This window comes from Marmota monax, unplaced genomic scaffold (genome assembly GCF_021218885.2).
Source record: "Marmota monax isolate L192 unplaced genomic scaffold, Marmota_monax_Labrador192_F-V1.1 WCK01_AAM20220418_F8-fsc00050, whole genome shotgun sequence".
Classification (NCBI taxonomy): Eukaryota; Metazoa; Chordata; class Mammalia; order Rodentia; family Sciuridae; genus Marmota; species Marmota monax.
In genome coordinates this window covers 9456666-9600844 of record NW_026694552.1, presented here as the reverse complement: position 1 = coordinate 9600844, position 144179 = coordinate 9456666, and the positions used below count along the sequence as shown (strand labels likewise).

At 37.3% G+C, this 144179-nt stretch overlaps 1 protein-coding gene across 4 annotated transcripts; it reads left to right on the top strand.

The window, feature by feature from the left end:
• The first annotated feature begins 23213 nt into the window (after window positions 1-23213).
• On the top strand, window positions 23214-138569 carry Dcx (doublecortin). 4 transcript variants are annotated; one of them, XM_058571647.1, is made up of 7 exons: window positions 23214-23326; window positions 25061-25446; window positions 33485-33825; window positions 104411-104513; window positions 106392-106514; window positions 120187-120281; window positions 132155-138569. In XM_058571647.1, exons 2-7 carry the CDS (start codon window positions 25083-25085, stop codon window positions 132209-132211), a joined length of 1083 nt encoding a protein of 360 aa, XP_058427630.1. In that variant the 5' UTR covers window positions 23214-23326; window positions 25061-25082; the 3' UTR covers window positions 132212-138569. The 4 variants fall into 4 exon arrangements, with proteins under 4 accessions (XP_058427630.1, XP_046276769.1, XP_058427631.1 ...); XM_046420813.2 differs by having other exon boundaries at window positions 106392-106529; XM_058571648.1 differs by lacking the exon at window positions 23214-23326 and adding an exon at window positions 23380-23511.
• Window positions 138570-144179: the final 5610 nt, after the last annotated feature.

The following is a 144179-nucleotide window of genomic DNA, read 5'->3' as shown; positions in this document are numbered from 1 at the left end:
AGCCGGAACTCGGCCGCTCTGTGCTCGGTGTAAGCTCCTATAAGTGTAAGCTCCAAGAAGCAGTCCCCGCGGGCTCAGTTCCGGGAGCTGGAATTCGGCTTCTTGGTGTTTCGTGTTTGCTCTGATATTAGCAGGGTCCAAGAAGCAGCCTCCGCAGGCTCCGCAGCCCGGAGCCAGGGCGGTTCCGGGACGGTTCCGGGAGCCGGGACTCGGCCGCCCCGCGCTCCGTGTTCACTCCGATAAGATCAGATTTTAAGAAGCCCCCAGGCGCTGAACCCTAGCAATCTGTCTGCAAGCCGCAGGCGAATTGCAGCCTGAAATTACCTGTTCTATGGCTGAATGAGCTGCGGTCAGTCAAAAACAGGTGTGGTGACGTCAGTTTACCAACATGGTGGCTGCTGGCCTCCTCTGTGGTCTGACCGGTGTCGCATAAATTTTATTTTAATTAATTAATTTTATTAAAGCATTCAAGTTATACATAGTAGTTGGGTTTATTTTGACAAAATCATACATGCATAGAATTTGATTTATTCCATTTTAGTTCCCATTACCCTCATTTTCCCTCCTCTCCTTCCAGGGAGTATTCTCAGCTTTCTTTTGCACAGACTGAACATATAAATGTTTTACAACAGCTACCATTTGCTGAGCGCTTGCCTAGAACTTGACATCATGCCATGCTCTTTGCAGGAGATATCAGTGTCAATAAGAAATAGTAGCAGCTTACTTTTTTGAGCTTGTGTATAAACGAACTCATAAAAAAAATCTTTCAGGTAAATATAAATGTCTCCATTTTAAAGATAGGAAAACTGAGGGCCAGAGACATTATTTGCATATGGTGTCTAGAATTGCTGTAGCCATTTTCTGACCACAAAATAAAGCACTGATGCCAAATTCTGGGGGACAGAGGGAAAGATGGAAAGAAGCTACTGAGTTAAGAGCAAAAATAATAACACCAACCATAACAGTAATAGCGGACATTTTTTGAGCACTTTACAAGAGTTACCTCATATAATAATCAAAGCAATTCTTGAAGAAAATATATATTATGAGGGCTCCTACTATGATGCTCAGAGATATTAGATAGTATGGAAAACCTTGTTACTTTCTTCTACTTTTTCTACACTAAAAGATTTTCACCATTTTTATCTTCCTCTGAGTAGTCATACTTTTCTGGATAGACTGAACTCTCTCCCATCCTGAGAAGGTGAATCATGAATAATTTTAGCCTATCAGTGATCTCCCTCCGCTTGCTAGTAATTGCTTTGGACATGGAAATGGAATTAATCCTGACCAATGGAACCTGAAGGGAGATCTGCTGGGAAGCTCCTAGGAGAGATTTTCATTGAGAATAAAAAGACTCATAGGAACAATTGTTCTCTCCTTCATTTAAAATGGTTGGTTTTACGTGTTATAACTAGAACATCTATAACCTAGTAGCTCATTTGAACAGATATTCCCAATAAATTCAGGAGAACAGAAAAGCTATAAAAAAAGAACAGGACTCCTGACAAGCCACTGAATTGTTAAGAACCCTGGAATTTCCCTACTTCCAGGCCTATTGGTATGACACTCTTCTCCTAGGAATTGTACCCATGGATGCTTTACCACTGAGTTCCATCCCCAGTCCTTTTTATTTTGACATAGAGTCTTGATAAGTTGCTGAGGCTGGCCTTGGACTTGGTGATCCTCCTGCCTCCACCTTCTGAGTGGCTGGTATTACAGGCATGCACCACCACACCTTGCTGATTAAGGCATTCTTAGTTGGTCTTTATATCACTGACAGCTATGTCTACTCTGTCTGATCCAAACACATAGGTAGTAGATTGCAGACCCAGGAACCAATCCAAGATCTCTCTGGCTCCAAAGCGTTTGAGTATAATCACTAAAGTATCTATGAATGGGTGAATTTTCTCTGGTGGACTAAGGGCCTATAATGTTATATAAGATTCTATAAGATAGAAATAATTTCATATTGGTAAATATTACAAGTGTGCATTTTAGAAAAGAAAATTAATCTTAAGAGTTGTTAAAAAAATGAAAGTCCCTATATAATTCTGGACTTGATATAGTGATTTCCTTTCTAGCATTTCTAACTGATGGTTCCTATGATCTCCTTAAATAATTACAGTGGAAAGGCAAAGGGGAAAAGTCAGACTTAAAATTCTGGCCTGTACCTGAATCTTGACTCTGCTACTACTTTAACCTTTTTGTGTCATGTTTATAAAAGGGGTACAATCATATACATTCAAGATTGTGGTGATGGTTAGTATAATAATTAATATAAAATATCTGACTCAAAATGAGTAGTGGTGAAGGCACTATCTTATAAGGCAGATCATTTCATTGTAGTATATCCAGTTTTTAACATAAAATAATGATTATGATTTAAAAGAAATAAGAATATAGCTTATTATGAACCAAATATGAGTGATGATAGCTCAGGAATAGGGATTCATGTTACCTGGAAGATTCCATTGTGGAAGAAGTTGCATGGACTTTTATAGTTAAAGAACAAAAGTAAGTAAAAAATCAATACATTTACCAATTATATTGGTAGGAGCATCAAGCAAGCAGGCTACAACAAAATGGGGAAATCTCTCCTATGGTTTTATTTTTATTTATTTACTAATGTTTATTTGTTCTTTTTAGATATACATGACAGAAGAGTATATTTTGACATAGTATATATATATATATATATATATATATATATATATATATATATATATATATATACAGAGTATAACTTATTCTAATTAGGATCTCATTCTTGTGGTTATACATGATGTGGAGTCTCCTGTGGTTTTTAGATGTTGCTAGGGCTAGTGGAGATTTAATGTCTCCTGAGCTTAGTGATACATTTTGAGAAGTTTGTTAATCAGTAACATGAATGAATGTTCAGATACAAAAATTAAATAAATGGTTTTTAAAGGGGCCTAAGATAGCTCAAGATAATTCTGGTTCTTTACCTGTAGCATTCTATCTCTCTACAACAATCATAATGTTCCTCTCATCTAATGTCAGTCTGTAGGATCTTCAATATAGATATGACTTCTTCAGATAACTCCAATTCACACAGTCATTTCCAACGAAAATAAATTGAGCTCTATCCAAGCATATAGGAAGAAGAAAGACAATCTTCATTTTTCAAGGGCTAAAGAGTTTGAAGGGCATCAGCTGATGCTAAGTACAACAAATGTCCCATTCTATAGGGAGAGGGAGTTCTGGGATTCTCTCTGACATTTGCTCCTCTGAATTTACAGATTTGGATTATATGAAAGGTCATACTTTCTTATATGACTACAACAATATCTTGAATCCCATTTGCTCTCCTTAAAACATGACCTCAATGTTCCTCCCACTGAGGAGTGTGTTTCCTCTCCTTGAATCTGGGTGGGGTGTATGACAGTTCCAATCAATGAAGTACATAAGAGTGATGCTATATTATTTCAGAAGCTAGATTATTATAAACAAACAGACATACAATAGAGCTTCTTGAGATGAAGGCATTTAGGTTTCCAAAATTCCTTATCTTTCTAAAAATAGAGGCTCCCAAAAGAACTAAATAGTCATAAATCACCTTTCCACAGCAATTCTAATCTTAACTTTTCAGAGATGTAAAGTGGGCACCAACTATCATATCTCCTATGGGCCCATTGTCTTTCCCAAAAGTCATTTCTTTTTCTACAAATATCCTTTTTATCTTTCCTTTTAAAAGGCAATTTATTCTCCCAGAAATTGCTCTCTGCCTGTCTCTGACCGCTGTTAAGATAGTATATAGGGGGCTGGGGATGTGGCTCAAGCGGTAGCGTGCTTGCCTGGCATGCATGCGGCCCGGGTTCGATCTTCAGCACCACATACAAACAAAGATGTTGTGTCCGTCTGCCGAAATCTGAAAAATAAATATTAAAATTTCTCTCCCTCTCTCTCTCTCTCTCTTAAAAAAAAGATAGTATATAGGTACCAAATTCAAACCTCTTCCTGGAGTCACATTTCTTTGTGAAATCCCATGTATATGTATATGATTACATCTATTTTTTTTCTCTTACTAATCTGTCTATTGTCAATTTAATTTGTAGGCCCCAAAATAATGAACATAAGAGGGTAGAAGAAAAATTTTTCCTCCCTAACATCCCTCTTCATCATACTGTGAGACAAATCAAATTAGCCCAAGTAGAAAGACTCAACCAGGAATGCCAACATAGTGAGAGGAAACTCACTATGTTGGAGAACTGAAGACCCAGCTGATAGTCTGCAACAACTGCCAGAATTTTTTTTTTTTTATTTTTTATTTTTTTTGGTACTGGGAATTGAACTAGGGGCGCTTAACTACTGAGCCACATCCCCAGCCCTTTTAATATTTTATTTAGAAACAGGGTCTCACGGAGTTGCTTAGGGCCTTGTTAAGTTCCTGAGGCTAGCTTTAAACTCATGATCCTCCTGCCTCAGTCTCCTGAGCTGCTGGGATTACAAGTGTGCACCACCATGCCTGGTAACTGCCAGAAATTTTTGTGAACTAACCTAGAGGTGATTCCAGCCCCCCAGCCTTTGAGAATCCCAGCTGATGCCTGGACATTATAGAGCCAAGATAAGCCTTTTCTACTATGTCTTGTCCAAATTTCTGACCCATAGAATTCATGAGAATGATAAATGGTTGCTTTATGCTTGTAAGATTTGAGGCAATTACTTATGCAGCCATACTAACTGGAACAAGTGACAAAGACACAAAAGTTCAATAACATATCTGCAGGGTAACTTTTAAGCATGACTCTATGAATCATAAGTATTATTTTTTATTACCAACTATTAGCTGAGAATTTTGTACACATTATTTCATTTAATTCTTAAAAATTGCCTACAGGGCTGACCCTGTTATTATCCATATTACATAGCTGAGTAAACTAAAGCTCAGTGAGATTAAATAACTTGCTTTGGGCCATACAGTTAAAGTGCACACAGTTTCCCCCATGCCATATGGCTTCCTTAGGAAGAAGTATATTTCAAATGTGCAATGAAAGATGGGATCTCTAGGATAAAAGAGATAAAGCCACTTTCACTAAACACCTGTTATTATTATGTTGGCTTCTGGTTGGTTTTCCTGTTTTCAGGGTGCAAAATTCCTACAGTCTATGATATTGAGGTTCTTCAAACACCAATAGTTTCATTTTGTCTTTCACCCATGACCTTGATGTAATAGCTTCATTCAAAAAGCTTCCCTCTCTTCTGAAAGACTCAACCAGGAATGCCATTTCTTCAAAGATCAGTGTCTACCACTGCTTCCTTATTTGTCTTTTAGTCAATTCAAAAGTCTTTCAGTGACATTTAGTCACTCAGTACCTAGCGTAAAGACTGGAACATAGCATAAACTCAGGAACTATTTTGTGGGATGAATTCTCTTGAGTATAATATTGTGTATATTAGTTTCTGCCTTCTTTGATTTTTATGGGTAACTTTCACTTTGTTCTATACAATGGCAGTTTAGATAAGCAATAATCCCTGGGAATACTTATATATGAGGAGATACTTTCTAGAAGTTGTTTCCTGGGACTTAACTTAGGCCAATGACCACAGGTATCCCCCACATTCTTCTAAATGTTTAGAAAAACTACATAAGTAGTCATATTCTTTTTTGGGATATAGGTTAATAATATTATGTTTTGTTTGCTTTGAGCAGTATTTATGGGTAACACCTTTCACATACTTGCCAAACTTTCTTCCAGATGAGAAAGAGGTTATATCTCATTTTAAAAATTGTTAATTACATGAATAATGCATAAATGATCAAGCATAATTTCCTTAACATACTTCCTTTTCACAAATTAGTTTTTCTTCTTGCTGAAGTATATTCTCTAATAATTATTTCTGAGAGTATCTGAAGGTAGGCAATTTTCTGTTTTTTTTTTTTATAGGTCCAAAATTAAGACCAATAGGTCTTAATTTCTCCATCTAACTAATGCAATAGTTTGACTTGATATTAAATTTGAGTTTGGGAATTATTTTAGCTCAATAGTTTGAAGATATTGCACCATTGCTTTCCTGCCTCTGGTGTTCCTAATGGGAAATCTGATATCAAATGGATTTTTAGTCCATTGTGCGTGGTCTTTATTTTCTCTCTGAAAGTTATTGCTATTTTCATATTATCATTAATGCTCTAAAATGTCAATGTGGTGTGTGTAGACTTCTTTTTTTTAAAAAAAATACTGTTCTTGTTTTTATAACTCATTCTGATTGATACTTTAGAGGGACCTTTCAGTCTGAGGACTATTGATTTCAATGCTGGGGAGGTTTTCTTTGCTTATTCAGTCTTTGAATATTGCTTCCTAGTCATTATCTTCAATTTTACCCTTAATGGAATAAATGTAAAATGTAAAAATCTTTTGATTTATCCTCCATGCCTCTTACCTTTTAATTCCTGTTTTCCATTCTCTATACTTTTATCTTGCCCTTTGGGAGAATGCCTTTGCTTAATTTTCTAGATCATTAATTCAATATCCATTTGTGTCCACACAGATGTTCCATTCATCTATTGAAGAATTGTTTATTTACTTTTTAATATGTCTATTTTTAATTGGCACATAATAGTACACATTTATAGGGTACAGTGTGATGTTTCAATACATGAATACATCATATAATGATCAAATTGGGCAATTATAATACCCGTTGCTTCCACTATTTGTCATTTCTTGGTGCTGAGAATATTAAAAATCCTTTCTTCTAGCTACTTTGAAATATATATTATTTTTAACTGTAGTCACCCTATGGTACAATAGGACACTAGTACATATTATTTTTATCTAACTATAACTTTGTACCTTTTAGCCATCCTCCTCCCCCCAGCCTCCTACTCTCACCAGATACTTTAATTGTACCTGTTATTTACCTTTTAAAATCTCTTTTCATTTACTTACTATTGTTTCATATTAATTTCCTTTCATGGAAGAGATATTTTTTTCTTATTCTGAGGTCATTAATTATCATTTTATTTTCATGATCTAGGACCCATTTCTTTAGTAAAAGTCTTTGCATTTGTTGAGTTTTTTGTCTATATTTCATAGGATTTTTAAAGTGTTTCATGAATCTCTTATTATGTACTTCTTTCTGTAGTTGAGATTTCTTAACTCTCTGATTGAAGCAGCCTGTTTCAGAGAATAAGGGAAACAGACATAGATGCTATTTTCCATGAGCATGGGTGAGATGGAGAAAATGCCATAAGGAAGTGTACCTTGATGAATTTGTGTGCTATTTCTTATAAATACTATTATTTATTTAGCCATTGCATACTTCCAAAGATACTACCCTACTTCACTGCCTTAAATCTCATACTCATTGCATTTACTTGAAGAGAAACTTGTTACTGTTTGCTAGTCCATGTGGTAAGTAAAATGATGGAAAAAAAGTTAAGTCTTCTAGATTTTCTTCCTATAACATTGAGTGGTTGCCTCTAACACTACTCCTTAATCTTAGTTTTAACCTATTATCATAGAGAACTCTTATTTTAATCATCCATAAAAACTCACATGCATACTTTGTGCTATGGTTTCCTTCTTTAATTGGACCTATCTTCTTCCCATTTTTCAAGGATTCCTCCCAGTTTTTGGCCCACCAAAGCTGATTTAAAGCATGACTATTTATTGATCATTTTTCTGTTATACTAGAGAAAATAGAGCAAATGAAAAAAAATATAAATAACAGTGACTCAATAAATGTGCAAGCTTATTTCTTTGTTACTTAAATAAAATTGATAAGGAAGTATCTGATGATTGATATCATCACTCTGTGAAAACTAGGCTCCAGTTTATTTTGTTGTTCTGTTCTTCTCTATACCTGATTTCCATCTCATGATATAAGATGGCTGCTTAAGCACAAATCATGTCATTCACATTTCAGGCAGAAAGAGAAAAGGTGAAAATGTGTGTAGGCCCTCCCTCTATAATACGTGATATATGATACTTCATGTGCTGGGAGTCTGTTAAGTATATTCTTCATACATATCATGCATATAACTAGATAATTTAGATATGACATTTAGATTTGACATTTCAAAACAACCTTTATATCATCCTAGTTTATAAATTTACTCCACTACCTTTTTCAAGATTGTGTAACTAATAAGCAATAGGACTAGAATTTGATCCCAGATCTAGCTCCAAATTCTATATCATTAGCTTATTTCCACTATACCAGTGGTTCTCATCATTGGATGTATATTAGAATCACTGGAGTAGACTGAAAAATACAAATTCTTGGGACCTACATCAAACCGATGAAATCAGAGTAAAAAACTATTTTGTAAAAGCTTCCCATCTGGCTACATTTGAAATCATGGTTGCATAATACTTCACTGTCTAAATTGTTTCTCCTTTTGAGTATGTAAGCTACATGTCCTCCTGCCACATATTTTCTTGAGAATCTGATTGCTTACATTCTGCTCCAGTCTTTTACTTTTTGTGTAATTTTTAAAAATACTTGAAGAGGTACAAAAGTGTATCTTATTTCACATTTGCTTCAATTAAGAAAAAATCATTGGAAAATGTATCAGACATTCAAAATTATACAAATTTGAAAATCCATCTATGTAATCAACCATATTAACCAAGTAAACAAGAACATCACTATCATTGGTTGCAGAGAAAGCATTTGATAAAATTAAAGACCCATCTATGATTTTAAAAAACTCAAAGAAAACCCTATATATAAAAGTGAACTTGCTCAATTTGATGAAAATGGTATTTCAACAAATGCCATTTAAGCTAACATTGCACTTAATGATAAAGATTCAATGCTTTCCAGCTAAGATTGGAAACTAGTTAAGGATGTCCATTTTCACTATTACTACTCAATGTAGTACTAGAGGTTTTAGCAGATGCAATAAGTCAAGAAAGACAAAAGGCATTAAGCTTGGAAAAGAAGATATAAAATCTATCTCTATTTGAAGATGACATGATGATCTATGTAGAAAACCCTATGGTAATTACAAAAACCTCCTGGATCTAAGAAGTGAATTCAGTAGAATAACAAGGTATAAGATCAACATTCACAAATAAATCACATTTCTACATGCTAACAATGATGGGAAGCAAATTTTTAAATACAATATCATCTGACAATATTAAAAATGCAATATTTAAGTGTAAATCTAACAAAATATGTACAGAGCATGTATGCTGAAAGTTGAACACTAAGTAAAGAAATCAAAGAAGTTCTAAATAAATGGAAAGACATATGTTGTACATAGAATGGAAGACTAAATATACTAAAGATGTCAATTCTCTCCAAATTGCCCTATACGTTTAACACATTCCTATAAAAAAGTCCAGAAAGATTTTTTTATATGGACAAGATTATTATAAAAATCAAAAGTCCTAGGCAGCCAAAACAACTTTGAAAAAGTAAAATAAAACTGGAGAGCTCTACCTGGTTTCAAGACATTAAGTGATGACATTAATCAAGACTGTTTGATATTGGAGAAAGCATAAATTCATTGAGTAGATTAAAGAATCCAGAATTATAATCATATCAATATACTCAAATTTTCAAAAATTTCGACTGACCCATAATAATTGTACATATTTATTGGATACAGTGTAATAATTTGATACATGTACACAATGTAAACCAGGACAATTAGCATTTCCATTTCCTCAAAAATTTGTCATTTTTTTGTGTTGGATACTGTAGAACTCTTCTAGTTATTTTGAAATATATAATAAACTGATGAAAACAACAAGAGAAAAAGAGCAAGTTAAATATAAAGATATCCTCTTAGACTAACAGCATATTTCTCAGCAGAAACATTATAAGAAAGGAGAGAATGCAATGATATATTCAGGGTACTGAAATTTTAAAAAAATGCCAACTAAAGATACTATACCTAGCAAAGTTATCTTTCAAACATGAGTAAAAATAATGTCTTTCCAAGATAAGCAAAAAGTGATGAAATTCATCCTTACTAGACAGTCCAGTCTATAAGAATTGTTTGAGGAAGTCTTGTACCTGGAAATGAAAGGATGATAATTTCCACTATGAAAACACAGAAAATTATAAAATCCACTGGTAGGACTGATACACAAATGAGAAAGAGAAAAGGATCAAACATTGTTGATACAGAAAACCACTGAACTGCACATATTAACTAAGAAAGGAACAAATTATCTTAAAAAACAAAATGATCAATAAAATGACAGGAGTAACTTCTTAACTATAAATAATAACCTTGAATGTAAGCATATTAAATTCCCCAATTAAGAGATCTAGACTGGCTGAATGGGTTTAAAAAAAGAATACCCAATTATATGTACTTATGAGAAACTCACTTCACTGGTAAAGACTAGAAAAGAAAAAAAAGAAAGTGAAGAGATGGAAAATGATATTCTGTGATAATGGAAACCAAAAGCCAATAAGAGTAGTTATATCAGATTAAATAGACTTTAAGTCAGAAACTATAAAAGAGACAAAGAATATCATTTTATAATGATAAAAGTAGTGATTCAGGAAGGGAATATTACAATTGGGAATATATTGTTCCCCAAACCAGAGCAGTGAAGTATATAAAGTAAATATTACTAGTTCTATACTGAGAGATTCCAATACAGTATCAATTGGGGACTTTGACACCACACTTTCATTAACGTATAGACCATGAAGGCAAAAAATAAAAACAACAACAACACAACAACAAAAACATGGGAATTAAATTATACTACAAACCAAATGGACCCCCAAAACACTTACAGAACATTTCATACAAATGTGCAGAATGCACATTCTTCTCATCAACACATGGAATATACTTATGGATAGACCATACATTAGGTCAAAAAGTGAGTCTCAAAATTTTTTTAAAGTTCAAATTATATCATGCATCGTCTTTGCCCACAATGAGACAAAAATAGAAGACAGCAAAATAGGAACTTTAGAAATTGTACAAATACATAGAAAGAAAACATTCTCCAGAATGACCAGTGGGTCAATATAGAAATCAGAAGAGAAATTCTAAAAATTCTTGATAAATGAAAATGGCAGGATGGGGCTGTAGCTTAGTAGTACTTCACTTGCCTGGAATGTGTGGGGCACTGGGTTTGATTTTCAGCACTACATATAAATAAATAAAGGTCTATCAACAATTAAAATATATTTTTACAAAGAGCCTCTACTATATTTAAAAAAATGAAAATGGCCAAATACACCAAAACCTATGTGCTATGATTTTGATATAGTTTAAGTGTGTTCCCCAAGAGTTCCTGTGTCAAAAGCTTGATCCTCACTGTTGCAATGTTGGGGGGTTGGGATGGAACCCTTCAGAGGTGGGGCCTAGTGATTAGTGGTTAGGTCATTAGGGTTGCAACCCAAGAAAGAATTAATGCTGGTTATAGAGTGAGTTAATTCTAATGAGAGTAAGTTGTTATTAAAAGAGCAAGCCTGACTCCTAAATCACAGTCCAACTTACTCTCTTGCCATATGATCCCCCACTCCCATACTCACTTACACCATAATGGCATCTAATATGCTGAGATTTAGGGGGGCCCTCGCCAGAGCTGAGCAGATACTGGCACCATGCTCTTCCATTTCCAAACTATGAGTTCTTAAACGTTTTTGCTTTATAAGTATTTTATAAATACTTATAAAGAATTTATAAATACTTATAAAGAATGTGCATTCTGCACTTTTGTATGAAATGTTCTGTAAATGTTTGTTGGGTCCATTTGGTCTGTAGTATAATTTAATTCCCATGTTTTTGTTGTTGTGTTGTTGTTTTTGTTTTTATTTTTTGCCTTCATGGTCTATACATTAATGAAAGTGTGGTGTCAAAGTCCCCAATTGTTACTGTATTGGAATTGTTACTGTATAAATACCAGATTCAGGTGTTTGTTACAACAACATAAAATGGAATAATTATACTATGAGATACAGAAAAAACAGTACTGAGAGGGAAAGTTATAGTGATGAATTCCTACATTGAAAAGATAGATTACAAATAAACAACCTAACAATACAACACAAAGACACAGAAAAAATAAAAAGAATAAACTAAGCCCCAAATGAGTACAAGGAAAGAAATTGTAAAAATTACAGCAGAAATAAATGAAATTGAGACTATAAAATACAAAATATTGACAAAACAAGAAGTTTTTATAACAAAGATATACAAAATTTATAAACCTTTAGCTAGACTAAGAAAAAGAGAGAGCAAATCCAAATAAATAAAATAGGAGATGAAAAAATGAGGCATTGTAGCTAATACCACAGAATAGAAAGGATTGTTAGGGACTATTATGAACAACTATTTGTCAGCAAATTGGAAAATCTAGAAGAAAGGATAAGTTCCTGGATCCATTTATCCCACTAAGATTGAACCATGAAGAACTAGATCACTTAAACAGAGCAATAACAAACAACAAAATTCAATCAGTAATAAAAAGTTTCCCAACAAAGAAAAGCACAGGATCTGGTGACTTCACTGCTGAATTCTTTTTAAAGAAGAAATATCACCAATAATTCTCTAATCCAAAAAATTGAAATGGAGGATATTATTCCAAATCCACCATATAAGGCCAGTATTGCTGTAATACCAAAACCAAACTAAGATATAACAACAACAAAAAAAGAAGATTGGAGACCAATACCTCTGATGGACATAGATGCAAAAATTCTCAACAAAATACTAACAAACCAAATCCAACAGCACATCAAAAAGATTATATATTATTATTAAGTGGTATTGATCCTAGGGATGTTTCAACTTATGCAAATCAATAAATCTGATGCATCACATCAACAGAATGAAAGACAAAAACCATGTGATCACCTCAACAAATTCAGAAAAAAAAATTGATGAAATTTAACATCTCTTCATGTTAAAAACTCTCAAAGACTTGAATAAACATTTTTTTTTCAAAAGAAAATATACAAATGGCAAAGAGGTGTAGATGTAGAAGGAAAATACCTTATCACATTTAAGACTACTCATTACAAACTCACAGCCAACATCATACTGAGTAAGAAAAACTGAAAGCATTTTATCTAGACAAGGAAAGGTGCCCACTTTCACCACTATTTAACATAATACTGGAAGTTCTAGCCAGAGCAATTAGTCAAGAGAAAGAAATAAAGGGCCTCCAAATTGAAAAGGAGGAAGTTACATTCTTTGTTTTCAGATGACATGATATTTTATATGAAAATCCTAGAGATTCGACCAAAAAACTATTAGAAGTGATAAGCAAATTCAGTAAATTTTCAGAGTATAAGATGAACATACACAATTAATAATATTTCTTTAATAAATAATTTGCTAAAGAATAAATTTTAAAAAAAACCATTCATGATAGATTAAAAATATAGGGGGCTAGGGGTGTAGCTCAGTGGTAGAGTGCTTGCCTAACATGTTTGAGCATTGTGTTTGATTCTCAGCCCCTCAAATAAATAAGTAAATAAATAAACAAAATAATGGTTCATTGACATTAAAAAAATTTAAAAATGCATACAAATATCTCTATGATGGAAAATATAAAGCACTGATGAAAAAATTGATCAGGACACACAAACACACAAAAAAATAGAAAGACATTCTATGCTCATGGATTGGAAGAATTAATGTTGTTAAAATGTTCATACCATCTAAAGTGATTTATAGATTCAATGCAGTCCCCATCAAATTACTAATGTCTTTCTTCACAGAAATAGAAAAAAAGAAAAGAATAAATTTTGTCTGATTACAAAATATCCTGAAGATTCAAAGTAGTCCTGAGTAAAAACAAAACAAAATAAAACAAAGAAACAATAAACCACAAAAGCTTGAGGTATCACAGTACTTAACTTCAAAATATACCATTAAGTCATAATAACCAAAATTGCATGGTATTTACATGAAAGCAGACACATAGATGAATGAAACAGAGTAGAAAGTCCTCTAATAAATCTATGTATTTACAACTCATTGATTTTTCAATAAAGTCACTAAGAACATACACTGAAGGAGGACTCTCTTTTCAATAAATGATCTAGGAAAACTGGATATCTATATACAGAAGAATGAAAGAACAAAAGTAGATCTGTGTCTCTAATCATATACAAAAATCAAGTCAAAATGGGTCAGAAGCATAAATATAAGACCCAAAACTCTGAAAATACTAAGAGAAAATGGGGGAAACTCTCAGTACATTCATTTGGGCAAAAATTCTTTGGTAGAACTCCCAAAGCATAGGCAACAAAACCAAAAATTAACAAATGGGATTTCATGAAATGAAAACACTTCTGCACAGCAAAGGAAACAATAAACAAAGTGAAGAGATAATTTACAGAATGACATAAAATATTTGTAAGCTATTTATCCAATAAGGTATTAATATCTAGAATATATAAGGAACTCAATAACAACTCCCCCAATGATATGATTAATTAGTTGGCAAATGACTTGGATAAACATTTTTTTCAAAAGAAAATATACAAATGGCAAAGAAATATAGACATAATTTGTTATATTTTGATTCATTTTATTGCTTAGATATTGCATTTTTTACAAATCCAAGTTTTGTGATAACTCTGCATTGAGAATTCTTTCAGCATTATTTTTCTTCAATAGCTTGTTCTCACTTTGTGTTTCTGTCACATTTTGGTAATTCTCACAATACTTCAAACTTTTGATTATTATTATGTCTGTTATGTTGATCTGTGATCAGTGATCCTTAATGTTAGTATTTTAATTGTGTGGAGATGCCACAATTGGGCCCGTGTAAGATAGCAAACTTAATTGACAAATGCAGGCTGTATTCTAATGGTTCCACTGGCCAGCTGTTTCTCCATTTCTTTTCCCTTCTTTTGGCCTTCCTATTCCCTGAGGCACAAAAATGTTGACATTGGGCCAATTAATAAAACTACAATGGCCTCTGAGTGCTCATATGAAATGAAAATTATCATGTCTCACTTTAAATCAAAAGCTAGGAATGATTAAACTTAGGAAAAAAATAAGATGGGCCAAAAGCTAGACCTCTTATGACAAATAGTTAGCAAAGTTGTGAATGCAAAGGAAAAGTTCTTGAAGAAAGTAAACATATAAATGATAAGAAAATGAAACAGACTTATTGCTGATATGGACAAAGTTTCAGTGATTTATAAAGAAGACCAAACCATCCACAAGAGTCCCTTAGGCCAAAGCCTAACCCAGAGCAAGGCCCTAACTCTTTTTAACACAGTGAAGTATAAGAGAAGGAGGAAGCTCCAGAAGAAAAGTTTCAAGCTTTCAGAGTTTGGTTTGTGAGGTTTAAGAAAAAATATCTTCATGACATTAAAATTGAAAGTTGTGACAGACTTAGTGGCACATGCCTGTAATCCTAGCTACTCTGGAGTCTGAGGCAGGAGGATCACAAATTCAAGGTCATCCTTAGTAATTAGCAAGACCCTGTCTCAAGGTAAAATTTTAAATGGGGTCTGGGGATGGGATGTAGCCCAGTGGTAGATGGTACTGGGTTCCATTCCTGGTACTGAAAAATATATGCAAGTCAAAACAACAACTGGCAATGTAGAAGCTGCATCAAATTATCAGGAGATCGAAGAAAGTTGATGAAGTTGATTATACTAAACAATACATTTTTAATGTAGTAAAACAGTTTTATATTATGAGAAGGTGGCATCTAGGACTTTCATAGCTATAGAGGAGATGTTTGTGTCTGGCTTCAAAACTTCATAGAACAGTCTAAATCTCTTCTGAGGGACATAGCAGGTGGTATCTTTAAGATGAAACTAATGATTATTTGCCATTCCTCAAACCCTACAGCCTTAAGAATTATATTAAACTTATTCTGCCTGTGCCTTATAAATGGAGCAACAAATTCCAGATGATAGCCCATCTGTTTATAACATGGTTAAATGAATATGTTGATCTATCCTTGAGAACGAACTCCTCTTCATAAAAATGAGTTTTTTCAAAATATCACTGCTCATTGATAATACACCTGGTTACCCAAGACCTCTGATGGAGATATGCAAAAAGTTGATATTGCCTATATGCCTGCTCATACAGTATCCATTCTTTATGCATCAAATAATAATTTCAACATTAAACTTATTATTTAAGACATATATTTTTGCCATAAATGGTGCTTTTTCTGATGGATCTGGGCAAAGTAAATTGAAATCCTTCTGGAAAGGATTCACCATTCAAGATGATATTCAGAACATTCATGATTTAATGGAGGAGGTTAAGATATTAACATTAGTAGGATTCCTAACTTTATTTTTAGAACCACACACGCCAAACAAAACAGCCTCTCAGGAAAAACCCTCAGAGCCTCAACTGCCACCACCGGCTTTCCACAAGCCTCTCTCTCCCACACAAGCTTCTCTCCACCTCCCACAATCCTCCTGCTCTTGAGGCCGATTGGCTGGGTCAGGTGGGCGGAGCCAAAAAAGTCCCCCAATGAGCAGCTCCGTGGTCTGAAAGGGCAGGGAAACAGCCCAATGAGCATCACCGCAGAGGAGCCAATCAGCTAGACGTTGCTGGGGCCTCTGTGAGCCAATCATCAGCCGGCAGCTGGAAGTTTGCTGGGGCCCCTTCGGCTGTGGCTCTCAACATCTCCCCCTCTCTGTTTAAACAACAAGCATGTGGCTTAGGGACCGTGCCTGCCTTAGGTTGTCCAATAGTACATATGGTCCTTAGGTTGGTACCATTGCAATTGGATCTTACCCGTCACTGACTACCGGTCCAGTATACAGCCACACCTGTGGAGAGGTCTTTGTACCAGCGGGGGGGTGAGGTTCTTTGCTGCTCTGGCGGAGGCGCAGATGTCCAACCCTGCGCTCCCTCTGGTTTGTCTGATGAGGGATCTGATGGACAATGTGTCCTGGGCACTACCCTGATGGGGTATTTAAGACTCCAGCACACTCAGAAATAGCCACACTGCTCCACAGACTTGATAATCATCATCAAATTCTGCTGCAGCAGCCATTTGGACTTTTAAAACTTTGCCTTCAAACTCAACTAATTAGATAAGCAATCATAGAATACTATCCTTGGTTGTCTGTTGCCAAAACTTATTTCTGGTTTAAACACTTTAATTCTCAGGAATCAGTTGTAGAAAACAGAAGTGATTCAGGCTATTTTAAGAACAAGGGATTTAATATAAGAAACTAGGTCCTTAGAAAATTGATGGAAGGGCTGGAGGATCAGGCTGTCTACTTATTATTAGAATTCTGAAAATACATGACTTTTATTACATCAGGAAGAGGCTCCTTCATTATATCAGGAGGACAAAAATACCAGTAATATATCACTGATGGAAGGGATCAAAAAGTCACTATTGTGGGGCTGGGGTTGTGGCTCAGTGGTAGAGCATTCGTCTAGCACATCTGAGGCCCTGGGTTCGATCCTCAGCACCACACAAAAATAAATAAATAAAGTAAACATATTGTGTCCAACTACAACTAAAAAAATATTTTAAAAAGTCACTGTTGTAATAGCAATGGCCTTTTTAAAACTATTTTAATCATAGATGTACACATGTCTTTATTTTATTTGTTTTTATTTTTAAGGTGTGCCAGGGATGAAACCCAGTGCCTCACACATGATAGGCAAGCACTTTACCACTGAGCCACAACTCTGGCCCCATAGCAATGTCCTTTTGATACTAAAAAAGTTGTTGCTGGATACTGCAATGCTGTTGGAGAAAAACGCTGGCTTTCCATGATTATATTGCTGTCAGGGGCAATATAATCAAAGCAGCAGGAAGATGGTCCCAGCCTTGCTGCCCCATTCTAATCCCCATGCAAATATATATAATCAGAGGAATTTAAGTTACTTAACAAATGTAGTTTTTTAGGGTGGGGATGTTGCTCAGGGGTAGAGCACTTGGCTGGCATGTGGGAAACCCTAGGTTCAATTCCCAGTACAGAAAGAAAACACTGAAAAAAAAAAAGAGAAGAAATCTAGTTTTCATCTTTCCAAACTCTCCAATTCAAAGAGGCAAGCTTAGAAGGATGTTGAAATGGATGCTGGAACCAATTCACCATAACCACCACTTAAACTTAGCTCTCCTTTATTCTTTTTCACTGTTTATGGTATTCTAATCAAATTAGTATGTCAAATTACTAATTACTAATCAAATTAGTATGCCAGTGATTGGCTTTGGGTTGCTTTTATTTTTTTCAATATTTCAAATAGTACTTGATTGAATGTATTTGTTAACTGTCTCCTTCAACACATGTATGAGAGTTTTGCTAGAATGGTATCTTAGTCTGCCACTGCTGCTATAACAAAATACCACATGGTGGTAATTTATAAATATTAGAAAGTGATTTCTCATAATCCTGGAAGCTAGGAAGTCCAAGATCAAGGCATCTTCATATGTCTAGTGACATCTTCCATGTCTAGTGAGGGGTCACTCTCAGCTTCCAAGATGGCACCTTATTGTTGCATCCTTCCATTGTAGAAGGTGAAAGAGCAAAAAGAAACTAAGGGACTTGCTTCAATATTTTTTTTAGGAGTAACAATTTCATTCAGAAGGAGCAGGAGGGAGTGCTAATGACTTAATCATTTGCCAAAATGTCCCAGCTCTTAAAACTTTACTTTGCATATGAGATCCCAAAATATAAAATTTGGAGGGGCACATGCATTCAATCCCTAGCTCATGGATACTTAAAAGTGGAATTCTGTATCAGAGGCTGATGTGCATTTTCAACTTTGCTAGTTACTGGCAAAATCTGCTGTCCAAAACTGTACTGGTTTATGTACCCTTTCATGAGTTCTAGTTGTTCTTTGTTCTTGCCTAAACTTGTTTTCCATGCTTTAAAAATTATATCAATTTAATGGTTGTGAAATATATAATTGCTGTTTTAACCTGTATTTCTCTAGTTATGTGTGAGGGTGAGTTTATTTTCACATATTTGTTTGCCATTTAGAGTTTCTTTCTCTATGAATAATTTGGACGTTCCTTTTGCCTATTTTTTATATTGGAGTTTACCTTTTAATGATATTATACAACTTTATATAGATATATATTAACATATAGATATATGTTAATATATATAACTTTATATATCTAGTTGTATGTATATAACTTTACATATATGTGTATGTGTGTGTATATATACATATATATATATATATATATATATATATATATATATATATATACATATATACACACACACACACAGAAACACTAATCCTTTATCAGTTATATATGTTACAAATACCTTAAGTCTATTATTTTTTTCAGGCTTTTAAAATGGTTTTTATTTTTTAAAAGTTAATATGTGCATTACAGGAAAAATAAACAAACAAGCAAAGAACAGTTATCCAATCACAAGCAACTTAGTTAGTTAGATGTGTCTCTCTAGGTTGTGCGTATACATACACAATATCTCATTTTGTGTGATTGAGATCATAGTGTGTATCATGCTTTTGCATAAGGCTATTACTTTTTAACATTTTGATTCTTTTTCCTTCAGAAGCTTTGAATTTTTACTTAAACAAATTTACAAATATTTTCTTATAAGAGTTTTGCTTTTTGTGTGTAAGAAAATCTTTAACACAATAATTTAAAGATAATTAAAAAAAATTTATTCTAATACTTTTAAAGGTTTTTGTTGTTGTTGTTTGTTTGTAGTACCAGAGATTTAACCCCGGGGTGCTTAACCAGCGAACCACATCCCCAGCCATTTTTATTTTTTATTTTGAGACAGGGTCTCACTAAGTTGCTTAGGGCCTCACTAAATTGCTGAGGCAGGCTTTGAACTTGGGATCCTCCTACCTCACTCTCTTTGGTCACTAGGATTACAAGTGTGGGTTACTGCACCCAGCCTTAAAGTTCTGTTCTTTATATTCAGGTGTTTAACATATCTGGAAATTATTTTTATGTATGATGTGAGGTGGGTTACTAAAATTTTTTCACATGAAAGTCGTGTTAATACCATCTACTGAATACTCCATACCTTCCTTACTCTATACAATTCAACAAAGTGAAATTCAAAAGAAATTCACCAAAGTAAATTCAGAAATTTGGAGTGCTGTGTTGGGAGAGAAGTGTAACTTTAAGTAGGACAATCTTGGTTGATCTTGCTGAGGCGTTGACCTTGGGGGAAGTCTTGAAATAAGTTGGGGAGTTGGAATGTGAATATTTGTAGGATTGTTAAAGCTAGTTTTTATATTATGCTTAATATGTGTTAGGGTCTTTTGTATATTTGTTCACTTAATCTTCAACACAACTGAGATAGGTTGTTATTTTCATCACTCCTGTGTAACAGATGGGTGAACTGAGGCACACAGAGATTAATTAACTGACCCAAGGACACCATCTAATAATTGAACCCAGGCAGTCTGGTTACAAGTCCAGGCTCTTACCATTATATTATTCTATAGCAAGATGCCATTGATGTTGATATCTGTTTCATTCCATTGATCTGTGTCGTTTAGTCCTACATCACATTACCTTCATTCCTATAGTTTTATAATAAATCTTGGTAGGGTAAATCTCAACTTCTAATTCTCCTTTTTTTATAATGGGCTTGATTGTTCTTTGAGTTCTGTATTTTTCCATACAAAATTAAAATTCCATAAAATTTTGACATCAATTTTGAGGTCTCACAAATTCCTGTTGGAGTTTTTAACTGGAATTTCTTCATATTTATAGACTTCTTTGCAAAGAATTGATACAACATTGTATCTTGCTATCCATTCTCATTATCTGGCATTAATTCACAGCTTCTCTTATGTTCTTCAGTAATTTTATTTTGACAAGAAAGATCTTACATATTTTTAAATTTATTCTTAGGTTCCTTGTAGTTTTTTGATCCACCTAAAAAGTTTACATATTGTTCTTACCTCGATTGCTATTTGCTTAGTTGCCACATAACAGATCATACTCTGTTCTTCTGATATGTTACAATAAACTACCACTTTGTGTGTGTGTGTGAGTGTGTGTATGTGTGTTTGTGTGTGTGTGTGTGTGTGTGTGTGTGTGAGAGAGAGAGAGAGAGAGAGAGAGAGAGAGAGAGAGAGAGATAAGGTTTGTTTCCTGATCTTATTTGTTAGTCTGAGTTTGATTAACCCAGAATGCAGCATGTCAAGAGAGATCTAAGGCCCTTCTCCTTCATGATTTTTGCAAGGCACATAGTTCTGTCCTGTCTCCTCTATGTGTCCTCAAGCTTTTCAATGGGCAGTGATGGATGTCTCCTACTCTGTATCTTGCCTGTAGTATTGGGCACATAGTAATTACTTAAAGGATCTTACTGCTGCATTTCCCACAATGGTTTTCTATTCTTTTCCTTCAATCTGCTTACTCCATTGAGCTTTTGACAATGACTCTTCCTTGGTCCTTAAATTGATTTCCATATTTAAATGCACTTGAGACCTTTTCTTCTGTCAGTGGCCCTTTTCTTCTGAGGAAGTAAAGAAAAGGGCATTAGTGACAGCTGAGAGTTCTTTGAGAAGACATATCTTTGTGAGATAATCTAGACCAGTTGTTGCAAAAGTCCCCCCCAAAATCATTAGATTGTGGCATGCTTGGTGGGAAAATAAAGGTTGGATCTTAAAAAAAGAGGGAGGGGAAGACTTTTATACTAATTTTTCATCCTGGAGAATGTGCCATATTTTAAGTGTGTTAAAGGCTCTGATAAGTTTTATGATAAAGAAAAGTAACTTCATATTTAGCCCATCACTTTTTCAACATTTTTGACCACAGATTTTGTTTTTAAAAACACCTATTAGTGTCATGTTGAGAAATGTTGGTCTTGTCTATCCCTGTTATATATAAAGCAAAGTCATTTATCCTAGTCTGTCTACTAAAGACATCAGTGGCATCCAGTGTTGGTGCAAAGCCTTTATCATGAGGAAATTGCCTCTACAATCTATTCTAAATCATTCATGTTTAAGTTTTATCATCTCATCCATTCTTATATCCTTACCGGAAATAAAGCCATCTTGAGTTCTGATGCAAAATCAGTTGCAGCATACTTACTTGAGTAATACAATGTGTAAGAAAGGAGTTTTAAAACTCTAACTTTGCTGGGATTCTCATATTTCATGCTCTTATTCCTTGATATTTCTCTGCTCTTGACCTGAATAAGTCTGATTTTTTAAGAGGTGTCCACAATGTAAGGCAATTTCATATGAAAGAGAAAAAGAAAGACTCATGGACTCCCCTGAGATTCTGATAGAATAACCAGGAGACCAGCAGCAAGGTGTTAAGGGGACTTTAACTGGATATGATGTTGCACCCTTGAGGCTGTCCACCTGACTTACATACATAGCTTAGGCTTTTGTGAGCTAATAGCTTTCAGAGAAGAAAGATGATCATTTTTTTAAAATTCTCACTTGGAAGCATGCTTTTAGAGCTGAATTTCCTGGAAGCCAAGCAAAAATGGAACCAGGATAGTTTTAGCCTTCTATACATTAATGTATGTAGTCTCAATTGTGAATATGATAGCACCCTCCCCATTTAGTTTCTCATCTTTCTCTTCTGTATTATAGTTTGGCTTGATCAAAGGAGTTCAGTTTTGATGCTTCCTTGTTCTTGACAACATGCATGATATAAAGAAGCGAGTTAATGACATATAGACAGTTTGAGGAGAGACTTGTTAATATTTATGTTGTAGATAACAGATTCACTTCCCATGGAAAGATCTATGCGTTGGATTTGAACTCTCAAACTCTTAAAAGAAAACAAAGCAAATTTTATTAAACAAATTCTTATACCAACAGAAAAGGTTTTGGGTGTCCTTTTCCAAGTTTACCTTCCATGCAATTCTAGAAATATTTTCTCTTGTCATTTTCCTATTCCCTCTTAGTCTACTTCACTGAGTTCATGTTTAAAAACAACCAGTTGTTGGATGTCTGAACTAAAATGCCTTAAAGAATTTGCAGATTCGATTGTTGTCTCTCAAGAGGGTAAAAGGAAGAGAGCTACAATTTCTATGAAGCCTGGTTTGGCTGTCAAGTCTGGCCTCCAGGCAGATTAGGCCAAGGTTTTGGCCAAGTGAAATTGCCAATTTTCTAAAAGAAAGGGCTAGCACATTGCTCATTAGAGCATTCTGAACTTGCCTGTGCAATCTTTTTGCTACCCTGCAATTTCCTGTTGGTTATAAATGAAACCTTTCTAGCTGTTAATGCAGGCTGTGAATTGAAAAAAAAAGCATGTAATTAATCATAGGAGGTTGGTGGGGGGAGTGGGATTCACTAAGCCTGAATAACAGGGGAGAAGCTGGACAAGGCACTAGGACCTAGAAGGCATCTATCCACCCTGGCAGGAATTTCTTGCTTGGAGCTCAGACAACAAAGGCATAGAGAGATTGGTTTTCTTTCTCTCAGCATCTCCACCCAACCAGCAGAAAACCGGTGAGTGGGGCTTTCGAGTGATTTTCAGCAGAATGTAACAGATGTCAAAGGGGGAAAAGCACAAGGCAAAGTGCTCTCTCTCTACGTCTTTCTCTGTTTCTCTCTCTCTCTCGCTTCTCCTTTTTTGCCTTATTCTATTGGATTTTTTGCCCTAAGCTTCTACCTGGGATTTTTCCTCTGGAAAAGTGAGTTTGATATTCCTTTGTTTTCACTATAATGTTAATATAAGATAATATCATCTCTGATCCTAAAGCAAAGCAAAGCATTATTGGCTCACCTGGGGAAATGCTTACTACTTGTCTAGAGGAGGTGGGGTCTTATTACTGTAGGTGGTCTGACAGAGACAATGCTGAGCTCAGCGTAGGTCACGGTGACATTGGAAAAAAAGGGGGACTGAGCCTGACAAGCCCACTAGGCACCAGTCCCCATTTATATCCTGGTCCCTTGCAAATATTTCGATGTGGCAGTGTATAGCAGGTGAGCCCTGCTTGCTTTGTGAGTCCTTTTATCCCCATCTGTGAGATGCATGTTAATAGTTTGGTTCCTAGAACCTTTTCTAGTGTTTGGCGCTTTGGTTGTGTTTGGTTTCATGTTTTCATTGTTTTTTTTTAATATTTTATTTTGAGGTTTTGTTGTGGGGGGAGGGTTCAACAGAAAAGGAAAAATCAAAGCCTGACAGATAACCATTTTTAACCTTTGCAAATGCACCTGGGCAAATAGACAAGTTTGGGGTGAATTGTCTACTATGAAAGCAAAATGCCCCTTCAGTCAGGGTAGAAGCCCAGAACAATGAGAGGTGTGCTTGCTTCTAAAGTCCCATATGCTGTTCAGGGACTCGTTTGAGAATCTTTCAACAATTAAATTATTCCATTAAGAGATATTGCTGCATTGGTGGGGAGAGGTTGAAGCACCTGGGGTGAGGGAAAAGGATTTTGTGACCAAATGGTTACCAAGAGGAAAGCAGAGCTAAAAACTTGTTAAATAACTGATTTTTTTTCTAATCCTTTTTTTCAGCATATTTCTTCTTATGAATGTTGATAGCTGCACCAGCTTGGTGGGGAGAGGGTTTGATGAATAGCACAAAGACACTGGCTATTCCCTGGAGGCTGTCCCTTTAAAAAAGAATTCTAGTTTATTCTGGGGGAGGGGATGCACACATTAGAGTAGGAAAAAGGATTTGGAATAAAATTAAAACACCCCCTTCATAGTCATTGTACTGAGGTGCAAAGACTGCTTCTTAAGCTGGAGATGCTAACCTTGGCTAGCTCCTTCTGTTGTCTTCAAGGGGAATTTTGTCAGGCTATGGATTCATTTACAACTGTTAGTCATGTGGGCATGTGTGAGGAAACAGATGCCAGTTTTAATGTATTTAGCCCGAAGTTACAATTCGATAGGAGCCACTGCTAGTAAGTTCCAGGATTTTAAGCTATTTCAAAATCCCTCCCTCTTCTCTGTTTGGAATAGCGCCAAAAAGTGCCTCCCTTTCTATCTCTTAGTCCCAACCCCCACACCCACCAGCACCCCCGCCCAGCCCCTCCTCCTTCTCTATTAAGATCAATATTCCTGCAGGTCAGGGGCAAGCAGCAGATGGGTCACAGACTCCCTTCAACCAGTTCTTTTCACAAGCAGCAGATTGCATATCTGAATCTGGCTAATATTTGAATTCTTTTCTTTTTTCTCCTTACCCCTTTTTCTCTGCCTCTCCTTATCCCCACCCCTTTCTCCAACACTCAGGTCTCTGAGGTTTTTTCAAAATATGGAACTTGATTTTGGACACTTTGACGAACGAGATAAAACATCTAGGAACATGAGAGGCTCACGAATGAATGGGTTGCCCAGTCCAACTCACAGCGCCCACTGTAGCTTCTATAGAACCAGAACCTTGCAGGCATTGAGCAATGAGAAAAAAGCCAAGAAGGTACGTTTCTACCGCAATGGGGACCGCTACTTCAAAGGGATTGTGTATGCTGTGTCTTCTGACCGTTTTCGCAGCTTCGATGCTTTATTGGCGGACCTCACGAGATCTCTGTCTGACAACATCAATCTGCCTCAGGGAGTGCGTTATATATACACCATTGATGGATCCAGGAAAATTGGAAGTATGGAAGAACTAGAAGAAGGTAATTCAAGTAGTGGGTGGTCGTCCTTAGTGGGAAAGGGCATCCTTGGTTGTGATTACATTCCTGGATTTCATTGAAAGAAATTAGGCAATGTGTTTCTCCAAACATCGGGCTGACTGATGCTCAGACTTCTGATCCTATAGGCATCAACAGAGCCATTAGCTATCACTGTTCATGAGCTTCAGTTTCTGCTAGCGTTGAAATATGTAGATGGTGGTGATAATGTATGGTGCTTATCTGCCAGTCTATACAAAGGAAAATCTGAATTGTGGCGTTTAGTGAATCTTGTTCATAATTAACTCTGAGGGGCATTATTAAGGCAGACTATGATATCATCAGGGGAGTAACAAGGAAGGACACATGGTTGGGTTAATAGAGAAATTATTATGTCCAAATTTCCTTTGAACTACTGTAAAATTATTTGTGAATTGCAACTCACTGGAAATATACACCCTAAAAACAGGACTTCCTGGACATACAGAAGATTATACTTTTAGGTAAGTGGTCACTGCTCAGCTGTTGCTTCTAAAAAGCCCACTTCAGGGTGTGTCCCTGAGGCTGAGATCATTGGGAGAAATACCAAAGGAAGCTGTAGGTATGTCTGGTATTTTAATACAAAAAATTCCTATTAGAATGGGAACTGACTCACTGTACCTCAGTCCTTTTAAATCCTCTCTAGATGTGGGTATTGCAACTGAATTTTCTGACTAGATTGCTGAACATGCTGACAACCTGTGTATCCACCTGAAAATAGGGGGAACCCCAGCTCTTTACCAAAACTTACTCAGCCATAAAGTCTTCTTTGTGATCATTTAGAAAATAGATCTCAGGTTATGTTGTTAATATTACATTATTGGATGAATTATATTGATGATATTTTCCTACCCCTACTTTCAAATTGGTGGGTATGACATATATGATTAATTTGAGCTGATACAGTGCTTTAAAGGACAGCTTCAAGGAATGGTGATAATGAAAATATTCCTCCTCAAACCCCTCCCCCATTATCCAGTCCTCCCTCCTCCCTCCCTTCATTCCCTGAGAAAAGGTGAGTTTAGAGCAAACCGATCTCTAGGGAGACCAGATTATGAAATGGCCAACAAAGCAGGAGAAACCACACACTTAATGACTTGGTGTGGGAATACCCTGCCTCTGCTTCACTGTTTCTAGGTTTCTTGTGTTCCTAGACAAAGGAGCATGAGAGCTTCCCTTGTACAAGATTCCATTTCTCTTGAGTAGCTGCTATTTCCCAAGTAGTCAGGCAAAGTGATTTGGGCCAGTTACTTAGAGAAAGAGAAAGTGTCCATATGGTTGTGACATCTCAGTCTCAGGATTCAAGTCTGAGATCATTTACATAGCTGACCTTGAAAAGCAATTCCAAGGAGGTTTAGATCATTTGATCACATGCAGAATGGGCAGGCAGAGGTTAATCTTAGGCCTTTCCTGACCATCAAAGGGTTGGAGGTTCTAGTACATTTCTTAAAAGAAAGGTGAAGCAGGACAGACTCAAAGAGTTTGAAGCTAGGTTGAAGGAGCTGTCCAACAGAGTAATCAATAGGATGTGTCTTTGTTACTGTAAAATTCAAAATTCAGTCAAATTTGAGGGATTTCTCTGTAATAACTTTCATGAACAAAGCACCCTGAATCATTCAATTGGCTTCATTTCTACTAGCTATGATCTTCTAAAGACCATCATAGATGCTAAGGAAGAATTCTGAACCAAGTGATACTGTATTTGGAACAAGGATTGGAAATATTGTTTTACCTGATCTCAGAAAGGTGTTAGGCACAGATTTCCCCCCAAAATCCATTTTCCACATTTTTTTTTCTTTCTGGATGTGTGTGTGTGTGTGTGTGTGTGTGTGCGTGCGCGTGCATGTGCGCGTGCACACGCGTGTGCAATGTTTTGAGAGAGGTGATAATCTCAGTTCAATATAGGTATGTATCAAATGTAATTTTGAAAGGACTGCAGCTTTCTCTTCACCTGAGTCCTCTTGAATCCTTGATAGATTGGATTCCTCTCATCTATCATCTCTGGGCCACTTTGGGTGCAGTGTTACTTCCTGGTTAATTCCCAGATAATGTAGACTATAAATAGGGCTCAGTTGAATTTATTCACAAGTCATCTATAAACATAAGTCACGATGGATGTCAGTGTTCCTCCAGTCCTGAGTACTGACCATTCTGTCAAGTAAATTCAGGGGTATCTCTGGGTTAATGTTGATAAATGTGATCAATTTTCCTACTGCTGTAGAGACAAATGGGCGAGGGTGCTAGGAGAGGAGAATAAAGAAAATGGCTCTTTTCCTCTTCTAATTTGTTCTATTCATCTAGGAAAATTGGATGCTTTCCCCTTTCACTTTATTTATCTTTGGAAGAGGTTAAATGAAAGTTAAAAAATCATGCACATTGTTTTCTGTTAGCTTCAAATTGAAAAAGTTTGGAAAGATTCCTGCATGAAGAATCAGGAGTACTGGGTTCTAGTCTTAGAGGCAGCAGGTTATAATGGGAATAGAAGTGTTTGGAATTAGATTTAGTTCAGATTTGGGGTCTTCAGATGCTAGTCTGTGTGAACTTGGGGAAAGCATTAGAAACACTGAGCTTCAGTTTTCCATCTGTAATATAGGAGTACCTGCTTTGAGAATTAAATAAAATAATGGATATGAAGTGCTTACAGAGTGTCTCTGTGCCAAGAAGGAACAGTAAGTACTTCATATCCATTATTTTTGAGTCTTTCTAGCTTGTAACTGGTTAGCTACCTGAGCATAGATTTGCCATTATCATCAATGTGATGAATGTTTTCTTTTTCAAAAGGGTTTTTTTCCTTAAAAAACCTTTCAAAGCATAATTTGCATATCAAAAAACATCATTTTAAGTTACAATTCAGTGATTTTTAGAAAATTAACTAAGTGATGCAATTATCACTGTAATCTAATTTTAGACCCTTTTCATCTTTTGAAAAAGAAACCCTGTACCAATTAGCTGTCACTGCCTATCCTTCCAGCCTCTGCACACCTAGGCAATCATTTATCTAATTTCTGTCTCAATAGATTTACCCATTTTGGACATTTCTTGTAAGTTAAATCATACAATATGTGTTCTTCTGTGCTTCTTTCTCTTAGAATAATGTTCTCAAGCTTTGTCCATGTTGTACAATGTATCAGCACTTTGTTCCTTTTTATTGTGGAATGATGTTTCATTGTGTATCCAGATCACATTTTGCATATCTCTTGTGAGTAATATTCATAACTACAAAGGGAGACTTGTAACACCTGCCTTTTCATTAGGGTGATTGTGAGGATAAAATTAGATATGGTATGATAGAATAGTGACAAGGTACAACTATATAAAGTGTCATTATCATTAATGATGAGAGACTAATAATAATGAAAATAATAATAATAATGAGAATAATGATGCTAATGAGGGATCGTAATGGCCAGTGATCCCCAAACCTGGCTACTTTTCAAAATCTTTCAGAGCTTTAGAAAAATATAGATTCTTGGGCCACACCTCAGACTTATTGTATAAGAATCCCCAGGGATAGCACCCCAGAATTTGTTTTTACAGATCTTGATGGGTGATTCTTATGAGCACTTAGAATTGGGAAGTATTGGATTAGGTGATCTTGATAATCCTCTTCAGCAATAAACAATGTTAGGAATTCCTATGAATGCAGAAATCAATTTTTGTTGATGTTGTTTTTTGCTTTGTAGATCTTAAAGATGTTTTCAAGGGTCCACACTATTAAATAGTTAATCTAAAATGAAATGAAATAAAAAGTAACTGCTTAATAATCACTGTGACCTTGTGTTCCCCTTTGTCTAGTGTCTCTAGTACACTGTCCTCCGCCAGATGCTGAAAGTATCAAGGGAAGTAAGTAGCACAAAAGTTGGGTTTTTGATGTCAGCTTTTCCACAGATCCTTGGGTATACCAAGGATCTTAGCAAGGCCACATAGGATGTGGCCCTAGATAAATGTATCCCCAGTAGGTCAATGAATGAAATCCACTGATGGTATTGTTTTTTGTCTTGTCTTTCCTTATATAATCATTCTCCTTTGCTTTATATACTGTCTAATCTTTTTTCTAACTCCCTTGTATATGTACCAAATCAATTGTATAGGTATATTTATGACTAAATAGTTTTTATTAATGCAAATTTAGACAAGTTTGAGCATTATTATGCAGATGATGGGACAGACTATTTATAATTGGGACAGTCTTGGAAAATCTGAGCTGTATGGCAATGTTATGATCCAGTTCCTTTGCCATAGCTTGTTTGTTCCAATGAGATGAAATCACCTTTCACTAATTTATTCTCTACTAAAGCAAGCACATTGACAAAAAAAATCTAGGAATTTTAAGATACCTAGGAGTGATTCATTATTAATAGGCATGATAATATAAGAAAGCATAATGTAATATTTTAATATAAAATACAATAATGTATCATTTAATATTTTATTTCTTGAGTTAGGAATCCCAGGAGAGGAAAAAGTCCATGTAAAAGTGCTTTCACTTTGAGAAGAGATAAACATATTTAATGCTTTTGAAAATGAGGTCCTTCTAAAAGTGAAGGGATGTAGACGTTAGATCATTTTGAACCCACAGCTTGTTCCATTTCTGCCCTTTAGCCGTGCTTCCATGACTTCATTTCCTCAGTCCCTCATCCTAAAGCCAGCTGTCAACTCCTGCAAATTGTCACCTTGGTTGGCTCTGAAACCAGCTTTCTTTCCTTCCAGGTTCCCAGCAGGTGGGAAGCCTCTGGAAGCTATGGCAGGATGGGAACCCAGCTTTGTAAAGGTGCAACACACCTCACCCAGCTTCCATTGCCAGGCAGCTAAATGAGTAGGAGGCACCAAGCTCTAGCAGTAGACATTGCAAATACTTGCAAAATCAGAATAAGGAAGCCTTAGTATAGTAAAGCAGCACATTTGATATCTTTCCAGTAGTAGAAGTGAAGGGTCCTTGGTGGGAGCACCTACTTCTTTAACATTTAATTACTGTAAAAAGTTTTATTTTCTCAAATGTGCTTGGGATGGAAGAGAAGAAGAAAATCCCTTCTTATAGATCCTTAGACCTAGAAGGGATTCAGGTATCCCTGGTGAAATACTTTCAAGTTGTGAATGAAAAAGCTGAGACTGAGAGAGACAAGTGATTTGCCCGAGGTCATACAGTTCCTAAGTACCTGGTTTGGATTTGAATCCAAGTCTGTCTAATCCCCAAGTCACTACTCTTAACCCCTATAAATACTATATCCTCATTGGGAATCAGCAGTGGCTTTGCTCAGTCTTAGCTACAGATCTTCATTTGGCATTTGTGGCAATTGGGAACCCCCTCCCAAGTGGCAGGAAATCTTGCTTTTGAGGGTGGGATCCCAGCAGTGCTCAAGCTATATAATGATCACAGCTCAGGGCTAAGAGTACTGACTTGCTGCTTTCTATTTTCTTTCCTTCAGTTCTCACTTCTCATTCCATTTTCCTTTCTCTTAACTTTTTCTTTCTCTTTTCCTTTTTCACACTTTCCTCCTTGTTCTCTCCTCTATTCCATCATTTGAGGGGCTTAATAGTAACAATAAAAATTTATGAAGTGCTTATTGTGTTCTAGTCTCTGGGCTCAGCACTTTCTATCCACTATTTGATTCAAACCCACAATTCTATAAGGTATTATTAGCATCCCCACATTGCAGACAAGTCACTGGAGTCAAGGAAGACTAGGTATCTGGCCCAAGGGCAATAACTATGAAGTGTTAGGGACCCAATTCTGACTGACATCATATCAGCTGTTCTTTTTCCATTACTCAGTATTCAGGCCAAAAGGAGAGAGTGGAGTGACTCAAATGTACCCTCGAAAGGTGCTCAACATAGATTTGGCTGAGTGCTGGGCCCTCTGGAAAGTTCTTAGGTGCCATATGATACTCTAGCTGTTTGCCATCGTGTTCATTTTCATCTAGGGGTAGTTAATCATACTCATAGTTCAGAGGCTTAAGAGGTTTAAGAGATGGGGGAAAAAATGTCCAGAGTCCTAATAGGGCTACACAGCTGACTCTACAGAAGAGACTGTGGATGAGGGAAATCATAAATATATAGACTTGCACATTTCCACACCACACAGTTGTCTGACAAAGTTTCAAAGTACATGACAAGTTGTGGAAAAAATCTGACTCAAAGGCAGTAGGACCTCTTGGAAGGTACCCATGAATCTGGTGAAGTGCTAAGGCAAGAGGCCATTTCTAGTGGGTGTGGGATGTTAGATATGAATATATGGTGTAATTGAAAGAGCCCCTTTTCCCTATTAATTCACAAAATAAAGACCCTAGACTCTAATCACTTGAATAGAATTGGACTAGCTAGAAAGAAAGCCAGAAAAAATGAGGTTTCTATTAGCCAGTGTCTTTGTTTCTCCCATCCTGGGTATTCATGTGTGTACTAAGTGGAAATTGGTGTCTCTGTTTTACCTACAAGTCATCCCTTGGTCTCCTATCAAGACAGAACACAAGCAGCCTCTCAGATTGAGGGAAGTTTAGAATACTTACCTTCCCCCTCCACACAAGCATAAGTGTCCTTGAAGTTACCCTAGAGATTCTGACTGAATCTTCTCTTAGCACCAACTGAGAAATTTATTAATTAATATGACTTAAAGGATTTTGTGTTATGGCAAAACAATCAATATTTGCAAAGGCAGTGAGTTATCAGCCTGGCATGTCTAAATGTCTCTGTGTGGTTATCCTGCTGAGACCAAAGGAAAGAGAAGAGCCATCAGACTAAAATTGTGTTTAATGTTTTATTTGCACTGGCTAGGGTTTATTTATTTATTTATTTAGGGTCATTACTGATGATGTAAGCCTGATTAGATCAGACTGCTTCTGCAGCTCAGCCTCTGAATGAACTTCTGTATACCTTGAGGCTAATGTGTTTTACTGAAAATTCAACCTTTCTCAATATTTTCTCCCCCAGGCTGAGCCTACCTCTTTTCCTACTTTCTTCAATGTCTAGTCTCAGGTGTTTAATCCCCTCTTCTTGCCTCTGGCCCATTTCTTCCTCTGCATTAGTCATTTCCTCTAGCCCAAGGTAAATGTAAAATTTACACTAGATCTCTCTAATTCATAAATCAGACTATATGATATATTCTCACATCTGCCCTGCATTACTATGGTAATCAAGGGAAGTACTGGTTAAGATGACCCCAAATACAGAGATCTAATATGCAGTATCTAGGAGGATAAGAAGATGCAACATGGGTTGTAGAAGCTGGGAAGAGTACTTTCATGCAAGAGCTAGACTTAAAGAATGGTGTGTGTGTGTGTGTGTGTGTGTGTGCACGTGTGCACACATGTGTACAGTTTGTTATTTAGATTCTTTCTCTACCTAGATATGGGAGTGAGCAATAAAGGAAAGGACATACTTAAACACACATATAGACATTCAAAACACACACATACTCACACACATTTCAATATTCCACCACTTAAATATTCTGTACAAATGATGGACTGGCTTCTTACCAAGAGTGAACTATATGCCTCATATTCAAGGTTAATTGGTTCACTTTAACTTGGAATAAAAATGTAATAAGTTTGAACTTTCTCCTTGGTTTATAATATAATGAAGGGATGGGGCTAGGAGTTCAAAACCAGTATAGGAAAATTAGAAAATAAAGACATGGTAAAAAACTTCCAGTAATGCCCCAGAAGTTAATAAACATCCTAGAAACTAACATAAATGTCTAAATTCCAACAAAACCATATTAAGCTTGAGAACCCCACTAGTTAGATTAAATTTAGGAGTGTTCATTGTCCTTATAACACTTAACTTTACAGGGTTCTTCAACAAGGTATGCCATTATATTGAAACATGTTTTGTTGATTACTTTTGAATTTGAATGAGCCAAGTTAGCCCATTTAGGAATTCTACTTAAGGTTGGTTACTGTCACCTTTTCTCCAAAAGTCCTACTCCAATGTCAGTGTATATTAGTTTGGTTAGAGTCCATATATCTGCTATTGAACTTATCACTTAACTACTTATTTCTTCCCTTAGGGGAAAGCTATGTCTGTTCATCAGACAACTTCTTTAAGAAGGTTGAGTACACCAAGAACGTCAACCCCAACTGGTCTGTCAATGTGAAAACATCTGCCAACATGAAAGCTCCCCAGTCCCTGGCTAGTAGCAACAGTGCCCAGGCGAGAGAGAACAAAGACTTTGTCCGCCCCAAGCTTGTGACCATCATCCGCAGTGGGGTGAAGCCTCGGAAGGCTGTCCGTGTGCTTCTGAACAAGAAGACCGCCCACTCTTTTGAGCAAGTGCTCACTGATATCACCGAAGCCATAAAGCTAGAGACTGGGGTCGTCAAAAAACTCTATACTCTGGATGGAAAACAGGTAAGTACCTTTTCAAAGTAGTCTTCTCATTTTTCACAATACTTGGATAACTATCTTATAGACAAGCTATTGTTTCTGGTTGAGGGACTCTTTCTCCACATCTCATCCTTATATGATATTATATAATACCATTTGAATGAAAAGGTCTTTCCAGCAGAAAAAGCAATGGGCCAGGAATCTGAGGCTTTGAAATTCAATTTGCCTCAGATTTGCCAAGTATAATGGTTATTTAGCCTCAGCTTTCTTATCTGCTAAGGAAAAAATTTTCTTAGAAACTAGATCCTATAAATTCTTATAAACATAAAGTAAGCAGTACACAATAAACCTTGATTATTCAATACATATGACTAAAGATGAGATCTTATCACTTTTTTTTCTTAAATACCCTCATATTGGTATTTTGTATCCAGTCTGATGAAAGGAGGTTAAAGTGACTCTCATATGTTATCAAAAGGAGTCAGATATAGAGGAAGCACTGAAGCCTCTAGTTCATTGTCTTTGCCTTATACACATTTTTTCTTCTCTCCCTTTTTACATGTGACATGGTTGTCTTAATTTGGTTCTACTGATGGTTTGTGTGAGAAAAGGACTATTTCGGGATCCTAAAATTAGCTCAAGAAAGATGGTGCCATCTGTTCCCCTCCAAATCAGGTTCTTCATGTCATTGGTTATACTACTGAAGTGCCACCTATATTAATATCTAGGAAAGAATGCAGCCAGACGTCTCCATCAGACAGATGCACCATTCTCTTGAGCATAGGGATCTGTAAATATATGACAAAAAATGTTCCAAGAGAATTGGAACAGTGGCTGGTTCTATTGGCTCTAAGAGAATCCTGGTTCCCCATCAAAGAAGACAAATGTGAATTATTATCAGTCCATAATTCTATCTCTTAAAATACATTTTGTATTTGAACAACTATATAGATTATAAAAAGCATATTCACTATACATCAAAATGAATGATGAGTGTTCAAATGCAATCATGCCTTCTCCTGATTCTGATTATAATGTGTGCTCCAAGATTTTAAATTTTAGGGAAAAATAACTCAAATAATGTATACTTAACAATATTGATAAATTAGTAGCTTCCATTTACTTCCTAGAGTTATGTGATCTGAGAAATACCTAGAGGCAAGTATCTCTTATTTGTGTTTGTTGTACCAACACAGTGGGTTTACCTATGATGTCAGGATAAGTGCCAACTTTTAAGCGCCTGTCTAATAAGAGTATTTCTCTTTTGAGCACTGTGTATATAATTTAAAAAAGGAGCTGCTTAGGAACAGGCTTAATTACCAAAACCTCATCTGTGGGAAATAGGATCTAGGAATTTTAGAATCTTTGGATCTTAGAGTAGACAATAGAAGACATGATATTACTCTCCTACCTAAGATAGGGATATCCTCTTCAACCATTTCATAGAACATTCTAGTCCACTATTCAACAGTTGTGAGATTTAGAAATATTTTCTTTATTTTAGGCATAAGTCTACTTTCCTATACCTTCAGCCTTTTGATGTAATATAAGAAAAATACAAATCAAAGGCATAAGATTAGGATTCAGAAGATTTTGTTTCTAGTCTTTATATTGCCACTTACTATATGATCTTGGACTAACCACTTAAGGGTCCTGAACTGCACAATCCTCCTTTGGTACAAATGGACCAATCATACCTTCCCTACTCATGTTCATAGGATTCTTGTAAGGATCAAATGAAATAACAGGGGTGAGAGCACTCTGTAAATCAAAACACACATACATTTATATACAATTCATCATTAAATGACATTTATGGCAAATTACATATATTTTAAAGTTATCTCTGCCCCACCTACTTTACTTCTATCATTATTATTAAAAGTTTCCAACATTTTGTGGAAATGTAGCATCTCTGAGCATTCTGTGATCACTCTTTTTTTTTTTTTTTTTTTTTAATTTTTTTTTATTGGTTGTTCAAAACATTATAAAGCTCTTCACATATCATATTTCATACATTAGATTCAAGTTGGTTATGAACTCCCAATTTTACCCCAAATACAGATTGCAGAATCACATCGGTTACACATCCACATTTTTACATAATGCCCTATTAGTAACTGTTGTATTCTGCTACCTTTCCTATCCTCTACCATCCCCCCTCCCTCCCCTCCCATCTTCTCTCTCTACCCCATCCACTGTAATTCATATCTCTCCTTGTTTATTTTCCCATTCCCCTCACAACCTCTTATATGTAATTTTGTATAACAATGAGGGTCTCCCTCCATTACCATGCAATTTCCCTTTTCTCTCCCTTTCCATCCCACCTCATGTATCTGTTTAATGTTAATCTTTTCTTCCTGCTCTTCCTCCCTGCTCTGTTCTTAGTTGCTCTCATTATATCAAAGAAGACATTTCAAAGCCCTAGAAAAGGAAGAGCAAAACAACAGCAAATGTAGCAGAAGGCAAGAAATAATTAAAATCAGAGCGGAAATCAATGAAATTGAAACAAAAGAAACTATTGAAAAAATTAACAAAACTAAAAGTTGGTTCTTTGAAAAAATAAATAAGATCACTCTTAATATAAAGAATAGCACCTTCATCTCCTAGGAGGTGACTCCAATCTAATTTTCATCTTCAGCAGGCCATGCAGAGTGGCAAACCCTCTCAAATCCTTTAAGCATAAGTCCTCACTTCTTTGAGGAACACTACAAAACACCACCATGTGATATGGTGTGAATGTACAGAAACATAAGGGCTTGATGCTCATTGGAGCAGAAGAGTCCTTTCAGACATCTGCATGTCTCTCTATATAGTTCTTTCTCCTTAAAATGTCTCATTCTGCCCACTCTGACCCAACAAGGCCATCTTTTAAGGGCTTGTTCAAATGTTATTTTATCTTTGAAAATTTATGTCTCCACTAGATACAGTAAAATCAGTTCTAATCTTCCTTTTCCTTTCCTTCTCTTATCTTCTCTCTTATTTATATTCAGCTCCTGATATACTACAGATACTCTATATATGTTTGGTATTTGAATGAACTGACAGACACTCACATGGCTCAGGGAGATGTTCTGAGAAGCTCTCCTCATCCAATGTTCCAGACACTACCCTTAGGTCTATCAGAAGTGATAGGAGGTTTCCAAAGGAGTGCATATCCTACCTGGGCTCTGACATCTGGTATTTTATTTGGAGGTCACTGAGGGCAGATATTTATATATTTGTTCTTTTTTTAGATATACATGACAGCAGAGTGTATTATATACACATGGAGTACAACTTACTGTAATGAGGATTCCATTCTTGTGGTTGTACATGATGAGGAGTTTCAATGGTCATATATTCATATATGAACATAGGAAAGTTATGTCTGATTCATTATACTGTTTTTCCTACTCCTATCCTCTCTCCCTTTCCTTCATTCCCCTTTGTCTAATCCAATGAACTTCTATTCTTCCATCTCCCACCCTTTTTTATGTGTTAGCATCTGCATATCAGTGAGAACATTTGGCCTTTGTTTTTTGGGGGGATGGCTTATTTCTCTTAGCATGATAGGCTACAGTTCCATCTATTTACCAGTAAATGCCATAATTTTATTCTTATTTATATATAAATAATATTCCATTGTGTATATATACCACAACTTCTTTATTCATTCATCTGTTGATGTGCAACTAGGTTTTTTCCATAGCTTAGCTATTGTGCATTCAGCTGCTATAAAGATTGAGGTGGCTGTATCACTGTAGTATGCTGATTTTAAGTCCTTTGGGTATATACTGAGATGTGGAATAACTGGATCAAATGGTGGTTTTATTCCAAGTTTTCTGAGGAATATCCATATTGCTTTTCAGAGTGGTTGCACGAGTTTGTAGTACCATCAGCAATGTATGAGTGTACCTTTTCCCCACATCCTCACCAACATTTATTGTTATTTGTATTCTTGATAATTGCCATTCTGACTGGAATGAGACGAAATCTCAGTGTAGTTGTAATTTTCATTTCTCTAATTGCTAGAGAAATTGCCACATTTTTTTTTCATATATTTGTTCACCATTCATATTTCTTCTTCTGTGAATTGCCTGTTCAGTTCCTTTGCCAATTTATTAATTGGGTTATTTGTGGAGTTTTTTAGTGTTAAGTTTTTAAAGTTTTCTTTGTATATCCTGGAGATTAATGCTCTATTTGAGGTACAGCTGTCCAAGATTTTTCTCCTATTCTGTAGGCTCTCTATTCTCATTCTTGATTGTTTCTTTTGCTTTGAAGAAGCTTTTTAGTTTGATACCTTCCCGTTTATTGATTTTTAATTTTACTTGGCTTCAGGAGTCTTGTTGAGGAAGTTGGTTCATAAGCTGATATGATGTAGTGTTGGGCCTACATTTTTTTTCCCTAGTAGATGCATGGTCTCTGGTCTAATGCCTAGGTCCTTGATCTACTTTGAGACTAAGGGCAGGCATTTAAATCAGTATTTCCCAAAGTATATTCTAAGGAGAACTGTCTCCATATCCTCACTCCTAGAAGTTCTTCAGGAAAAGTTTTGTAGTCAGATAACGTTATAAAATGCTATAAATGTTATGCCCATCTTAGAAATTCACAGTGCTCACTAGCACATTAAATATGTTCTGAGAACATAGACAGTGAGGAAACATTTAATTAGACCCAGGATTTCCCAATCTTTAGCCATAAACATTTTAAATAAAATTATAAGAATATATATATATATATATATATATATATATATATATATATATATATATTAATAATGAAAGAGAACAAAGAAATGCTGTTTATAGAGAAGATGCTGAATAATTTAGAACTAACTACCCTTACTTTCAATGGTAAGACTGGTATGCATTGGGTAACCCACAAATCAAATATTGTTGCGTTGGTACAGCAGGGACATTAAATAACAAAATTTGGGAGTGCATGGACCAAACTACTAATTACAAAATAGCTGCTGACTATACTGAAAGTTGATGCCAAACTCAAAATTTTGGAGCCCATCCCATTTCCCAGTGCTAGTGATGACAGACAGCTCTAATATTACCACCTGTCAGTCACTTTGATTATTTGGTGGGTATTCTCACTACTGCAATATGATCTTCTGTAGAGGCCAAAGGCACATGTGCTGCAATGGTTTGAACATACTTGGATGAGATTCCAGTGACTGTGTTTGGCTACATGTGGCACTAAGTTGGAAAGGATAAAGTACAGTGAAGCCTATTTGTTATAAAATATTTTATTCATGAAATCAAGGCCATAACTTGATGTCAGTATATTTTCTAATTGAATCCCAGATCAACCAAACCAAGTGGTTTTGTCCCCTTCTTTTAAGTAATGATCAGCTAAAAGACTCCAGTTGATTTATTTGATTATACTGAGTTGTTGTTATTTCTGTTCTTGAGTATACCAGTTGGCTAATTGTTTTATATGGATGGACAAGAAACCATAGATATGGCTTTTTTTCTGTTAGCTTTTATTTTGCTCGGATGTGCTTTTGGAGTCTTCAACCTTTTAGGGCTTATGTTTTGCTGGAATAGAAGACTGGTTTCCTGACTTCTTGCAGAGGAAATATTTGTCAAAAGTTGTTAGAAAAGCAAATCGCTTGTACATAGAGGTCCAAACTGATTCGTGTCCTCAATAAAGAGTAGTTGGTAGGACCCTGTCTACTCCAAGAAGCCAAAATGAATTTCTAGGAGGGTCAATCAAGGAGGAAATGATGGAGGGTTGGATGATTATATGTATTACTATATTTTCAGATGAGGCTATTCTTTTGAGTTTTTGACTTCAGAAGTAGTTGTGGTGTTTTGGCAAAATTATCCAAATATTAATTTCCCTATCAAATGACATATTAATCTTCATGCATAAAGGTCATGGATGCATAAAAATTGAAAAACAAATTTCTGGTTCACTTGATAATAGTGGTTTAATTAGATACATAATCTAGCCTTAAAATCAATTCCAAAAGCAGAAAACATGATGCTTCTGTTAGAGGTACAGAGCTTTAATAATATATTTCCAGGTTTTTGGCATTATACATAGGAGTGCAGCTGGTCTTCACACTATCCATTTTCATGCTACACTGATTGGCATCTCTAGGGTTCAGTTTTGTCCACACACAGGATATGTGAAAGAAAGGATTCATTATTGCCTCAAGATATGTACCTAAGCATAGCTTTACTATTTATGTTAGCTTTGTTAGGCAAATTTTCAACTGGATGAATTTATTTCATGTTTCTGTTTGTATCTTTCTAGTAGCCACTACTTGGACCCGGGATTTTAAGTCTCAGAATAATAGGAAAGGTTTAGACTGATTTCCAAGAGATTATATATAGCCTTGGATCTCTAGAATAGGAAATTTGGGGGGAGTACTGGGTATTGAACCCAGGGGCATTCAACCACTGAGCCACATCCCCAGCCCCGTTTTTTTATATTTTATTTATCGCTAAGTTGCTTAGGAGCTCGCTAAGTTGCTGAGGCTGGCTTTGAACTCAAGATCCTCCTGCCTCAGCCTTAGAATAGGAATTTTAAGAAAACATTTGATGCACAATAGGAAAACAACAGCATGAAGGACATTTTAGCTGCTGCTAAATATTTTAGGAAAGACTTGAGACTTCCATCTTACCATACAGACTGATTTGGTACCACGAGCACAAAGGCAATTTCAGAACTACAGGAAGATGGGTGGGATTTAACTTTGGAAATGTTGAATGCATTTCCCAAGGTGGATGTATCTTTTGTCCATATAGCTAGTTTTTCTCTCCCTTATTATCTCTGCCTGCTATAGTTACATCAGGTCTTACATACATTTTTGGCATTTAGCTCTCCCAGAGCCAACCTCTCTCCTTCCAGTTTTGTGACCCTGTCAGTCAATGTTGGGCTTAATAGATAAGGTCATGTGGCCATAAATTATGCCCCAACAGGAAGGTCATTTATCATTGACCTTCACTTAAGAAAAATCAAGGCTGGGAACGTATGTATATTATGAAAACTTCCCCTCCCCAACCTGTCATAGATTCCTGGAGACAGGCTTTGGGAAGACTGGCTTGAGCATACAGTAGAAAAGAATAAAGGTGGAAAGCCAGGTGGGCTCTGTGAAAGGAAAGAGTTCACAAACTACTTCCCCATATGTTGCAGTATTTTGCACTTTGAAAAGAGGGCTTATGGGCTGAGGTTGTTGCTCAGCGGCAGAGCGCTCACCTCACACGTGCGAGAACCCTGGGTTTGATCTTCAGCATCACATAAAAATAGTGAAATAAAGGTGCTGTGTCCAACTACAATAAAATATCAAATTTAAAAAAAAAGAGGGCTTATGATGGAGGTGGTCAAACATTCTGCCCTTACAGAAAAAAAGGGCCAATTTTACCCTGGCAATTTATTATTTCTTCAGTGATTCAACTTCTTGGAGTTTTGTTGTTGATGTGATGGTTCTGGTTCTGGGCAGTTATGAAGGTAGGACTTGGATATTTTAATCAAAAGCTGTGACTTAGTATTCCTATCTCCCATACTGACTAATTTGGCACTGTCTAAAATTCAGCAAGTGGAAAGATCCCTAGACAAATTCAGAGACTTGAGTTCTAATCTTCACACTGTTCTCTACTAGCTATGTGATGTGAGGCCAATCGCATCTCTTCTTTGGGTCTCAGTTTTTGAGTGGATCGTAGTATATGATCATAGCATATAATTCTAGGATAATAGAGTATTCATCTCAGAATGTTGTTTCTGTCTAAACATTTTTTTCCACCAGGCTACTATTTTCAGTGCACTTCACTTTTTCTATGCTCCTTGGATTGCCAGCATGATGTTTTACTCACTTTGGTGGATATGTTGTTTTCTAGAATGGCCCTTAAATGGTATTTGCATAGTACTTATATTCAGATCTTGTTACCTCTAATGACTTGACCAAGACATATTTTTATACTTATGATTTTAATTTGTCCTTTTCTTTCCAATGTGGATGGTATGAGGGGTAGAAAGTGAAGATTCACAAACAAGCAAGACAAAAGGCAGACAGCTAGAATTGTGTTAAATATTCGACAGTACCATTATTAAGGCTTGTTCACTGCAATAGTGCTATTTTCAGTGCTGGAGAAGGATGGTTGCTAGTGGGGGTGGCTAGCATTAGAGTTGACTGCATTCCTATTTCTTGAATAGCCTGAAGAGGCTCATCAAGTGGAGACTGATCTATTCAGGGATACAGAATGTTCCGTTTCCAACTGTTGAAGTAGCTGACCTCTTTTTACTTAAATTTTTTTTTTTTAATATTTGTCATTATTTCCATTCCTGTGAAGTGGCACAAAGAGCATTGTCTGAACGATGCATTTTTAAACAGTTTTATTGAGATATAATTCCTATGCTATACAACTCACCTATTTTAGTATGCAAACCAATGACTTTTAGTATATTTAAACAAATTCTGCATCCATCAACATAAAAATTTTCAGAATATTTTCATTATCCCCAAAGAAACTCAAATTTAGGCATCATCTAGGCCCCAACTCCTTCCCCTATCCTATCCCTAGGTACTTGCTTAGCTACTTTCTGTCTTTATATATTTTCCTATTTAGGACATTTAATAAAAATAGAATCATGGGCTGGGGTTGTGGCTCAGCAGTAGAGCACTTACCTAGCATGTGGGAGGCCCTGGGTTTGATCCTCAGCCCCACCTAAAAATGAATAAATAAAATAAAGTTACTATGTCCAACTACAACTAAAAAAATAATACTAAAAAATAGAATCATATGTGGTATTTTGTGCCTGGATTTCTTCATTTAGCATATTTTCAAGGTTTATCCATACTTTAAAAAGTATCAGTACTTCATTCATTGTTATACATGAATAACATTCTATTGTTTGAATATGTCAAATTTTGTTTAGTCATTCATCTGTTGATTGACATTTGAATTGCTTCCACCTTTTTTCTATTATGAATAATGCTGCTATGAATATTCATGTACAGATTTTTTTGTAGATATATATCCTTATTTATATTTGGGAAATAACTAGGAATTGTGTTACTGGGTTGTATGTTATCAGCTTACTTAAAATTTTAAAAACTGTCAAACTGTCTTCTAATGTGCTTTCATCATTTTTTCATCCCCACCAACAATGTATGAAAGTTCTCAGTTTCTCCACATCTTCCCCAAAACTTGTTATAGTTTTTCTTATTAGAGCTATCCTAGTCAGTGTGAAGGTAGTATCCCAATGTGGTTTTGATTTGCATTATCTGATGACTAATGGTTCAGACATAATTTTGTATGATTATTGGATACATGTATGTCTTCTTTGGGAAAATACCTATTCATATCCTTGGCCCACTTTTTAAACTTGTTTTAATTAGCTATACATGACAGTAGAATCCATTTTGACACATCATACATAAATGGAGCATACAACCATTCTTCTGGTTGTACATGTTGTAGAATTACACTGGTTGTGTAATTATATATGCACATAGGGTAATAAATTTTTAACTCATTCCACTCTCTACTTTTTATTTAAAAAATTTTTAGTCATATATATCACCAGGACACACCCTGACATAATCACAAAAGCATGAAACACAATCCATTCCAATTCAGTCCTTACCACTTCTTGCCCCCCTCTACTCCACCGAGCTCTCTTCAATATATATATTTTACTTCCTTACTTCCTTTTTATTTTTTAAATTAGTGTCCTAGTGGATACAAGGACAATGCTAGGACTCACCGTACACATCCATGCAGGCACATACAAAAGTTCAATAAGAGTCATTCCGCTGTTCCCTTTTCCTGTCCTTTTTTCCTCCTCAATCCTCTTCATCTACTCTACTGATCTTTCCTCTATTTTGATGAAATTCCCTCTCCTTTTTCCCCCTTCCTCTCTCTCTCTTCATTTTATCCTTCACCCCAATTTTTCATTAGCTTCTGCATATTAGAGAAAACATTTGACCTTTGACTTTTGGGGGGCTGGGTTATTTAACTTAACATGATGATCTCCAGTTCCATCTATTTACCAGCAAATGCCATAATATTATTATTCTTTATATATGTATATATACATTTGTGTATATGTGCATATATAATATATATATATATATATATATATATATATATATATATCAATATCACATTTTCTTTATTCATTCATCTGTTGAAGGGCAAATAAGTTGTGGTTCTATAGCTTAGATATTGTGAATTGTGTTGCTATAAACATTGATGTGGTTGTGTCACTGCAGTATGCTGATTTTAAATCTTTGGGGTATACTGAGGAGTGGGATAGCTAGGTGATATGGTGGTTCCATTCCTATTTTTTGAGGAATCTTCAAAATGCTTTCCAGAGTAGTTTCACGAGTTTGCAGTCCCACCAATAATATGTGATTGTACCTTTTAACCCATATCTTTGCCAATATTTATTATAATTTGTATTCTTCATAATTGCCATTCTGCCTGGAGTGAGATGAAATCTCACTGTAATTTTGGTTTGCATTTCCCTAATTGCTAGAGATGATGGAATTTTTTTCACATATTTGTTGTCCATTGTATTTCTTTTTTTGAGAAGTATCTGTTCAGTTCCTTTGACCATTTATTGATTGGGTGTTTTTTTTTTTTTTTTGGAGATAAGATTTCTGAGTTCTTTGTATATTCTGGATATTAACACCCTATCTTAAGAGCAAGTGGTGAAGATTTTTGCCCATTCTGTTGGCTCTCTCTTCACACTGTTTCCTTTGCTGTTCAGAAGCTTTTAAATTTGATGCTATCCCACTTGGTGATTTTTAAATTTTATTTCTTATGCTTTAGGAGTCTTGTTAAGATGGTTGGTTCCTGTCCCAACATGTTGGAGTATTGGACCTACATTTTCTTCTTGCAGTTTCAGGGTTTCTATTCTTATTCTTAGGTCTTTGATCCAATTTAAGTTGACTTGTGCAAGGTTAGAGATAAGGGTTAAATTTCATTCTATTACATATGGATTTCCAGTTTTCCTGGCACCATTTGTTAAAAGACTGTCTTTTATCATGGTGGCACACACTGTAATCCTAATGACTTGGGAGGATAAAGCAGGAGGATCACAAATTTGAGGCCAGCTTCAGCAACTTAGTGAGACCCTAAGCAACTTAGTGAGCTCTTAATCTCAAAATAAAAAGTAAAAAGGACTGGAGATGTACTCATTGGTAAAGCGACCCTGGGTTCCACCCCAGTACCAAACAACAACAACAATAAAAAGCTTTCTAAACAGAAGGGAAGGTGTAGGGGGGCCAAAGAAGTTGTGTATAATTATCCCAGTGGTTCTAAACCAGGGAAATTTTGTTCCCCAGAGGATATTGTCAATGTCAGGAGATATTTTTGGTTGTTATTACTAGCAGAAGTGTTCTACTGACATCCAGTTGATATAGGCCAGGATGCTGCTAAACATCTTACAGTACATAGAAAGGCTCTTCACAACAAAGACTTATCTGGCCCAAAATGTCAAAAGTTCTATAGTTGAGAAAATCTGCATTATAGATAAAGCACAAGGAAGACATGGGAGAAGATGAAGCTGAGAAGGAGGACAATATCTGCCAATGACCTTAAGAACTATGTTAAGGAGCTTTGATGTTTTTCAATTGGAATAGAAGCCAATGAATGATTTTAAGCAGGGGAGTAACAAGATCAATTTTGGGTAGGTTGTTTTGGATTTGAGAAAAGCAAAACTGGTAGGGAGTCTAGGTAGGAGGTTTCTGGTAGTATGGTACTATAGAAAGGAGAACAGAAGGAACTAAACCTAAGCAATGGTAGTGAAGATGTTAAAAATCAGGAAACAGATTCTAATGTGAAGTAGAAACTGGAAAACTCAATGATTAATTGAATTGGAAGGTGTATTAATTTTCCATTGCTGTGTAACAAACTGTCACAAATACAACAGCTTAGAATGACACTCATTTATTATCTCACAGCTCTGTATGCCAGAATCAAAGCAGGCATGGCTGGGTTCTCTCTTGAGGTATCTCAAGGCTGAAGTCAAGGTATCAAGGTGTGAGGCAAACTAGCCTCTTCTCTGGAATCTTTAGGGATGAACCCATTTCAAGGGTCATTTAGCTTTGGGGTAGATTTTAATTCCTTGTGACCATATGCCTGAGGTTCCCATTTCCTTACTGATTGTCAGCTGGGAACTATTTTCAGCTTCTAGAGGATACCTATGAACTTTTTACATGGTTCCCTCTATTATAAAGCCAACAGATACATCAGATCTTTGTTATACATAGTATCTCCCTAATTACTTTTCTGCCACCAGCCAGAGCAAACTCTCTGCTTTTACTGGGCTCTTATGATTGGTCCCAAATATACAATCTCCCCTTTGATTAATCCAGAGTCAACTGATTAGTAATCTTATATCTGAAAATACTCCTTTTGCCATGTAATACAACATAATCATGGAAATGACATTTTATCATATTCATAATTCAAGGAGAGGAAATCATATGAAGGCAAAGGTCTTTAGAGGTCATTCTCAGAATTCTGCCTACCACAGTTGAGGCAGTAGGAGGATTCAGGTAACTTTCAGGTTTACAGCTAAGGTATTTGTGTGGATGATGGGACCATACATTGAGATAGGGAAATCAGGGCAAGAAGTGGCATGTAGATGTGTTTAGTTTGGTTTACCTTGCTTAATCTAAGTGAAGGCTCTAAAATGTAGTAGTATATGTTGGTCTGGAGTTCAGGAAATAGGTCTGAGTGGAGATAGAGATTTGGGACTAATCTGCAATCATGGTAGTTAAAGTCAAGCAAGGAGATAAGATCAACAAGGGTATATGTGAGAAGCTGCCACAGGGAAAGATAGTGGGGGATTTGCACTGAAGTAATGGGTGAAAGAAGGAGCCCATTGTTAGAGACAACTATGAAAAACTAGCTGAAGATGTGTCTGGAATGGCTAAAAGAATGGTTTTGAGGCTGGAGTGGCAACTGTAATAAATGTAGCAGATGGAGTCTATTTCCAATAAAGATTTAGGATTGTAAATCAACTAAATCCAGGTGATTTGAATGGTCATTATTGCTGGGAAAAGGAAGCAAAATTCTCTGGTAGACTAGACGGCAAGGCCTGGCTCAGCAAGACCTTCAGAAGTGACTTGGCAGAGGGAGCCATAATTGAATCAGGCTATGGTGATCTCAAAGTTTCTGTCAGCTCCTAATACTCCAGATCTATCAAAACCTGCCTATCTTGGGCTGGGGATGTGGCTCAAGCAGTAGCTCGCTTGCCTGGCATGCGTGCGGCCCGGGTTTGATCCTCAGCACCACATACAAAGATGTTGTGTCTGCTGAAAACTAAAAAATAAATAAATATTAAAAAATTCTCTCTCTCTTAAAAAAAACTTGCCTATGTAGTGTCCTATTTTTTTAATCTTCTATCTTTTGTGTTATATGTGATTGGTTTCTAAAATGCCTTTTATGTATAACTTATGTATGTTAGACCTTAGTCTAATAGCACTCTTGTTCTATCTTATCACTTAACGCCCTGTTCCTGGAAGAATCAGACTATTTCTGGGATCAGATTTTCTCAGAGGCTTGATCTCAGCTCACAGATTCAGTTGGTAAAGTTCAACAAATGAGTCCTCAAAGTAATATTAGTGTACAATTTTGAGTGCATTCCCCAAATTGTGATTGTGTAACATCAATCTGATCAAATGTTCTTCAGTTAAATAAGTTGAATAATAATGCATAGTATATTTTCTTCTTAGAAAAAGTCTCCAATAACCTCTCTGTAAAGGAACCTGCTTGATTTTGTTTAGATCAATAATTCCTCAAACTTACTTGGACAATAAACCTTTAAAAAATCTATGACCATATGGTAGAATGCACTTTGGGAATTATTGGCCTCTGCCTCAGGTATTTATTTGCAATTTAATTAGAGAATCTCAAAAAGGAAAAATCTTCAAGGCCCAACAGAATAATTAAACAGGCATCATTGCATTTTGACAGGGCTTATAAACTGGAACAAGAAGGCATTTGTTGATATCTTTGTACCACAAAGGTAATACCTATTCACCCATGGCTTGGGGAAGGCTTGAGGGCATCCATCTCTGATACAGACTCTACAATGAAAAGAAACTGAATAAAAGGAGAAATTTTATGGAAGACATTTCAAGAGTCCTTCAAAATTGTAAGAGATTTGAAAATCCTTTTGGTTATAATAATTAAAGCTTAGTTAACCCTAAACACAATTGTAAAGAGGCAGCAATATCAATCACCATGTTTAGGACCTTCACATTAGATTTATTTCAATACAGACCAGTTCTCCTTCCAATATTAAATGCTGCAGAGTTTCACTGGAAGAATCAGACAGGTTTGTTAATTATACTTAACTTTCAGAAGTAGTGCTTACCATTTAAAATAGACTATACACTTTCTATTGCACCAGGTCCATGCTTCTTCAACTGGCAGCAATTTGGCAGACTCTAGAGGTCCAAATGGCTCTCCCAGTACAATATCATCCCTTAAAAGAGATTTTGGATTAGAAATCAGTACCTCCCAAAGTCTCTTTGTGTCTGCATACACACACTTGTGCTTCTATTTCTTTTAAGTATTGGCTGTCTCATCTGATGAAGTTGTATATAAATATTTATATGTCAGGAAGTTTCTGGTCTTATTCACCAGAGGCATTAGAGCCTTGATATAAAGCTTCCCTCTGAAAGTATTTGCCTCCACAGTTTATTTAATATAGCAGTTGATAGGTGAACTTCCTCTTGCTGTTTGCAAAGAGGATAGAGCCTTGCCTTGCTTAGAGTTCCAAGTGTTTGACTTGCCACCTGCTGGGAATTGATGTTTGTATTTTCCCAGATTTCCTTGATTAAAAGAAGTATAGGTTCTCTAGTGGGCCATCCCTTGCCCTTTATATTTCAGATCTTCAGAAATAATTGATATACTTTAGAATGCATCATGACTTTTGTGGGCCATAGACACTTTTGCCTTTGTGAATCCCTTCCTCCATTATAAAATGCCACTGTGTTGGCATAAAGAGGACTATATATAATTGTCATACATTTAAAATTTTCTTTTTAAATATCTTTATTAGTTGTTAATGACATTTTAATTTTATTTATTTTATTTTATGTGGTGCTGAGAATCAAACCCAGTGCCTCACACATGCTAGCACTCTACCACTGAGCCACAATCCCAGCCCTTAAAAATTTTCTTCAACCTAAAAATTCACTTATGTTTCTGATTTCCTGGGCCCATAAAAGTATTGTGGGTCTTAGGCATTGTACTTAACGGATAACAAACTCTGGATATACTGGGATTTCTGATACCTGGATTGGTATTATGAGTTCATATGTATTAAGCAGTTAATTAAAACACTATGTCCAAAGGATCACTTCAAGAGAGTGATGATTTCTTGGAATTACCAACTAATAATTGATATATACCTAGAAGTTTCTTTCCCCTAACATATTTTACCCACTGTACAAAACATGATAAAATGTTGATGATAGTTGAATTTTTTCTGGCTTGAAGGACTCCAAATTGGGATAGAGACTTGCCTCCTCAGCATTTTCCATGAGCAGTTTCTGGAATTGATGAACAGCATCATTCATTTCCAGGCTGAAATTGCTTCTGTCATTTAGCTGGTAGCCCTGCAGAAGGCAGCTGTGAAACTGGAGTGGAAATTGATTAGCAAAGAGAGTTTACTGCATTTCATCCAGAGAAAAAAGGGTGGGGTTGGTTTAATCAATGCCTTTATTTAGTGATAATTAATATAAATACCTCTACTCAACCCCTACCATAATCTTCCTTAGCAATAGTCTGCCGCAGTCTGGCTGGGCACAATCAGGAGCCACTTGTCAAAAGAAACTAACTTTATTTTTAGAACCACACACGCCAAACAAAACAGCCTCTCAGGAAAAACCCTCAGAGCCTCAACTGCCACCACCGGCTTTCCACAAGCCTCTCTCTCCCACACAAGCTTCTCCCCACCTCCCACAATCCTCCTGCTCTTGAGGCCGATTGGCTGGGTCACGTGGGCGGAGCCAAAAAAGTCCCCCAATGAGCAGCTCCGTGGTCTGAAAGGGCAGGGAAACAGCCCAATGAGCATCAACGAAGAGGAGCCAATCAGCTAGATGTTGCTGGGGCTGAGGAGCCAATCAGCTAGATGTTGCTGGGGCCGCTGTGAGCCAATCATCAGCCGGCAGCTGGAAGTTTGCTGGCAGCTGGAAGTTTGCTGGGGCCCCTTCGGTTGTGGCTCTCAACATCTCCCCCTCTCTGTTTAAACAACAAGTATGTGGCTTAGGGACCGTGCCTGCCTTAGGTTGTCCAATAGTACATATGGTCCTTAGGTTGGTACCATTGCAATTGGATCTTACCCGTCACTGACTACCGGTCCAGTATACAGCCACACCTGTGGAGAGGTCTTTGTACCAGCGGGGGGGTGAGGTTCTTTGCCTCACCTCTGTTGGCCCCCAAATTTTAGCTGGACGATCATGACAAGCAGAAGGGAGGAAGATACACCAAGCCAATTGACGGCTCCTTTTGGAAAAATTGTACCACCAATGACATCATCAGCAAAAATACCCCAACACTACCACAAGTCGCTGCACCAACAGATAGTTCACAATGCATACAGGTGAGCTCACAATGTGTCCAGGCAAGTTCTGCAAGCAGTTCAGTGATGGCTATTGTAGAAGCTGTAGATTGGTTTTATCTTTGACTTCACCAGCACTGGGATGAAGATAGGAATTCTGGCAATAATGGCTAAAGAAAAAATTATGTAACATTCCAGAAGGCACTAAAAGAAAATAATTTTCTTAACAATTTACATTGTCTTCACCGGCACTGGGATGAAGATAGGAATTCTGGCAATAATGGCTAAAGAAAAAATTATGTAACATTACAGAAGGCACTAAAAGAAAACAATTTTCTTAACAATTTACATTATCTTTAAGAGAATTATTAAATATAATGAAAAGGAAAGGTGAAAGTAAACAAACAGATCTGTTAACCTTCTTTTTTGTTTACATATTAAAACAATCCTCAACAGTTGTTTACCCAATTAAAATTAAACCATATAAATCACGTGAAAAAAAATATTTGGATCCATTTTATCATGAGCGCTCATCATATATGATATATGGACATACATACATTCAAACATATAACACAAAACACAAGTGTGCACACATAATATAATACATACAACACATAACATTATAGTAAAGGCCTTATAACTTTTTACAGGTGAAATCTCCATTGCAATGTTTAAAAACTCTATAGTCAAAAAATAGAACTGATCAGCAAAACATTCACCTAGGTCTGTATGAGCTCAAAAAACAAAATAGAACTTCATGATATGGCAAAGGGCAATAATAAAATAGATATTGAAAAAAGCATCCTGGTTCTGTTGCAGATGTAAGAATAGCCAAACTGGAGTTTTGGATATCAGTTGTTATGGATTTGAGCCAAATCATCTTCTTTTTGGTCTGTAGAAATCGCTTTAGTTAATCTTTCTGGAATCCAAATCGGCTGCTGTTCTCCCTGTGGAAACACACAAACAGACCCCCGACTCCAGACAATTACTGGGTCAGGACCTTTCCATTGTCCTGTTAGAATATCCTTCCAAAGTACCTTGGGCTTATGCACATTTTTTGGACACATATGCCTTTCCGCAGCACTAAGTCCTGATGAATCCAAACTTAAAAAGTTTAGAGTAAAAAGGGTTATTTTAAGTTTATCTTTGGGGAATATATACCCCTTCCCAATTCCTTCTTTTTGCTTTAATAAGTACATTTTAATAGTTTGATGAGCTCTTTCAACTATGCCTTGTCCCTGTGGATTGTATGGGATTCCTGTTATATGAGTAATGCCAAATGTTGAGCAAAATTGTTTAAAAGAGGTAGAAGTATAACCAGGGGCATTATCTGTTTTTAACTGTTTTGGAACACCCACAGTGGCAAAATTTTGTAAGCAATGAGCTATAACATCTTTAGTTTTTTCTCCGGCATGAAGGGAGCCCATCAAAAATCCAGAAGAAGTATCAACTGTAACATGCAAATATTTTAATTTTCCAAATTCTGGCAAGTGTGTGACGTCCATCTGCCAAATATGGTTAGGTATCAATCCTCTAGGATTGACTCCAAGATTAACTTGTGGTAAAAAGGTCACACAATTTTGACATTGTTTTATTATTTGTCTAGCTTGTTCCTTAGTTATTTTAAAACGCTTTTGTAAAGTATTAGCATTGACATGGAACTTTTTATGAAAATTTATAGCTTCTTCTAGTGTAGAAAAAATATGTATGTCATGTGTAGTTTTATCTGCTAAATCATTGCCCAAACTAAGGGCTCCAGGCAATCCTGTATGTGCCCTGATATGTCCTATAAAGAATGGATCTTTTCTGTCCCAGATTAGACTTTGTATAGTGGAAAGCAAAGAGAAAACAGTAGAAGAAGGGGAAATCCTACCAGCATCTTCAAGAGATACTATAGCATTAACTACATACTGACTATCAGAAAATAAATTAAATACAGAATCTTTAAACATCACAAAAGCTTGTAAAACTGCATTAAGCTCTACCTTTTGAGCTGATTGTTTGGGTACTAAACATGTATAAGTTTGATCAGGGGTAACTACTGCTGCTGTACCATTATTTGACCCATCAGTAAATATATTTGGAGCATTCATGATAGGTGTTTTTCTTGTCATTTTTGGAAAAATTACAGGATGCAATGACCAAAAAGACAATAAAGGATTAGATGGTAAGTGGTTATCAAATGAAACATTAGATTTGCACATGATTATTGCCCAAGTATTTAACTCATTAGCTAACTCATCAATTTGATTCATAGTATATGGAGTAATAATTTTATTGGGAGAAATTCCAAACACTCCCTTTGCTGCTTTTATTCCTTTGAGTATTAATTGTCCTACAGCCTCAGGATACCTAGTAAGAATAGTGTTAGGAGAATAAGATAAATGTATCCATAATAATGGACCTTCTTGCCAAAATACTCCTGTAGGAATATTTTTTGTTGGTAGTACAATAAATAATAAAGGCAAACTTATATCAATTCTATCCAAATGCATATTTTCCATATATGTTTCAATGATTTTTAATGCCTTTCTTGCTTCAGGCGTTAACATTCGGGGTGAATTTGGATCTGATGGACCTTTTAGGATATCAAATAAAGGTCCCAACTCTCCTGCTGGTATACCTAGATAAGGCCTTATCCAATTTATGTCTCCTAATAACTTTTGAAAGTCATTAAGTGATTTGAGTTGATCTACTCGTATTTGAATTTTTGATGGACGGACCATGGTTGAGGATAATAGAACTCCTAAATAATTAATTGGAAAATTTAATTGTACTTTATCTATTGCTATCTCTAGATTATAATTTTTTAATAAGTTTGTAAGTGTGGCATAACATTCCAGCAATGTGTTTTTATCTTTGTGTGCTAATAATACATCATCCATATAGTGAAATATTTGTAGTTCAGGATTTTGATTTCTAAGTGGCCGGATTACTTTGTTAACATAAATTTGACACATAGTTGGGCTGTTAGCCATCCCTTGAGGGAGTACTTTCCATTCATATCTCTGATCAGGACCTTCATGATTCAGTGCAGGGATAGTAAATGCAAAACGTAGACTATCCTCAGGATGAATTGGAATTAAAAAAAAAAAACAATCTTTAATATCTATAACTAAAACATACCAGGTTTTTGGCAAAGCAGACAACTGAGGAATCCCTGATTGAGCAGGTCCCATAATAACCATCTCATTATTAATGGCTCTTAAATCTTGCAATAATCTCCATTTACCGGATTTCTTTTTGATGACAAAAATGGGAGTATTATGGGGAGATACAGAAGGTTGTATATGTCCTTCCGCTAATTGTTGTTTGACCAGGTCATGGGCTGCTTGTATCTTTTCTTTAGTCAGGGGCCACTGAGGAACCCATACTGGTCTTTCTGATTTCCAAGTAATTTTTATTGTCTCAGTGGCCCTTTCTGAAAATCCAACCCATGTCTTTCTGTTCCTTGATCTATTTGTATTGGTGCTGCTATACCTTGTTCTTGTTTTTCTAATCTTTTTCCTTTCCTAAAACCTTGTCTAGTCATAATAGTGGGTGCATTTTGGTTGATGTTATTTGTTAATGTCAAACCTAATTGATCTAGGACATCTCGTCCCCATAAATTTACGGGAAGATGATCCAATACATATGGCTGTATAGTTCCTTCACATCCTTCAGGATCCTTCCAATCTAATACCATTGCACTTCTATGGGGATTAGTCGCCACTCCTAGGCCTCGAAGCGTTTGAGTGGCTTGTTGTAATGGTCAATGTTTTGGCCATTCTTGACGAGAGATGATGCTAAGGTCTGCACCTGTATCCAGTATCCCATTAAATTCATGTCCTTGAATATTTAGTTTTAGCATGGGGCGAGAATCTAAATTTAAAGAAAGCATAGCCCAATCTACACCTGTGGAGCCTAATCCCTTGGAACCTCTTTCTACAGTACGACTGGAAAATTTATCATGTAGGCTGGGTATTATTAGTAACTGTGCTATTCTATCTCCTGGTGAAATTACTGATATACCCTTTGGAGAACTGGCTATAATTTTTATTTCACCTTCATAATCGGGATCAATTACCCCAGGACTTATCATAAGTCCTTTTAGAGTAGAAGAGCTGCGTCCCAATAATAAGCCTACTGTTCCTTTGGGAAGAGGTCCTTTCACCCCTGTGGGAATGATTTGAACTCCCATCTCTGGAGTTAGTACTGCTCTGGCGGAGGCGCAGATGTCCAACCCTGCGTTCCCTCTGGTTTGTCTGATGAGGGATCTGATGGACAATGTGTCCTGGGCACTACCCTGATGGGGTTGCTGGGTTCCTCCAGTGCTCCGTATATTTGTGGTTTTGGGCCCCGGAGCATTGGGCCCCCCTGTCCATTTTTTGGCAATGGAGCCCGATGCCTTTCTCCACGATATTGTGGATAAACACCTGGTCCTTGTTCGTTTTTTGATAATAGAGTACCCTCTATGGTGGTTTGAGAACGGCATTCATTAGCCCAATGTCTCCCTCTACGGCATCGTGGGCAAATACCTGGTATTCTACTCCTTTGATACCTAGTTTTGTTAAACCCTCCTCCAATGGGGTAATTCCTTTTAAAATGTCCTGTTTGTTCACAATTGTAGCATGTTCTTGGCCTGGCGTCTAAAGCCTGTTTTACTGCAGCTGCCACAATTTGCCCTTGTTCATTAATGTCTCTGGCATCTAAAGCCTGTTTTACTGCAGCTGCCACGACTTGCTCTTGTTCATTAATGTCTCTACATAATTTAATATATGTGTTTAAATCTTCATGTTTCCATGGTCTAATGATATCTCTGCACCAACGATTCGCTTGCTCATAAGCCAGGTGTTTTAGTAATGGCATTGCTTGTTCTGTATTCCCAAAAACTCTGGTAGCTGTTTGAATAAGCCTATCTACAAATTCAGCATAAGGTTCATTAGCTCCTTGTATTACCTTAGATAATTGACCTTGTAAACCTCCATGTCCTTGTAAAGTCTTCCATGCCTTAATTGCATCTGCAGCAATTTGTGCGTATACGCCAGGATCATATGCAATTTGTTGCTGTTGATCCTCATAAGGTCCCTTTCCTAACAACATATCTAGATTTCTCTGAGGATAACCAGCTGCTGCATTTCGCCTCGCCGTCTCCTTGCAAAATTCCTCATTGGCAACCTTCCATAACAGGTATTGTCCTCCATTTAGCACAGCTTTACACATATTAGCCCAATCTGCTGGCGTCATGTTCAAGTTGTTAATGGATTCGACCATGCTTACAGTGAAGGGTGCTTGAGGACCATAGGTTGTTACAGCCTCTTTTAGCTGCTTCACTGTTTTGAAATTTAAAACTTGGTAAAATCGCTGCCCTCCTGCCTCAAATACAGGGCATGTTAATATTTGAGATCTTGTCTCAGGATCCCAACTATCAACTGTGGGCGTTGGGGACCTCCCAGCATATGGAGGTGGCCTTGTTAGTTGGACACTTACGTCCTTTGGTGATAGAAAGGTGTTAGTAGCAGTCTCCTGTTGTAACTTTCCCCCTGATGGCTTTTTCTGTTTTACACTTTCTTTCTCTGTCTGACTAGCTTGAGAGGCCTTCTCTTTTACTTGAATCTTTTCCTCTGTCTGACTAACTTGAGAGACCTTCTCTTTTACTTGAATCATTATGTCTTCTTCTTCCTCTACCATTGTCTGAACTAAAGGCTTTGGACTAAGCAAACAAGATATGAACGTCCACAATGGCAATGTGCCAACTGGCAGAGTCCCTGGGCTTTTCTTTTCTATTCTTTTTAAATCTTCACCATGATGGTTCCATTGTGATATATTTAACAACTCCTCCTTAAAAAGCCATGGGCTACATTTTTGTATTGTATCAACGTATGCCCTGATTGTTCTTGATTTTACTGAGATGCCTCCTTACTCTAACAATTTACTTAACACTCTTTCAGTTTGTTTTTTACTAATTTCTGATCCTGTGTTTCTACTATAATACAACCCAACAAGATAACGCCTAACAAAACTGAAACAGAGTGAAACAAAATTGGAACAACACAAAATCATTATAATAGCCTCCTGAAATGTCCATCCGTCCTTTCTCCCTATCTGTTCCTCAGATGTGAGCGGTTTTTCTTCCATCTTACACATCTCCAGGGACAGGCAACTTAAAACAAAAGTGAAACAAAATAACAAAAGAAGAATCTTAAAATGGCTACCCATCCTCTCGCCCTGCCCTCAGGGGCGAGCAGTTCACTTACCCTCAGTCGCTCCCCGTGCGAGCCACCAAATGCCGCAGTCTGGCTGGGCACAATCAGGAGCCACTTGTCAAAAGAAACTAACTTTATTTTTAGAACCACACACGCCAAACAAAACAGCCTCTCAGGAAAAACCCTCAGAGCCTCAACTGCCACCACCGGCTTTCCACAAGCCTCTCTCTCCCACACAAGCTTCTCTCCACCTCCCACAATCCTCCTGCTCTTGAGGCCGATTGGCTGGGTCACATGGGCGGAGCCAAAAAAGTCCCCCAATGAGCAGCTCCGTGGTCTGAAAGGGCAGGGAAACAGCCCAATGAGCATCACTGCAGAGGAGCCAATCAGCTAGATGTTGCTGGGGCCGCTGTGAGCCAATCATCAGCCGGCAGCTGGAAGTTTGCTGGCAGCTGGAAGTTTGCTGGGGCCCCTTTGGCTGTGGCTCTCAACAATAGTCACCTACCCTTGCATGGGGTTCTGAATGTTACCACTGCTGTTAAATTGACTGTTTGAAGAGCTTTTTTGGCTAAAGTTTTACCATCTGGAAGCTGGTGGTTGTTGGGTTTAGGGACAAACTGATATAAAAGATGAGAATTTAGATGGGAAGCTCATATGGGACTTAAGACTTAAGCCGCCCTTGATTTTAGAATTTCCCCCAGCTGGGACTGGGGATAAAACTTGGACTCTAGGGACAACAGCTATTATTGTGCAGGCTAAAAAGTTCATACATGCAATCCCACTCTGCTTAACAGCCCCGGTTCTGGTTCAGTTCAATGAGTGGTATGGAGTTTGGCTACTCCACAGGGACCTTGTAGAGACCTTGAGGTCAGACAGCAATCACTCCCCCTCCCTTCTGGAAGAGTGAAAAATCTTTTTAAATCAATATGTTCCCACTCACCCCCAGTTGAATGGGGCTTTCAGGGATGACAGCATATGCTCTGTACTGCCCTTGCCCTTGTCAAATCTGAGCCTGAAACAGAACAGAATAGTGTGGGTAGCTAGGTTTGTATATGTAACACATGCATAAATGCAAAGGTACAGACCCTGGAAATCTTCAGACAAAAGACAGAGCTAGTGGGGATATAAAACAAGGGTAATCAGAGTGAAATATAATTAGAATGAATTAAGGCTGATCAGAGTTTGCAGTCTCTAAGTACATGTCCCTTAGGAGAACTTGATTTTCCATGACTCACAATCAGAGGTCATCAAACTATAAGATTTAAAAAAGGAAGAAAAATATGTGACAGAGACCATATGGGACTGAAAAACCCAAAATATTTGTTTATTTTTTATTGACACATAATAATTGTACATATTTATATGGCACAATATATTTTGAAATGTGTATATCTTGTATGATCAAATCAGGGTAAATTAATATACTTATCACTTTAAACATTTATCATTGTTGGTGAAGTCATCTAAAAATTCTCTTCTAGATCTTTTGAAATATATACGTTATTGTTACCTATAATCACCCTATACAGTACAATAGAACACTAGAATTATTTTTCCTATCCAATGTATTTATTATATGTATAGTTCTCCAGATAAACAATACCATTAGGAGGTATCTATATCTATATCTATATGTGTTTTATATAATTGGCTTACACAATTGTGGAGGATAGCAGGCTGGAGACATAGAAAAGAGTTGTTGTTTCAATCTGGAATCTGGAGGCAAGGCCATTTACAAAAATAAATAAATAAAATAAAATAGATGATCTTTTCAACTCAAGAAGGGATAGTGCAAAAGAACCTTAAAGAAGGAATCCAGAGACTTGTCACTAATTTAGATTGAATCACCACACCTCTCTAGAGCTCAGATTTCCACAAAGTTCCATTCAGAATGATAGCATTCTATACATTCAGTCCTTGTATGTACTTAAGGTTCTTTCATAACTCAAATTTGAAATATCACAAATAGTCAAGTTTAAGTGATCTCCTTGCAATTTCTAGAAATAACTCCACGCTGACAAATGTCCCAGACATCAGTTAATTACCTATAACATAAAAAATAAATAAAATGCTGAATATTTCTAATTTGTTAGTGACTTTTTAAATAGCGGTTTGCATTCATTATATCTGTGGCAATCCTTTGTAACCATCAAATAGAAATGCATGCTATTGCACGGTATATAGAATATTATACTAGTTACTTTGGGGGACTCTAAAGGTACCAGAAAATAACTTATCTAGTCTTGAGGTTGCTTACAGGCTAGCTAGGAAAAAATGTTCCAGGTTTGAAATAAAGTTTTAAATCTTTTAGAGTAACATACAAAAAAGACTGTTGGAGACAGGGGCATTGTCTTGTTCAGGGACGTGTGTGTCCTCAAGACCTGGAACAGTGCCTAGAATCTTGTATATGTATACTGTATTTTGAATTAATGAATGAGTGGAAGGTGAGTTAATAAATAGTAAGTAAAGAACGAATGCATTTCGTTCTTAGTAATGGAATGCATTTATGTCAGGGTCAGATGGGGGCTAATTCAGGATGGCTTTGTGGAAGAGAGGGTATAATGAGTTAGCTCAAGAGAGGAAGGAAATAGCCCAAGGGTGATATTTATGAAATGTTGGATTTCTACAAATGTATATAGGCTAAATTCAGGGTTATGAACCTTGGCACATAAAATGTATTCTAGATAATTCCTAATCCAAAATATTCATTTAGGGTTTTCTTTTCCAGTTCTACTAACATCCCACTGTAAAATTTAGAGAAAAGTAACTTTGGGGAGTACTTCATAAAAGTACTTGCATGAAAAGAGACTTATTTTCTTATCAACTTCAATTGTTTAAAAAGAAAAGAACCATACAGATAGGGACACTAGGTAAACTAAAGGCTGCTTAAAAGAGAAGTCTAAAGCTTTGAAGCAGAAAGTCAGATAATTTGGTCTTTAATCCACTTTAGAACTGACTCAGTCTTTGACTTGTGGTAGTCATTTAGCTCCTCCATGCTTCTGTTCACTCGTCCATAAAATGAAAATGACATCTGCACTCAGAATGTCAGACCTGGAAGAGACCTTAGACCTCATCTAGTCCAGTGAGTTTCAGTCCTGGCTGCTTATTAGAATCCTTGGGGAACTTTTAGAAGGCTCAATACCTAGGTCTGACCCCAGACCAATTACATCAAAATCTCTGGAATTGGGACCCAGGTGTCAGAATCAATATTTTTCAAACCTCCCCAGGCAAGTCAATGTTCAGCCTACATTGAAAACCATTGTTCTAGTCCAACCCTCTCACTTTATACATGAATAAAATGAAGACCAGATCAGGTTAAGGAACCTTATTCAACTTGCCTCATAGGACCACAGAGGATATTAGGTCATAAAAATTTAGAGCTAAAAGGGACTTTAGATATCAAGATATCTGTAAAAGTGGTCTGCACAACATAACATGTTATTTGTTTAGAAGGGATTATCATGCCAACAGAACGAGAAAATATTAAATTGGCAACCAGACAAGGTATCCCCTGTCATTAAATTATACAAATAGGACAATGGATGAAGTCCACATTCTTTTTCATTTTTCTGGTTTCTTCTCTCTGAGCTAGCAAATGAGTAAGTGTTCCATCTCAAAAGTTAGGCTATAGACTATTGGATTGAATACTCAGCAAATAAAGATGCCACACAATGCCCTGACAATTCGTTTTTTCAAGAAGAAATTTAAACATATTGTAAATGTAGAGGACATGGAGAGCAGGGGGTGCTGTTTAGCTTAGTTCTAGCATAATTCTAGTCTACATCATACTTTCGGGGCATTGTAATGCCTGGGAGTAGAGAAATGTGGCTTGGAAATTTTAGCAGAATTTTGGTTATCAGACAGTTTTGCTTGGGAACACCCTTCGCTTGCTCCTGACTTGAGTATCTTCAGCCTGCACTGAGCTTACAGATACCAAGCATCACAGAGGATGAAAATCCAGGGTAATTTCCCTTCAAGATCCATTTCCTCATTTTACCCACTTCTTATTTAATCAGATCCATGCTTTGTAGTTCATTCTTCTATACAAAAGCAGAAGGTGCATTTTCTAGTTCTCCCATTTAGCTCCATGAGTTAAATTTTTCTTTGTCTGAAAGATCATTTTCATTGAATGATTTCCTAGGGGGAAAAATGATAAAATATATGATGCCCTACTGCATGCCCATGGCCCACTTCTTTTGTGAAGTTTTCTAATTCACAAATTTACTTCAATATTAATTATACTAAGAATTCTAGAGAGTTTTCAATTTTTTATTGTGTAATTATTTTCATTTCTAGGTCTAGCCAAGAGATACTTCTTATACCTTCTTGTATCTCCCCCATCCTAGTATTTAGCACATTATTTTTACAAAAAATCAATGTTTGAGCCACTTATTTGAACAACTTCCAGTTGCTTAATGACTTTCAAAATCCCAGTAAAATACTTCTTTGTTGAACTCATTTACTACCCAGGGAAATTTCTAAAAGAGTAAGATAACAGTTTGTGTATGGGGAGAGGTGGGGAGGTTGATATAAAAATATGATAGGCTATCACTAGTCTAGTGCAATGTTTCCCAAACATGGTTGTACCTCAGAATCACCTGGGAATTGAATTTCGTTAGAAGGATCTAGAAATCCATAAATTCCAAAGTCCCCAAGTAACTCTGATGAGCAAGTAGGTCTAGAAATCACTGGCCACAATGTACTCTAAGCTCTTCTCAAACTTTCATTTCTATACAACTTTTTATTTATTTGTTGTTTTTAAATATACATGACAGTAGAGTGTATTTTGACATATTGTACTATACAACTTTTGTGTTCCTAACAAGTTCTGAAGTGATATCGATGCTGCTGGTTAAAGACTAGAAGGTAGTGATTCTCAACCTGTGGTCCCTAAGCCAGCATCATCAGCATCACCTGGGAGTTTGTTAGAAATACTAATTCTTTTAGTTCCCACTCTAAATCTACTGAGTGCAAACTGAACTGGGGCCTAGCAATCTGAATTTAAATAATCTTTGTAGATTAATCTGACAAATTGTCAAAGAATGAAAATAACTACTATAAATAATATAGTAATAAGGTATAGGGGAGGGGGTACAGAGGATTCAGAAAACTTGAATTTATATCAGTTCTTTTACTTGGCTATCTCTTACTCTCTCTGAGCCTTGGTTTTCTTCATAAAGCAAGATAGAAGTGTAATATACATCAATTCAAAAAACATTTATTCTTTTAGGCATTTCATTAGGTATCGGGAGTATATTTCAAGATGAATAAGATACATTTCCTGCCCTTGAGGAATTAAATGTTGCCTTGTCTAATGAAAAAGTGTATCGCGGATCTTAAATGAGATCTTACATTAAGATGCTCTGTGAATTATAAGGTATGTTCAAAATATTAGTTATAACTCTGATTAAAACAACAAAATATTGCCCCCTTTTCTTACATTGGGGGCTTGTAGTAATTCTCTGTAGTACTTCAGTTTTAGCAGACATACCACTGGTAAAAGCTGGTAGAATAGAATTGAGTAGTAATAAAAATAGTTTATACTTGTACTTCATACTTTTAGATGTCCTTTTATTATTTTTTTAAATTGTCACAATAACTCTATAAGGTAGCCTGGATGGATATGCTTATCTTCATTTGGTATATGCAGAGTCTGATAATTCATGATGTGACTCAACCAAGGTCACAGAGCTGATCAATAGTAGAACCAGAACTAGAACTGAGATAGCTTGACTCCTAGGTCAGCATTCTTCTCCCATATCATGCTGATTAATCAAGTAAAAGTCATTTCCAAGACTCAATGCATGTTAATTAGGTTACTGCAAGCACAGATGTGAAACAAGCTGTAACTTTTTTTAGAAATCTTAAACATGTCCAGCTTTTACTTATCTGCTTGAGTTAAAGCATACAGCAACTGTCAGAGAGACATAGCTAAATTCTTCTGTTTTGAATTTTTATATATCAGAAACCTTATCAACTGCTGGCAGGCTGTTGGATTACATATGCATTTTAAGAATCAAAGGCCTGCATTAGATAGCTACATTAGGAAAGCATAATAATATTCTTGCATCATCAAAAACCCTTTCGATGGATTAGAAATAAGAACCTATATCTTCTAATACAGGCAAAACTAGAGGACTCCTCTGTTGGATTTTTTTGACACGTGGCCTAATTTTTAGTGTAAATGTGTGTTGAGGAATTTCAACTTTGGACAACCATAGTTACTGAGACTTACATCTTAATGCAGACATTTCCCACTTGCAAGTGAGTGCCAGAGAATGACATATTCTGCTTGAACAGACAAAAGTGAGGGATAAAATATGTTTGTTTTTAAAAGAGGATTTCTTTGAAATAGGTTCTGGACAGAGTTGTCATCTTTATAGAATAGGCAGAACAAATGGATGCCTGGCTTCAGTTGTGAAGGCCATTCTGCACTGCTCCATGCCAACTGATTCACTCCCTTTTGTAAAAATCTAACACCCACACTGCTCTACACAGATAATTTCTACCACATAAAATTCTGTTAAAAGTTCTCCCATTAGATATGTGTTTTTTGTAGTACTTTGTCTTGGGCCATGTACTTCACTGGTACTGTCATTCAGCACTGTGTCCTGTCCACTCTTTTGCACTACATTTTGGATTTTGCAGATATCTTTTGATCCAGGAAACAAATGCTACACAAATATTTTTTTTTTGATAAAATAAATATATATGTCTGAAAATATAAGGACATTGAATAGGCACAGTAAAAATATCTTATTATTAAAGAACACTTTGGAAGAAGCAAAAGAGGAAAAAGTAGAATTATGTTCCAAGCATAAAAGTAACAATTCTTTCAAGAACATCTTTTCTGCCATTTAATTTTTTTTTTTTTTTTAAGAAACAAAGAAAGTGGGCTGGGTTTCGGTTTCAGCTCTACCAAGAAGTCAACTACTTAACATGAGGGAAATAAATGTTCTACTAAATCACAAGTGTCAGAAGGTAGTTTTAAAAAGGGTAAAACTAAGTATTGTACTGACATAATGTAGATCAATGGAATAGAGTTGAGAGTTCAGAAATAAATAAACATTTATAGTCAGGGTACAGGGAATGGGAAAAGGGAGGAACAGTGGAATAACACTGACCAAACTATCCTGTTTACAAATATGAATATACTACAGTGAATTACACCTTTATATATATCTATAATGCACTAATTTTAAAAACTATAAATAAATAGAAGACAGACCAGTAGAGTAGAGGAAGGGGAACGGTGGGAGGGAGAAGGGAAGGGAAAAGGGGAAGTACTAGAGACTGAATTGGAGCAAATTATATCCTGTGCTTGTATAATTATGTCAAAATGAACCCCATATTATGTATAACTATAATGCACTAATAAAAAATGTGAAAAGAGTGCCATGAGAATTAAGTGGGGAAAGGGTAGTCTTTTCAAAAAATTGTGGTGTAGCAACTGAATATCCACATGAAAAAGAATAAAGTTAGATCTCTACTTCACACCATACACAAAAATTAACTCAAAATGGATCTTAAAGGATATATATATCTTGAATTTAGATTAGGAAATGGTTCCTTAAATACAACACTCATACTGCAAATAATCAAAGAAAAATCAGCAAATTGGATGTCATCAGAATTAAAAAATCTTTGTTCTGTAAAGGACAGCGTCAAGAAAGTGGAAAGACAAGTCATGTGCAGTCTGTAATCCCAGTTTCTGAGAAGGCTGAGGCAGGACAGTTACAAGTTTCAGGACAGACTGGGGAATTTAGTGAGACACTGTCTCAAAATAAAATGAAAAGGACTAAGGATGTTGCTCAGTGGTAGAGCAGTTGTGAGGTCCTTAGTTCAGTTCCTAGTACCAAAAAGAAAAAAAGAAAAAAAAAATGTTTGAAAGACAATTCATAAAATAGAAGAAAATATTTGGATAATCTCAGTGGTGACTTACACCTAGATATATACATTAAAACAAACAAACAAACAATCAAAAAATCCAAAAAACCTCTGGCTGGGTGTGAAGACTCATGTCCGTAATCCTAGCTACTCAGAAGACTGAGGCCGGAGGATCAGAAGTTCCAGGCCAGTCTGAGGAATTTAGTGAAACACAATCTCAAAACTTTAAAAAAGGGGGTTTGGCTGTGGGTGTTACTATGTGGCAGAGTGTTTCCCAGAATGTGTGAAGCCCTGGGTTTGATCCTTGATACCTGAACAAACAGAAAACAAACAAAGAAAAGACCCTGCAGATTTAGTGGATTCCCCACCCCAGACCTACTAAATCAGATTTGCTAGAGGGTGGGACTCAGAATTTAAAGTAGCTGACTAGGAGGAAAGAGAGAGAGGGAGAGAGAGGGGGGGAGAAGGAGAGAGAGAGAGAGAGAGAGAGAGAGAGAGAGAGAGAGAGAGAGAGAGAGCGCAAGGGGGAGAGAGCGAGGGAGAGAGGGAGAGGGAGAGAAAGAGACAGAGATAGATAGATAGATATAGATAGATAGATAGATAGATAGATAGATGAGAGAAAGGAAAGAAGGACCCAGTCATCTGAGACATATTGAAGATTGAAGGAATGCTCCATTGTTAAAGAATAAAAGACACATACTCCACACAGAGTATTTGACATCTCTGTGAAACATCTTTATCCCACCCTCCCTCAACTCTCTCATTTTCACATCTAGGGGTGACTACTAGAGCACGTAGAGGTGACAGAAGCCTGAACCCAAGCATCCAGACTTGAAAACCAAGCAACTGGTTTTCAACTGGAAGAGGCTTCAATTCCTGTTATCTTCTCTCACTTGAGCATAGTATTAGACCACAGGACAAAGCTTAGATTGATGCGGTCCCCACCCCACCCTTCTTCTCCTGGCTTCTTTTCTATAAGTCATGTTTTCAGTGTTTGGAGTCTGGCAGCTGCAAGGCCTCGTTGCTAGGTAACAATTTCTCAGCACAAAGAACCCTCAGCTGGGAAGGTCAGGCCTGTCAGTATGAAACAGCTGTACAGAATTTTTATTTGTCTTCCTCTTGTTTTGGTTAATCACAGGGCATGGAACCAGAATGAAACTTTTCATAGAAATGAGAAATGCTGGAGGGTACCAGTTCAGCTGCTGCTAGATATTTTTTTTTCCTTTTCAAATTACAGCCTTTCTACTCTGGCTCAATAGAGCCCCCAACAAAATGGGCAGGCTAGAACAGGAGGAACAATGTGGAGGGGTCAGGTATTCCTTAGCTTCTTTAGTGCTTGGGCCATGGAGGGCATAGCTAAATCATGAACTAAATTAACTCCTTTTTTTCCTAATTGAGTGGCAGAATTTTAGGATTATGATTATCAGAATAAATGCAGTATGTCCAATTAAATTTAGTTTCAGATAGACAATGAGAAATTCAAATTTAACTGGGTATCCTGTGTTTTTATTTGCTAAATCTGGCAACCTTAATTAGTATGTAATAAATACGCTATAAATTTTGTATGGGATAAATACTAAAAGAGTAAGAAAAGTAGAGACAGAGATTATTCTAGTGCCATTATGGAGAGGTAAGTCTCAGCCCTGGATTGTCATTGCTTTGACCAGTATACTGAAAGTTGCAGTCAGGAGTTTGTATAGAGTCACAAAGAAAAGGCAGAATCCATTTCTGTTGCTGCCAATTTTCCTTCTAGTTATTCATCAGATGCTAGTCTAGTGATTATACTTGAGTGTGGTACAAGATGATGGACACTTATTTGCAAATCAGAAGGCCTGGACTGTAGTATTGGATAGGTGGACTTTTAACCAGCTGAGGGTTTTTGGACAAGTCAGTGCTCTTTTGGGACTCAGTTACCTTTCTTAGGACCTAAACGAGTTTGAATAGAGTGTTTACCCAAGATTGACCCCTCCTTTATCAGCAGCATCAGCAAACCTGGGTATTTATTATAAATGCAGATTAGCAGGCCACAATTTACACCTTCTGAATCGGAAACTAGGGGTTGGGTCCTGAAGTCCGTGTTTTATTTATTTATATAATGATTTTCATTACTGGGGAGTGAACCCAAAGGATCTCTACCACTGAGTTCAATCCTCATCTTTTTTTTGGGGGGGGGTGGGCGGGGATAAGTTCTGGCAATGAGATGGCCTTGAATTTGTGGTGTTCCTTCATCAGCATCTCACATGACTGGTATTAGAGGTGTGCATCACCATACCTGGTGCAATCTGTGTTTTAACCATCCTCCTGGTAATTGTGATGCAAACTCACATTTGATAACCCTTGAGCTAAAGAATCTTCAGTGACTGTTTCAACTCTTACTTTCATTGATTCTGCTAACCAATTGGCAAGCTCCAGTGGTCAGTTGGTTATTTGAAATGGTATGTTCTTCTCATTCCCACCCTCTCTAGGGATTTATTCCAAATTAGTTTGTTGAGGGGCTCTATGTCATAACAAAGAATATTCCCTTATATTTCCACCTTGTGGCTTCTCCTGTTTTCATATACCCCCTCTCCTCCTTAGGCAGCAAGAACTATTAAAGTCCATTCTTCCAGCAGGCAATGCCAAAAGGTTTATGAAAGGATGAACAAGACCCTGACAGCTGAATTCATGCTTCATCTCACCACTAAATAAGGCTGAGTGTAAATATACAGGATTACTGGGCTAAGAACACATCTCCGTTTGCTCTTGTTGCTTTGAACCACAGCTGCCTTCAATTCTAATTTTTCCTTAAAAACCTGTGGTGTCCCAAAGTCCCTTCCCTACCTTTTTCCAGATTCTTGCTATAAAGCAGCATAGAAACCTAGCCCACTGCCTTCATAAATATCTGATTAATAAAGAGAGGGAAGCAGAATCAAGAGGGGAAACTCACGGAGGTAATAAGCCCAATAGCCTGTTTTCCACAATAGCTGGTATTGAGGTGTTGTCCATGGTGCTGAATGTGGTTGTTGATCCTGAATTTAAAAAACTCTGAGAAACGTGGATAGGCAAAGGGAAGAGAAGAAGGATTGTTGTAATAGTTTGTCCTTTGCTTGTTTCATTTCCCCTTGGAGACAACATAATGAATTTGGCAATCAAATCATGCAACTTAGTCAAGATGAGCAGGACAATTATGTTGTTTTATAGGTCAGTGCCTTTCTCTAGTACTTTCCTACTGGAGTAGCAGAGAAAGGCACTCCAAGCTTGGGTAACTGTATTTTGTTCTGACAAAGAGTGTTTGATGTAAAGCATGTGTTTACTTAAGAGCAACGGATCATTGCACAAATGCTGCACTGAAAATATGAATGAGTGAGGAGAACACTAAGATAAGAAGTTAGCAATCAAAGCCTAGAGTAGAGCTCACAAATCTTCTTAATTATCTAGTAGCTTTAAGTGTGTGGAGACCCAAGCATGTGTCTTTAGTAATTTCCAGGCTACTTGCAGAAATCTGTTTTATTTTTTCATCTTTTTATTTTGAAATCATAACAGATTCATAGGCAGCCACAAAAATACAACAATGAGTGTACCTTTTACCTTTCCACAATATTCTATCAACAGTAACATCTTATATAACTATAGTACAGTATCAAAACCAGGATACTGACATTAGTGCAATGCCCAGACCTTATTTGTATTTTACCAAGGCTACTTACATTCTTTTGTGTCTCTGTGTATATACAGATTTATGCACACATAGTATTTTTTTTATCATGTGTAAATTTGTGCAACCACCTGTATTCATCCTCTTTTCATTACTATAATAAAATATCTAACATAGGTTAATTACGAAGAAATGGAGCTCTATTAAGCTCACAGTTTTGGAGGTTTGAAGTTCAAGATCAAGAAGGGAACCATTGATTTATCTTCTGGTGAGGGTGGCAGATGGTGCATCATGGTGGTCATACATGTAGGAACAAGCAGTATATCAAATAGGAAGCCCAAGAGGATGGGAGGAGATGGGGCTTCTTTTTAAACAACCATTTCTTGAAAACTCAAGGGGGTCCTATGAGAACTACCTTACAAAACAGAAGCATGTCCACAATGACCTAAGAATATTCCATTGGGCTACATCTCTTTTTTTTAAATAATTTTTTTTAAACAGGGGGGAGAGAGAGAGAGAGAGAGAGAGAGAGAGAGAGAGAGAGAGAGAGAATTTTAATATTTATTTATTTATTTTAGTTTTTGGCGGACACAACATCTTTGTTTGTATGTGGTGCTGAGGACCAATCCCGGGCCGCACGCATGCCAGGCAAGCGCGCTACCGCTTGAGCCACATCCCCAGCCCTGGGCTACATCTCTTAAAAGTCTTACTATCCCAATAGTGCCACCTTGGGGACCAAGTTCCAATCACATAACCTTTGATGGTATAACAAGCCATATTCAAACCATAGTAATACCACTGCAATCAAAATGCAGAACTGTTTCATCACCATAAAAATATCTCATGCCAACTCTTCACAGTTACACTCATATCCCATACCCCATCCTACCCTACCTTTGCTTTAACCCTTGGCAACCAGTAATCTGTTCTATATCTCAATAATGTTGTCAATTCTAGAAGGTTATAAAAATGAGAATCATATGATAGGTAAAATTTTGAGATTGGCTTTTATTTGTCATAATTTCCTTGAGGTTCAACTAAGATGTTGCATGTATCAACAATTTGTTCCTTTTTGTTGCCACATAGTATGGTAACCAATAGGTGAGAAGCCCAACAGGAGGCAGTGAGGCAACCATACATTAATAATAGCAGCAAGCTGTTACCAACGCTTCCTAGGACTGGAGAAACAAAAGGTTAGTGTCATTAGAGCTCAGACCAGGGTCACCTGGTAGAAGGTAGAATCATGGTCAGCTCTCCTGTGGGAACAGGACTCATGCAAGAGCTGTGGTCACCATAGGAAATGCTATCTAAGATGGGAGTAAGGGAGTGGTAGTTGAGAAATATCCTGGTTTTTAATTTCCTCTAAATCTTCTATTCTCTCTCCATTGCTTGAATCCAACTGGAAGCTAGACAACATGGACACCAAAGATAGGTAGCCTGAAGCAGTCACTCTGCTGTAAAACTGAGCATATCTGGAGATAGATTTGAGAGCAAACATGCCCAAAGCCTGCACAGTAGTATATGTGAGTGTTCAGTATTATAATAAAATACTACACTGATATTCTCAACAATTTGTACTAATATATATATATATATATATATATATATATATATATATATATATATATCTCTGTAAGCAGTATTAGAAAAGGATCCCATGGATTCATATGTTCTTCAACAACTTGGATTGTCTATGGATATGTTAACAGGAAGTATCCCACAGAAGCTACTGTAGGCTATTCTCAAATGGTCAGATAGTGGGACCCAGAGAGCTAGCACAGAATAAATAGCCCAAACCAAACAAGCCCTCCAATCCTTCCCACTTTCTTCTCCTCCTTTTGAAGATTTCTTTAATGTTATGGGCTCCCCTTTAATAACTTTTAAAGTAAATTCTTAAGTGTCCTATGCCCTACATGGACACCTACTCTGATTTCTGTGTAATTTTATGGAATCTATAATGACTTAAGGGATCAAAATAGGAAAAGGGGAGACTGAGGAAACCCATATCTGTTGTTCTAGGGATCTTGGGATTGTGTACAAGAGAAAAAGGGAGTATGCATACAATTCCAAATTTGTTTAAAGTGTCACATTCAATTATCATTTCTGAGCATAACTAGGTTACTGAGCTTCATAGAGCCTTATATCAACTGTAAAATGTGTTCAATAATACTGAACAAATACTGTTTATTGAGTATATGCCAGACACTATTACATCACAAGGCTCTTGTAATAATTAGATAGAATGCTTGTTAAGTGCCTGGTGCATAGTAGGCACTCTTTTGAGTGTCATACATTAATATTATTGCCAACAAGTATTTACTTCTGAGGAGATCTAAATTCATTTGGACCATTCATGGTAGATCAGACTCTCTTGTTGACCATGAGCTACCTAATGTTAACTCTTAGCCTATCTGACAAATGTATTCCAGGAACCACAAATATTCCTGGAGACAAGAGTAAATGCAACTAATTCTTCCAATTTCTTGATGCAGCAAACACTATTCTCATGTACTAATAATCCTGAATAAGGATCAGAGCCATTCCTAAAGTATTCGATTTTTTAGGTTGAAAATCAAAGCATCCACATGAGCAAAATCTCTTAAAGGGCTGGGCCAATCATTGCTGGCCAATATGCACACAAATACCTTGCATCTCTTCATGGAATCAGAAACAAGGGAAGGAATTTCTTGTGAATTAATCTTGGCCCCTAAATTTCTTGAGCTCTATATCCAAATGAACTGCGCAGCCCCTCTGGAGAGAGAAGGATAGTGATGGAAAGGACAGCTTTGCTATGTTTGGGCCACAAGTCCAATAGCTCAAAGTTTCCAATTATGGCAGTGATTACACTGGGGACATTAACTCCATGGGTTCTGTGATAATGCAACATTGACCTCCCTAACAGAGAACCACATTTCACTGCATTGTTATCAGCTTTACTCTATTGGAAAGCATTACTTAATTGCTGACTTCATCATAACCCCAGGCATTCATTTTGCTAAATTGTCAACTATTTCCCTTCCCTAGTAGAAGGGTCCCTAATAAGCCTTCACATGATTAAAAGAAGCCTGGCAGCCTGCAATTCCAAAGGAGCTACTGAGCTTGAAGTCTCAGCACCTCTCTTTATTCTTTCCCCACTCTCTCTGCTGCATGCCTGCTGAACTGAGATTCCAAAGCTTTGAAATTGATTTACCAACCATTTGTAGGCTTCCTGGGTAGTGATAAAAGGAAGCTCTGTTTTGTTTTCAGCTGTCACCATGCTTCCTTCTTAATGCTCAGCTATAGATTTTTCTACCAGATATTCATCTGCTGCCCTCCAAAGAGCATGCCACTCTTCTCTTTGCCAGCCAACTAGTATCATCTAGCCTGTAAGGACAGGCTATTAGACTGAGTAGCCCAATAGGGGAGACTGAGGGACAAAATGGCTTCTTGTAGTGCTGCCTTAGGAAGAAAATGGCCCCTGATGTGCATAAACAGCCACCTTGAATGGAGTGTGGATAAGTGTCCAATTTAATGGGATTTTCATTAGGGGGAAGGGTAGCATAATGTAGCTTAAGTGAGCCCCAGCCCTGCCCATTCTCTGGTTCTGTGGAGATGTTAATCATGCTGCTCCTGGCAAGTCTGTCAGAGCTGAAGCTGATGATGTAACCGATTTTCCAGCAAGCCCTTTGTCTGAATGACTGCAGCACAGCTGCAGAATAGAGCGCCAGGGACTAGAATGTGTTAATGGAAAAAACGCTTTCCCCAGTTCTTTTTTCCAGACAGATCTTGTCACTGGGAGCTTTGTGTGTTGGTCAGCAAAACTGTTTTGGGGTGTGTGTGTGTGTGTGTGTGTGCTGGTGGCCAGGCTTATTGCAGGCATTTTTCAAAGTTATGATGGAAAGGGCATTGTTAGGAACACAATAGATACAAATGCTCATACCAAGGTGCTGACCAGACAATATTGGGCTGCTGAGGTTTCTAGGCTTTTTCTGTGTTTAGATGAGAGACTCCATACCATTATTTTGATGAAACTGAATAGATTATATAATGGGTACATATATAAATGGATATATATATATATATATATATATATATATATATATATATGGAGATATATATATATATATATATATGATGTGTGTATATATATAATGAAATGCATATAATAAACATATAGTATTTTTGACCTCTCTGTGTCATGCATAGAGAAGGAAGTGTAGAGTTAACAGTATGGGAATATGGTCCTTAGAGTCAAAGCACTTTCAGATTATATTCTGGACCTTCCAATTATTAGCAGTATGATTTGGGACAAGTTACTTATTCCTTCTAAGTCTCTTTTTCCTATCTGTTAAGGAGATCATTCCTGTTAGTAGGAATGATTAGATGAGATAATTCATACCATTAGCTTAGTTCCTAACAAAATGTAAGCCTTTAACAAACATTAACTTTGTTACTAATATAATTATAATATGTTATTTAAATCTCTCAATTGACCTTGTATGGTAAGCACTATTATGATCCTTATTTTATAGGTAAGAAACTGGTATTTACACAGATTACCTTACCAGAAATCTCACAGATAGCATTGGTCAAGCTGGAATTGGCCTGAAGTTTGTGAATACTAGAGCTGTTAGCCAAAAGGCAGTACAGCCTCAATTACAGAGTGCTGGGGAGCTGAAATGTGCCTGTTTCCCTTTAAAAGAGATTCTGCTCTTTGGTTACAAATTGGAATCACCTGGAAAAAACAGCGCCAAACAGTGATTGCCTTTCAAGGGTAGGGATGGGTGTTTACTGAAAAGATGCATGAGAGAATTTGCTCCCTCTTCATATGACTTTGGCATTATCCAGGTTTATACATTTGTCAAAACTCATCAAATTGCACACTTACATTTTGTGTATTTCACTGTGTATGAGTTACCTAGTAAAAGAAAATTTAAACAAACATTGGAGTCTAGTTAATGGCATACCTTCAGAAGTATTTAAAAGTGAAATGCACTGATGTCTATAAGCTATTTTGAAATGTATCAAAAATAAGAGGATAGAGGGAGGGATAAAATGATAAATAATAAATCAAATATAGCACATATTAAATGTAGAATCTAGGTGACACAGACTTCACTACATGTTTGAAAATGGTCATTGAAAAATGTTGAAAAGAAATTTGAATCACCTTGAGGAGCTTTTTATAAAATACTGATGTCTGGGTCCCCTCATAGTTTCAGAAATGATTAGTCTGGAGTAGGACACAGATATGTTTTTTTTTTTTTTTCAAAAAGCTCCCTAGATGATTCTAACACATAGGCAAGGTTGAAAAGCATTGCCAGAGTAAGACTGCTTTTGGTCTGTGAGCTTCCTAATGAGTAATGTTCCTTAGGTCTTCACAAGAAACACTGGGCTCTCAAAGCCAGTTCATAATAAGTAACTCTGGGTTCCAAACTGAAAGTGTTCTGACAGACTATTTCTGAAAGTCTAACAGATGACAGGTACAGGTCTGTCCATCCACACCCTAAAGAAAGAATTATCCAGCCCAAAATGTCAGTAGTGCCAAGGTTGAGAAATCCTGCTATAGACTAGTGTCGTTCAAACTTAAAAGTACCTGTGAGTCACATAGGAGTTTTGTTAAAATGGAGATTCTGATTCAGGAAGTGTGAGGTGAGGTGAGATTATACATTTCTGACAAGCCCCTAGTGTTGCCCTTGCTGCTAATCTATAGCTCACACATTGAGTAACCAGTACATATAACTTCTCTCTCCATCTTTTCACCAAATTCTGCCTGAGTTTTATCCTCTCTAGAGTTTACTCTGGGATTGGCTCTTCTGAAAATCTAGGAAGGAGTCAATAGCTGAAAATAGATTAATGTGTTTCTTGGAATTAGTGTGTCCCTTAAAATCTGAAACAGAAGGCAAACATGGATGAGAATTTTAGGAACGAAGCATAATTAAAAAGACAGATGCATTTGTTCTAGGATACCTGTTGGAGGATAGGGCAGAATTTTAATTTTGTAAAATATTTTTTAATTGTTGATAGACCTTTATTTTATTTATTTCTATGTGGTGCTGAGCATTGAACCCAGTGCCTGACATATGCTAGGCAAGTGCCCTACCACTGAGCCCCAACCCCAACCTGATAGGGCAGCATTTTAAAGCCGAGTTTTCCACAAAAGCCAGGTATACTAGACTGGGTTTATGGAAGCAGTCTTATTTATTTTCCTGTCCCTGGTTGCCAGAAAAGCACCTGGCTCATAGTAGATGTCCAAAACATATTTGTTGAACCAATTGACAAATTACCCATTGCTCTGAACATAGCTGCTAAAACAACAGAACAAAGGTATCTGCTAAGACAGGAAGGACACTGTCATGGATCCCTGCAAGGCTGGGAAACAATGCAACTCAGCAACTTTTCAGGTGAATGGATAGCTCTAAAATTGAAGCATCCTCAGGGAATGCACCCTTCTACCCAACTAATGGATAGCAGCAGGATCAATTAAAGTGTATGTTCTCATTCTCCCTTGTTGTAAGTTAGAATCACATAGAGCAGGGCGAGTGGGGGGGCAGGTTGTTGGGCACTTGACGTGTCCCTTTTCATTTCTCAGAAAGGAAACTTTGTGTTAAGGACTGAAGACTCAGGCTCTGGAAAAGGAACTGGACTGGAGAAAAAGAGGCATCATCCAGCAGTGCTGGTGTCTTCTGCTGTCAGTGTCCCCTTATCCTCTACCTCTGACTCTTAGAAATGTGTGCTGATAGATGATGTGATTTAATGTGTGCCAGCTATATGGCCATCCATGCTCCCAATGTGCCATGTCATAGGCCTGTCAAGGTATCTGGAATCGCCTCTTTTGGGACTATTCCCTTAGATAATTCAGGTTTTCTATTAAAATATATGGGTTTGAGACTGGGGTTCAGAGGTAGAACACATGCTTAGCATGTATGTGGGTTCAATACCTAGCACACAAATAATTTGATTATATGGGTTGCTAGATACAGGGAAAGTAAATAGTTTGGTTGCCCAGGGCTGGGAGGATTAGAGAAAATGGGGAGTAACTACCAAGAGGTAGGAGGGTTTTTTGTTTTTTTTTTTTTGAGCAATGAACCTGACTTAAAATTAATCACAACTCTATGAACATACTAAAACTCATTGAAGCATACTTTAAATAAGTGATATGAAGTATATTAAATAAACTGTTATAAATATAAAAATATATGGATTAAATTAGGGGGTACATATTAACTTAGTGATAACTGGACAAATAATGGAGTCACACATGTTAGGGGGAAGGGGTGATTCCACCAAAAGTGGGGGGAAACACGGGAACAAAACATACAAGGCAGGAATTAGGATTCATCCTAAATTTTCAACTCTCCGTAAACCCCTTTCTACTCTTTCAGATCGAATTGCAAATAATCTCAGCTGTTATCAAATTGCACACCATTACATTTTTTTGCTTGGAAAGACAGGAAATGCTTGAATACCATAAGTAAAGAAATCCAGGTCCCTTAAGATAAAATAATCATAACATCATTAATAAACCATAGGATCTGACACTACCCAAGGGTTCTGGAAGCTCTTTAAATTAGATCAGGCATCTTGGACCACTGGTGCTTACTACAGAGAGCTGCATAACTTGAGGCCTGAGAAAATTGGATTTTTTTTTTTCACTGAAATGGAGCCTATGGTTTTGGAAGAGGTGGTGTTAAAACCACAATTCTCTCATATGCCCTGTGGCCAAAGGCTCCAAAGCCACAGAGGGAGAACCCTGTCTCTCCACAGTGGCTTTCCATGAACCCACTGTAATTCCAAGTTGGTATGGAGTATAAATAGCAGGGCCAGGGTCACTTTAATAACCTGTTTAAAGAAATGACAGAGACTAGAACCCAGAATCCCTGCTTCTAGGCCTGAGCTCATATTAGTTGAATACCTAAGAAATATGGTTTCAAAGGTGGTAGAAATTTTTCCACCCTCCAACTTGTGACTCAAAATGCCTTGGGAAGAAAAATCGCAAAATTAGGCATTATATAAATGCTCTAAGGAGTAGATCATGAAGGTTTGGCTAATTTGGGAAAAGAAAGACCCCCAAGTGGGGGAAGGGGATGCGAAACAGAAGGTCATGGGTTAACAATGACTTTGTATTTTGTTTCATTTTGCTCTAGGCTTCCCGTTTGTATTTGTGTCTAGAAATTCCTGGACTTATAAATTAAGATAGGGCTATCATAAGGGCCCAGAATTATAACACCAGCCTCAAAGAACCACTGAGTGCCCTATTACATGGCACATTATTCGTAACCTGTGACTCCTTTAAATCCTCCCAATGCCAGAGAAACCCAGAACAAAGGAAAGGCTACAGGAAGACAAAGGGAATGGCATTATTAAATATGTGTTTCATAGCAAAGCATTATCTCTATTGGATGCCAATGGGTGGTAGTATTTGGCCAAATGCATTTATCTAGTGACTGACTCTGGATACAATAAAACCCCAGTGTTCAACAAAATATTGTGGAAACTCCTCTGATTGAATTCATCTGATTTTCAGAGGATCATAGGTTATTTTCAAGGCATAATAATATCCTGCAATGGTCCCTTTCCTGATAAGAAGAGACTTTATCATCTCTCCAGATTTCACACCAGGGTCAGTCTCACTTGGCTCCATTTCCTTGTGTCTGCAGACTTCAAATAATCAGGGAACATCTTGTCAGGAAAAGGCCAGATGGGCAGACAGGGAAGCGATCCAGCCCCTGAAGAAATAAAATGTTCAGCCTATCTGCTCCCCCACGGCACTGGCAAGTGAGGAGCCAGACAGAGATGCAAGAACGGGTACCTCCAACTTAGTTCAGAGCTGCAGAAACCTGGAGCCAGATGAGCAGTTTTTGGAATTTGGGGAGCAGGAAATTCAAAGTTTCATGTTGTAGGTTCACACGATGAAATCTAATACCACCCTTCTTATGCTATGGAAATGAACTAAGTCCTTTCTTTGAACTGAACTCTCAGAGCCACAGAACCTCACAAGGCAATTTTTCCTCCCCATACCTTGTGCAAATGGGAAGTGAAATATTGAGAACATAGGCATGGCTAGTGATACATGATCTAACTAAATGCTCAAAATGAGGGGCATTCTAATTGCTTTTATATTTGATTCCTAAGAGACACTTTTCTCTGGAGATTATGTGGTAAATATATTTTAGACTAAAATATTTCAGAGTCATATGTGCATCCCCAGCAGGTAGAGCATATGGCAGCATTGAATATTTCCTTAAAGAATAGGCCTGACTTCTGACATTAAACCCTATTTCTTGGAAATATTAGAACACTGAGGTCTCTATTTCTTTCTTTTGTTTTAGTTGTAGATGGACACAGTGCCTTTATTTTACTTATTTTTATGTGGTGCTGAGTATTGAACCCAGTGCTTCACACATGCTAGGCAAGCTCTCCACCACCAAGTCACAACCCCAGCCTAGCCCCTGAGGTCTCTATTTCTTGATCTCATCATGCAGGTGCCATCCCTTCTATGACCTATGTCTGCTACCTCGATTGACTATGCCCTGGGATCCTGGATAATATCTAGATAGAGCAGATAAGAATGACGGAAGCATTATTAACCAAGCAATCATGCATTTGATTGTTCTGAGAGCTGATCCTGGGGTGAGCTCTGGTTGGCTTTCTCTTCTCAGCCTTGACCCCTTGGCCCCATGGCTTTGAACCACAGCTGTGTGTCTGGACTGATTAGTTTCTGCAGTCTTATTAGGTATATTGATTACTGTCCCTATTCCCTGACCCATGATATGAATATTGGTCCACAGATGTCAGGAGAAGAGGCTTGGCTTTTACTGTTAATTGCTTTTGTGGTGATGAGTCAGAGTACAGTTCTGGATTGAGGAATCCCAAACCAACTAATTTAGAAAAGGAAGTCAGAAAGCAAGGCCAGTTTGCCAAAGCCTATGTTGGATTTATACAGACTAGGATCTAAGAATAATAAAACAGACACAATACTCTGGCATTAAGTTTGGAGGCATGGATAGGTTATAAAGATTCATATCATGATGTTTTGCTAATTATGTTTTCAACTAATAATTCTCAACCAAGAGCAATTTTTCCCACCAGGGAACACATAACCATGTCCATAGACTTTTGATTATTACATATGTGAGGGTGCTACTGGCACCTAGTGGGTATTGGCCTGGGATGCTATTAAACATATTATGATGCTAAGTACAGCTCTCCACAACACAGAATTATCTGAATTAAAATGCCAGTAATGCCAAGATTGATAAATCCTGTATTAAACAAAAAAGGAAGATACAAATTATAGATCACAATTACATAAATTATGAAGATGAAGAAAAGACTGGAAAGTTACACACCACATTAATAATAGTGTATATGCCTTAGGGGCAGATATATGCATTTTTTCTTTTCCTCTGGCTTGTAAACTTTCTAACATAACTATTTTACCTTTAAACATAAAAATTGTAATTATTTAAGTAATATGTGAACACATCCCACTTGCAAATATTACAGTGTTAGAATTAAGACTGAATATCTATTTGATGAACGCTGTTTTTTCCCCCTCAGTCTCCCTCCCAGAGGAGATGAGAAAGTCTGCAGACCCATCCAAGTTTTGTGGATGTGGTTTTTAAAAACTTTATCTATGCACTTACATATATTATGTACAGCTATAGAAAATATTTACTAGTACAACCCTTTTAACAGCTTCAAAGTACTCTGAAGTTTGTCAGTTTTTCTACTGAAGAACATTTAAGTTGCTTCCACTGTGAGGCTATTACAACAAATGCTGCATTGTGGATGTGGCCTTTAAGAGCTTTATCCACACATTTACACATATATTATGTGCAGCTTTAGAAAATATGTACAGGCACATCCTTTTTAACAGCTGCATGGTACGTGCCTCCTTGAATATGTTTGCAAAGCCATCCTGAAGTGAATGTGGGAATCTAAAACTGCTGGGTTATGGAAAGTGCATATTTAAAATTATATCAGTTACTACCAATTGACTTCCAAAGCACCCACAAATTTAATTTCCAGACACTCTAACCAACATTTGATAGTTATCTGTGTTTTTTTTTTTTTACATTTTCCAATTGGGTAGATATAAATAGCACCTTTTTTTGTTTTAATTAGCATATCCTCTGTTACTGATGAGGTTGAGCACCTCTTGATATATTTGTGGAACCTATCATATGGTCTCTTCTGTGAACAGTGGTGTTCACATCCCTTGCTTACATTTGGATTGTGATACCTTTCCAATATTTTTAAGAACAAGCAAACACAGAATCTGGTTTGTATCAAAACAGAAGTGAGCCTACTCAGCTTCTTGCCTATCCTCTCTAGACAGAGCTTGAGCCTCACCAGAACAAAATGACCATTCCCTGCCATTACTAAGAACCCAAGAAAACAAGCTATATTAGAAAACAAATTAGCCAGGCCCATTCCCACCACTGCTCCATGTTTCTCTGGACTGTGAGCCTTTATAATGCCAGCATCTTGACACAAAGCAGCCATCAGGTACTGCCAGTCAGATTCGCTTCAGTTACATACAAATCTGATATGTGGTAAAGCATAAAGGACCATGAAAGGCAGCGTGTGAACTGGATGGTATCTGCAGCCCATGCAAATGGCAATTAGTACCATTAAATTTCACTTAATCTTCATTAAGAACATCTGTTGTCTAGCCCACATGAGAACATGGGGGTGGGTGATTGTGACCACTGCAAGAAGTAGTTTTATCAACTAGTTTTTCCCTACCTTGAGCATAAACTGAAAGAGATGTGGCAAGGAAATTTTATAATATATGACACATATGGCTAAAATATAAAACTAGATGGAAAGCTTCTTTAAGATTTTCAGTGTTATTTGAAACTAGGGGACACGTGGACTATGTTCCTTTGTGATGAAGATGGTTAATTTTGTTGTGGTGAATTTCAGGTTCAGCGGAAAGGATTGCAAAGACTCAATCAAAATTCAGTCAGTTTGGATATGGCAAACTGACTTTCTGTTCCCCTGTAGTCCTTTTGGTTACCCCATTCCATACACCTTCCTACCCTTTTCCCTTGGGGCCATGTGGTCTGCTAGACGACTATAGATTTAAATCATTACAAATTTCTGCAGACATATTGCCTGTCTGCCACCCTTCCTCTTGCAGGAGCAAGACATCTTCTGCCTGATCACCCTTGTGTTCCTTGGTGGAACAGAGAGCCTAAAAACATTTATATCATTTCCAGAAGGGATGTTAGGGGAAGGGCAGAGATTTCTGTACATTGCCCTGAGTGTAAACAGGTTAGGCTTTATTCGATAATCAATTCATTGATGGTCTTTCTTTCTGAGTGAGGAGTTGGGTGGGAATTAAATAAGTAAGTAAGTAAGTAGTCTAAATTATGTTCTTTTGTTATATGCACCAAGTACCTCACTTTCGTAGCCTTACCACAGTTGTAATTCTAAAATTTATTTGGGTGACTGGTCAATATCAATCTTCCTTACCAGACTATAGCAATATGGGAGTAGGAACCACATCTTTTTGTTGTTGTTGTTGTTGTTAGTCACCGAATCCCCAAAATTTAGCACAGGTCTCTGCCACATGTTAAGTGTTAAATAGCATTTGTTGAATAAATAAATAAATAAATGGCTGTGGCTCTGATGTTCTTAGAATAGAGGAAATTCAGAGATCCAGGCAGGTGGATAGGGGAAAGGCATTTGTGAGGGGTAGGGCATCTCACCTTTCCTCTCACCACAGAGAGATATTTCACTCTGATTCCACAGTTCACTTTTGAATAAGGCTATCCAAAGTCACAGGCATCTCCTGAATCTGCCAACAGGATTTGGAATGACTGAGGATGAAGCATCGTTTGATAATTTACTATTTCCCAGTAGTCTCAAAGCTACTGTCTTCTTCAGGGCAGACACACATTTCTTATGGGGGACTAGAAAGAAAATTATGCCAGTAGGTTGTGAAGCTGATATGGCAGGGAAACTGAATGATTTAAGGACTGCATTTCCATTAAATTTGAAATACTGGTATATTTCTTGTATTATAATTGCTCCAAGAATCTACCAGTTTATCTGTCCCTTGCCTGTCAAAGAGAATTGACATGGAAGGAGAAATGGATGAAATATCTCACAAAGATGCTGGAAATGAAACAAAGATAGCATTTTGAAGAAACTTTAACTCAGGCTTTGATTCAAGAGAATATTTATGAACTGAAGCAATGATTCTTTTTCCACCTCTTTTCAATTATTCCTTTTCACCTCCTTCCCCATCCTTGCTCCTTTTTCACAAACCTTCTCTTGATTTCTTGACTATTGCCCTGAATTCTTGCAAGACCTTGTACCTCTGTCCATTAATAGCAAAAATGAGGTTCTAACTGAATCCCTAGCCACTCCTATATGACTCAGGATTCTCATGCAGAAATGAGGAGCAAACTGAAAAATCAGATGCTTTAACTACCTCAGCTCCAAAGTTATTACTAATTGGAATAGTTTTTATTCATAAAACCAAACACAGAGATTTCCAATGCAACCACTGCTAATCCCATAGACTCAGCAGCTAGATAAAGCAATTGGCTTGGGTATCACTAATTTCATCTTCATGTTTATGTTTGCCATCATTCACTGAAGGACAAGAACAAGTCAACTATGATAAAGAACATACCCTGGATTAGTGCTGTACATTGTTGTTGTAAATGAAATGTACAGATAATTTAAAGACAGTTATAGAGGAAATAAGAAGCAAAAAATGAGACTTTGATGGAAAATCACTTGGTTATTAGCTTAGTTGTGTATTGGGAATTGGTTTATTTCTCATGTTTTACAAGGAGATAGTTCCCTATGAGCCTGAAAGATTGGATTTATAATAACAGTTTAGGAGCTTACTGGAATTAATAAAATAAAACTTCAAGAATGTGCCGAAATAAAAGTAAGAGTCCCTGGCTATCTTAATGATACTCACAATTTCTCCTTTTAGAAACATGAAACATTTTAGGGCCAAAGAATAAACTTTATGGGCTCATCCAATCTCACCTCTCATGCAAAACAAAAACTCTCCTTAAAGTAATCCTTTAAACTCTGAACATCTCCAAAGACAGAAAGCTTATTGGTCTTTATCATCATTTAAAAAATTCATAGTATATTACCCAGTTGTCATTTTTAGGTGATTCTAGCAGTGCAAATGTATAGAGAGAATATGTGAAAGTTCTCTCTTCTCCCTTTCCCCACTCCCCCTTTCTCTTTCCATAGTTAACCACTCTTAACTGTCTAATGTGTATCCTTCAAGCCCTTTTTCTATACATTTACATCAGTAGTTCTCAACAAGATCAGTTTTGTGCCTGCCACCCCAGGGGACATTTGGCAATGTCTGAAAACATTTTTAGTTGTCACAGCTGGGGGTAGGATGCTACTGGCACCTAGTGGGTAAAAGCAAAGGATACTGCTAAACATCTTACAAGTATCAGGACACCTCCTCACAAAAATGAATTATTTCATGCCAAATGTCAATAGCATCAAGGTTAAGAAATCCTAATTTACACATTTAGAAATACATCTTCTATTCTTAAGTATATAAAATCTCATAATCTTCATATTTCTGTGGTGTCCTTAGGTATTATTCAGAGTTCTTTCTATATAGTGCACATATTTCTATTACATTCATTTTAACAACCACACACTATTCTATGGTATGGATATAATTTAGTTTGTTATATAATCTCTTATTGGTGGATATTTAGGATGTTTCCAATTTTTGCAATTACATTCAATACTATATTAAACATTTGGTACAGATATCATATCATACATCCCTAGAAGAAAATAAGTATATCAAAATTTATATACTCTATTTGACTATTTTGCCAAATTTCCCACCCCAAAGACTTTATAAATGCATACTTCCATTCATAGTGATTAATAGTGCTGTTTTCTTCTACCTTTTGTGCTACTGTTTATTCATCATTTAAATTTTTACCAGTCTGAGGGGCAGGCAATAATATACAGTCAGTACTTTCATTTGCATTGCTCTGATACTATCAAGATTGAATAACGGTTATTTCCAGCCATTTAAAATTAATTAATTTGGGCTGGGGATGTGGCTCAAGCGGTAGCATGCTCGCCTGGCATGCATGCGGCCCGGGTTCGATCCTCAGCACCACCTACAAACAAAGATGTTGTGTCCGCCGAAAACTAAAAAAATAAATATTGAAAATTTCTCTCTCTCTCTCTCTCTCTTTAAAAATAAAATAAAATTAATTACAGAATTACCTATTTATGTATTTTGCCCATTTTTCTGCTGGATTTTAAAAATATATTTTTGGAAGTCATCCTTTGTTGAATACATTGCAAATATTCTGTCATACAGATTGTATTTTACATTTATTTACATCTTTTTGTACAAAAATTTTAATTTGTGCATAATCAATTCATTATTCCTTTGTTTCATGGCTTCTGTGGTTTGAGTCTTGCTGAAGAAAGTCTTCCTTACCCAAAGATGATTAAAAATTTCTATGTTTTATTCAAATATTTGTTTTCCTTTTATGTTCATCTCTTTTTTCAGTGTTTGCTATGAGCTGTGGAAGGTCTACCTTCTTTCCAAATACATAGTAATATCCAAATCCAGTTTATCAAATTATTTTTTCTTTACTCATATCACCTTGGTCATATATACACTAAATTCCCATATACATACTGTTCTATTTCTGGGCTCTCTGTTCATCCATAATCTCTATGCCATGGACTCATTTCTGCCTATTTCTGACCTAGTACCCATATTATTTTAAGTACTGTAGTCTAATTTGACATCTGGTATTTGAAGTCCTCACTTGTGAATTTTTTAAAAATATGTTTGTTGTTATTACACATTTCCCCTCTATGTAAACTTTAGGATCAGTTGTCAATTCACAAAAGTACTGTTGAGATTTTTATTCTGACTACTTAGAGTTTTATATGTAAGTTCAGGTAAATATTTCCTGAACTTACATATAAAATATTTAAATATTTTTAAAATTCAAACATTTTCATTTTCTTAAGTAAAGATGTTTAGATGTTTTCACCAAACGGTTCTAATACATTTATTATAGATTTATTCCTAGATGTTTTATAATTTTGCTTGCTATTATGAGTGTGGTATTTTTCCATAACCATTTTTACAGTTTACTCTCGCTGGTATATAGGAAAACTAGTGCCTTTGTATGTTGATCTTTTATGTGGTCACTTTGAACTATCTTAGTGAAGCAATTTTCATTTAACTCATTTTCTGAGATTTGATGAGTAGACAGTAGGAAAAGAGTGATACTCTGTTCCTTTTCAACTCATTACTTTGCAAGACTACAAGTTTAAAATTTCCCTCTCATGTTGAATTAAAATATGCTCTGAAATTTTTCTGCCCAGTAATTCTAGTTTATTTTTCTACAAGATAAACAGAATAAGGCAAATCCTTTTAATACAAGTTAGCACTTCAAATATTTGAATATTATTAACATGGTCAAACACCCATCTTCTATTTTCCAGGATATGCCACTCTTACTTTAAATCTGTGGTGCGACTTCTGTGACTCTCACCCTTGTCATCTTTCCTAAATGAACTCATTTTGTCAATGTCCCTCTTAAATCAAAGTGTCCAGACTAGAAGAAATTTCAGGTATTGTGTGAACATTGCATAATATAGAGAAACTAATTTCATTAATATACACATAATACTCCTACCCAGGTAAGTGTAAGATGGCAATGTTTGAGCTAAATTGTTTAAAATGTTGTTGTTGTTTTTTTTTTTTTTTGCACTGGAATTCCTTTATAAGTGAAATCTTAACCAGAACTCCAGTTTTTAAAATGTTTAAGAGTAAAATCTCTCTTCTTGAAATGAAAGGAGGATGAGAGATTACAGAATCTTCATCATCTTGACTTTTGTCCTGTCCCACAAAGTAGCCCAAAAGAAATCCTAAGGATCAGAAGAACAACTTGAAAAACACTAATTGCATTGAACTTCTTCAGAGGACAGTATGGCCCAGAGAGGAGAAATGGAACATACCAATATCACACAGTAACTTAGTGAAATAGACAGAACTAAACTTGGGCTTCCTAACTCCCATTTCAGAGATCTTTTCACTACATTGTGGTATTTCTCACTATAAATGCCCCACTTACAAGATTCTTATTAACCTTGAGATCAACCCAAATCCTATATCTTCAGTTAATATCCATTTTGCTCCATCTTATACAGTTGAATTTTGAAAATGTAAATGTGGAATCTTAAATTTAATAAATATATTAACTACAATATCCCAGAAATCCAAGAGACATTAAAATGTATTACTTTGGCTCTTCAGTCCTACCTTTTAAAAACTTTCTGAATCTTGATTATGTCATCCAATACTAATCTTTTGATTAATTTTTATTCTTTTTGGTAAGACTGTGCAATTAAATTTGTTCAATTTACCAAGCTTCAGACTCAGTTTGTCATTTCTTTTCTTTACCTGGAGAACTCCGAACTTTTACTCAATAACTGAAATCATTTCAAATGTCACTTCCTCTGTAGAATGCTCCTAAGTCCTCAGTTCCCATCTTTGAAGCAGAACAGATAGATCCCATTTTTGTACTATAACAGAATTATAATATTTAATACTCTTTCTCTACTATGTGGTGAATTCCTCAAGAGTCTTGTGCATTTTCTGCATCTTCAGACCCCGAGCCCAAGATGGTAGGTAGACTATTGAGAAAAGCTATGTGGATGGGTAGAAAGTGAGGGGCAAAGAGTGCTTTAAGGGGTTAATGATTTCTGTCATAGACTATGGAGGAGATATTTTGCCAACCCTGACCTTGAACATAGTCAGTACTCAAAATATATTTTTCAATGGACTTTCACCCACTCCCAGATGTCTAGTAATTTTATCAAAATAAAAGTTATCTGGATATGGCTTGTGTCAACCCTTTTTTATGTCTACTGATTGTAATTTCTCTAGAGTGTTCACAAACTACATTCTAATAATAATTTTTAGTTTTTCTCTGAGACTCATTATAACTTAATTATTGGTTTATATTTTCTGAGATATACTTCTTCCCCTTTGCAAAAATTAGGACAACATTTCTTTGTCTTTAGCCTTCTGGCACCTCTTCCATTTTCCAAGAACTTTCCAGGTGGTGGTGACTCATTTGGAGAAAATGGTTTCTTTCACTCGGACCTTTCAACAGCATTGTTTGTAATGGTCAGGGGCCATGACTAGGAGAGCTGTTTCTTGGAAAAAGTATATTTAAATTGGGCAAATCAGAGGCTGAAGTCAGGATGGCCAATAAATGTGTTATTGACAGAGGCCTGGCCTAGAAAGAGAGCCAAGTTAGGAAGGCAGTTTTCTCTGAACCGTGGTCCAACAAGCATTTCAGATGGCCCTCCCTGTCCTTCCCTTCCCCTTCTCTTGGCTCTGTGTTCTCTTCTTAGCTGTACTTTATCTCCTCTGAGCTGAATTTGGATGGCTAAAGTGTAGCCTCAGCACAAAAATGAACAGAAGAATGCACATCTGCCCTTGAATTCCCAATTAAGGCCTAGGTCAGTAACTGTTAGTGACAGAGATAATAAGCAAAACAGAAAACAATTTAAAAAAATTAAAGATATCAGATTAATAATTGGTTCACTTCTGGTTACGTATGTTTGAAAAAGAGAGGACATCAGGTATTATAGATACTTAAAAACACAGTAAAAGGGTGATTTTTTCAATCCTAAAAGCAACAGAATTTTTTTATTACTGCATTTTAATTATACAGAATAGTGGGTTTTGTTTGTTTGTATAGTCATTATGTGTAAATAACACACTTTGATCATATCCATCCCCTACCAACCTCCCTTACTCCTCTCCCTTCTTGCCCTGATAAGCAATAGGTATGTTGTGAGTTTTATGTGTGTCCAGTCTTGTGGTAGATACTAGGAGGGTTGCAAAGACATGATCCTAAAAATGTTGCAACAATTAATTTTTTTCTATCTTAATAAGAGAATGAAAAACATGGGTTCGATTTTTTAAGTCTGTATTTAAACAAGATTTGGAGCAAAAAATTAAGTGAATTTTTAAAAAGGCTAGCCTCCAATGACCGGAAAATGAAATTCATCCAAAATCTCTGTTCCAAATATGTATTAGTTAAGTGACCCTTGATCTACTGTAAATATGAAGAGAATGAGATTGCAAAGACTGCAGCTTGACTCCCCACCCAATACTGTGGGTTGCTTTGTAAAGTTTGCGACAGGCATGGTTGTAACTGGACTGGAAAATCTCATCATGCAGGTTCAATACAACTGAGGTCCCTGTCCCTTCAACGTGGATGGTACCACTTATTTAGGAGATACAGTGGGAAAGGGGCCTTCAACCTTTCAAGGGGTTGTCTTGCTACTGTATGCCATTGTGAGCCAGACTCTTGATCAGCAGCCCATGCAATGGGTGGATGTAAACAGGGGATGCTTTGCTCGAAGTGGAAAGGTTTGAGTTGAGCTGCTTCCAGGTAATCACACTGGTTGCCATTTTATACAGTCTATTTCTGTCTTCCTGTACACATCCCTCAATTTGCATTCCTGCTGAAACTTGCCACTAGTCCTGCTTGTGTGGGAGGTGGAATGGATTTGGATGGTAAAAGAAAGACCTTTTTGTGAGGGGCGGGGGCTAGAATCCAGAATTTTCACTACCTATTTCTCCTGTATACCTTCAGAGAGCATTTTGTCCCCTGGCCTCTTTTGAGGGTTGTTACAGAAACTCTCTTTTAGCCCAGACATCAGCCTTAGTTTTTTATGTATTTGATTTTTGGTTGATCTTGAACCAATTTGTCTCAGTATAAAAAGTGATTGGCTTAATGGGAAGATGAGCTCAAGGGAGGTAGAAACAAAACTCTAAAAATACTTTACATGCATAGGGTGATTTGAATGAACCATCATAGGCCTTCACTATCTTTAATAAGATTTTAAGGGGTATGAGATGTCTGCTATTAAAGTTTTAATCCTTCAGATTTCGTTCTGGTCCTCTCTAGGCATCTACATCCTGTTTGGGGTTGGGGCAATACCTAGAGAGGACCAGAACTGAACACAATATGAATTAGCATTTCAAAAATTTGCAGTCCATTCGACCTTTCCCAGAAACCAGTTGTTGTTCATGGCCAATATGTCAAACCTAGACTACTTTTCCCTCATTCTTAAGGGAAACAATTTTAATTGTGTAAGTACACAGTCTTAACAGGCTTGAAAAGCAATTGGTATGAGTCAAAACTTGGAACAGCCAAGAAGTTTAGATAATTGTATAAGCAATGTCCAAAAGTTAATTTTTGGAACATTAAATGTAGGTTAGATGCAAAAAGAGAATTAAATTGTGACAGAAGCAACTCAAATGAGAAATTTCCACTGGACAAAGAACTCTTTGAGGATAGGAGCCATATCTTATTCTTTCCTGAACCTCTAATAGTTACCATGTTGGGTGAATTATCATAGGACTAAATGAAATTTATTCAATAAGTGGATCATCTGAGAAAAATTTTCATGACTAAATGATGGATTCTGGAGTATATTAATAATTCTTGGAGATTTTTTTTCAAAAAAATAGAGATTTTGTAAAATAATATAATAATAACAAAGACAATTACTACTATGTCAAAAACATGGAAGTCAGGTGCTCCATAGGGACAGAGAAAAATAAAGTGGATTTCTTTCTGATTTTTGTTTTTCACATTTTGCCAAACAAGGATTCACTTTTCCAGCTTTTATTGGTCTCACCTTATTTGCCTTTATTTCTCTTCAGATCACATATTCTTGCAAAGTAGTTTTAACAATCTGTATTCATATAGAACTGAAGATTTTCAAGGCACTTTCATATGTACAATCTCTTTCTGTTCTAAATTGAAAAAAAAACTATATAAGGAGGTTAAAGTAGTATTTGCTCAATTTTTCAAATGAGGAATCTGAGATGCAGACCAGTTAAGTGACATGTCAATGATCATACTGAAGTGTGTGACTGAACCAAAACTAGAAGCCAGCCCCTTTCCTCAAAACCACCCAAACTTCAAAATTCATGTGGTGTATAACTAATTAGAACAAATAAAATAAATAAATAAGTAAATAAATAACTGATAATAATAATAATTCAGGAATGAAGGTTTGTTAGGGAAAGAGCAGTTAATTCTGTTGCTTTCATGGTCATACTTTTGTTGTTGTTTTAAATTCCTTCTTCATGCTCTCTTGTACGTATATAAGGCTGACACTTGAGAAATGGTCAAACCAGATATTTCTCAACAGTAGTGGTGGGGTGTCAATTTATTCTTTGAATATGAAATTGATGCTTAACTGACTCTAAATCACCATTGAGTAGGACATCTTTCTATCTCTGCTCAAGAAAACTGACACAGAAGTCTTCAAAAATGTGTAACCCCAGAATGCATCTCTCTCTTTTATAGCGTTTTATTTATTTTTGACAGTCACAGCAGGAAGACCTCTTGTACGAGTTGATAGTTCATTGACTCATTTCTTTCCTGGTGCTGGCACCTTCCTCACAGAGATTCAAGAGGAAGCAGGTCCAATGAAATTACCAGCCCAAATCCTATTTGGTGTCCCAGAATGGAATGAGTAAAGCACTGCTGTAGTGGAATCATGGATGAAGTTGGACCTCAGAGCCTGGGAAGGATGCCAGGACTAGAAGAGTTTGCAAAAACTAGAGGTCACAGAGCTTGCAGGTTGTGAGTCATTAACAAGACCAGCAGTTAGGAACTAGGAAATAAGCTTCTATTGGGGTTAAAGCAGGGCCAAGGGTCAAAAAGTACATAGCAATGGACAATAGTGACAACAGTACCCTGGAAAATGGGATAAATTCTGTTTTAGCCTAGAAGTCTACTGAGATCTAGCTGATTCTAGGAGTGGAAGCCTGGGACCCACAGTGGGAGGAAGGCAAACCATCTGTAGAGGTGAGGAGTGAAGAATGAGGTGCCCAAAGGTCAGGTAGTATCATGATTGTCACCAAATGTCCTAGAGCAGGGTTTCTCAACTGTGACATTAATATCTTGCTCTTTGTTGTAGGGGGTCATCTCATACATTATAGGAGCACCCTTGACCTCTACTCATTAGCTGTCAAGTAGCACCCCCACACACGTTACAACAACAAAATGTCTCTAGATATTGTCCGGTGTCCCCTGGGAGGGAGATGTTGGAGGGAAGCAAAATGGTCCTTGGTTGAGAACCACTGCTCTACAAGCTGTGAATTGTGAAAGCTTATTGGTCTTGAGCCTTCTGGAATTTATCAACATCTATATTATCTTCCAAGCCAGGAGTCTAAGGTAGCAGGAATAGGCATTGCAATATCATCCTTCCCAAATGTTCTTTCATATCTGGTGCTTGGCTCATCACTTCCATTAGGCACTATTGCAGTTCCTAAAAATACTGAACTCAGGGCTGAGGTTGTGGCTCAGCAGTAGAGCACTTGCCTAGCATGTGCAAAGCCCTGGGTTTGATCCTCAGCACCACATAAAAATAAGTAAATAAAATAAAGATATTGTGTCCAACTACAACTGAAAAAAATTATATATATATATATATCAGAATTTTCTCCAAATACCACTTAAGTGCAAACTCAAAGGTGGATTTCCTCATAATTTTGATTTTTGAACACTCAATAGATGGTTTAAATGCAAATTGAAAGAAAAGTGAAAATACTTTTTACTTCTGCAGCTGAATTCTAGTACACATTGTTTCTATTTTCTTATTGCTTACCTTGAGTTTGTCATTTCTTTATTTCCATTTCTTCCTTTATTTTCATTAAACAATACCTTTTTTTGCACTGAAAGTATATAGTTGATAAACTTGGATATCAAGAGGCCAGGAAAGCAGTAGAGGGAGAGAGGATAAGAAAACATTACCAAGGCAGTTTAGCAAAAACTGAGTCTAAGAAGCTCTGCTTTGAAAAGTAGTATAAAGAATATTGTATGGACTTACCTATCTTGCAACTTGGCCTGTTCCCTCACAACCCAGCACAATGACCTTTTCTTAAAAATGTAAGGAAGAAGTTATTGCCCTTGCATGTATTTTCATGTCTGTCAGAAAAAACAGGAGTCCTTTGAAGGCCTGTTTGAATAGCTTTGTGAACTGAAACATGATACAGAGGAAACAATACAATACACTGGAAATGGTCCTAGGACCAAGAATTCAAACCCAAGTTCTAGTCTCTGTTCTTTTTATACAGACTAGAACTGATCTTGCAAACCATCTAACCTTGGATGAACCTCAGTTTCCTTGTCTCTAAAATAGGCTTACCTGTTTGCCTACATGATAACAATATGGTTCATATGAGACAATGAGTTAAAACAGCATGAAATATTTATTCTTTTACAAATGCAAAAGTATGTTGTTATTGCTCTTAATTGTTATGCATGCCTCCTCTATATTCTGGGCTATAACAATAGTCCCTTCCTCTTGCCTAAAGTAGCACATGTATTCCCTAAGACTTTCCCTCATATATACTTTTCACTTTCTACTCTATTCCTCCTTGCTCTGTGCCCTTGGAAGCTGACCCATATCAATGGCTCCCTTGTCTTCTAGATTTCAGTTGTGTTTGGCTAATGTAAAGTTCTGACAGGGAGGAGAAAAGTGGGATTAGGGTATTTCCTGGCATCCTGCCTGAAAGATTGTTGGACATCCCTTGAATAAAAGTCACAGGTTCAACCAGGGATCCCTGTCCATATAATTGCCTTTCTCCTCCTTCTGGTTCTGGTAACTTCTACTTCCCCTCTCTCCTTCAGCCTAAGATTGGTAATGGAAATTTATCCACTCTAAAAATGCCATATGTTTTCTACTGAGACCCTGACTGAGGTACCTATCAAACCTCTTTGTTTACTTCTCCCCCTGGCCCCTTTGGGCACTAAATACTTACAAAGGAGGAGACATGATACAGGTTTATGGCCTTTTGTATTCTGTACAACCATGTTGATAATTAGCTCTGAAATCACCATGTCAGAACATTTACAGCAGAGTTGTATGTTCTTTACCAATTGAGCAATCATACTTTATTGTACTATCCCTAACCAACCATGATAGAAGCCATGACTCTTGCACCTACCCTCTTCTGCAAGGTTAGTGTCCTTGATAAATTACAGCAACCTGGGAGGCAAGGGTCTGATGCATACTCAAGTCTCTGGTTTGCTGTAAATCAGTTTGCACTCCTTTGCTTCCCTTGGACCCAGTTTGCAGAGAATGAGCTTACATCCTTTTGCTTCCCTTGGACTGGAGTCTCAGGAAGCCTGGGAAGGGGGGTACAGTTAAGCCTCTGGGATTCCACGACAGCTGCCAGCATTCTGGCCTGAGTGTCTCTGTTCATTAACTGTGTCCAACCTGGAATGTTTCATAGACTGTCAGAGCTAGGAGAGACCTCAGAAATCAACGATTCCAGAGGCTCTTAATTTAGGATCTATGCATGGGCTTCAGGGAAATCCTTAAACCCCCTAGATTATATGGAAAATTATTTCTGTATGCACACATATACATTTTTTCCTGTGAGAGAAGATCCATAACTTTCATTAAATTCTCCAAAGCTTGTGACACAAAACAGACATAAAACCCAAAAGGCCCCAGACCAGCTTCTTTACCTTACAGCAGAGGAAACTGAGGCCAAAATAGAAAACAGTGAGTTAGTAGCAAGATTGAACTCAGAATGTAGGTAGATATTAACTTACTTCAAAAAAAAATCTTTTCTTCCCCCATTGAATTCCAAAACCATACTCCCACCATGCTTTGTATGTAGCAGATACCAGATAACTGTTGCATGCAATAGATAACTAAAATGGGCCCTACAAGCACACTTTCTTATTTTAATTGACCTTACTACACAGAACCTGGAGTTGTGTAGGGCCCAGGGCCAATCTTAGAGCTTAATGGTGCCAAGGGATCAAGCAGGGTTTTTCCACCCCAGTTCTCTCTGATGAATGGAGTTCTGTCTTGTCCCTGTTTCTCTGAGCCAACTTGTCCCCCGGGCCCTGTGGAAGGGCAGGTGTCAGTCCTGAGCATGGACTCAGCAGTCCAACTTCAGCGCTTTTGCAGCTGTTCTCATCCCTGAGAGGCCCCCAGTGGGAACTGACACAGACCCTTGGAAAAATGGCAAAGGAAAACTAAGGAAAAAACACCCCTGAGCACTGAGGGGTTGCCAGGCTTCCAAGGGGGCTGGCACTGCCTAACTCGGTTATTAAATCACAACTAGCTCCTGGTAAAATAAAGTAAAAAGCCTTATTCCTTCTTATTTTCCCTGCATATCCCCTCTTTCTTGTACCAGTGGTATATTCATGCTACCCAGAGTCCTCTACTAGCTTTCCTTACCTAGGTCTCCCCTGTCAAAGATAAGGGCCTTTGACATATACCTTGAGTACTCAGTGTGTCAGAGTAAAATAAGCTATCTTCAGTTCTAGAATCAGCTCTGTCACTAAATAACAATGTGATCTGTAGGAATCACTTGACTTTGATGGGCCTTCTTGCTTCATTTATTAATATTAAGCTAATGAACCAAATGAGATAATGGAGGTAAGAGCACCAGACAAATATAAAAAAACAAAAATAATGTAAGGTTATTATCATCTCTCACTAAAAACAAATTGTTATAAAGATTGAAACTGACAAATGCAAGGGCCAATATCACAAGTGAAATCTGACTACTCAGATTTCAGTATAACTCTGTCTGGAGGAAATTCCAGAATGGGGTTAGAAGAATGTTTTGGTCAGTTGTTTCATCTCTGTGACCAAAATACCTGACAAGAACAATCTTGAGGATGAAATGTTTATTTGGGGTTCATGGTTTCAGAGTTTGTGGTCTATACATGGCTGACTCCATTGTTCTGGGCCTAAGAAAAAGGGACCATCAAGGAAAGCTGCTCAGCTAATTCAGAGAGAGAGAGAGGGAGGGAAGGTGCCACAGGAAAGATGGACCTTTCTAGGGCATGCCCTCAGTCACCTACCTCCCCTGGTCATGCCCCACCTGCCTACAATTACCACCCAGTCAATCCATTCAAACTAATATGGACTGATTAGGTTATAGCTCTCATAATCCAATTATTTTACCTCTGAGTATTTCTGCATTAACAGGAACTATTGGGGGACACCTCATATACAATCCATAGCAGAGAGTCACCATTGGTTGTGAGACTAAGACCAAAAGTGGAAAGATCCATTGACAAAATTGCAACCTCATGGTACTTTACCCATGATACCTATAAAAAACTTTTTTGAGAACTAGTCCCTATTCATCAAACAAAGATGGAGAGGGACTCAAATCAGGTCTAGGGCTGAAGGATCACAGGAAGTCAACCTCAACATGACTTATCATAGGAATAAGTAAACTGCTATGGGAAGTCCCAGAAAATCACAGAAATAATGGAACATGATATCAATCTTATTATATTTCAAAATAAATCTTAATATGAATCTAAGATTTGTGTTTTTATATTCTTTTTTAAAAATATTTTTAGTTGTACTTGGACACAACGCCTTTATTTATTTTTATGTGGTGCTGAGGATCAAACCCAGGGCCTCGAACATGCTAGGCAAATGCTCTACCGCTGAGCCCCAGCCCCAGCCCTATGTTTTTGTATTTTTACTGTTATAGTTACTGAAGATAACATTTTAAAATATGTAACTTTTTACTTTTAGAGTTAGTTGACATATAATATTGAACAAAACAAATGGGGTTTCCACTTTTGTGGAGCTTGATTCTCATGGTGGTGGTGTTAGTTCTATTTTAGATTAAGCAATAGAGAAAACCTCCTTGGATAGTGAAATTTGAGTTCTGCTTCTGTAATACAGCAGACCAAATATTCTAAAAAGCATACCTGACTCATTACAACTGGATCCTATAAATTATAATAAATATTTCTTTACATTTCTCCTTTTTTAGAAGCTTTATGGTTCATAAACCATACAACATATCTATTTAAATTATATAATTCAATGGTTTGATATTTATTAGCATTTTAAATTGGGTAAAATATATAATATATAAAATATATCATTTTAATAATTGTACATGCACAATTAAACAGCATTAATTACATTGAAAATGTTGTCCAAGCAATATGTAGTTCATAACTTTTTTAACAAAAAAATGTCTCTATCAAGACCTCAGGTGAAAACAAAATAAATTATTGCTGCGGCTGTGGCTGCTTCTCCTGAAGTATATTCTTGAGAGTTTGCAACCTAAAGTTTGCTTTTAGTTCAAGTGTATACTACTCATGTGGCAAAGTAAATCATAGTAGAGAAATTCAAAAGTGGTTTTCCATTGTTGGTAACTCCTGAAACCTGGCAAAAGCAAATTCACATATTTTTAGAGGGCAGCACCCCCAATATAGGTCTATCAAGATTCCCAGATATTTAGTTCAATCAAATATAAACTCACAATAAAAAATGTAATGAACACTTAAGTAAACAAGTCACCATGAGGAAGAATTAGTAGAAACAACAGATTTAGAGTCACAAGGTCTTTAGCTATTAGAATTATAAAAATATAGGACATAAAATAACTTTATTATGGGTTGTTAAAAGAAACAAAACATGGAATGAAAATAGTATAAAAGACTATCCTTTATGAGCAGAAAAAATTGGGAAGAAATAAATATAATTTCTAAAAATCAGAAATATAATCATTGGACTGGGGTTGTAGCTCAGTGGTAGAGTACTTGCCTAGCATGGGTGAAGCACTGGGTTTGATCCTCAACACCACATAAAATTTTTTTTTTTAAAAAAGGTTAAGTTCTTTAAAAAAATATAATCATTGAAATTTGAAGTTAAATGAATGGGTTAAAGAAAAAATGAAACGGGCTGGGGATGTGGCTCAAGTGGTAACACGCTTGCCTGGCATGTGCGGGGCTCAGCACCACATAAAAATAAAATAAAGATGTTGTGTCCACTGAAACTGAAAAATAAATATTAAAAAATTCTCTCTCTCTCTTTCCCTCTTTAAAAAAAAATGAAAGAAAAAATGAAACATATAAAGAGAGGCAGAGTGAACTGACAGATTTTGAGGACATTTTCCAGAATGTCATATCAAGAGATAAGTAGTTGGAAAATGTGAGAGCAAGAGTAAGAGATATGGAAGACAGAATGGGAAGGTCCAATATGTGGCTAATTTTAAAATGACCCCAGGAGTAAGACCTGAGATATAACGTGAGATATGGTGAGAGGGCTGGGGATATAGCTCAGTTGGTAGAGTGCTTGCCTTACATGCACAAGGCCCTGGGTTCAATCCCCAGCAAAACACACACACACACACACACACACACACAAGTGGTGAGAAAATAAATTGGCAAATATGTAGGCAAATCTAGAGAATATTGACTTTATAATATAAAATAATTTAAGTAATAATGCCTAATTTGCATGGTTAAAATAGCACAATAACATGTAAATTATAGATTGCTCAGGCTTTGTGATATTTTAGATTTAATTGTGTAGAAAACTAGTCCTTTGAATATCTGGGAAGGGAACCTTCTAGGTTGAGGGAAATACAAGAATGAAAGCCTTGAAGCAGGAAAGGTCTTTATGTGTTTGAGGAATAAAAAGATGACCAGTATGGCTGGAGCAAGCTAGCATATTTGATACAAAGGGCTGGGTAACACAAAATCAAGATAAAAGCTTTGGAGGGTTTTAAGCAGAAGAATTAAATACACAATTGAAACTATAAAATATGGGCTTCTATTTGGTGGTAGAGTGGTTTTGCCCAGCATGCTCAAGGCCCTGGGTTCAATCCCCAGTAAAGAGAGAGAGAGAGAGAGAGAGAGAGAGAGAGAGAGAGAGAGAGAAAAGAAGAAGAAGAAGGAGGAGGAGGAGGAGGAGGAGGAGGAAGGAGGGAGGAGTTGTAAAATTCTACTGGGACTGCTATATGGAGAACAGAATAATTATTATGTTGGAGCATGGTGGACATATGGAATGGACATATGGAGACCAGTTATGAGGTTACTATAGTATATCTCAGACTATGACAATGATAATAGAGAGGGAGAAAAGTGATTCAAAAATGACTCTCAAGTTTCTGATTGGGCAACTGGGAGAACTGTGGTACCATTTGTTGAAATGAGGAAAATGAGAAATAGTATTTGGAAAGGGGGGAATAAAAGTTTAGTTTGGGGCATATTAAATTTGGAATGACTTTCTGATAATCAAGTAGAGATAGTAAGCATGAAATTAGATATATATTAGATATATATTTCTAAAATTCAGGGTAAGAAGGGTTGGGTAATATCAATGTGAGTCATCAGTATATGGATGATGTATAGTGCTTTGGGATTGGATATGACCACTTAGTAACAAAACACGAATAAAGAAGAGTGACCTGAGAATTGAACCACTACCAGGGTTTTCAAATATTGAGAGGTCTGGAATAGAAATAGAATCCAGCAAAGGAGATTGAGGCAGAAAGAATTCCAAAGACCATAGTATCCCAAAAACTGAGAAAGGAAAATATTTAAGGAGAAAGACTTGCTTAACTTATGTCTATGTTACTGAGGGTTTAATATGAGGTCAAAAAGTGACCATTGGATTTGACAACATAGAAGTCACTATTAACCTTGACATAAGCAGCCTTACTGGAGAGATGGAAATGGAAGCCCTTGGATTGGGTTGACAAGAGAATTAGAGGTGTGGAAGAGAGTATACAATATTTATAAATGTGGAAGGATTTTATGCTTTATATTTATATTATGCATTATAGTTATACAAAATAGTTGTGTTCATTTTGGCATAGTCATACATTCATGGAATTTAGTTTATTCCATTTCAGTCACTGGTGCCTCCTTTCCCTCACCTCCTCTTTCCCCCTGTTCCCTTTCCTCTGCCCTAGTGGTCTTCCTTTGTGGAAGGGTTTTAAAAACAGTAAAAATATTATAGCAATGCAAGTGGAATTCCTCTTATTTCAGCAGAGATTGTTAGGAAGTTCAAGGCATTCAATAACAAGACTTGTGCCAAAAAGAGGCACTGCAGAACTAATGAGCTGCTTGCCCAGGCAAAAAAATGTTGTCATGAAAAACCCACAACCAAAATTATAAGATAAGCCCAAGACAATGAGTTTGATAAGAAAGCCAGGGTTGTCTCATAAACATTGCTGCAGCCCCCCAAGCTAACTCAATGCCAACCTCTGACTGGAGCCAGCCACAGTGGCAGATAGGAGATGTTCCATAATGAGAATGGCAGTAACTTTTAGAAAAAGCCTCAACTGTAATGTTCACTGACTTTTTCATTAACTCATTTTTGCAAAGCTTGCTAGCCATTCTCTATGGGCAGAACACACTGTTGGCAATATTGGGATATTAGTGTGGTTTGTCTTCCTTGCTGCAGGGGTTACCTCTTCTTCACAATGGGGGGCACCCTCCCCATAGACATTCTTTGCTCTCCTCTTCACTCTGAATTCTACCAATAGACAATTGTATATTTTGTCTATGAAGAAGGTTGGCAGATGGATCTGGGCAATTGTGCTGTGCACAGCCTTGGAGGGTGAGAATCTGTAAGTATAGCCAACAAGATACAACTCTTTTTCTCCAGGGCTGTTAAGAAAAAAGGCATGTTCTTAGCATGATAAGGAAATAAAAAAGAAAAGCAAAGTAGAGGATTTCTATCAAAATAGAAGAAAGATTAGTGGAGTAGAAGAAGTAGTTTGAGGGGAAAGAGGAGTGATGGGATAAGGGAAGAACCGTGGAACGAATCTGATCTAACTTTCTTCTGTACATATATGAATACACCACAGTGAATCTCACCAACATGTATATCCACAAGATGCTGAAGGGAAGGGAGGAGGGATAGGAATAGGAAAGATAGTGGAATGGTTCTGACAAAACATTTATATGTACATATATAAATTCAGCACAGTGAATCTCCACATCATGTACAACCACAAGACTGGGATCCTACTTAGCATAAGATATACTCTGTATAAATATGTCAGAATACACTCTACTATCATGTGTAACTAAAAAGAACAAGTAAAAAGCTATAAGTAAATATCAGAAAGAACAATAGAGTGTAGGGAAGCAAACAGGGGGAGGTCGAAGGGCAGAGCCTGGGGAAGTACTAGGAACTAAATTAGAACAAACTATATTCATGCTTTTATAATTATGTCAGAATGAATCCCATTGATAAGTATAACTAAAAAGAACCAAGAAAAAAGAGAAAGGCACATTCTGGCCTCTTTGCCTTTGTTCATGCAGTTATCTCTGCCTGGAACATCTCCTATCTCCAGAAACATATATCCCACCCATTCTTCAACACTCAGTTATTTTTTTTATCATCTTGTCTATGAAGCCTTCCCCAGTTCTCATTGTTAGAATTGTTAGCTTTGTCTTCTGCGCTTTCCCCTTGCTTTTGGTGCCTCTACAGTAGTGCTAACAACAGCCTGCCTTGTATTCTAATTATTTGTGTAGTACTAACTTGCTTATTATGTTGTCAACTCTGAAGACAGGGGTCCCTTATTGTACATTTCTGTATCTCTCGCATAATTCCTTTGCCCCAATAATTGTCTGATGTATCAATACTAGTGGAAGGGAATTTTCAGTGAAAATATTTTGCATATTGAAAGTGATCGACATAGATTTCTAAGACCTTACTTCCTGAAGTAACATTCTTTCTGAACAATTAGGTAATAAGTGAAATGAGGAATCTAATAGCAGCAGACAGGTGTAAGTATCTGTAATATGTGGCTGGAGAATCTAATCAAGCCTAAATCAAGCCATGGAGTCAATTTTCCATTTTTCAGCTAATAGATTCAAACTGCTCCCACAAAGTGATCTGTTATCTCCATTTCTCCATTTGTACTTTGACATTTAAGACACCAGACCATCCATATAATATATTACTCATGCTAATGCATAAGCAAGCTGGCCTCCCTTTGCCCAACATCTGACACTTTTTTAAAAGAATAGGATTGAGTTAATGGATCAATGTTAATGTGAGTTGATTTTATTGATTTTGTGCTCACAGTTGATTAGTTGTGAAGATAGGTGTCATGCTTTCATGTTCCCTTCTCTGACTTAAATACCCAAGTATGACTCATACTGAAGCTGATGTCAGCAAAACCTTTACTCTCTGAGGATGATGTAAGTGGTATTGCAATGATTATTATATTTACTACTTTTGTTGCCTTGTGATGGAAATTTTATTTCAAAAAAGCGAATTTTGAAAATCATGCCTTGTAATATAAGCCTGGGCGGACTTTGTGTCATATTATCTCAATTGAATTTTTTTAAAGGCATTAAATGAGTGTGAGCTTTATTTTAAAGTTATATTTTATACTCCATTCTTCTCTTCCTTTTTTCCCTCCTCCTTCTTTTATTCATCTTTCTCCTGTCCTTCACTACATACTCAATTGTCAGTAAATTTTCTCTTCCATAGATTAAGAATATGATTAATAAAGAAAATTATTTTTTTCAATTCAGTAGTTGTGATGCACATCAGGCATCAAATGGGACAATGGAGACTCTTCTGCCTGGCCTATATATAAGCCTTTCAAGTCAGGGCTTTATTTTTTTCATTAAGTCTATAAGCATTTATTATATATCTATTGTGTACCAAACAATTACTGTGGGGAATACAAAAATGAACTGGACAGTCTTGTCTTTAGGTACCTGAAGGAAAAAATACATGTCCATCAATGGCTGTAACACAGGCAGAATGTGGTATGGGAAAAATACCAACAGGATCTGTAGGAGCTGAGGGAAAGAGAAAACTTTACAAAGAACCAGCAAAGACTCCATGTAGGGGTTCTTGGCCAATTTTATCCCATGGATCCCTCTGGAAGTTTGATGAAGCCAATAGATCCAAGTCAAGGCTTTAGAAAGCCCTGAATTATTTTGTCCTGAATTGAAGCTGGACAAATGAATGCTAGTCTCAAGTCTGCTATGAGCCAGCTGTGTATCCTTGTGCCATTTTGACTTTTGTGCTTCGGGCTTCTCATTTAAGATGGAGAGTATTCTATTTTCCCAACCTATGAAAATTATGAGGGCTATTGTGTCTTGGTATCTAAGTACTTAGGAAAGCTAGGTGTCCACATTGTTATGGTTTGGATGTGAGATGTCCCCCAAAAGGGGGGACATAATGCAAGAAGTTTTGGAGGTGAAATGATTGGGTTATGAGAGCCTTAACCTAATCAGTGCATCCCCTGATAGGGATTAACTTAGTGGTAACTGTAGGCAGATAGGGTGGAGTTGGTGGAGTTGAGTCCCTAGGGTCATGCTTTGGGGGTTTATATTTTGTCCTTGTTGAGCAGAGCTCTCTCTGCTTCTTGGTGCAAGGCCCTGAACCACTTTCCTCCACCACAGTCTTCACCGTGATATTCTGCCTCTCCCTGGGCCCTGAGGAACGGAATAGGACATTTATGGACTGAGACCTCTGAAACTATGAGCCCCAAAATAAATTTTTTCCTCCTCCAATTGTTCTTATCAGGTCTTTTGGTCACAACAGAAAAAAAAAGCTGATTAAAACACAAGTACGTTGGGCTGGAGATGTGGCTCAAGCAGTAGCACGCTTCCCTGGCATGCATGGGGTTAGGGTTTGATCCTCAGCACCACATACAAATAAAATAAAGATGTTGTGTCCACCAAAAACTAAAAAATAAATATTAAAAAATTATCTCTCTCTTTAAACACACATACACACACACACATACGCAATGTGAATTTTTCTGTGTTTGTGAACCAGTAAAATATGGGGTGGAATCACACAAGAAATCTGATGCCAAACAGCTACATTATAACACGAATATATTTGAAACCATTGTGAGTTTGTCAGAAGCATAAGAACTTTTCCTTTCTTAGAAGCTCCCCAAAGGAGGTTTTATCCAAAGGCTTTTTTGAAAAGCCTGGCTGGAGGTGGCAAGGCTTGGGTTGGTGGAGGGTAGGTAATTGTAACAGCCACCCCCCTAACAATCTTCAAGGCTTTGTTATCCTACATTGAGACATCATGTAAAAATCATCCATTTAAAACTAATTATTTTATTATATGAAGAATAATTTCTCAACTCAGTCATTTCTCCTTTCTTATTCATAAATTTTTATGGTTTTGTTACTTTTTCAAAGCTTCTGAATGCTAAACTTCGCTGTCTGTCACAATTGATTTCTTCTTCCTGTTTCTTCTTCTCTGTCCTTTTATATCTTTACAAATCCTATGAATGTTCCTCTTTATGTCTTTTTTGCATGCAGTAGAAGCAGAACTGGGTTTGGCTAAATTTTCATTATTTCTTAAGCTCTCTACCATGAACCATGGGAAGAAACAGAGGGAGAGATATACTTGATCTTTACATTCAGAAACCTGTGATCTACTGGGGAGAGCTAGCTGAAATCTATGAAGGCATAGGCAGGTCATGAAACAAAGTACACAATTCCTTGTGACCATTATCAGAGGGACATCCAAGGTTGAAGTTTACCGTACTCATGACCAAAACTAAAAGCAGCTACTCAGGGGTCAAGGACAGTCTCGAACAAGAAGATACAATAGAAATCTTCAGGGTTAAGGAGGTAGCAGGGGGTAAACAATGAAGAGACACCAGTGCATCAAAGTTAGAGTCTCTAGGTTGTATTAAACCAAGGTCTAAAACATTAGCTTGAGGTCTGTAGTGGGGCTCAAAGCCATGTATCCTTCATTATTGGATCTGCTATATAGACCATATATAATGTGCCTATTGAACGAATAGTGTCAGCTAGAGACTGAGTTGCTTGGATGTGGCCATCAAATCACTCCACAGCACCTACTGATTTTTCCATCCTAGCATATAAAGTGAATTAAATTGAAATACTCTGTTTCAATGTATCTCACTACATCAGACTTTGAGCTTCATGAAGTGATGGTCTCAGTCTTACTTGTCTGTCTCCCCAGTGTCCAAACTGTATGTGTTTTGTATTGCTAAGTAGTTTAAAGCACAGGCTTTGAAGTCAGATAGATCTGTATTTGTTTGGATTTGTTGGTTTCCTTCTGGGCAATTTATTTATTGGCTCTGGGTCTCAGATTTCTCATTTCTAAAATATCGATGACAATAATACCAACCTCTAAGGATTTGTTGTGAGGGTAAAATGTGATGACAGATTTGGAAGCAGAGTGCCTGTCACAGAGTAAGCATTCAATCAGATACTCTGATTGTCATTACATGATTGTGGAATGAATAGGTGAGAGACAAGTGGGTTGAAGAAGGGTGTTAGTTTATTTGATGAGGTTGGGACTCAGGACTGGGAAGATGCTTAATAAGAGCTACCCGGGCAGTCCTCCAAGAGTTTCTCCCTTCTCTGAGCATTTCATAGATGATTGGAAGGCTAAAACAATGGGGATAATCTTTAAGCATTTCTCCCTTTGTGTAAAGCTTGCAATCATCTTGACTGGGAGAACAGGGACTGAATAGACCTTGGGTGGGGGTGATGTTATTAATATAAACAGTTTTCAAATGTAACATATTGCTTTCTGTACCCAGCAAGCTGTTGTTAGTTTGTGAGCACTATGTCTTTGGAAAGCCATTGCTGGCAGCTTGAATGGGAAGCTTAGAACAATTAGAGGCTTTGAACACTTACAAGCTAAGGATTTGGATAAGCATGTTTTGACTCTATAGCTTCTCCTGGGGTTTCCCTGATGCGTGCTGGACTAATTATCAGTTGTAATTAGAAAAGCTGAGAAGTGGGGAGACTGCAGGGAGCAGCATACTTTCCCAGGGACCCTCATTTATTTCTGCAGAAAGGGAGCTGGGGAGACTGTATTGTGAAGAAACAGCCATGCATAGGGTGCTCGAGGACAGGAAGGTACTGGGAACATGGCTTTACAGGAAAGACTCAAATCTATGGGACCCATTGCTCCTGATGAAGTTTCAAGTGGTCAGCAGTTTTCCCTTCTTAGTTTCTCAGTGAGCAATGATATTCTGGGCCAAGACCAGGTTCTAGACTCATTATAGCCAAGGTCTAATTTTTGTGGGTACAAAGCAGTCAAGAAGTGGTATCCTTTAGAGCTCATGTACATGAAGAGAGGAATTTCAACTTCTGGATCAGCTCCAGGTTTTATCCACTGCAGGTTGTAGAAAATATTTCTCACGTGCCTTAGCCTAGATCCCTGGCTCCAGAATTGGGCCAACAATAGTTTGTATTTGAAAGTCTGAGAAAAAGTGACATTTGTAGGACCAACTGACTTTACTTTGGTAGGGGCCATTCCATTTAGATATGGTTCTAATCTTACTTTAGATGCTATGGAAACAAGACTGCCATACATGAAACATAGAAAACAATAGCACTTGATCTTCACTTACTGTGAATCATAGTGCAGACTATGAGTGTGATAGGTGTTTTGAAGAAAAGGAGCTCCCTGGTTGAAAGAGACAATGGCTTTCATGTGAAGCTTTCCACACTGCCAACATGGCATGAAGTTCATTGTCACAAGAACACCAAATACAAATCCAGCGTTTCTGTTTTCTCCACAGGTAACCTGTCTTCACGATTTCTTTGGTGATGATGATGTTTTTATTGCCTGTGGTCCTGAAAAATTTCGCTATGCTCAGGATGATTTCTCCCTGGATGAAAATGGTAAGCACAACCATTGGGTTTTTAAATTTTGTTGGTTTTGTTTTTTAGCCATTGGGTTTTTTTGCCCTATTTTTCTCCTTACTTCTATTCCTTAGGATTTACATGAGTTTATGTTGGCCTGGAGAACATCCAAGTATGGCCCCTCAAGGGCAGATACTATTAGTCTTTCTCCTATATATTTGAATACATTGGCCACTAAGTGAAAGTATGTCCCAGAAATCTAGCCTTCAAACTCAATAAGACTCACCATCTGCCATAATAGTGACCATATTTCTGGAAATGCATATTGTGTCATATGGGCTAATAGATACCATTAGACTGCAGGAAGGAAAATTTGGAGGAAGAAATTGAATCCCATGTATACACTTTTTTTCTAGGTAACATCCTCCAGCTATTTGGTCCATGTTAATGGTCTCATTTTAGAAAGGTTTTCCCATGATATTCTTAGTCTCAGACCCTTTCCCCACCTTTGAGTTTGCTGTAATGTTCACCTTACTTTGTGATTCAGGATTCCAGAAGATTCATCTCAGGAAGGAGCTGAACACGTATCTCCTTTGGTTAAGCTCCAGGTGTAAGATAAAGGTGACTTAGCTCACTCAACAACAGGGTTAGGATATGATCTTGATGGAAAGACACATTCAAAACATGTTTTCCTTTTAAGAGGAGTAAAGTATTAAAAAAGCAAAGGCAGTTTTACTAATATAAACTTTACAAACAACTCAAGTGACAAGAACCCTAAAAAAATAGTATTTCTGCTGTTATTCCTTTGAGAAGAGGCAAATGATCATCAAATAGCTAAACAAATACAGGTTATGTGCAGTTTCCTATGCCTTTCTACATCTCTAACTCTGGGCAGTGATTACTAAAGTTCATCAACCAAACAAAAATGAGCTTTCCACTCAGTTCAGTTTCCTAATAAGCTTGATTTACCAGAATAGCTCCCAAAATCTTTATGGTTAATTTACATTTCAGTGCACCTTTAAATAGCAGGCAAAAGGAGGTGTCTAAAAGAAAACACTATCCTCTACCCATCTGTATTATTCCACTTTTCATAAGGCTTAAGTACTTTCTACCTTCCTCAGCAAAATGAATAGAATGATCCTCCTAGTAAATCAGCACTATCAGTGCCCAAGTTTACCATAACAGAGGAAAGTAAGTGACCTGCCTAGAAAGAGTGCTACAAATATGTCAGATTGGGGCTGAGGTAAATGCAGGAATATTTGGCAGACTGTACTATACTCCTATGAGCATTCTGAAGTTACAAGGGGCAGTCATTGATGACTCATTTATTCATTAAACAACCATCATAAAGGGATTATGATAACTTGCATTGAAAATCAAAAAGAGCTCTATAAATGTAAGATGGTGGTGGTGATACTCATTCATGTAAAATGACATAACATTCGTAATGTGCCATTACAATGTGTGGTATGTAATAGACAATAACTCTTACTGCTTATCCTGCCTATAAATTACTCATGGATGTTTCATCTGTGTAACTATAACCTCTGAGATGTCAACCTCTACTCCTAGGAAATTAATTAAACATTATATCCAAAAGTACTATTCTGAGACATGGCTAAGTCATCCTCAAATGACTGACTTGACTTATTACTTACTTGACCTGCTTCTAAACTCCTGTCCTTGTTCCACAATCTAGAAATTTAAACACCTTGTTTAGCCCAGGTGACTTTTGGAAGTTTTCCTCATGCATCTCTCTTCGGGGCCATAATTCCTACAAACAATGAAGACTGCCTTGTAGTCCTGAACCATTTAAGTGCTTTGGCCTGTGCTGTTTATTCCATTTTCCAAAGGCTGGTATAATATGCTGAGCCTGAGTTTTACCCTCTGCTAAGCTCTCTGTGTCCTTTTGCCCAGAATGCCGAGTCATGAAGGGAAATCCGTCAGCCACAGCTGGCCCAAAGGCATCTCCAACACCTCAGAAGAGTTCAGCCAAGAGCCCTGGCCCTATGCGCCGAAGTAAGTCTCCAGCTGATTCAGGTAACGACCAAGACGGTGAGTGCTCTTTTCTTAACTGTGCACGCTGACTTCATTTATGGAGGCCAATACCTTCTGCATGCAGAGAAATGAATTCCTCATGATCATCACTGTGTGTCCATGATTATCAATTTTTTAAGGAAAAACACTCTCAAACTTGGTTGGAGTCATGGAGGCACAGTCACAAACCCTCATTCCACTCATAATGGACACAGACCAGAAATCTGGCCTTCTTGCCATTCTTGCTATAATGCTTATTGTCATGGTTATCATTATTGTGATCATCTTCAATATCATCCAGCCAAAACATATTCAATGAAATAATCAAGGCAAACATAAATCCATAAATCTGGAATTAAAAATCAGAATCAAGGACAAAAGCCTAAAAATCGACACCCAAAAGTATCAACATAGCTGATGCACTTGCACTTCAAACTTGACTCTGAACTAATTAGATATCATAAAATAAAAAGAGAGACCAGTACACTATACATATTTATATTTTTTTAAAAAAAAAGGAAGATGAGATTGCACTACTCTCACAATAGGAAAAGACAACACAGGGTTCTGAAAACATGCAAAGAGAATTGTCATAAAGCATTTTATTTAGTGGATTGTGAGTAATCTGAAAATTGTGGTGTATGGATCATTGCCAACTAGTGAGCTGTTTGTTATCAGTCAGTCTGTGATGAGATTAGGTGCTTGTGCCAAATGTAAATTAACTATGCCACTAAGCAAACCATTTAGATCAGCTGACTTTTTTTCTCCAGAGCATTATTTCATTGAGAAAGGCAGCAGTGTGCTGATTTACATTCTGGCAGAAACTCTTAAACTTGTCTTAGAGTGGCACTGATCTAAAAGGAAATGTCTTCCATTCATTTATAACAGATGCTATTAAAACTAAAAAGCTACAGAAGTCCAAGTTGAGAAGATAGTAGACTTGCACCCAATTTGATTTCTTCACACTAAGATTTACACATTTGTCTACCCAAGGCTCCGACAGGACTCATCATGAGAATCCTTCAATCCTGAGAGACTAAGGGAACCACAAGGGCCCTTTGTTTATATATTTATTTGGTACCCAGCATTGAACCCAGAGGCACTTAACCACTGGGCCACATCCCAGATATATAAATTTAGAGATAGTGCCTCACTAAGTTCTTGAGGCTGGCTTTGAGCTTGTGATCTTCCTGCCTCAGCCTCCCAAGCCACTGGGATTACACGCATGCGCCACTGCACCTAGCTACACAGGGCCCTTTAATTTGGGGCAGCTTGAGTAGCCTCTTGGCTTGGAAATACCTTTTCCTAGAAAAATAGCCTGTCCTGCCTACACCACACTGCTACGAGTATGTACATGACCAGCCATCTCTTGGTTCTCAAGCAACAGAAACTAAAGTATAAAAGGTCAGCCCAGGCTTTTCATACCTCAATGTCTTTGCACACTGTTCCCGTACACCTGGAATACCATCTTTCCAACTCAGCACTCTTCACTTAAAAATTCCTATTCATCCTTCATGATCTCACATAGAAATCATTTTCCATTGTCATGCAATATCATTGCATGCCGTCTATATATCTGGGGTAATATTCAGCAGCCTGTGTTGTAAAGTATGTGTTTGTCTACTTCCCTAACTATTGAAGCCCTCAAGAGCAAGGTGTCACATTCGTTTTTGTCTCCTCAGTGCGAAACAAAGTGTGTGCTTCCTAGTAAATGCTCAAGTAATGTCATTGAGTGAATATATGCACAAAATGACCTATTTCACCCAGTATAGTAAGACTTTAGGTAATTTTGGGCTGGGGTTGTGGCTCAGCAGTACACCACTTGCCTCACATGTGTGAGACCATGGGTTCAATCCTCAGTACCACATAAAAATATATAAACAAAATAAAGACATTGTGTCCATGTATAGCTAAAAAATATTTTAAAAAAGAATTTAGGTAAGTTTTCCTGAAGGAATAAAAATAGGTGTGTCTTGATGACATCTTGTTCAAGTGTACAAAAGGGCACATGAATTTATCTAAGCACATTCATATTGCTGAAACTATTAAGCCTCCGGTTTTAACACTTGGATGGGGAATAAAATCATTTGAACAATTTCTAAGCAGAGACTTAAAAAAAAATTTTAAAAGAACTTTAAAACATTTGGTCAAGATTTATAAAATCTAGCAATAATTGCTTACCTAATCATTTTTCAGAAATAGCACTAGCTATTTTTAAGGATTTCTAACTGTACTTATATCTTGCTGTGAAACAAATTATCCCAAGACTTAGTGGCTTAAAATAAGCTTTTATTATCTCACAATTTCTGTGGGTTAGAAATTCTGTAGTGGCTTAGCTGGGTGGTTCTGGCTCAGGGTCTCTCATATTGTTGTGGTTAGGCTATTGGGAGGGGCTGTGATCATCTGAAGGCTCCACTGGGCTGTAGGATTCACTTCCAAAATGGCTTTTGGCAGGATCTCCCACTCAAGTGAAAGATTCAAAAGAATGAACAAAGAAGATGTAGTGCCTTTTATTATCTAGTCTCCAAAGCCAACACTGTCACTTCTACTTTATTCTAATAATTAGAAGCAGTCACCAAGTTCAGTCTGTGTTTAAGGGGAAAAGAATTAGCATCCACCCTTTTGAGGGAGCTATTGCAGGATTTGTGAACCTGTTTTTTAAACTGCCATATAACCTATTAGTTAGAAATATTCAGGGTGCATAAGCTTGAATTTAAAAAGATTCTCTTTGTAGACTACATATAATTGGTTACCCAGTACACATGAATACAACCACCTGGAATTAAACTGTTTAAATGTGAAATCATTGATCTCCAGCATGCTACAGAACTTCCCCTTTACAAAATATGCCTCTCACTGACAGAGACAGAACAGGAATATATTAGGACTCAATAAATATTTGTCAAATTGAAGAGTTGTAGTAGATTCCAGTCCAGGCCCAGGCAGCCAAGATATGCTATTGCTCCTTCAGAACTCCCTTGCTAAAGAAAAGAAATGAGAATTTATTCTCACCAGGCAAATAGAATAATAAATGTGTGTGGCAGGTATCAGATTTACAAACAACTTCTATTTCCTACCACCAAAGTAAAGTGGTGTTTTTGGTAGAGAGAATTGGAATCCTCATTACAGATAGTTCATGGACATAAATGAAGCCAAACCCTAGTATAGAACTACTTTCATGACAGTTTCCAGAATATTTGAGCTCACCTTTTTTGATATGTCTAGAACCTCTGCATGATTACACCCCCCAAAGGGTAAGAAAATCCATGTAAAATTATTATGCTCATTCCATAGCAGTTTGTTTAGAGCCAAATCCAACGTATCTACCCAGAGGGGCAAAGTTGATCTCAGACAAAACAGTATCATAGGACCATTCCAAGTGGGGAGGTCAAGTGGGGGATGGTGGTAGTTAGGATATGGAAGAGGAGAGGGAGACATCTAAGGAGGCCCAGCCACATCACTTCCTACTTTTGTGATCTCGGGCAAATTTCTTTTCTTCTCTGAGACTTGGTGGACTTATTGTCTTATTCCTTATTTGGAATAAGACAGGATTTGCATGTTTAAAGATGAGAATAGTTTTCCATTATTAATATTATTAGTTTTATTTACTTATTAATTTATTTTATTTGTTCTTATTAGTTATACATGACAGCAGAATGCATTTTGACACTTTGAAGGTAAATGAATGGAGCTGGAGTTATTTATATTTATAATTTATAGCATTATAAAATAGCTCTCATGGGTTCAGAATCAGATAAAGAAAATAATGAGGTATAGACAATCTATAGTTTTCAGTTTGCATAACTTTTTTTCTAAAAGATATTATTTTAGATTTAAGAAGAAACAATCATTTCATAAAATGTTAAGAGTTTTCTGAGCTGTTAGCAAGGGACATATGAAGGTTAATATACATTTAACCAAAGAGTAAGTGGTGTTGGGTGGAACTGAAAGTCTTTGTTCTTTTCTAGGACATAGTAGGTAGTACCACCGTGTTTCCCTTCTTGTATTGGTCTATCTTGGATCTGGAATTCATGGATAGATTCACATACCTTCATTCCAACTAAAAAACTAAAGATTGTAGGAGATAGGCCATTTCCATGGAATTTTAACTAACTTCCTTCAAAGGCAAAAGAAATCCCAAAATGTTTCTCTTTAGCAGGAATTCAAACCAAATGAAATATTAGCTCAGTTCAAGTTCAGATAAAGGAATGTTTTCATGTTCTAGTTCATTAGAAAATATATAGGTTTGATTCTGGTTTGAACAAGTTTGCTAGGAGACTATATATATATATATATATATATATATATATATATATATAGAGAGAGAGAGAGAGAGAGAGAGAGAGAGAGAGTCCAATTTATGGTTCAGTTAATATTTTTGTATGGTTTGACTTGAGATTTAGTAAATTGATGCTATTTGGCCTGTAATTTGCATCATAATTTCCTTCCTTAGTTCATAGTCTTTAAGTTGTGTCTTTCCTATTATACCCTATGAATAAATCAGAATCCTTCTACTTTAATCCCTTCAAGTTCAATCCCTACTCCTGCCAATATTGAGTTTGCCCCATAAATTTGAGTTAAGAAGGGATTTGGTTATCCATATAATATTCCTGTAAGGAGATCATTCTCACTGAGCAGAGCTGATGGACTCTTGGAACCCAAGTCAGATTAGCCATATCTGTCTTTAAAGTAGGCCAGGGAATTGTAGTAAGCAGATAAAATCTGAACCCAGGATAGTCCAATGGGATACTTGAAGAAAATTTGTGTAGTGCCACATTTTGATTAACACAGGACTTGGCGTTAAGATAGGCAAAAAACCTTGCTTCAGAACTGAAGGAAGACATTTCTAGTGTATGTCTCTGTTTTCATTTTAGCCTTTAAAGTGTTGATTTTCCCTTCTGTAATTTTTCTACCAATTGAAGTGAATTGAATTAAAAGGACAAAATAGTTGCTGGGAAGGAATCTTTTCTTTGTTTTTTTTTTAAGGAACTCCCATGGAAGCTAATTACCCACCATGTTGGCAGAGAGAATTGTAATGTGATAATTAGTTTGCTATTCTTCAACACTAAGCCACTGTAGCAACCCACTGTTCTCTATCTCCCTTCCCCCAACTCATGTGCACCTATTTCTGCAAAATCAATCTTCTCTGTTCCTAAACTTCCAAGGAAGAGTTTCTTCTCTACCAAAATATACAGCCTTTAAAAGGGAAGGCCAAAGGACACAAAACAGTAGGGGATCCATGAGAGAATTTATCCCAGGGTCCTTTTCTGAACCTGCACAGCATGCTTTGGGTTGCCTAAGATGGAGGTGCCTGGCTCTTCTGACTTCCCTGTATGTAACTGCCTAGATCAGCTCTGCTCAACAGAAATACAATGTTGAGCCACAAACGAAAGCCATATATATATATAATTTAAAATTTTCCAGTAGCCACATTTCTAAAAGTTAAAAGGAAAAGACTAAGTTTTGATGTAATTTATGTAGCAATACCTTCAAAATATTATAATTTCAACATGTAATCAATGAAGAAGTTATTGAGATATTTACATTCTTTGAAATTGACATGTAGTTTACACTTAATACCATATCTTAATTCTGACTAGCTACATTTCGGTGGGGGGAACTGGGGATTGAACTCAGGGGCACTCAACCACTGAGCCACATCCCAGTCCTTTTTTGTATTTTATTTAGAGACAGGGTCTTACTGAGTTGCTTAGGGCCTTACAATTGCTGAGGCTGCCTTTGAACTCACAATCCTCCTGCCTCAGCCTTCTGAGCCGCTGGGATTACAGGCCTGCGCCACTACGCCCAGCCTGACCAGCCATATTTCTAATGTTGAACAGTAATATATGACCAGTGGATATTAAATTAAAAAGTATAATACCTTTCTTTTCTTGCTAATAAAGGTTCAAGATAACAATCCTTGGCATAAATTAAGTGTTGTGCACTTTGCAAAGCATTTCTTGTACCATAGCTATCCCTCATAATAGCACCATGAATTAGTTTGGAGCAGCATAATTATCCAAGTTTGCTTCGAAAATATCAGGGAACTCAAGAGCCAGAACTCAGCTCGTCTCACTTCCTGGCAGGCATTTTTGCACTACCTGCCTGGCATGAGGCAGGGTGTGGGAGATCCAGTGTGGTGAATGCACAGGTCTGTTTTGAATGGTTTTTGCTTCTAAGCTTCCTTCTTCCTTCCTCCATCTTCAGGTCAGAGATTTGGGATGGTGTGGTGTCTGTGTCATTCTCTTTGTGCTGCATTGAACCCAGCACCAGAAATAATTAAGTGCCTTTGTTTGGAGTGCTCTGGCATAGACATTCCATCAACTCTCAACTGTCACTCCAAGGGGAAGTGGTGCCCTTGGCAGACCTATGGGAAAATAAAAACTTCCTTATCACCCTCACCCATCTGATTCTTTCTAAACCTGCAGCTCTTGTCAAGTTTAACTGCAAGAGCTTCCCCAGATGGAAGACAATTTTTCTATCACTATTGCAGAGCCCCTTAGGAAATGGTTGAAGCAAGCAGCATAACAGAGGCCACTGAGGACCCTGTAGTATATGAATATGGTACCTCCCTACAACAGGAGTCTTATCAGCCTGCCTTGCCTGGGACTTATGTTTAAATACAGTTGAATCTCCAAAGTTTGGCTGGAATATCTAGAAATTCTAGGTTGTTGAGAGCCACAGCCAAAGGGGCCCCAGCAAACTTCCAGCTGCCAGCAAACTTCCAGCTGCTGGCTGATGATTGGCTCACAGCGGCCCCAGCAACATCTAGCTGATTGGCTCCTCGGCCCCAGCAACATCTAGCTGATTGGCTCCTCTGCGGTGATGCTCATTGGGCTGTTTCCCTGCCCTTTCAGACCACGGAGCTGCTCATTGGGGGACTTTTTTGGCTCCGCCCACGTGACCCAGCCAATCGGCCTCAAGAGCAGGAGGATTGTGGGAGGTGGAGAGAAGCTTGTGTGGGAGAGAGAGGCTTGTGGAAAGCCGGTGGTGGCAGTTGAGGCTCTGAGGGTTTTTCCTGAGAGGCTGTTTTGTTTGGCGTGTGTGGTTCTAAAAATAAAGTTAGTTTCTTTTGACAAGTGGCTCCTGATTGTGCCCAGCCAGACTGCGGCACTAGGTGCTATGAGGAAAAACAGTAAGACAAATATTTGTCACTAAGAAGATTGTTTTTTTTTTTTTTCAGGAACCAGTGTATACGTAAATTTCAAACTTTTTTATTTCATAATACTTATATAGTTCTTATTATTAGTATAGTCTTGCAGACTAATTTAGTCTTTACAGCAACTTTATAAGGCAGGTGCTATTATCCCCATTTTGCAGATGAAGAAACTGAGGCACACAAAAGTTGAGTGATCTGCTCCAGGTCACACAGACTTGCTCCATCAGAAACTTCTGAACAGAACCACCTTCAACAGTAAATAAGCATTGACAGCATTGTCAAGCTTGAGAAAACAACTCTGGCAATTCTAGCCTCCTTACAGATGTGCTTTTCTTAAAGGAAAACCATCTGTATTAAAATATTGCAGGATTGGATACATAAATTTGTTCTACAGTAGGGAATAATCTTACTTTTCTCCCTTATTTGAGATTCATAAGTGTATGCTATATAAGACTCTGTAGGATATAGATTTAAAATTCAAATTTCATCTTCTGAGCTGCAGTATCTCACAGTCTGTGATGAAATTTGGCCTGAGAAACAACCCAATGACCAAAGCATTTAGGAATTGTTTCTGGGCCCTCAGTTCTTGATTTCCTAATGAATGGGTCTGGGGAAAGGGACAAAAGCTTTTCTACTGAGCAGAAACAATTAGTCAAAGCAATCTAGATACCCTACCCAAACACTCTTTGGAATGGATGTGTGAAAACCACAGGGTCTGTCTCTTGGCTTTATTCTGATGTAAGTTGAAACCACCTTGGTTTCACTTGGATGGTCTTCCAGAAAAACTTCTTGTATGTGTAAAGAGGAAACAGGGTATCTTTGGACTGGAATAAAGAAAAGCTTAGAGTGTCTCCATATGAAAAAATGAGGAAGTAAGTGACATAGGAGTTAGAGAACACATGACAGATAATGAAATCACTGAAAGATCACAGTGGCTGATATATGATATACTAACCCTAAGGGAATTTTGGAATGGATTCTGTGAGCAAATTCTGGAAGCCATCATCCATGGAGTAGAGACAGTTTATACCAGTTAAACAAATCATACCCTCTCTGAACTTCTATATCTTTGTTGTTTAAAAGAACACTAGTCATTTCTGGTCATCATGTTTTAGGATTATGAGGAGAATTATGTGAGTTCTGGTATTGTAAATGATTTGAAAATGTAGAAATACAATTATTAAGGAGGATCTGAAATTATTATCATGACTTTTTTGTTAGACTGGGGTTATTTTCAGGGAGAAGTATTTCAGAAGAGACATCAAATCAAAAACAAAAGACTTGATTTTGAGTTGGGCTGAAGTATTGGGATTAGGATGAGAAGGTCAGGGCTAATTGAATGAGCATTTAATCAGTTTCATCTCCATCAGATGTTGGAAGAAAAGCAGACGCCAAATTGACCCTTCTTTTTCTGTCCCATTCTGGTCAATAAAATTTGAACCCAGAGTGTTAATGACATGTCTAAATTACTTCCCAGACAGCTCTTCAGTCACTATTCCTGAGGCAACTTACACCCAACTTCTATTTAACTACATTTTATTTTTTCAGGATCAGTCTAGCTTCCAGGCAAAGGAATCCACAGTCTGAGAGCTCAGCATCAACTCAGCCTGACTGGTGATTCCATACATTCTGTCCTTGACAATCTATACCAGAAACTGGACTCTTTCATTGCTTTTTGGAAACTAGCCCCTTGCTACCACCACCAGCATTTTATTCCTCACTCTCAGGAGACCATTTTCCCACATATATTTTCAATCCCTCTAAATCTAGATAATCAGCCTACTTGCCCTAACAGCCATCCTGTTGAGGCTTGTCCCTTTCCATTCTGACAGGAAAGTCTGACAGAGCCAAGGAGCTAAAGATAAGTATAAGGGCAAGGACAGGAATAATCATTGAGAAAAGCCAGTGTGCCAAAACTGCACAGGGCCAGGCTTGGCAATTGTACTGCATAGCTGAAGGGCACCAACTAAGGGAGGAGACAGGGCACAAATACCATCTTCCCAGAGCACTCTGTGGCATGAGGGTAGTTACATGGCATGCTGGCTTGTCTGCCTTCTATTGTTTCATGACATTGTGTATGCACCCAGCCAAATTGATGAATGAAAAAGAGCTCTTGCTAACCACTTTCAAATTTAAACCCGATCAAATAGGATAGAAGTTTTAAAGATGGGTATCAGCTCTGGTGTCTGCTTTTACCTGTTTATTCCTTTCTCTTTTCTCTGCCAACACTATATAGCAAAAGCGGGGGGAGGGGAAGAATATATGAAAGCTTCAGGGTTTGGAAAAGACCTAAGTTTGAATCCTGACTTTGCTTCCTGTAACTGGAGTGTGTGTGTGTGTGTGTGTGTGTGTGTGTGTGTGAGAGAGAGAGAGAGAGAGAGAGAGAGAGAGAGAGAGAGCACACACCTGACTTACCATAGACACTCAACAAATAATAATTATCCTTTATTTGTTGAAAAGGTTTGAAATGTTTTTGACATACCTTGTTGCAAAGGGGGAAATGAACTGTATAAAGAGAAGAAAGAAATGAGAGGATTTGGACTATATATAAATAAAAGGTGAGAATAGTGAGAGCTGTGGTTCTGAGGTAGAAAATGAAAGACACTAACTAGTCAAAGAGGAAGAAGACGCCCCCCATCCCAAGGCATTTTCAAACCACCAGAGAGCTAAGGATGTTTAATAAAGAAGAATAAAGGAAAATGAAGATCAAACAATGGTGCCATTTCCATTCTCACTCAAAATGAAATGTGACAGCCTTTCTACAATGGGTTTACCAATCCAAGAGCACACAGAATTCATCAGATCCTATTTGCATTATTTCCTGCTGCTTCTTTTAGTTGACATTTATGTGAATCGACTTCAGAATCCATATCAAATGGCACTTTTCCAGATTTTTCCCCATAGAATCCAAATGCAAAAATGTGTATATGAATATATTTTTACCTACGTTCTAAATGAAGGAGCTCTTTTAGCTTGTAAGGAACCTACTTTTGCCTGTGCATGTCTATGTTTTCTCATTTCTCTATGTCCATCTTTGGATTTCATTCCATCAGGGAATTCTGGGAAAATATTGGGAAGTGTCTGCATTTTTTCAACAATGCAGTGCATGGCAGTTAAATTATTAAAAACTGATCTCCAAAATGCTTGTTGAATGTTGATGACAAAGTAAGATCCTTTATTTACAGCTAGCTTAAGATTGATTCTCTGGAGGTAGTAACCTGGAGAACATATATACACATTTACACATATGCAGATAATATGGAGAGGCATATATGGAACATGTATTTATATACTGCTTCTAAAGCTAGTGGGTGAAAGAGTTTTAGAATATATTGAGGAAAAAAAATCTGGAACTTGTGGAAAAACCTATATGTTAAGATCTGTAGCCAATAGATAGAAACTAACTCACATGCAGACATGCTTGTGACTAACAATTTCTCGTATCTTGGCAAGGCCAATGGGTTCATTCTCAGTTAAGTGTGTAGATTTTAAAAAGACAGTTTTAATACTTGGAATATAATAGTCACCCTTTTGCATTGTGACTGGCAAGTGCTGGGCAACCAGAATCTGCAAAGTATATAGCGACCTTATAGAATAAAGCACCAGAACTTACCCAGGGATGCCCACATCTGTGAGACCTCAGGAGGCTGATACCAGAGCTCTTTTTGGAAACTTCAGGTGTCAGCTCACACAGGTCTCTAAGATTGTTCCTTATCCTGTATGCTAGTGACCAGGTCCTGATGAGAAAGCCCTCAGGCACTGTAAGGGGTCCATTAACTCTTTCATTAATTAACTCCCTCATTTCTTAAAAACAGCAGCTGACTGCTTCAAGCAGTTGTGACTCTTCAGACTCTTGCCTTTCCTACAGTGCAGCCTTTGCCAGAAAGCCAGATGCTTTGGCAGTCTGGCACCCACATTCTCTGTGCTGCCTGGTGCAGGTCATGTTCTTTGGGTGGCTTACATGGTATGTATACATAGCACTCTAAGCTTATCTGGCCTCTAGGTCCCTCTGTATTGCTGAGTCCCTTCTTTCTCTCCCCATTGCCTTGGTTGTCACCATTATCATTATCACCTAAGCAACATCTCTGTTTCTTTTACCCTTAACCCAGCCCACTCCAAACCAGTATTACCATGGCAGCTGAAGTGATAGTTCTAAAATTCAGATCACTTTCAACTTAAAATCTTTTTGTGACTTTTTTCAGAAATCAAACCCAAACTTAATAGGTCACACAAAAGACTCTGAAGGTCTGGCTCTTATCTTCTATCTCCAGCATCATCTCCTTGAACTCCCTGCTGGCATTATAAACTTGAGCCATTATAAGCTACTTGCACTTTGTAAGCACTATATTCTTTCACATTTTCATGATTTTGCCCATTGGTACAAATCTAATGCATAGAATACCCCCTTCAGTCCTCTTGGTGTAGCTGGTTCCCATTCATCTTAAAAAAAAAAAAAAAAAAAAAACAGCTTTATTGAGGTAAATTCACATAACATATAATTCATTCATTTAAAATGTGCAATTCGATGGGTTTTAGTTCAGCCACAGAGTTGTGCAACAATTACCATGATTTAATGCCAGAATAACTTTGTCTCATCAAAAGAAACCTCCTATGAATTAGCAGCCACTTTCCATTTCCCTCCAACTTCTTTCCCCACTCAGCCCCTAGCAACTGTTAATCTGCTGGCTCTCTGTGTAGATTTGTCTATACCAGATTCTTCTTTAAAGATTTCTCAGGTGTTGCATCTCCCTCCCCGCCCTACCCTGGGCTTCAAAAATATCCTATGCATGGCTCTGTCTTCATGGTGTCCTTATCTGCCTCCCCACAGGAAGTTTCTTATTCATCTCTGAAACCCTTTATCTTTATCTTTATCACTTTATAGTACTTTGCCTGAATATCTAGTACTTTGCCTGACTCATGAGCAGTACTCTATAACTATTGGCTAAACAAATGAAGGACAAGGAGGGAAGCCTCTCAAAAACCAGACAGTGGTGGGAGCTTATGTGCTCATTTTCCAACTCATTTTCACTTGGATAAATTCAGCAACCACCACACTGATATATTTCCCATCTCTACCATTGCTATGCATGTTCCAGAACCTAGGGAAACATAACCATAAATAGTGGAGAAGTATAATCTTCAGAAAATATTAATGATAACGCAGTTTAAACTTTATCTGTTGGACTAACAGTGGCATTCTCAGGTCATCTTTCTACTTGCTTAATTTTCTGTTTATTCTTTCTCTCTCTTTCAACACTTTCTCCTTCACTCTCTAAATTTGCTTTTTTTGAAAAATTTTTTTTAGTTGTTGATGGACCTTTATTTTATTTGCTTATTTATATGTGGTGCTGGGAATCGAACCCAGTGCCTCACACATATGAGACAAGAGCTCTACCACTGAGCTAAACACCAGCCCCTGCTTTTTTTAAAAACACATTTCAGAATATCTTTGTTTAACAATGTAGGCTCTAAAATTAAAAAAAAAAAACTCACTTCAGTATGAAATGTCTGAACAGGAATCCACTTTGAAAACTGTTTAATTTTTCCATTTCAATGCAACACATTTCTTTTTTCACAATTGGATATTAAAAAACTCATCAGCAAGGGAATATAAAACAATTTCAAAGCAAAATGGAATATAAAGATGTTCAAAACTAAATCAGCATTTTATTGACTAGAGACAAATGGGGATATATGCTGACTCTGGCCACAGTTGTCTACCTTTGTCTCTATGCCTTTCTCCCAGTTCTCATTCTTCTCTTAACCAATATTTTTCAACCCTTCCTCTCCCCTATTCCCAGCTCCTCCCTGCCTCTCTAATTCTCTCCCCTGCCCCATTTTTCTGTTTGGGCTCTTCTTTATGTTTCAATTTCTTTTTCTCCTCCACTTTCCCTTTCATTCTTCTTCTTCCTGATTAGCCTACTTTCTCTTTCTTTCCTTAGGATGATCCTTTTTTTCCACCTAGAATGAGGTAGCAAAGGTGGGAGGAGGTGAGCAGGAAAAGAGAGGGAAACAGATCTACATCGGTATTGTTCCATTCCTACCCCATCATCTGCCACCAAAGTGGATGCACCCTGGTCTGAAGCACTTATATTTCTTGCCTTTTATGTAAGGCACATAACCTCTCTGTGCCTCACTTTTCTCCTCTCTAAAGTTAAAGTAAACTAATACTTGTCCAGACTACCTCCCAGAGATGTTAGGGTCAGACCTGAGAATGAATATGAAAAGGTTTGAAAAGAAACAGGCCCCCGTGATTGGGAAGCACTCAGGGAGGGCGCTGGTGGGAAGGGTGGGAGGATGTCTGCCTTGCACTGCATAGGGACCTAATTAACTGAGGATTACAGTTCTTGTCCTTTTCAGGAATGTGTTTCTTTTCACCTTTGTTCTGCTCATCAAATCACTTGGTTGTCTGTGTGCCTTGTTTGAATGTTCTTAGTGTCTTCGGAGGGGTCGGATAACTTGCTCCTTTGTATGCTGTTGATTTTTATCCCTTCCTTTTCTCTTGCCTTGGGCTAGCAAACGGAACCTCCAGCAGCCAGCTCTCTACCCCCAAGTCTAAGCAGTCTCCCATCTCTACGCCTACCAGTCCTGGCAGCCTCCGGAAGCACAAGGTATTATGTCTCTTATACCTTACTAAACTCCTTTGCACTCAGTTTCTTGAATGACAGGGTGGAAGTTTTCTCTTCCATTCTACTTCAATGGCAGATTAAAGCCAGAATTCCCCTTCATCTGGCTCTGCTAGCTTGATGTCCTGAGAATCCCAACAGGGATCAAGTTTCTTGTTACTTTTATTTATTCCTCTGACACCTGCTTTTTTAGATTTCCAGTTACATCTATATCTTTTCCAAAAGGAAGAAGTACAAAGATCCCATGTACCTCCTTCTGAGGTAATTGTGTAACCAAACAATGTCTTGGGGGATGGATTGAACATTTGCCTCCCCAATTCAGAAACATAGTAAATTGATACCCTTTGAGGGCAACACCAGGTACCAGTCAAGGGAAGTAACATAAAGATAGAAGTCAAGAAACACTTGTACCAAGTTACTCCCTTTAGATTTGCTGGACATCTATGAATAGACTCTTGTTTTACTCTGTTCATTGTGTGGCAGATTCTGGTGCAGTGTTTCGAGAAAAGACACAAACATATTGCAGTGGCTTTGGCACCATTTGCACCTCTTTAGCTGTCCCAAATAAATGTATCATTAAGATAATAGAAGTGTAGGGGCTAGGGGAGTAGCATGGAACCTTCAAGGACCTGGGTTCCATAACCAGAACCACAAATAATAATAGAAGTACATAAATTTCCTAGCTGTACTTTCCAAGCAGATTGATGCCCAGAAATCTCTCCTGTATAAAATATGCAAGGTGGTCACTGCCTTAAATTTCTTACACCTGAAGAATGTGTACATGGTTTCACCTCTGATGACTACACTGTGAAGCAGGTTCCTCTAAAATTCTCTTGTTTTCTTCTGGTTCACAAGACTTGATATGAGATTAAGAGAGGAAAAAAAAAGGCTAACTCCATCACAGAACCATAAATGGTGACAGGCGGTGGAAGACCCCTTAGATGGAGATGAATTTATTTCATTTGATTCTTTCACTAACTTATGAGGTTGCCATTTTACAGATGAGAAAATTGAGACCCAAATGGCTAAGTTACTTACCAGGAAAACATAATTAGCTATGGGACTGGTACCGAGGTCACTACCAGTGTAATGCTAGAGTCAGTTCACACTAGCTTTTGAGAGCTGATTGTGTATATCACTTCCTGTGTTCAGTAACATCATGTTGGTAACTTGAACTTGGCCACAGTGGGAATATTTACACCATGAAAATCAGTTATTTCTTTTCCCCATAGAAAGTCAGTTGTTAAACATTGAACAGCATGCTACTGCCTGACATCCATTTTCATTTTATTTTTTCTACATCAGACTTTTAATTTGTCTATATCAGACAGCTGTTGCCTGTCCTATCATTCCTAATGTCCATTCCATTCCCTTAATTACCCTTTAACTTCTGATATTGATCCTAACCAGGACCTTCTGATTATCCTGCTGAGCTATTTGGTTTCATAATTTTCTGACCTGTCTCAATAGACATTTACTCAGAGACTGTGAGATGGATGAAAGTTACTTTTACAATTAGCTTTCAGTTATTCTTTGCTGAACACCAAAGCTTGTTAATATTCACATTCCAAGATGGGAGCAGCCTTTACTGTTGATCTGCTGCCCATAATGAACCTCCTACGATACGCTGCATTTTAGTATCTCTTTGCTTTGTGCCTTTCTGCCCCTGCCTTCCTTCTGGGAAGTGTAATCATTACCTTCCCCAAAGTGCTAGAGGCAGCTTGGGTATTTGTTCTGCACACTTGAGTCGTTCAACTTTTCAACTGACATGTCTGGTTCATTTAGGCTGAAGACCCATCATCCATAAACCCATTGAGGTGAGTGTTGGTATTGTTAAACCGTTTCTCCTGGTTGGGCTTGCAGGAACTTGTGGCTTGCTTTTCTTTTTTTTTTTTAATATAAGTCTAAAAATGAATTATTGAAGGACTAGAACAAGCTCACAAGTGGCAGCATTACAGAGCCTCACTATTTTCTTCACTGTGGAATTTTCAGTGTATCATTTTATTTTTAAAATTATTCTTCCTTAAGACTGTTTAAAAAAACAAACAAGTAATAAATCATATAATTTTCTAGAACAAGCTGTAAAATAAAATAAACACTTGAATTTTTATATAATGCACTATTTTAAAAACTTGCTATTTTTGTATCTTTTCAAACTTACAAAAAGGTTGCAGGACTGGGCTAGTGTTGTGGCTCAGTGGCAGAGTGCTTGCCTAGCATGCATGAGGCACTGGGTTTGATCCTCAGAACCACATAAAAATAAAATAAAGATGTTGTGTCCACCTAAAAACTAAAAAAAATAAATATTAAAAAGTTTCAAGACTAATAAATGCCTCTGTATTTCCTTTGTATAGATTCACCAGCTGTTTTTATTTTCCCAAATTATTGAGGATCCCTTTTGGAGATAAAATCACCTTTTTGTGTGTTCTCTCTCCCTAACCTCACAGACATACCTATATGCATTTTACTATTTTTCTGAATCATTTGAGATTAAGTTGCAAACATCATGCTCCTTTACCCTGAATGCTGAAGTGTGTATTTTTAAAGAACAATAGTATTTTCTTTCATAACCACAATCAGGAAATTTAACACTGACATAATACAGTCTGTATTCAAACTTTGTCAGTTCTCAGTAATGTTCTTTTTCTGGTTCAGCATCTAGGATAGGAAAACACATTGCATTCAATTACACTATCCTTGTGGTCTTCTTTAATTTGGAAAAGTTCCTGAGACTTAATCTTTTGGTACAGTATGTTATAGAAAGGAAGAGAATAGGTCAGTTACTTGGTAAAATGTCCTTCAATTTGGATTTGTCTGCTATTTCCTTGTGATTAGATTCAGATTGTGCATTTGGAGCCAGGCTATCATAAGAATAATGTTGCATCCCCCTCAGTGAATCCTATTGAGGGACAATAAGCCTCACACTTACACCAGTAATGAAGCTTGAAATGATTTTTCTGTGTAAGCTAAAATGTGTCTTGTGACCTTGGCTCAATCCCCCTGGGTCTCAGGTCCCAGCTTCATACCCCTCCTTTCACACAGGTACCTGAGCCTTAGAACTATCAATATCCCAGGGCAGTGGGCCTGAGCATATCTCATCTGAACTTCTATCCAAGTGAACCTGAAAGGTGTGAGTCATGGTGGAGACAGGAAGCAGGTGGCTGAGGCCGTGACTTTCCTCCTGCACAATTGGAAACAAACTTGAAGTCCCAGAATCCCTTTGGTAACTTTTGATGGCTGTGATGGGGGCCCTAAGCTGTAATCAGCCTTTTGGCTTCTCCTCTTAAGCAGCTCATGGAGAATCCTTAATGCAGCTGCAAGGGGGTTAGCCAAAGTCCGCATACTCAAATGCTACAATATGGACACTAAGTAAATCTTCGGGTACTTAATGAGAACAACATTTTACATTTCTATAAAGGTTCAGCCTTTTCCATAGTCATTTCTCCTTTTCCCTTGTTATATTCCTGTGGAAAAGATAGGGCAGATAGTATTCTCATTTTGTAGATGAGAACGAAGAGGTGCAGAGATTAAAGACAGCTTCAGTATGATTAAACAAAAAAATTATCGAGGATCCCCTTTAGAGATAGTTCCACCTTCAAGATCTTAAAAAATTAAAAACAGGGAAACTCGTTCAATTAAAAGTTTTCCCAGATTAATAGTTGCACTTGGAGGCATTTTGTCTGCAAAGTATCTAAACATAACATATTATCTGAATATAAAACTAACATTATTTAAATATACATTTTCCTTTATGTTTCCAAAAATTCTTTCTTCTTTCTAGAAGTGGCCAGAGAGATAGCTGGATGAATAAAACAGAGTCCTGACCCCTAAATCACAAGGGCAAATAACTCTAATATGTGTGGCTGTGCATAGTGTAATGGACACCAAAAAAAGGACTGCAAGAGGACAAAATAGGGTGGGAAAGACATCAGACTGGGGGAGGGTGGGAGATGGGGAAAGCTTTTCAAAGAAGTGACATTTAAATGGGGCCTTGAAGACTGGGTAAGCTTTTGATGGCTGGTAAAGAGAACAGGCATTTCAGCTTTAAAAAAATTAAAACCCAGCAAGAACAAAGTCACGACACCATAAAAGTGCAGCATTCATTTGAGAAATAGCAAACTCAAACTAGAAGCCAGTTTTTTCAAAACTCTTCCCTGATTTCCTTTGGACTATAAGCTCCTTGGACCAGAGACCATTTTTTTTTTTTGGTTTTGTTTTCTCTAACGCAAGAGTATCGCCAGCACAGCTGTATTTGTTACAAACATTTTGTTCTGTAGGGCTCCAAGGGACTAAGCAAATGAATTTCAGGTGCAAATTATTTGTATTGTTAAGCAATATGTGTGTTTCTGTATTTCTACATATCAATCAACAAAACCAGAATGTTAAGATAATTCTTTTTCCTGAGCATTGTTCTACCCACACAAGAAAACACATTTTGAATGTGAAATAAATTGATGGAGGTACAGAGGTTCAGAAGTTCATGCCTAGCTCTGGTCTTGTGAATTCTCTTCTTAGCCTGTACCTCTAACACATTCTAAGTCACAGCAGCTTCAAGTGGAGTCGCCTCACAATTCTACCCTATGCCTTCACCCATTGTTCCAATACAACTTCACTAAAGTGTCTGTTACTTGAAAATTAAGAGCAGAGATAAACGGTAAAGCACAGTGAGTTAGTATGATAAGACTCAAAGTGACCTTCATATTTTTAAGAGCACTTTTGTAATGCCTGAGAAATATCCAGGGAGTTTGTTAACTTGGCAGTATCCATCTCATTTCTTGTGATTTAGTGCAACTAAAGAAAATAATGTAATTATTATATTTTATAGAATTTTAGCGCTAAAAGGAACATTAAAGATCTTATAGTTTATAAGTTCCTCATTTTTCAGATGTAGAAAGCAAAGGCCTGGAAGAGGAAGTTAAATAGCAGAGTTGGGCCTAAAATTTGAGTCCCATGACTCTTAATCGTGTGATTTTTCTACTGCAGCAAAATTTCATTATATGCAAATTTATATTATGAAATTCATCAGTAGCCACAATAGAGTGATAGAAAAAGCTACTACAAAACTCTCTCTTACAATTATACACATCATTACATCCTGAGTATTACTATATTCATTATACAACTATACATGCATATTACTGTGTATGGTTGTGTTCTCAGAAATCACATGAGCAGCATTCTACTGTTAATGTCAGGGATTTTTTAAAGTATATTTAAAAATAACATCTCATTCACACATAATTCACATACTATAAAAACCACCATTTTAAAGTATACAGTTTAGCAGGTTTTAGTATAATAACAAAATTGTTCAACATTTACTGTTTCCTAATTTTAGAACATCTTTATCACTTTTGAAAGAAACCCCATGCCCATTAGTAGTCACAGCTCCTTCCCCTGGCAACCACTGTATCAATGAGTTAGCACATTTAGAACATTTCATATAAATCTCCCTCTGAGAACTGCTTTAACTGCATCCCATAAGTTTTTACATGTTGTAACTTCATTTTTCTTTATCTCAAAGTATTTTCTAATCTTCCTAATTCTTTAATCACTAGTTAGTCAGCAGTGGGTTAATTTCCACATATTTGTGAATTTCTCAGGTGTCTTTCTATTATAACTTTCTAATTTAATTACCATATATTTAAACAATATACTTTTTTATGATTTTGACCCTTTTAAATTTATTGAGACTCATTTTGTGGCTTAGCATATGATCCATCCTGAAGAATGTTCCACGGGCACTTGAGAACAATGTGTATTCTGCTGTCCTCCAGTATTCCATAGATGTTTGTTTGCTTATAGTATTGTTCAAGTACTCTATTTACTTCTTGGTGTTCTGCCTAGTTGTTCTATTCATTATTGAAGGTGGGGGTATTACAATTTTCAGCTAAAATAGTTGAATTGTTAGTATCTGCTTTTGATTCCATCAGGTTTTGCTTCATGTACTTTGGGGCTCTATTGTTAAGGTGCATATACATTTATTACTTTGTTTTCTGGAGTCATTGACCCTTTTTAAAATTTATTTTTAGTTGTATATGGACACAATACCTTTATTTATTTATTTGTATGTGGTGCTGAGGATCAAACCCAGTGCCTCACACCTGCAAGGCAAGCACTCTACCACTAAGCTACAATCCCAGCCCCTCATTGGCCCTTTTATCATTATAAAAAGTTCTTTGTCTCCAGTAACAATTTTTTTTGGTCTTAAAGTCAGTTGTTTTCCAATATTAGTGTAATTATTCTAGTTCTCTTTTAATTATTGATTTCATGATAGATATTTTCCCATCATTTTACTTTCAACATATTTATGTCTTTCAATCTAAATTGCTTCCATTAGCATAAGGCTGGATACTATTTTTTTAAGTCTATTCTTCCAATCATTGTGACTGAAATTAAATTTGAGTGTTTAAACTACTAGTGCTTAATGTAATTACTGGTAAAGTAGAAATTACATCTGTTATTTTGCTATTTTCTATATGTCTTCTGTCTTTTTGTTTCTTTATTACTCAATTCTTGCCCTTTTTTGTTGAATATGTATTGTCTAGTATACCATTTAACTCCCGTGTTGATTTTTTTAACTGATTTTATTTTGAGCTATTTTCTCAGTGTTGCCCTAAGGATTATAATTAATATTTTACTACAATCTACTTTAGATTAATAGCAACTTGATTTAAATCATAGATAAAATTTTTGCTACAGTGTTCCTGTTTCTTCCCCCTTCCTTTGTGCTGTTATAGACATACAAATTACATCTTTATGCACAATAAGTCCATCAGCACATTTTTATAATTACCACTTCATGTGGTTGTCTTTTGAAATAAGCCAGACACAGAAAGAAAAATATTACATGATCTCACTTATATGTGGAATCTAAAAAGAAAAGAAAAAAAGGTCAAATATGCAGAAGTGAAGAATAAAACAGTGTGTTACCAGGGGAACTGCAAGGGAGGGGTGAAAAAATGGGGAGATGTAGGTCAGAGGATACAAAGTAGCAAAATGTAGAATGAACAAATATAGAAACCATATATACAATATATGTAAGAACTATAGTTAATAAAATTGCATTGTATTAGAGAGTAAGTAAATTTCAGCTGCTCTTGTCACACACAAAAAAATGTGAGATCATAGATATTAATTTGTTTCACTATGGTAACCACTTACTATCTATATGTATCCCATAACACCATGCTGTAAACCTCAAATATACAAAGTAAAATTTATTTTAAAAGAAGAGGGGCTGGGGCTATAGCTCAGTGGCAAAGCGCTTGCCTTTCACGTGTGAGGCACTAGGTTTGATCCTCAGCACCACATTAAAAAAAATAAAGATATTGTCTCCATATACAACTAAAAATTAAAAAAAAAAAAGAAGAGGAGGCAGGCATGATGGCACAGGCCTGTAATCCCAGCAGCTCAGGAGGGTGAAGCAGGAGATTGCAGGTTGGAAGCCATCCTCAGCAACTTAGGCTGTAAGCAACCTAGTGAGACCCTATCTCAAAATAAAAAGTAAAAAGGGCTGGAGATGTGCCTCAGTGGTTAAGGACCCTGGGTTCAATTTCTGTTACCAAAAAAATAAAGATAGTTAGGGAAAAAAAAGAAGAGTTACAAACACAAATTTGTACTGTCTCTAGAACCCTGATCCATTAAGTCTCCTAACCTTCGCTAAGGGGGTCTGTGCATGTGTTGGAGCAGGTTTCAATGCTCTGACAGGTAGGTTACTACTCTACCTTAACTCTTCACTTGTTGCTTACATAGGGCCTCAAGTTCAGCCAAAGGCGAGAGATTAGGGCCTTCTTTAGTCTTTTTTAAGATTACTCTCAGTCCTTGACAAATGCCTCACCTTCTAGAATCCCAGGAATATATGTTAGAGCATTTCAAAGTCCCTTGTGGAGAGTGCTAACCTTTTCCTTGTAAGTTTTTTGTTGTTGTTCTTATTTTTTTTTTTTTTTTTTTTTTTTTTTGGTACTGGGGATTGAACCCAGGGGTGCTTTACTGCTAAGCCACATTCCCAGCCCTTTTTATTTTTTTTGAGACAAGATCTTGCTAAATTGCTGAGGCTGGCTTTGAACTTTCAATCCTCCTGTCTCAGCCTCCCAAACCATTGGGATTATAGGTGTGCACTACCACACCTGGCTCCAGTAAGGTTTATTTTCCCCTACTTTTGCTCCCACGTTAGGCAACTGCAATTTTTTGAGGGGTGGGGGTTGAGTACAAGAGAGTGAACTCAGGGGCACTCGACCACTGAGACACATCCCCAGCCCTATTTTGTCTTTTATTTAGAAACAGGGGGTCTCACTGAGTTGCTTAGCACCTCGCTTTTGCTGAGGCTGGCTTTGAGCTCACGATCCTCCTGCCTCAGCCTCCTGAGCCACTGGGGTTACAGGGGTGTGCCACCGAACCTGAGAGGCCATTGCAACTTTTAAACAATTGCATGTGATTAATGCCCCCTGAAAATACTGTTAACAGCAAGTGTGCTCTGTCATGTGAATAAAGAAGAACTCTGTAAGCAGAAGTTTCCAGGGAGCTCCCACACTGGTCAAAGATCTGGCCATTTTCTTTCAATAAACACTTCTCAGATTGTTATAAATATTTGATCCACTTCCAGAGTTTTGAAAAAGTCGTTTTGCCAATGTCATTACACTTATGGAAGAAAAGATTTTCAGTCTTAAGCCATATTTCTGGAAGTCTGCAGCTTAAAGCTACCTTTGATGATGTTCAATTTTCACTTTTCTCAAGTAATTGAGAACTAAATCCTTTAGAGACACAACTCCATCATATATCACTTTGCCTCAAATCAAGTTCACAAGTTTTTGTTGTAGTTTTATTATTCCCTCAGTTTTGTATTTAGTGACTATTTATTAGTTTTCTAATTAACTTTAAAAAATATTTTAGTTGTAATTAGACATAATACCTTTATTTAATTTACTGATTTTTATGTGATGCTGAGGATCAAACCCAGCTCCTTGCACCTGCTAGGTGAGCGCTCTACTGCTGACCCACAACCCCAGCCCCTCTAATTAACTTTCATTTGGTAGTTTAGAATGGAAGTGCCAAATCCTACCAGGGTCCTGGCTCTGTTTGCATAGATAGCTCACTCATATAAAAATGGTTTTTACATCTTTAAATGATTGTAAAAGAAACAAAACCCTAAGAAGTGTATGTGACTGAGATCATACATGGTCATCAAAGAAAGCCTAAAATATTTACATCTAACCTATTATAGTGAAGATTGCCAAAGCCTGATTTACAGTGAGGGGATGGGGGATGGTAGGTTTAAAAGAAGTGGGTCCATTTGCTACAGTTGCCTTTGTAGTGTTTTTAAAATCATTTAGTGTTCCTTTGAGAGTTCCAGATTATAGTCTCAGTACTGGAAGAAACCTTACAGATTGTCTTCTCCAAAGTCTTACACTAGTGAAGAAACCAACATTCAAAGACATTTCAGTATCATATTGCAAATTAGCCAGGTTTAAAACCTTAGGTTTCTGAATGTGGTTTACTTTTCTTTCCATTCTCAGTAGCCTAAATTTTTTTTCTGCCACATTTTTCTCAATAAAAGTCATTCTTTCTCTGATTCTATCTCCTCTTTTGTGTGTGTGTGTGTGTGTCTGTGTGTGTTTGTGTGTGTCTGTGTGATAATGAGGATAACCCAGGGCCTCATGCATGCTAGGCAAGCACTCTACAACTACTCCCGGCTCTTTTCATTTTTTATTTTGAGACAAAGTTTTACTAAGTTGCTGAGGCTGGCCTCGAACTTGTGATCCTCCTGCCTCAAACTCCTGAGTTACTGGGATTACAAGTATGTACCACTGCACCTGGCTGGCAAAAATCATTATTTTTTATTATTGTTGTTTGCTTGTTTATTTGGTACCAGAGATTGAACCCAGGAGCACTTAACCTGGGTTAAGTGCTGAGCCACATCCCCAGATCCCCAGGCCCTTTTATTTTTTACTGTGAGACAGGATCTCCTTAAATTGTTCAGAGTCTTGCTAAGTTGCTGAGACTGGTATGAACTTGTGATCCTTCTGCCTCAGCCTCCCAAACAGCTAAGATTAGAGGTATGTGCCACTATGCCTTGTAGAAAGCATTCTTGATAGTAGATGAATTTCTCTTTCCCACTGTTCTTTTTCCTTCCTCAGTTCCACTTTTTCCTCTACCTTGAGCAGAAGTTTTTCTCCAATTTTCTTAGACAATTCTCTATTGAAGTTATTTTCTCCCATTTTACCAAATATCCACATCGTTGATTCTAGATTTTCTATTCTCTTTGGTATCTTGCTAATATCAAGCACAAAAATAGTGGTTTTCAAATTTTGCTACTTTTGAAGGTGCAGAGAAAGATGGAGCTGGGTAAAAATCTGCCACCCCACCTTTTCTCATGAATTGGATTTCTAAGTAATATTTCACTTAAATATAGGGGTTAAAAAGAGGAATGAGCATGAGGGAGAGGGAGAGGGAGAGAGGGAGGGAGGGAGGGAGGGAGGGAGGGAGAGAGAGAGAGAGAGAGAGAGAGAGAGAGAGAGAGAGAACAATTTACAGGAGAAAAAATTGATAAATTGTATAGGTTGGACCTAACCAAAATTAGAAACTTTTGCTGTGCCAAAGACCATGCAAAAGTTATGAAAATACAAACTACTCACAGGGAGGAAAATATCTGCAAGTCCACATATCTACAATAGACTTATTTAAAGAATATATAAATAACTCTTAAAACTGACAAGAAAAAATCCAGTTAGGAAATGAACAAAATATATGAAGAAACATTTCACTCAGAGGAAATACAGATATCATTTAAATACATAATGAGATATTTTAGTATCATTAGCCCATCACAGAAATGCAAATTAAAATCTCAATGAGATATCACTGCAAATCCACAAGAATGGTTAAAATAAAAAGTAGTGAAAGCACCAAATGCTGGTGAGGATGTGTAGACACTGAAATCACTAATATTTGGTTAGTGAGAAGGTAAAAATGTACAGCCATTCTGGAAAACAATATGGTAGTCCTGATAAAACTCAATATGCATGTGGAAGACCCTGGATTTGATCCCCAGTACCAAAACAAAAATATAAAAAAGGAAAAAAGAATAAAGAAAACCCTAAACTAAACATGCAATTACCATAGTGCAATCAGGAATTGCACTCTTGAGCATTTATTCCAGAAAAAAATGAAAACTTACATTCACATAAAAACGTGCACATGAATATTTACAGCAGCTTTATTTACAATGGTCCCAAATTGGAATCATTCCACATGCCCTTCAGTGAGTGCATTGTTAAGCAATCTGTTTACTTCTGTACCATGGAAGACAACTCAGGGATACAAAGGAGTAAACTATTGATATATTTATACATGTAACAACTTGTTTGAATCTCCAGGGAATTATGCTGGCTGAAAAAAATCAATCCCCAAATCTTATTAACTTCACGATTCTATTTAGCCAACATCCTTGAAATTCAAAAATTACAGAGGAGGGAAGCATCTCTGTTGGTTGTCAGGGCTTGGGGAAGCAGATGTGGATGGATATAGTTATAAAAGGGTGTCACAAGAGAGCCCTGTGCTGAGAGTTCTGCATCTTGACTCTGGTGATAGTCACACAAATGTGCATGCAATACAATTGCATAGGATTATTCACTCAAACAAATGAGTGCAAATAGAACTCTAAGATGTTATGTTTGGGGAAAGGTGGGTGAAGGCTACATTAGCATATGGTTATCTCCCTATGCATTTTTCTGTTTCTTATGAATAATCATTTAAAAATAAAAATTAGGGAAAAACTAGTTATAAAAACTAAAACAGTCATTCCAAATCTCAAGATGTCAAGAAAGGGAAAGTTAACTTTGCCTCTTCTCTTCTTACAGGACCTGTACCTGCCCCTGTCCTTGGATGACTCTGACTCGCTTGGTGATTCCATGTGAAGGAGGACAGAGTGTGTAGAATCCAGAGTACAAATCCAATCCTACCACTAAAGTAGGATACTTCACTCTGAAGTGTCCAACAGGGCTATTGGTGCTTTCAATTTTTCGTTTGTTGTTGTTGTTATTTTTCAAAAACACACTGTAGTATGTTGGGTTTATTTTCCTGTGATTTCTCCTCTGGGCCACTGATCCACAGTTACCAATTATGAGAGATAGATTGATAACCGTCCTTTGGGGTAACTTTCCAGGGATGCCAAATGTGCTAGTCCATGACCTTTCTACTGAATATTTAGGCGCCTTCATTATTTTTCCTGTCTCACTCATACACTATAGCAGTCTTCCTTCTGTAGAGGGCTGTTTATATAGCACTTAAAATGTTTGTGTGGGGAAAAAATCTTATTGGCGCATCCAAGAGTGACAAACACAAGTGCCCCTTGTCTCCGGATCTTAAGAATGCTGGAGGCTCCCAGGAGGATGGCAAGGCGGCTTCCCAGCCTTGCCCTTTACTCCTGATTGAGCCCCAATTTGTTGTCTAGCACCAATCCTGTCTGTCAAGGGGTAGAAACACCAGCAACTAATAACTATGGCACCAGATGCTTAGGACTGTGGGGCAGGACTAGCTAAAAGAGATGAAGCAGAATTGGGAAATACTGCAGATGTTTCAGTAGATGTTAAAAAGCACAGTCAATTCCTGGTCAACTTCTCCACTGGGGCAATTTGGAATCAATAAGTAATTGATAAGACTTTGGAATAAAGGATGTTATATATTTGATTCATCTAGAAAGCTGTCCAACATACCAAGTTATTACAATGAACTGTATGGTATCCATCTATCTCTGTTCTATTGAATGCCTTGTAAACAGCCAACACTGAAAACACTGTGAGAATTTGTTTTCAGGTCTGACAACTTTCGGTCACTTTTTATAGCAAGAAACCAATATCCTTTTTATAAAAACTCATGTCTGTATTTCAGGAGCAAACTCTTCAGGCTCCTTTTTTATAAACTGGTGATTTTTCTTTTGTCTAAAAAACACATGTAGAAAATTTACCAAAAAAATGCAGAAGAATAATGTAGTTTAGAAATCATGCTGTCACTGCCAAACAGTAACCTCCAGGAGAATATGAAATGAATAGCAGAGGCCAATTCAATAGAATCAGTCTTTTGATAGCTTTTTAACAGTTATGCTTACATTAATAATTTCAATGTGGACCAGACATTCTAATTATATTTTAAATGAAATGTTATGGCATATTTTAAGCAACTCTTTTTTATCTATAATCCTAATATTTCATACTGAAGATACAGAAACCTTTCACTTTAACACTAGAAAGGATTTCTCTTTATTAAGGACTGATCATTTAAAATAATTCTCAGTCTTTGAGGTACAGGTTCATAACACTGCTTTTTGTCTGTAATCATAGCCCATAATGGCAAAGACAACTAAATTTAGGTGAAAGCCATGCATGCTAATTCTGTGTTTGCCTTGAGCAGATATGAAGATTTCCTTTATTGCTTTGTAATTGTTCAGATATTTTGAAAGGTGCATCATTCAAAGCCAAGCTTTTGTTTGGCTACTGAGTGACATGCAGTTGTCCCTCCCACGAATGGAATGAGCTTGCTGTGTGTGTCTGTGTGTATGTGTATGTGTGTGTGTGTGTGTGTGCGTGTGTGTGCACGCACACACGTGCATAGACATGCATATGCTCCTTTGCAGCTGATTCACAATTAGGAAATATACTATAAGACAACCCAACATGGATTGATGGCAACTTGGTGGCATTGCTGATGTGCAGGGAGAAACACCAGATGGAAGGGGTAGCTAGAGGTCCCTAGACAATTTCAGAAGTCCTTAATTACCAGAAACAGTTTTGATTCAGGAAAAGTGAGATGATGGTAATATGGGTTTCTGCTTCTTCTGATCATTCAATGAACAACCCCCAAATTATGAGGATCTCCTTTTGATCTCTCCTGCATTTGTAGATCCATTCAAAACATTTGAGAAACTCATTTCACCTAGCCCCTAATTCTTTCTAGAAGCTCACAGTTTTCATATTGCCTCCTAAAATAGTTAAAAATTAATTAGAAAAAAAATGGTACTTTGGAATGGGAGTTGGGGATAGAGAATGATGGGGGGTCTATTTTTAAACTTTACACCAGGTCTTTCAAAAGACTCCATCCACTGTCTTTCTTAAAATTTCATTTAGTCCCATACCTTCATTTTAAGATAAAGAATTAGAGAGGCAGCTTAATGACTGCTGGGAGAGTAGGACCAGAGGAAGAAACCAGATTTCCTCATGCTCTACGCAAGCTGAGAATTTCCTTGCATGTGGCTTATGTACCACTAGAAAATACTAAATGGACATATTGTATTTATAATAATCTTGGAATCAGCAGTCTTCTGTAACAATAGTACAGTTTCCATCTTTCTTTTAATTAATTATAAGGAAGTGTTTCTGTATTGCCACTTTGAGGGGCTTGGCGTAGTTCAAAATTCAAGCCTCCAATAATTGCATTTTAAATTAGCCCATTTTTCAAAGCAAAAAAAAAAGTGTCACTGAGCTCATTTACCCCTTTTATTTTTTACCACTCTAGTCCCATTGTGTTGACTGCTTCATGGTCAGCAAACATCAAGTCAGCAAGCATTTGCCACCACTCCCCATAACTTCTCTCTTACACACTCACACACACACATGTGCACACACACAATCCATCTGTTGCTTGTTCCTACCTCCTAATTTTTCTTCCCTACATACATAGAAATAGGGACAAAGAAGGGGAAATGTATATATAGGGGCTGGGCTGAACAACTAACTTCATAAGTAGTGTTAACTAGAGGTAAATTGAGAGAAAATCTCCTTTTCTCTTCACTGTTTTGGAAAGGATAGCCATTAGCATGACTGCTTTGTGTCCTTATGGACTTTAGTATTAGCCTAGATTGAATCATAGAGTTTTCTAGCTGGAAGGAACCTTAAGATCACATCACCCACTCCCAAATTCCTCATTTTTTTCAGGCCAGGAAATGGAGAAACAGAGGTAAAGTAATTTCCCTGAGGTCACACAGCTGGCTAGGGGCAGGGCTGGGATTAGAACCCGCATCTCTTGGCTCTTATTCCAGGGCCTTTTCCCACTAACCAGTATTGCCTTCCATTAGGCTCCTGAGAATTCTTTCCCAGGGTCATGTTGCATCTTGGAGCCATATGCTGCTGCCCTGATCTCAGTGGGAAATCCACCCAGCAACTTAATATGGCCCTTTCTCCCCACATTCACATGGTTCCCATTCACATGGGCTGCAGATGTCCCCAAAGAGAGGGAGGCATTTAAGACCAATAGGAACACAGTCTATCTAACTCAGGGTATGCCCCATCTTGAGGCGCCTTTGGAATAGTCCTCTGAGCTACTTACTCTGTCAAAATGGAATAGAAGAAAACTAGTTTTCCCTATCTGCTCCACACATGTCACCACATACTGATTTGTCCTCCCAGGCAAAGGACTAAAGGTTTCTTGTTTCAAGAGCAGGGAAAGGAAGAAAGGAAGAGTGAAGTAATAGCTTTGTTCATCCTGATTTTCTGAGATGGCTTTTCAGCATTTTAAAAACTAGTGCAGCTACCATTGCTACTGGTAATGATTGCTTTTAAAATAGCAATGATTTCTTTCCACTAGACCAGCTAGAGAAAATAACCTAGTCTTTCTGTGGTTGTCCTCGTACACAATGTCCCCATAGCCATCCTCCCCTGATGGGGAGAGTTTCCAGGTTTAAGCAAGGGGCATTGTGACTAAAATGTTCCCTGGTTGATGTTAAACATTGGTTCCTTGTGTTTGCACCAAAATAGCAAGCAGTGTGCTCTATGCACCATACTCATCTTCTTGTGTACACTGCTCCTGTGGCCTTCCATGGCAGAAACCAGGGAAACAAGGTCTGAACATGCAGCAAGGCTCTTCCTGGGAACTAACGGGTATTCATTAATTGAGTTCTAAGAGACCTCCTACTAGGCTTACCCCATTCCTCGGGTACTTCCTTCTTCTTCCTTTGCTCCTCCTCAATCAGAAGTAGCCAAGGAATCTTAATGTAGATATGTAGCTATCTTCTTAGATCCTTCTTAGAATCACCTAGCCCAGGTCACAGACAAGGAATTCAGTGCTTGCCTTGGACAGAATTATATCTCCAACCCTAATCTCTTCAATACTCGGGGTAGAGATGCACCTACTCCCTCTCAAATTTTATTCTAAATGTATTTTCTTTAAAAAAAAATCACACATCTCCCTGGGATTGGAGAAAGAACATACCCATGTCCTCAGAATGAACTTCAGCATAATACACACCAGTGGGAATTTTTCAAAATACAGTGCACGTCAGAAACATCTATGTCAAGAGACTTCCCTAGACAGAAGCATTGGAACAGTGTGGTTTGAATGACTTCCTTCACAGTTGTCTATTTGTTATGGAAATAAAAGGCACTGGGTATTATTTTTTGAAGGTGACTGAAACTTGGTTTTGGCTACATGGAGCCATAGGATTCATGGCCAGGCCTCAAGCATGTTTTGTCTTTGATGCATTAAGACACTTGGCTTTTAGACTCAGATTGGTTTCCTGAATAACCCATCAGCACTTTGAGGAGTGGGGAAGGAACAGGAGTTCTATGTTATGAGACCTGGAACCCAGAGAAGGAAGAAGCTGAGCACTGGCCCAGCCTTTGATAGTATGTCAGGAGTGATATGGGATCTTTTTTTCTAGCAATTGAGCCTTGCAAATCTCCTGAGTCTCTTTTCTAGGATGGAGTTTAGAAACTGTCGTATTTCTGCCTCTGCCCTAAGAGGACTTCATATAAAGCTCCATCCACTGTTCTGTGAGTCCATGCAGGTTTTCCTCTTCCTTGCAGATATGACCACCTGGAGCAAGGATAGTTCATTGATTTTCATGCCTACCTTTTGGCCAGAGAGGCATCTCTGTCAGATTTTCTGGCTGTTGGTGGCCGAGAGTCAGTCTAGTGCTATTATCATTCAGTAGATTGCCATTAGTTAGCCCTTAAAACCTATGATTACATATAAGACAATAGGGGTCATTTTTAAAAAATGAATTCCCAATTTTATTCTTCTGGCTAGCAGATCTCACTTCTTTGGTATGTAAAAGACAGGTAGTTCTTGTTACACAGCAGCAAAGACACAAGTGTGGAGAGGCAAACAAATTTCTATAATCACAGAGCAATGATTTCAGAGGGCAACCTACTATGGGCTGAGACTATTAGCAAATTCTCCTAGCCCCTTCCATTTTCTCTCATCACAGTCTAGAAGTCTCACTCTATCTTTCAGTATGCCTGACCCTCTTATCCCTTCAGGAAAATGGGTGTTTCTTCTCTATCTCCTCTACTCTGCTTCCCAGAGCTTGCTTCCATTCCCAAAGCTCTGCTGTGGTCTTCACACCCAGCCTCTTGATGTTGCTTTCTGCTTGTTTTCTTGTTAAGGATCCATGCAGCCCTCAACATTAGCCAAGCTTGTTGGCATAGGCTACCATTTGTGATGACTGACTTTTTATCCCTTAGTTTATTGGCTTCAACATCTTCAGGAATTAGAGGTGAATTTTTCTTATCTTGGATGTCTGGGGCTAGGGGAGTATAGGATGCCCATTTGGAATTAAGGCCTCTTCCTTCTCCTGATCACAGAAGGGTGGGTTAGTTGAGGGAGATCAGATGACATAATAGAAGTCAGAATAAACACCTTGTAAACTAAGACAAAGACTTGAAGGCATAGGAATTTCTCATTTCTGGGAAATAACCTGAAGAAATCAATGGCTTTTTGCCACTTTACCTCCCCCATGTATCATTTTTTTTTCTTTTCTATTTCCCTATATTTGTTCTCAGTTTATGCTCTGTTATCACTCTCTTTTTACTGTGCAATTCTTTGATCACTTTTCGGTTTTTCCTCCTCCCTGTCTAGGCACTGAGCATATGCTTTTTCTTAGCCTGTGAGTTTTGCCTTGGAATTGATGCAAAATTATTTCCAGACTCAACCAGCCCTAGTCTTACTCCAGTATAGTCAGAAGCATGTTGGTGGAAATTAACCTGACCCTGGCCCTTTGTCTTTTCCATTTTCGGTCTCAGCAGACCTCAATCATTTTTCTTAGAGCTCATTTATCTTTAGGTTGTTGCCTTCCAAGCACTGTACAGAATACTTTGTGGTTCCTTTGTAGTCTGCCATTTTTGTGGAGCAGTGAAGTGTGCTCAGAGAAATACTCAGCTGAACAGAAAAATCCACCCATGGGTTCATATCAGCTAAATACTATTAGTTGATTTTGTTTAATGTGCTCATAGTTGAAAAAGCTGCAATATAATGAGAGACCACAGGTTATTGATCCTGCCATTTGGTTTGGCTGGGTGGGGATGGGGGGGGGCAGGAGCAATTTGTTTAAACTTTTACCACTACTCATTAAGCTCTCTGTAATAACCTTTTGTTTTGCATTTGCCAACTGTTGAGTTGGTCAAGCTCAACTGGTAGGCAACTGGGGTTAATGTAAATGAAAAGGGTATTTAACAAATCCATACTATAAAAAGAAACATTCACTTAATTGAGATATAGTTTTTCCTTCTGTTACAGATTCACCTCAACGTTTTATTTTTGACACCAACTGCACAGGCAGTCCCTATATATGTAATCAGTGGGCCTAGAGAAGCTAACTTGTTAGGTGTTCATTTATTCAGTAGAGTTCACAGCCCCTGGGAATGTCACTGCTTGGCAATATCATATGGGATGCCAAAATTTCCAATGAGTTTCATTATAATTTCTCTTAATGGGGCTTAAGCAAGTAGGAGGTTATACCAAAATGTCTCCAGTGTATGGTCCTGTAATATATTGCAGCTTGAAGCCAATGATCCCTTATGACTTGTACACAACTAATGCATGTTTTGATTGAATTTTGCATTTCTCATATGTGGTAAGTTCTTCAAAACATTTTTGGTCACCTTTTTGTACCATTAAACTTGTATAGAAAATGTTTTTATGGCCATTTTCAAAGGGAGAAAGTTTAAAATGGAAACAGCCCACCCTTTGTGCCCTATAGCTGTAGTTAGAATTGAGTAACTGTAGCAAAACAGCTGTAATTGGTGGTTGTAGTGTTAGAGGCGTTAGCTTGCTAGTGACTAGCTTTGGAGAGTAAATGCATGGTATTGTACATCACATTTCTTAACTAACTCATTTTAACCTCTGAAAATAATATATTCTTTCTTGTGGCCCTTCTCCCCTCTCCCGCTCCCTGCTCCCAGGTATCTTCCCTGCTCCCAGGTATTTTGTAAATAAATGATTTAGGGGCCAATCATTCTTGCCAAGTAAAGTCAGCAAAGAATAAATAAGCCAAAAGGGGGAAAGACATTTCTCAGCAGTTATTGACCATTTCTCAAGGAATGGCATGGTGATCAAAGACTCAATTCCCTTTCACATAAAAATCAGTGGCAAATTGGGAGTGTCTTTGTTTGATCACATTACAGAATTGAATAGTTCTCAGAATCACATGAAATCCAAAGACAATAGACAATGACGTCCTTATCCCTGCAGTAGTTTGGGGCAATTTGGAGACATCCGAAGACCAATGACCAATAATTATTTGAAAAGAAAATAAAAACAGAGAAATATAACATACTTATGAGTTTTAGTCATCTCTTTAGAATGGTTATTATCGGAAAAGACAAGGACCTGGGTTTATATGCATTGCTGTTTCCCAGGTACTGCCTAGCCCACTCTTAGATTGCAATTTTCCTTTTTGGTTTGCTGTTCCCTTTGGACTGGTAGGTTTGGTGAGGCCCATGTAAAACTGGTTGGGGCAGACCCTTTTTATCTCCTGTGCCTGTTAACATCCCTTCCCCCCCCTCCCCCTTCATAATTTGATGAGGGCTCTTTGGTCAGAGGACTTCAAGGTCGTCTAGAGAAGTTCCCCATGCGTGTAAAGTGTTGTGAACTGTGAATGCTGCAGATTCACAGTGTTCAATACTGTGCAGCCAAAGAGCTGCTCTTGCAATCATTTTGGCTCTCAAGCTCTGTTCTCCATTGCATTCTCTTTTTTGTGTACATTTGCAAGATGGGTGTAATGTCATTTTCCAAAAATAAAATTTGATTTCAATATTTTTGGCTGACATTCTATTTTTTTAACCATTAAACAAATAATCATATAACCATAAAATGTCCAAGCTGGCACAAAACTTGGACAGTATATTGCCCAACCCCTTAATTTTACAGATAATGAAGCTGAGGATCAATGTATGATGGAAAAACCATGATTGACAGCATCTCCCTCCAGTGTTGAGCAGCAATCAAATGACTTCTTTTTGTATCTAAAATCCTTTGCCCAGGGTCAGTCCGTGTCTTCAGAATAGGTGGTCACTTCTAGTACTCTGTTTGCAGAAATCCAAGAAAGATTTGAAAATATCTCTACCTGCTGTCTGCAATTCATTAAACAGTGCAGCTTTCCATTCTCAATAGGTTATGGTGCAGCTACTCTCTGGGAGAGGGAACACATAAATATTTTATTCACCCTAAGGCATAAATAACTAGTTAAATATTTTTCTCAGATTGGGTTTTAATGGGGTCAAGAACACAAGGAACTCTACGTGGGAAGAGGTTGATGTCAAGGGTGGGAGGAAACAGCACAGAAATAGGAGGCTGAGATCTTGGGAGACACTTTGGTCAACCCCACAATTCTAAAGGCCAACATTGTAGTTCCCATCTGACCTGTGTTTCCAGAAGCAAAGATGCCAACATACACTAGGCACTTCCAAGGACTGAGGTAAGTTGGAATGTCTCCTCCATACAATATTTTAGCAACCTGATCAACATCACTCTGGTGAGAACAAAGAAAGTAGATGGAGATGGCATTTCTTGGTGTGCCTAATCCAAAGGAAAGTTGGATGCAACAATCAGACTGGCTAGACCTCTGTAACAATAATTTTGTAATAAATTTTTCACAAAAGACTGGGTATATATTACAATGATAGACTACTCGCCAAGCAAACATAAGTTCTGTTCAGTTACCAGCAGTGCAGAACAAACAAAAATCACCAGACTCTGGTGGAAAGCAAAAACTGTTCCTCCCTAAAAAACTGTAGTGTTTTCCTAATAGACGTAACATACTTCATATAAATGACAATTTTTAATTTTGTGATTATTTTACCTTTTGGTATTAAAAATGTCAATTCCTTTTTATTTGTTCTAATTACTTATAAATGACAGTACAATGCATTTTGACATATACATAAGTGGAGTATAACTTCTCATTCTTCTGGTTGTACATGATGTAGAATCACACAGGTCATATAATCATATATCCACATAGCTTAATATCTTATTCATTCTACTATCCATTCTTTTATGAAATTTTGGTTACAGTAAAAGATAGGCATGTATTTGTCTTTAAGATCTCAAGTGACTAATCATGGGAGCGACTCAAATCTTTTTTTGGGGGGGTGTGCCAGAGACTAGGCTCAAGGGCTCTTAAACCACTGAGCCACATCCCCAGCCCTATTTATTTTTTTATTTTTAGGCAGGTTCCCACTAGATTTCTTACAGCCTTGCTAAATTGTTGAGACTGACTTCAGACCTATCATCTTCCTGCCTCAGCCTCCCAAGCTGCTGGGATTACAGGCCTGCACCAGCATGCCCAGCCTATTTTTCTTTTTGAAATTTTAAAGATTTGGAAGTCCAGAAAATTGGAAACCACTTGTTTAGACTAAAAGAATGGAGATGTGGAGAAACAAGTATGGGTGGGGTTATAAGAAAAAAGAAGGTATTCAACAAGGGAGTTTAATTCAGCCATAAAGAAGAATGAAATCAATTTGCAGGAATATGAATGGAACTGGAGAGAATCATGCTAAGCAAAATAAGCCAGACTCAGAAAATTAAGGGTTTTATGTTCCCTCTAATATGGGAAGCTAGCTATAGAGAAAAAAAAATTAAAGGGAATCTCATAAAAATAAAAGGGAGACCAGTAAAATAGAGGACGTGGATTGGGAAGAGGGGAGGGAAAGGGGAAGTAGTAGGGAATAAAATTGATCAAATTATGTTATGTGCATGTACAAATATATCACAAAATATTTCACTATTATGTATAATCATAATGTATCAATAAAAAAGAAAAAGGTTGTTTAGTATTTGAAGGAAATTCTTCCTCAGGGTATTTGATCTTCTCCCCTTCCACCTCTCCCTTCTCTTCTAGGCTTTCCCCATTCCTCTCTCATCCTCCCTTCAGCTTTCCCTCTTCCCCACGGTATAAGAAGCACCCAAAACAGTGCATAGGCACCAATTAGGAACCTGTCAAAAATGCACATCCTTGGGCCCCACCCCACATAAATGGGATTAGAAACTCTGAAAGTGAGGCTTAGTGATTCCTGTGTTAACAAGCCCTCCAAGAGAATTCTGAAGCCATCTCTTGTTTAGGAATTCCCTGCTCTGATTAATTCTACTTTCTTTTCCCCAGGACTCAGAATTTATGTAATGGGTATGATGTGGGCCATTTGGTTTAGAGTTTGCATCCCTCCTCAAAGAACAGACTCAAGAAACTTACTTCTAGAGAGATCTCTATATATTTAGTTTTTTGAAAAAACATCTTTTTTCAAAACCAAACTTGTGTAGGTAAAGACACAAGGTCTTCACAGCTGTTACAAAGGCCAAGATGGGGATGTAAGCAGATCATGAGTTAAGGCCAGAGCTGCTGTACCATGGAACTGCTGATACAGAAGTGCAAAGATTTGGTGGGCCAATTGGATGTAGGGAAGAAATACAAAAGAGGGAAATCCCTAACTTGAGCAATTCAGCCTGAGCTTCTCTTGGTCCCAGACCCTCTTCTGCTCTGGACAGCTCAGTAGCCTCTTGCACACCTCCTCCCCTAACTTCAGCCCTGGCTCTGCAATGCTCATTCACACTTCACCCTTGCTGACAGACTCTACCCTTCTTTCCCTGCCTAGAAAAATACCCTCTGAATGCCCTTCCACATTCTCCCCACCTGTCTAAATCTCAGATGTAGCCAAAACCTACCAGCAACGGAACTTAAGGCATATTTATAAGAAAAACAAATCCAAACATGGAGAAAAACTGGCAACTTTCTATTCCCGAACTTTCCAGAGCAGTCCTGATCTTGTGTAATTTTTTTTTCCTTTTCCAAATAAAGGTGATTTGTTAAACATATAACTAAATGTGATTTAGTTTTTATATGTTTCTAAAAAAGAATCCATATAAATAAACTCACAAATGAGAAAACATCCCTTGTCAGGCCACATATCCATTCTGAGAGTTTGGAAAAATAGGATTGATTTCAGGGAGAGGCTTTCCCTAGGTTTTCTTGTCAACTTGTCCACCCACCACTCTCCTGCCCTACTTGCCAGTGTGGGAGAGGTGCTACACCCTTCATTTCTCTTCCCCCTTTTCCAAAACTCTAAGAGGGTCATTCAGATTGCCTGATTATATCCTGATTGCTTTGAGGAGACAACTTTGAGTAGGCAGGTAATTTGTCTTTGAACCCCGGAGACTGCTGATTTTCTCCAATCAAGGAGACCCCTTGCTTAAATTTTTTTAATCCTTTCTTTTCCTGCCTGAATAGATGTGACTGATTCTGCAAATGCTTCCCCCAGCTGAGAGAGGGATAAGTCCCAGAGTTCTGAATTAGGTACCACTATTTACTACTCTCAGAAATGAACCAGTACATATAGAATTGCAGAATGTAAAAGGCAGAAAGACTTTCATAAACCACTTATCCAATGTTTTCCAAACTTCACGGATATGAGTCACATGAAGTACTTGTTACAAATACTAATTCCGGGACTCCACCTTAGTCTCACTTCATTAGAGTCTCCAGGACAACAACCTGGAAAGCTGTATGTTGAACAAGAGCCTCAGTGATCATTTCCTCTGGGAAGTTTACAGTACTTCCCAAACTTTGCTGTGGACAGTATCACCTGGGGAACTTGTTAAAATAGAGTCTGATTTCAGAGATTT

What these genes read in the sequence shown, in the direction of transcription:
- Dcx (XM_046420813.2), top strand. Translation starts at nt 25,083, where the DNA reads ATGGAACTTGATTTTGGACACTTTGACGAACGAGATAAAACATCTAGG. An exon ending in TTCAGGTAACGACCAAGACG is followed by an intron (nt 106,530 to 120,186) that starts GTGAGTGCTCTT and finishes GCCTTGGGCTAG; the next exon opens with CAAACGGAACCTCCAGCAGC. An exon ending in GCAGCCTCCGGAAGCACAAG is followed by an intron (nt 120,282 to 132,154) that starts GTATTATGTCTC and finishes CTCTTCTTACAG; the next exon opens with GACCTGTACCTGCCCCTGTC.